At 38.2% G+C, this 140,166-nt stretch overlaps 1 protein-coding gene across 3 annotated transcripts; it reads left to right on the top strand.

Moving 5' to 3' along the window:
* The first annotated feature begins 54,508 nt into the window (after positions 1 to 54,508).
* Positions 54,509 to 125,013, top strand: SYT9 (synaptotagmin 9). 3 transcript variants are annotated; one of them, XM_074884766.1, is made up of 8 exons: positions 54,509 to 54,751; positions 86,653 to 87,004; positions 89,744 to 90,290; positions 116,358 to 116,478; positions 117,647 to 117,818; positions 118,464 to 118,593; positions 119,167 to 119,323; positions 120,381 to 125,013. In XM_074884766.1, exons 1-7 carry the CDS (start codon positions 54,604 to 54,606, stop codon positions 119,272 to 119,274), a joined length of 1,578 nt encoding a protein of 525 aa, XP_074740867.1. In that variant the 5' UTR covers positions 54,509 to 54,603; the 3' UTR covers positions 119,275 to 119,323; positions 120,381 to 125,013. The 3 variants fall into 3 exon arrangements, 2 of the variants coding, with proteins under 2 accessions (XP_074740867.1, XP_074740868.1); XR_012630960.1 differs by lacking the exon at positions 119,167 to 119,323 and having other exon boundaries at positions 118,469 to 118,593; positions 120,381 to 120,428; XM_074884767.1 differs by lacking the exon at positions 119,167 to 119,323.
* The last annotated feature ends 15,153 nt before the right edge of the window (positions 125,014 to 140,166 follow it).

Below are 140,166 nucleotides of genomic sequence, written 5' to 3'. Positions count from 1 at the left end.
AGTAGAGACATTTTTTTCTTATCAATTTGCAGTTACTGAGGTGTAGAAGACAATATGGGACAAGGATTTTAGAAAGAAATTACCAATAGGTGAATACATAAGAAGTGACTGGTGCAGAGGCACTTACTGAGCTGCAGACATGCATCAGTGAATCTCCAGTATTAACTTGAACAAAGCAAGAAAAATATCTACAGGCTCTCTGGTCAGTGGCCCTGGCTCAAATCTACCAGGCCAACATGATCTGTACAATGCAGGAAATTCCCTGCCCTGCACAGATATCTAACTAACTTCGTGCCTTAGGTCCTTCTGCACTTCAGTACACTATTTGCAACATGGAGAATAATATTATTACATTAGCAGGTGATGCAGGACACTCATATTGGATTAAGCATTGAAGTCACTGTGAATTAAGAATTTCCACTACACATTTCATAGGGTCAGATACCCTGAACAAATTAAATAGGTATTCAAAATTTTATCTTCAGTCTTGGATACATATAAGCACATAACTAAAAAGTCATTCACAATCGTTTGCTTGTAACTGTTGTCTCCTGTTTATGCAGCTTAAATACCCGAAAACAACTATCAAATGAACAGATTAAAATTGTGAAATTTCCTTATTTAGTCCTTTTCCTACAAGAATCAAGGAAAACACTAGGAAAAAGGCCAACAGCAGTTTCATTTACAATTCCCAGCCTTCAACCTGTGATACTATGGACACATAAACTTCAAAAAAGGCCTGCCTTATAATAAATTACTTAGTATTAATATTTCAAATATTGCCATCTCCCAATTGTAAGGCAATTATAAAAGGCAACTGAGAATATCTTTGAAAATTTGTAAGCAGTTACACTAACATACGATTGACGCAGTGCCAATCAATTAAGTTGGACTGGCATAAAGTTGGGGAAGAATCACAGTATCAATGGGAAAAAGTCAGCAAGAGAGTATGTCTTATTCAGCAAATATCAAGTACTACCTTAAACCTTTTCTGTTCTAATTTTTTAAAATTTTAAAAATACTCTGTGACAAGTGGCAAATGGTCAGCTCCAAATGCTTCATGCACAAGAAGCTGAACAGTTCAATTCTATAACCTGCTTGCTTCAAAATTAACAATCAAAGAAATTGAATAATTTGTTCTTATCTTAAACCTTCATAGAAAAATCCTTGTAACATCCACATCATATCATTGGCCTAGGATTGGCAAGATTTGCTGGTGATTTAAGAGTCACCTTCTGAATGTTGAAATTGGACAACCACCAATAGTACCAATCTTTCTTTCTTCTTTTATTTCTGCCTATAAAAGTTTCCATCAATACTGGATTGAGACAATAATTTAAATATATCCATAGTTAACCATAAACTAGATGAAAAATGCAAATGAATACACAAGATGACAGAAAATATTATTAATTTTTTCCCCCTAGAGCAAATTTTGAAAGTATCTGAACATATTCACTTAATTCCTATTAAGCCCTCTCTGAAATGTCACAAATCTGAACTTCTGGCCCATAGATTTTGGCTTGAGCATTGAACATCTCTTTCAGACCTTTACATCCCATCCATCCTCCAGGGAGATAACATCCAATAGAAAAATAGTTTCCATTCCTTAAACTAAAATCTGGGTTAAATCAGCCCCAGTCACAAGACAACTGGCCACACAGCACTTTTGGATCCCTGCCCTGAAAAGTTTTCCTGCCTGAAGACAAGGAAATATCCTCTCCAACCCCTGGCCCAATTACTTGTGTTGTTCATCTCTTCCTTTTTATAAGAGATTGCTGCCAGTCCACTGGTGAAAAGCACCTCTGCCATCCAGGCACAATATCTGTTTATACTGGTGTTATCTATGTCTGCGTAATCATGAAGCTGAAGTCTCCTCATCCCAAGGACGGTGCTCACAGTATCTCTCACTCCGATAGGCAAAATTTAAATTATATCACAAAACAGCCCAAGTGATGCTACAGGACCATGAAGAGAGACAACCAACCACCTGGCCTGTTTATATGAGAGCTAAGGTGATAGTAAGAGTTCACTCTTCTCCTCACTTCTGTACTGCACATTACCAAGATACAAATAGGAAAACTAAATATTTTGCTGTACAGTATGCAACAGGCAGAAAAGGGTCCACCATCTCTAACATGCTCTGGGGTCCCTGCCTTCTACAAAGCTTGTAATCTAAGACACAAGATATGTAATAAGCAAATATAATAAGTGACAGAGAGTAAGGGAATAGTTATCAGATTTTTAGTTTAGATAATGTGTATTCAAAATCCCTAAACAGAATAATCCTAGTGTTGAGTAGTACAATATTTATTTGGAAATAAAGGCAGTATTATTTTAGTCATGAATAAAAGCAGCTTATTCAGTCTCTGTAACTTCTTCTACAGCCTAAAATGACTAACACATAGGTAAATTCTAGGAAACAGCAATCAGTTGATATGCGATCTGTCCTAAAAAGAGGAAAGCATGAGAACTTATTTGCAGTCTAAATGACAAAGTAATGTAAAATACTGTAGGAAAAGAAGAATCTCAGGTTTTATACCAGACTTGTCCACTAATTTATCAATGAACTAGACTAAGATTACTTTTTCTAGCTCTATTAGGCCATATATAACACTGCCATAACCCAGTTTGTCGCACAGACAAGAGAAATCTTAGTTTTTCCATACGTGGCTAGGTGGTATGTGATCCTGTCCCCTCGCAGCCAGCGACCCCTCTCCTCCCATTGGTAATGAGCAGGAACTGCACCCGTGAACGGTAAATGCTGTGCCTTTCCTACCCACAAGTACACAAGAAGATAAGTAAGCATGGCCAGACCAGAGGCCCAGCCAGCCTGGAGTCTATACCCAACACAAAGCCACTTGCAGGTTTTTTGAAAATTGACTGAGAACTGAACACTGTACATTTTCTCTGGGAGCTGGCAGGAGTCCGAAAACAATCCCCGTTTTCTGAACTGCTACCCTTCCAGTGTTGCTACTACCCTCCTGTTGCATCCCTCCCTACCCCACAGCACTTGCTGCCACAGGGCAGTACCACAGCAGCTCTGTAAGACATGCCTGTGAGAAGAGTAGGTAGTATACTGTATCACTGACACTTCAAATTCTGACCCTGTTCCAGTCTTCTGAGATCCTGCCGTAGCTGAGTCACTTAGTGAGGCTTTGCAGTGCTCTCAGGAGAGGGAGAGGAGAACAAGGCAGTAAGATGATGCTCAGGGAAATATGTAAGAGAAGTATGTAACATACCGCGCTGCGCTCTGCTGCCAGCATCCTGTGATGTGTAGTTCAGGCAACTTTTGAGACAGAGAACATTTTTGTATTTAGCCTTAAGTTCCTCTTCCATTAATTTCTTTGATCTGGTCTTGAAAGGTGTGTAATCTTTCAGAATTTATGTCATCTTATTGCAAAGGCTTCCACAGCCTGATTACACTGGGTAAAGAACACAGAAGTAAAAATGAAGATTAAGTTTCTCCTGTGGGCTTATTTTCTCTGAGTCCTCCTTCTACACCTTGATCATCTATCAAGCCTTACTCTCTAGCTTCCTAATTCTGATATATTTTTTTAAAAATGCTTTATTATTTATCTTTATTCTGTCTGCAAGGTGTTTTTTTTTTTTCTTTTTCCTCCCCTGTCTTGTGCTATTACATTTATCCTGTCAGAGTCTATCAGCTACTGTATAGTTCCCATTTGAACACAGATTCACCTCTTGGTAGGATGTCTTCTTGCTTCTTAAAGTCCCCTTATTCTGATCTTTAACAATGCCACTTTCTTCCTGGTTTTGTTTTCCAAAACATTTTGATAAGTACGTTCTGTTTTTCTGATACAGTGTCCTTGAATAGTCCCCGACTGTTAGAAATTTACTTTGGTTTAGAAACAATTCTATATCCTTTTAAATGTTAAGTGCCAGCATTTTAATTACTTTTTTTGTTCAGATAAGCCTGTTCCTCCTGTGTAGGCTTCCACTACTCCAGACACTTCCCTAACCCTGAAGAAACTGTTCCCCTCATCCTGGTGGGCTCTCACCCCCATACTCCCAGCTGCACATGGGGACTTAACCTCTCCATCTCCTCACCCGTGCTAACCTGCAAATGGAGCCAGGGGCAGGAGACTGCAGAGAAGAGCCAAGTACAGTACGAATCTCTCATTTCAACCCTCAAGTAGCCTGCCATTGTACTGGATACTGCCATTATCCCAGATTAATCCCAGCATGCAGAATCAGCATAACTTCAGTGAGATTGTTAACAAAGGATGTTACTACCTGATTTACACTGTTCTAGTGGAGCACTTGTTCTGCTAAGTGAAGTACTCAATGGACTGATCTAGGAGGTGCAGCACACTGTATTTCTTCTTTTCAGTAGTCAATGTCAGCAATGTTTTTGCACTTGCTGACTTCAAATCACAGAGCACAATTGCTGTCATTGCTCCTTTGGGGGGCAAAACCAAACAGTGTCCAGGGAAATGTCATAAGAGTTGACAACTGCAGAAGTAGGACCTATTTCCCTTTGCAACGCAAAAAAATGTCCAAGTCATGACACTAAGAAGTGTGCCCTGTTTGTGTAAAGTGTACTACAGAGACAGAAATAAGGAAATTGATATCACATACCAGATGAGAACAAAATAATAATCTTAGATCTATTAACCCAGTTGCCTTCATAAGTCTTCAGGAAAAAAAAAAAAACAAAACAAGAAAGTAGAAAAGTTCCATCCCCCCAATAAATAAGTCAAAGACTTCTGAGTCTGTTTTAATTCAGAACCTATTTTGCCTAATTTTTAATTCACATCAAGTAAACAGACTTGTTTTCATGATGTGTGCTAACAGCAGTCCCCATTAACACAGTCTTTTATAAGCAAAATACAACTATATGCTGCCATTCAATATTACTTATTCATTTTACCTCTATGAATAATGAATATAGCTTACCAAACATTGAAGAACTTTAAAATGCTGTATTATTTTAAGACCTTTGCAATGCACTTAGGAAAAATCAGAGAGTTTTTTTTTTAAAAAAATATAAAAACATAATGCTCATTTAAAATCAGAGTTTTTAAAAAATATATAAACACATGATGCTCATTTAAATATACATTTCTATTTAACAATGCTAATATTGGTCCTTAATTCTTTCTTTTAGCAACAGAAGTCCATGATTATTTAATTACTAATAACTCACAAAACCAAAGCATGGTTATATGATGATAGAAACCTGTGTTATGCTGAAAAGACAGTTAAGAAATGGTGCCTCTTACTTGTCATAATGATTTCCATTGGCTATTCAGTCATATCTGCATGTATTTTATTTATTTATAGAATATCAACATCTAGTGGTATTCCAGACAAAATTCAGGTACAGGAGGGTGAGACTAGATGGATTTTACAAAATAGTTCTAAGGATGATGCAAAGGAAAGAACAGCCTCTGTAATACATATGCCAAGCTAAGTGAAGGCAACTGGTTTGGTGTAGGGCTACTTGATAGCTTGTTTTTCATTTATGGCTGGGCCTTCAGTGGAAGAGTCCCAATGTCATTTCTGGAGCCTAAACTCAAGTTTGCAAGGATTGGCAGACAAAATATCTACCATATATTCACACACTTAAATTTTGGCAGTTAATCCTTACACACAGAACATGCATTCAGCTGGCCTGACCTTTCCCCAAACTTGGGACTATCATGCAAGGTGGTGCTTCATTCAAGGAGATAACTATAAGCAATCACAGGGTTAAAACATCCTCAACCTGAAACGATCATGCAAACACAAGTCCTTTAGAGATCCTTAAAATTATAAAAGAATGCCACAATAAAAAGCCTATTTGTGTTGCACATGACTCTGCTGGAGTCCAGCTACTTCTCTCAGAGGAACTGATGATGTTTCTCTTCTCTTTCTATCTTACAGAAAGACCAATAGTAAGATTCCTCCTGGACCTTTACCTTCTCCCACTTTAGCTCTCCAACTCCATGTGATTTTAATATTAGGTTATTTTCACAGTTTATACCAGGAACACAGGTTTAAGTGTTTTTCCCGCAAACATTAAGAAAGCTAAACAGCATGTGAACAAAAGGTTGAACCATTCGTGTAAGACATAACTAATATTTCTGAAGATTGCAAATATCTGAGACATAGCTATGTCTCTCATCTGCTTCTATCTGCTTCAAGTTAATAAAATTAAAGGAACCGGATGTCTTTGAGATTATTGTAGATATTCACTGCCAGTAACAATCAAGCCACAGTAGGGAACTTATGGGGAAGGAGAAAACTGTAAAATTAAATTTCAAGTGCATACAAACTAATCATACATTTAAAGTATATTCCACCAATATCACGTTGTAGTTATTGCTCTGCCTTTTTTTTTTTTTAAAGGAAATACACATATCTGATGAAGAGAGTTTCGATTAAAAAAATCTTGGCAAGACACCAAGGCTTAGTCCTTCAAAAGAGTATTCTTTAAAAGCTCAATCCCAGGCTGAAAACATCACTGCAGAAGCAAAAGAGACAACCATGCAAAGCTCTTAGCATTTTAGGAAGATTCAGATAACATATGGGCAAAACTAAGGGGATTTTTAAAAAGCCCAAAGAAAAGATATATTGTTTATGAAAGAGAAGCAGTCAGCAGTTTTCAGATTCAGAGCCCATTCAACTATTCTAAGTTTAGAGACCAGTCTTTGCTTTGAAAATCAATGCAAACAGCCAGAGATTCAGTAATCTAATTACAGAGCATGCACCCGTCCTCTAGCAAAATCATACAGGCACTTTCCACCTGGCGCGGGTCCTACTCCACATTCACAGCCTGAGACGTGGGGTTAAAAGCAAAACTGCCAGTGGTCCTTTACTAACATTTCCCAACTGCTCTAGACCTCTGTCTCCAGTTATCAAAGTTCACTGGGCTTCTGTACATGATTCAACAGAAACGTGCAGTTGTCAGATGGTTTTGCCATTTTTGTCAGAGGCTGGGGCCATATTAAGAGACCGGCTTCTTCTATTACATTGGTTTTTCAGCAACAGAATTATTCTGCCTGTTACCGTTAAAGAAAAAAGTCAGAAATAGCCTTCTATAAACCCAGCATTTTAAGGATCACAAAGCCATACAGCACTTCCATCAGAAATCTACAGGAATTCTTTTTAGAAAAGAGATAATTTAGCTAATTTAGTTACAGTCTTTATGGGTACAGGAATTGGAATAATTCTATTTCACTTTAACTTCCCATTTGAGCTGTCATTATTAGAAAGAAAATTGTCTCAGGAAGAACTAATTCTTTATCATATTTAAAATAGAAATTCACAAAATAAGCTTTACTGATATTCCTTAAAGGATTCCATAACTGCCTAAAAGAAATCTTCTCCCAATGACCACTATCACCAAATATATCAAGAGCAATAAATAAGGTGTCATTTCTTGGATTAGAGTAACACTCAGTACCTCAGTACAGAACAATGCAGCTCTTTCCAACTGTTCTTTGGCATATACCTCTGTTTGTACCTTCATAACATACTGATTAACACAGTGACTGTTTTTATATTTCTGAATAAAGAAATCTGTACTTCTGAATTTGTACAAACCTTTGGATAGCTTTAAACAAATTAGGCTCTACATCAGCAATGGTATTTGTTGCAGTAACAATTTCTACTGCTATTTAAATTAATCAGGCTCAGTTGGTACTTTCTGTTAAACTGTTACAAAAGGGAATCTTTTTCCCATTTAACTTTTCCCTCTTAAGGGATAGGCAAATTTATTTCTTAGCCAGATCTCCTAAGGAAGTCAGATTTATGCATTGAAACTGCGTAACTTCAATGACTTGTAAATCCTTTGCAAATTTCAGATAAATGCAATGGGGAAGTAAAAACCACAAGGTATTCAAAACGCTTCTAAGCTTCATAACATGTTCAGGGAAAGTGACCCTTGTAGTCCCCACTGATGGCAAGGAAGGCTGCAGAATGAACTGACTCTCCAATAGCTGAAAAATTAATTTAGTTTTCAGGCATAAATTCAACCTATTAAGGAGTGAGTTGTGTTTTTAAACTTTCTGACTGCCCCTAAAAGTTTTCATCATCAGATTAATACTTAAGTAACATCACATATTTTACTGCTTAGCCAACAACTGAAACGTAGCCTTCATCACTAACTCCACTAACCTGAAAGCCATTATCTGAAAGCATTCTGACTGGCTACCTGAGCAGTACTCATGTTTTCAGTTCAGTTCTTAGCTGTCAGATTTCTGGTTCTAATCAAATGTGAAATCTCAAAAATTTCCCTACAAAGGCTACACGCTGACTGAGTGCAAAGATGAATCCAAATGAACTATCGCTTCTACTAAGCTCTCCAGATCAAAATTTTACATGGGCCATCAGGAGCTTAGACTGCTTCCACTATGTGCTCTCTGGATAAGCAGAGGATTTCTGCCTCCAAAGCTCCTTATCCAACCCCATCCACAAGCACTCCGTGTGTTTCATGCCATTTCAGAGGAATAGCATGAAACCCCCTGCATCTTTGCAAGCAGCCCTAGCTAATACTTGAACAAAAGAGCAGAACTGACATTTGATGTAATTTCATCACAAGGAAGAAAATGTATGCTTAGTTCAATGAGGTATCCAGGGACCTATCCAATTCCAAAGTCATCCCTGGAAAAATATTCTAGTATATTTCATAAACAGCTGGATAAGCTTTTCACCAAAGAACTCTTTTGCTATTTTTTAAAATAGAACATAACTGAAAGAACGGGTTTTTTGCCAAATTTCTCTTTGAGAAGAGTGAACAAGTTCTGTCACAGACTAATACGACCAAAATCCCTCCTGTTTATCCTCAAACTCTCAGAAGTCAGAAATACACTCTCACATACATGCACATACTATCAACACAATCAAAATGGGAAAACAAAGCCAAAACTTTCTCAGAAGCAATGGAAGCAGTTACTTTAATCGGAGTGCATGCTGACTCATGGATGGTTACTAGACAAGATGCCCAGTTCACATTAGCCTCTCAGAATCTACATATCTGAATCTAAACATAATGCTTCTTATTCTGACACCTGCTATCTAACCTTCTCTGCTGTAGACAGCAGCCCTAATTCAAAGAAGGCAGCAAAGTGATATTTAGCATGGTTCTTTTTCACAAAAGGAAAGGTTGTCCCAAGCTGAAATGTCTTTAGAAACTGAATTTATTAACATCCTTACTGAGATTTTCAAAGTGCTGTTTTTATTTCAACCAGTAAAGAATTGACTTCAGAGAAAACAGTTCTAGCTGTGAGCATAATTAGGCCTGTAAGAATCACACTTTTTATAATATTCCTATAGAATGTCTAATATTGTAATAGAGACTAAGATTGTATTACCACTTAGTTTCAGGAGATGTCTACCTCACTTCAAAGCTGCCTTCTAGACCTATCAGTATCAATATTCAAATGATTACTACTGTTCAGAAACATCTGCTGACTTCTATTAATTGCCAAAGAGCACTTGCAATGTCAGCTCATCATCTGCAGTTTTTGGTTAAGGTATATTCAGCTCTACATTGAGCAGATATGCCTCTGCTGCAAACTGCATCCTGGGGTAAAGTTCTCCAAACTAGTTTGTGTACTGAAGTAGTCTAAGCATAGCAGTAGAGAAATACCAAGGCATCAACTTCAAAAGCTTAAAAGGTTTGCCTGTGCAAGCAGCAGTTCTAATAGCTAACCAATATTTATTAATAAAACTTAGGGATCATCTCTAAAATACGACTACAAATGAGAAAATGCTAATATATTTAATTGGTTAACATTTTATATAAATTGATTACATTCAAAGCAATCACACGATTTTTACAAAGACAACTTACTAAACACAAAAATGTTCATCAGCAGAAAAGAGTCAATGGCTTAAGACAGAAAAATAAAAGACCACTGTATCTGAAGCAAAAAACATTTACTGCAGGGTTATTCAGAATACGAAGAAAAAATGGATTCCTAAAAAACATTCCTTTAGACTAGCCACTATATTTTGCTCACTCATACTCTCACACAATTAACCTAAGAAACATTAGTGGTTTTCTAAGTCTCAATGGTTTCTTTATGTACCAATATATTTCTTACTATTGACAGTATGTCAGGCCAGTAATGTATGTTCAAGGGAATAAAAGCTATATTTAGAAGACAAAAAGAACAAACTGGCAAGGGGAAAAACTGCAGCTACACAGAACTTTTAAGAATATATACAAGATGTAACAAAAGAGGTCATCCTTTTTGCAATGAGTTGTAAACATGATAGCAGTAAGCAAAGAGCTTACAGGAAAGCATAAGCAATAAGGTCGCTAGTTCAAGAAAACATGCAGACTGAACTATAAGGTATCCATTTTTCACTTTTCAGAGTGTTATAAAACATTACTATCGGGGTTTTTTAATAGTTTTAATTCCTTTATTTTAAAGGATAAATTTATGCACCCAGGTTCCTACAGCTCATTTTGATGCCTAACATGGTACCACCTTCTTTTAGTTTTCTTCTCCCAATTTTCAGGTGATTTCTTTAAACATCCTTCATTTGATCTGATTTCATTTCATTTGTTTGATATTCTCTTCATTTTCACCCTAATATCATATCTCTGTATGTATTCTTCTCCCAGATGCCTACATTATCTCCTTTATCATGGAATTTAGCTTTTCATCCTTAAATCTACTGATTTGCTCTTTACTCTAATTCCTTTTTGTTTTCTGTGATGCAGCCTGACCCTTTTATCAGCTATCCCATCACTTCTCTGTCTTCTCTCTCTAAAATGACCTGAGAGACTCTGGAGACCTGCAGAGCTGGAGCAGAGATCCCCTGAAGATCACCAGTATCTAGAGGAGAGAAATTATAGTTCTTGACATCTAAAAAGAACCCATTTCAAGGCTCTTCCCTTTTACAGAACCAGAAATTTTACAGTACCAGAGGACTCTCTAGCTGTAGCTGCATTCGATATTCTTTCAGGGAATCTCAGGACTTTAAAAACCCTTTGTGACTTGAAAATCTAAGTAACTGAATGATGACAGATGAATTATTAGCCTCTCACAGCACAAAAGAGAATCACAGGAGGCTGGAAGAATGAGGAACAACTGAAAGAAACAATTCTTGTCTACCAGTCCTCAAAAACCAGACTATATGGACATATGAAAGCCTGCCAGTCAACTGGCTAAGAGGATTTTTATAAAATAACCAGAGGATAGAATTTCAGTGTGCAGTCGTGTCAGATGTGGTCCCAGCTATAATAAAGCCAAAGTTCAATAACAAGCCTCAGAAGTATCTTTAAATATAGTATATAATTGATATCGCAGTGATTTATGGCTATATCTAATCTCCTCTGATGACTTAGCTTACACATCAAATTATAAATTTAGATGTCAATTAATATTTTCAGAAAATACTTTTAATATCCATCAAACCAGTGCTGCAATTCTGAAGAGACATTGTTTTTCAACACTGAGAGCAAAATCACCCTTAATCCTTGCCACAGCTTTAATAACTCAGCTATTAATCACAATGTTGTGACATACATTTCTCTCTATAAAAGGCTGAAGTAACAAAGGAAAAAAATAAAAATCATAGTTAAACACATAGCTGATCAGAAATCTGATCATTTCATGACACATAATAGGTAAGAATTAAATCCTTAAATTTTAGCATCTGGCCATGCTCTGTATAATCTATATGCAACAGTAATTTTTTTAAAAGTCACCCATACTAAACTAGAGATACCAAGATAACATTTATTACAGGACCCAAGATGCCATTTGGTTATTTTCTACTTCAAAAAGAGAAAAGCAGACCCATTTTGGGCATCATGAACACTTGCCAAAAAAATTAGATATCATAGTTACATTTTATGAAACCAAGTAACCTAAACCCACTAAAAATATAATAAAACGTTCACCCTGTCACTACCAGCAGACACATGCTGGGAGAGAACATGGCTCTTTCAGTGTGACCCAAAGCCACAGCTTACCAAGGAATCTGTTTGCCTCCCACCAAAGCAAAAGGATGTAACAGAGGACCTTACCAGTATAACCTTGCCCTTGGTTTTACACCATGCACTCTGATACATCAGAAAGAAAAAAGACAATTCCTCAGAGAGACTCAACGACACTTGCAGTTCCACAGTCAGAAAAGCATTAAGTCTACCCCAAAAGCAATAGAAAGAGCATGAATTTTAATGATGCTCACACACACATGCACCTCTTCTTCACCATATTAAACAGCCTTAAAATAAAGCACCATTAAAACTGCTTTCTCTAATCCACTTATAAGATAAACAATTACTAATACTTCATTTATCCTATAAACATCATCCTTAGTCTCTTCATCCTCCAAAGACTGACACAGACCTTTCAGGTTATATCGCAATGGAATAAGGAAAAGCATACATACCAAATTATGTTAACCTAATAAAGTTGTCAATGTTAAATACTGACTACTGACATTATGGTGTTGGTCAAAAATATTAATTATTAAATGAGAAAATGCATGGATTTAATAAGAGATGCCAAATATTTACTTTAAATAAACATTTTAGAATCAAGTGTTTCAGAAAATGAAAACATCTAATTCCAAGCTAACATAACGGGGAGTATTTTCAGATATGGGATCAACATCTTGCCAAGAAAAAACCACAATGCTTATCTCAGGAAGTAGCTGTAACTCCTGTCCCCAGGATCCACACTGTGACTCTGATTTTGCCTCTCCTTTCTGGTTGCGGTGCACTTTTAAATATCCTACAAATTGCCAGAAATGCTTTTCTTTGAATGTGGTTTCAAAAAGATAAAAGAAGTTCATGCTATAAGACAATTTTTGGTCTATGAATAATTACCCACTATACTCCCAAGGGATCAAGTATTCTATACTAACCAACAAATTACATCTGCTTACTAATATTGATTAAGATCATAGGTTGATTTTCCTATTGATTAACTGAAATGATATAGTAAAGTGTCGGGTTAGAGAATGAAGTAGAATAATGTGGAGAAAAACACACTACCTCCACAATATTAACTTCTTAATTTTTTTTAATTTACTTATTAAAATATTCTACATACTGTAGCTATTTTTCTACAAAAAATTTCTTCAAGGTGAGCAATTACAATCCTTTAATTTACATCTATAAATTTATTAGGTATTAAGACAAATTATCTTGTGACATCTTGATGCAATTTCCCCACTGTGCAAACAATCTTAGCATGCTTTCAGCTAAGCATCACTTCGATTGTGGACTTCTACTTTCCCACCTGTATTACAGCTAAACCAGGAAAGTGGTTATTAATGTAAAAAATTTCCTTGAACCTTAATGATTAATAAGAGAAAAAAAATCACACTTTTTCTGTTTACAGTCCAATTCCATTAAGTATGATGTTTTCAAGAGGCTTTTAACCTTCAGTTGGGGTTCATTGTTACTGCTGTCAGCTGGATTTTTCAATTCTCTGAAAATACTCTATTTACTATATACATTATTACATCCTCCAAATGCATGCAGCATGGTCCTGCCCAAGTGATCAGATACAACATAGCAGAAAGGACAGCAAAAGCTCCATGTAAGACTTTCTAATCACCGTACTATCTCCTGAAAATTAATAAAGATTCCTTTCCAGCTGGAGGAATAGGATCTGTTGCTATTGCAAAGGCTGAAGCTACTCTAGACGACAACCAAGTGACAAGAGGAAGAAGTTACACATGGTCTTGCAAGGTTAACAACACGATACCAAAGACAGCAGTAAATATAATCTCAAATCAAAATCATTGCATTAATTTCTATAACACCACAAGATTTGAGAAGTAGTTTCTAGTTATGAACTGCTTAGGGTACTAACTGTTCCACCATCAGGACTTTACTCCCTACCAGGTAACTGCAGACTTCCACACTGGCAGTAAGTGTCCCATTTGTGCGGCCAACACACCTAATGGCAGACCTCCCTCCTGGAGGAATACGCCCAAATATAACACTGTGGTGACTATCATAAACAGTTAATAACAGAGATCGTTTAGGGTGCAGCATTTAAAAAATTTAATAAAAACATCTTTCTACTACAGCAAATATGCAACTGGAAAAATTAAGGGTAGATGCTATTATCAATATAGAAATGATCAACGGTTTATTCATTCATACCAAATCACTTCCTTGAGCGAAGAGAGTTGGCAGAGAGGAGCCCTGAGATCAGACACGTCAGCAAGGTAAGTGGGATTTTTTCCCAAATATCAGAAGGAGAAAATAAAATTTTCTACTTATTACCACCTGTTGCTTGTCACCCTTAATCTTCTTAGCTTATCTTAGGTTTTTTTCATTTCATGTAAAGTATACATGAACTGTAACTGAACACTAACTACAACTTATAGGGCATGCCTGTAACAGAACAACAGCCGAGGCCTTCAAAACCAACAAATGGTAAGCACGCTTAACTCAAGGGAAGTCACAAAGGAGTTTTTCCTCTATGAAAAAAGTTTTGAGAATGAAGCTCAGATGTTTTATAGAATGTGTTTAGTTACATGGTGTAGCCACAAGAGGGAAGCTCAACCCACTTGTTAACTCTTTTTAAACTAGTTTATTGAAATCCAAAACCACTCACAGGCTAGGTTCTTTGATTTACAACAAAATCTCAAATTCATGACTTAAAATTCAGAATGTTGGTCTAAACTGGTGTCAAAACTTACAGTATAAAGACATTGGAAGAGAGGGAACATGTGTAAGACTAAATGCAAGCTGCACAACCATGAAAATGAAGATACCAGAGCAAAGGAAGAGTCCTCTCAAAGAACTCAAATTACATCCAAACAAACTGCTAAATAGATGGTTTCTGGGATTTAAGGGAAGCGATGCTGCCAGGGAATGACCAGGCTGAGGCAGAGGAGCAGCCAGTTATTTAGCTAAGAACAGAGCAAGTGCCCTTTGCTTGAGCAAGAGGAACAATGGCAGGCGTGGGAAGGAGTCGGCAGCTCTCATGCCTGCACCAACGGCTAATTCAGCAACCAGCTGAATACAAGCTATGGTGCAAACACAGAGTTCCCAAAGACCAAGCTCCATCTGTTGATGTGGGTGAAGTGGAGGGATAATAAGTACACTGTTGGTCCTTTTCACCTCTAAACTACCAGTGACAGTTCTGCTGAGGAAAAGGCACATCCAAGAATCCCACACAGCAAACTCATTTTGCTCCCCTCCCATGGAGTGACAGCCCAACGCTGCTCTGGGAAATGACACTTGTGGTGGGTACTGCACACTGGAGAACAAACAGGTGTCCTTCTGCACGAAAAGCAAAACAACAAAAACCTCTGAAAATAGGGATGCTTGCCAAGAAGAAAAAGTGAGTGTGACTTGCTGTATCAGACAAGAAGGTATCTAGGTTTACACACCTGGAAAGGATTACATACCAGTTGTATTTGATACTCTGTTCCTTTTTATAATGCTTCTCAACATAGGGAGATGAGTAGAAGTAAACTAAAAACTAGTGATTCTAAAATAAATGTAATATTCCCTGAAAGTTTGCTTCCTGTAGATTTCATGTTTAACAAAAATTACATGTTGAAAAATATTTGTCATTTACAGTCAAAAAAATTTCAATTTGAGTCTACCACTGGCTACTATTTTTTATAATGTAAGACACAGGGATTTCACAACCAGAAACACATCATCACATAGTGCTAAACTTAATTCACAAAAATCTTTCTTTCTCCAGAATCACTGTACACACATTCAGAAATGAAATACACCTTTTTCTAGTTTGATCATGCATCTGGATAACCTTTATGAAAAGCTGCACATCCCACACTGCCACGTGGTGAGGATAACACAATCGTCATTTTACCGATGCTAATTTCTTTCTTTCAGAACAATGTCAGATACCAGTTAGGTCTCTTTCTCCACAACAGGAGCTACTTCCCAAAGCTTATACCTCAACTCTCAGCACAGCCTGGCAGAAGTGACAGGAAATAATTAACTATTAAAACAGAAGTTATTTAAAACATAAGTTATTTTACCTGTATTCTTTCTTGCCTATAGCACTAAAGTGCTTATCTAGTATAAAAGAATGATGCAGCTTTGCATATTTTTTCTATTTGTGTATATCAATCTCCTAAAGAGAGAATCATAACTTAAAAAGACAAAACATAAAAGTACAGTCTTTGTACTACCATAACTACAGAAAGGAACACTTGTTACCGTTGGGAGTGCCAGGAGATTTCAAACATGTGGTACTACTTTCACAACATCAAACCAAAGCATTTTATAGCATTATCTGGTTTTACAGTGTCTCTTAAATATTTATAAGTTTTAGTATGCTTTCCAACTGCCAAATGACAGCTTAGCAGGCGATTACCTGTTCTTCTCTTATTTCTCATTCTTACACCAAGGACTACTACTTTCAGAGTGCTGGTAGCATTGTGTAAACATTACCAATTACTTTACATCACTGCAATATCATATAGGAGTCTCAGCTCTGCAAATCATGACCAGATATTCCTACTAAAGGATTCCCTAAGGGCTGGCCACAGCAGCCTCGCTCAGACAGTCATTAAGATGAGGCATTAGATGAAGCGCACACTCTTCTGCACAGCATGGAAACGGAGCCAGCTTCACAGCACATTTTTCACCAGTGAAACTCACTAAGCAGTGCCTTTGCATCACAGAGCAGCTTAAAAAAAAAAAAAAACCAAAAAACAAGAGGACTATCTTGCATGACACAAAGGCTCATGCCAGCCCTCCTGGACTCAACTTACAGAAATTACAACAGTGCAATGCAGACTAATGCAAAGAGCTTCATGCCTGTTTCTATCCCTAAACAAAGAGCATAATAATTTTTAAGAAGCCCTGTCTGACTGCTGGATGGATGATCGTTCATGAGTAGCTTTATCTGGACACTCACAGGCAGTGCAATGCATTAGAGATGGAGCTGCAGAGTATAGATGCCTATGATTAAGCAAGCAAATGATCTGAGAAGATCTGTGGCAGAACTGGTTTGATTATACTTTGAACTGGCTTTAGAATTCTCAACGAAGTATTTTGCATTAGTGTGTAAAAGGCCCTGGTAAGTAATCTTTGCTTGTTGATAGATGTTAGATGCCTCTCAGAGAGCATACAAGAAGTCCCTGAAATACTACAGAAAGCCTGTGGATGCACAGATTATTACAGTCAGCATATCTTTCAGTTAATGTATCCAACCAACAGCAAAAATCACAGAATAATTTTGTTGAAAGGGACCTTTAATCTGATCCAATCCCTTAGTTTAAGCAAGACTAACTTTTACACATTTTCTTCTTTTTCGTTACTCAGCATCTAACAAGAAAATATTCAGCATATTGAATGGTGCTGGTACAAGTGCCTGGGTGCTTAGCAAGGGCTAAAGAACTTAGCAGATGACAAAAGTCAATATTTATAGTCACAAACTTTGCTGGAATTTAATGCATTTTTTTTTACTTCTTATAAAAATTCGCTTAATGCACATGCCTCATTTTTATCCAAGCCAGTGGCTTTCTTCTCTCATAGAAGCACTAACCAGCCCCCACCAGAAGGCACCATGCTCCACAGGGCCAGCAGGAACAGAGAACAAAGATCCTGTGGAGACACAGACGAAGTGGAGATTTCAGAAATACTGCAATGGGTTTTCTTACCAGGGAAAAAAAAAAACCCAAACACAAAACAAAACCCCAAAAAAATCCATCAACTTAAAGAATCCCTGATTTTAAAACTTCATGTTGCAATCTGTACCACACAGGTAAAACAAAGTGATTCAAACAAAGCTTTGCCAATCAGGACCCTAGCACCAGACAGCAGTATTTTCAGTCTAACTAGATCTCTTGCAGGACTGAAAACAATGATGTGCACAAGCCAAGTCTCAAACATGGGTTTAAAGTCATGAGATTGAGAGACAAAAGTGGGTTCATTTTATATGGCATTAGTCATCAGTTCTAGCCCTCGCAACCACTGCAAAATGGGATATAGAAAGCAACTGATACTTTACTCACACAGAATATATCATTTGGGAGTTCTAAAAATCTAGAATACCACTAATTTGAAATGCCCCAACAGTACCTTATGGCAGCAAGGGTTCAGCTCCCCCAGGCTCCCCTTTTCCTCAGCCACCTCGGAGGGGTGACATTTCCCACAGTTCTTTCTCCCTCAGTGAGCACATCGTGTGCTGCAGAAATTGCATGCCTGCGCATCAGATGATGGGCTCTGACCCAGAATGAAAGAACTGGCTGATAAGATAAACTGTATCTGCCCTGAGTTAAATACCAAGACAACTACAGTGAACTTGCAGCATATCCAGCAAAAACAGTATCTGTTTTTTTTGATAATTTTTGTAAAGGATTTCCACAGTAAACAAACACCCTTGATGGACACTATTTGAACAGTACTGTTCAAAAATGTTGGGCCAGACATCCTGACCACATTTTCAGTCTTCCTATTATTTTTTACAAAAAAGGAAGCTCACAGGATTTGTTTGCCATCTGATTATTACCTCTGTTAATTTTTGCTTATTATCTGGCTTAGTTTTAAAGTCTTTATTAAAATCTATTCTATGTGAAAACATTGTCCTTTGAATAATTATAATCATGAGACAGTGTATAAAATTTTCTTTCTTCTAGCATCTATCTTTCCCATCCATATGCTCATAAGCAGGCTTTCCTTGCATTGGAATATTCATGTAGTGTAAATAATTTAAAAAGCATAAAAGCCGCTAAAGTGTAGGTAGAAAAATTTCTCTCCTTGCTAGTTAACTTTCAGTTAACTTTGTTACAACTGTACAATAACTTGAAGCAAAGTCTGTCCTTTGAGAGAAACTAAGCAACATTTCCAGTTAACAATGTACTCCATCTTTTAAATATACATTAATATCCTGTGACAGTATGTAACAGTCCCAGTCTCTGATAACATAACAGTGCTGGTTATTAAGAGCAGGAGCTGTGTTAGTTAAAGAGATTCTTGCAAAACTAAGCAAAGGAAAATTTTTGTGCTTAAGCAGATGTTATGTGCAGGAAGTTTTAAAACAAACTTATTTCCAGTCTTCCCCAGGTCAGTTCTCTCTCCACCAAACATAGCCCATTTTCCAAAACATTGTTTTCATTTACTTCTCGGGAATTGGGTAGTTTTCCAGAGCTTTTTACCTTTCCTTTGAGCCTCTACAGGTATGCATTTAGTAGATAAAGTCTTGAGTTTAAAAAACCCCCACAATAGTAAGAAGTTATTATTTATGTTCCAAAAGTTCTGGCTTGTTATTAGACAGTATTTTCCCTAAAACTGTTGGGGTTTTTTAGTAACTAATCAGCAAACACATATTGCCTTATAAACCATTACTATGGTATCTGCATAATTAATACTATATAGGAGTCTTGAAAAAGTACAACTCAAGGTAAATTTACTAATATTTTGTGAGTCATTTAAGTACCTTTCAGTATACTGTAATGTGGGTATGCTATTTATAGGAACGTGAATTGAAATAACACAGCTTTGTTCTTAGCTTAATGGCTATGCCTCCTTTGCTAACTCCAGAATTTTCAGAGAAGCTAGCGAACACTTAAATGAAGGTTTGGAAGAATTAGAATATTTCAAGACTCTCCTTCATATCCTCATTTTGCTTTATGAAACTTTGATATGGTATTGCAGTTTTATTCCGATTTCTTTTGGTTGCCTTTTTAAGCTACCTATCAAAACACAATGGACCCTCTTCAAGTCCCAAAGCCTATCTTCCAGCAGTAGCTGTTAGCAATCTAGTGAGATTAGTTTTGTTGTGGATAATCTTTCTGGGAGATGTTAGGTGGTCACTATTCATCTAGTTTAAAAAACTTCTTTTGCAAGACTGTTGGTGAACATTTTTGCTGTTTGACTCTTCTCCAGCAGAGCTAGCACAACAATACATGCTATTAAATAAGTTTGTCATCCTGAACATCTTTGCCTTTTAGAGCACAGAACATTAAGCTAAACTAAGCTTGCACCAAAAAAGCCATCAGTTTCACCAAGAGTTTTACAAGATGCAGTCAATATTTTAGGTTATTTGTCCTTTCTTCAGCTAATGTCTTTTGATATTATATTGCTACAATAGAATCAGTCATCCACATCTATTTTTAAGCTATCCAGGTTTAGAATCAGATGATCCTTCTGTTACTATACATCAGACTCCTTTAAACACAGCAACAAGCAACTGTATTATTAATTCATTCTAATAAGACAAATCTGCTTTCAAAGCAGTGACCTCGGTGAACTGGGTAAATAGAAGAGAAGGGGAAAAAAAAAAAATAAAAGAACCACTGAAGAGATTTGAAATGGGTGTTGTGATTTCTTCCAAATGATTTGGACCAGCCATGAGGCCTTGTCCGACCCAGCACCGCTGATTAAAGTCCCAAAGTTGTTGAGATTACCAGACTACAGTGCACACTCAGCATGATCCTGGCCATTCTCCTATGACTGGAAGCACTCCAAGATGCAACAAATTCAGGATAATACTCAGCTGGGAACCCCTCTCAGATGTCCTACTTCATGCCGTCTGAGAAAGAACGGCAGCAAATCCCACCTATCCTTGTTAGCAGAGCTTTGGGTTGTATTTAAGTTTTAGAGCTAAAACCTTTCTGGCTGGTTTTTAGAATCATAGACTCACAGAACCATCCTTTATCATAGAAACATAGAACGGTTTGGGTTGGAAGGGACCTTTAAAGGTCATCTAGGCCCACCCCACCGCAATGAGCAGGGACATCTTCAACTCAGAGCCCCACCCAGCCTGGCCTTGAATGCTTCCAGGGATGAGGCATCTACCACCTCTCTGGGCAGCCTGTTCCTTCTCTGCAGGGCTGCTCTCAATCCCTTCATGCCCCAGGCTGTCTTGATACAGGCGGTTGCCCTGTACTACACCTAGTGGTGCCAGGGGAGCCATGCTGGAAGTGGATCCACTTCCATCGCTTCTTGGTCTTGCAACAGATCCACCTCCATGGACTCCACACCATCAGCCACATGAGTGATGGCCATTGCTACCATGCAGCTGACAGTGTCCCACCTCCAACGCTGCCTCCTCTTCCTCTGCCTCTCCTGCAACCACCTCTCTGCCTTCCTACGCAGACATGGACAGCCACTCGCCTTGCTGCCATGGGACCCCTTTCTTCCAATCATTTCTGGAATCTGAGGGCCTCGAAGCTTGGTGAACTGTAGGCCAGCTGCCAGGGTCACTGTATTTATAGGGTCTGGAACAAACAGCAGTGTGACATGACATCAGGAGGCTGTTGTGGTGCGATGCATGTAGTCAAATATGGTTGTTCTGGGAGTTGGGGGGCCTGTGGCCTGAAAGATGCCCTCATCTGGGAGAAGGAAAAGGGATGGGGGGCCTGAGGGTCCCTTTCCTGGGGACTGCTCCCCTGTGCCCTTCTGCTGCCCCTTGGGCACAGGGACTGCCCTCCACCTTCCCTTGTGTGTCTGAGCTCCAGCCCCCTCCTCAGCCAAAAACTGGATAAAGCACTCCACATGTCTTACAAGCACTGAACAGAGGGGAAGGGTGGGAAGAGTGCCAGCTTTAGTCTTATTAATACAGCCCAGGGTCCAGTTGCACAACAGAAAGAGACTAGGACATATATCCTACAGTTGCACAGCATTACAAACAGACAAATTGTTGCTAAACCTTCAAAAACGCATTATTTGAAATAGAGGTACAGGTTATAATTAATATTAGCAATTAATATTAATAAAAATATATAGAAGTAAATTAATAAAATCCAACAGACAAAAGATTGAGCAGCATTTTCCCCTTGGGCATAGTCTTTAGTAAAAAATTCAGTCAATCATTCTCTGAAAATCTGCCATCAGGACAAACAGAACATGTATCCAGGAAATTTATAATGATAATGTCTTGAAAACAAAGAAAATAGCATTTCCAAAGCATTCATCTCTCTACCCAGCATTTAACAGATGCCTTTATAAGTTTTGAGAGAACCAGAATCAAGGACTGGAACAAGATGCTCTGTTTGTTATTCTCTCATCTTCCCTGTTGAAATTCCTGCCTGTGTTAACATTGGTAGCAGCTTTTATGTTCTTACTAGCATCACTGATTCAAAATGATTTGAAATACAGTTATAGTTTTCACAATAGTTATCCAACAGAAGTGGGAATTCACACATGCCTCGGAGGATGTTTTACTACCTTAAGACAGAAGCAGCTTAGAACACATTTAACACCACTTAGTATTTGCTGACCATAACTTATTTTTTTTCCACAAACTGACATTTTAGAGACACATGGGCCCAGCGTCTTCACCAGTTTCAGTGTTTAAAAGTAGGTTGCATACAAGCCAAGGGAAGATGTACAGAAAATATGGATTACTGAATTATTCCTAGCCAGATGACATAGCATTGCTCACCTGGAAGCGTGTTTTGATGACTTTTAATAGTCCAGCAGATAGTCATCTCTGACCTCTAAAGATGGACACTGAAGATTCCTGTGCAAGTCAGCCTCAAAGGTAAAAATTTCCTCAATCTTTCTTGCACATGCAGCATAGGAAGAGAAAGTGGTTTTAGAAGTGTGGGGTAAGACAAGAAAGAAGCTGACAACGTAGAATAGGAGAAGAAAAAAGCAGCGGGGTTTTTTCCTAAAAAGACTCCATTACCTATATTATTTCTGAGCAAATATAATTAGAAGTATGTATTTATATTCAGGGTGATAATAAAGTTACATAGGCAGTATGCATTGCAAGATGTGTTTCCATAGCTATTTCAATGTTCTTTCATAAGATGAATTATTAACATTAGTATTACTGCATTTTTGAAGTCAGGGGTGCAGAATCATGAATTAACTGCTGACAATATGGAAATGCTGTGCTTATTTGCAAGCAACAGCCTTAAAATGGTAGCAATCAAGCAACACTGCCTCATGTTTGCAATTTAAGAGTTATGCATTATCCTGTCAAGGAGGAACAATGCATGATTTTACTTCTAACCCAGAGAGTTCAAATTTTCAATGCAAAATACTGTCATAGTGGATCATACAGAACTTCCCTTGCCAAAATTATTCAGCAAATATTATATAAATAATTTTGAAAAGCATCTGGCTCAGAGCTACCAAGTTTTGTACACGGACGTCATTTTATGCAAATTATCTCGTAAACACATCAGTATGTTTCAAAATAAGACATATCAATGGACAAACTGTTCTAACTTTCCCAGTTGTGGCAGATGGCAGGACGCAGAATGTCTGGAGCCTGCCAGATAGATGGCTTCATCTAGAGAGGATAGCCTTAGAAGGCGTAGCACAAAGGATGCTGATGACCATTATTTCCTCCCCTCACCATCTTTTTCTGTTTATACCTGCAACATCCAAATCCAGTAGATTGAGGTCTCAAATTTGCTAGTGGAAAGAGGACTTTCAGACCTACCCTGGCAGCCCGGCTGAGACTGGACAGAGGAACAGATAAATAGCTATACATCTGTGCTGAGGCATTTTCATCAGCTGCTCTGACAAAGACCATGAGCATCTTCAGGGAAAAAAAGTACAAGAAACAAGGTAGGTCCTTCCTGCGTATCCTACTTGCTTCTGGAAGTCTCTTTGGAAGCTTCTCGAACCTCAGATGACCAGGCTACTAGACACTCCAGTCCTGTTTTGGTTTTTTTTTCCCCCTCTATAAACATATCAAATTCCTTTCTGAACTCTTAGTTTTGCCCTCTATCGCATCCTGCAACAGTAAATCCCACAATTTAATTAACTATTTTAAAGGGAAACCAAAACAACCTTAAAAGCTCCACACCTTTGTTGTAACGGTATTGCCCAGGAACTTTGTATCAAATCCCCAGGAAAAGCAGCATTGCCAAACAGAAAAAAAGATTACAAACAGAAGTTAGAGAATATCTCAAGCTGGAAAGGACTATAAGGATCAAGTCCAACTCCCTGCTCCTCACAGGACTGCCTAAAACCAAACCACACAACTAAAAGCATCATTCAGATGCTCCTTGAACTCTGACAGGTTTGATTATGTTCCACATTAATACTGCACATCTATATAGTTCAATTTCAGCATAGCCTCATGCAGAAGACAAACAGCACTGGACGTATTAAGTCTAGTCAAACCAGCTATCAAAAGAAAAATTCAGTTTCCAACCCAGCAAGTTTCCCCCAGTCTAGAGACACCCAAATGTGAAAGTCTTAGTCGCTTCTCTCATGCGGGTGCGAGGGGAGAGCAATATTTGTCAGCTTTCCTCTGGGCACTGTAGTTACCTGTTGAGCTCTTCTACTCCCACATCTTAACAGAACTTTATTCCTCTCCCAGATGGTCTTAACCACAAAATCGTAAATAGTTCTGTGCTACTTACTCCCCAATTTAAAGCTTCCAGTTCAATTACTAGTAGCATCATCTCCTCAGTATCATAACTCTGACTTGTGCTGAATCTCACCATTAGACTTGAACAAGGAAAAAGCATGCAGTGATCACTTTTCATGGTGACACACCTTAAGAGCATTTTACGAAATTTTACGAAATATTGACTGTTCCCACTCGGCACTTGCTTGACTCTGAGTGCACGTGTGGAGAGCAGTGGCTACATGACTGTTTGCTGAGGAGGTGGTGAGGAATGGGAGAAAACATGGCTAAGCATGCAGGATAAATTTTATGGCACTTTGGAAGTTACCCCTTTTATCTCACAGCAATGATACTCAACACAGGAGCTATAGAGGAAATAAGAGTTTGTGTCCTGGAGGAACAACCTCCTCTCAGACCTCTTGGAAGGGAAAAGCATTTCAAATTGCAATGAAGTCAAAAGGCTCCATCCAGCCCTTAATAAATTGCTTCATATAGAAATCGAAAGTTTGTAGCTAGGGCCCAAAAGTTCTACTCTTCATAAATTTTAATGCTAACACAATTTCTTGCTCACATGTGCTCCAATTATGTATGCTCTTAAAATACATAACAACAGTGTCCAGCACAGCACTGCTTTATTCAAAAAACCCTGACACAGTTAGAAACTAATTGTTAAGGTTTTCTAACAGAATAAGCCTTTCTGCTCATTCTGTGATTCAATGTTGTAGGACTGATCACAAAGGATAGAATTGATAGCAATATAAAGAAACAGAAAACTCAGTTAGCAAAAACTCTAGCATCCGAGTACTTACCTCCCAGTAGAGTTTTACAACTCATATCCCACACAGCTGCTGCCAACAGCTCCAAAGGGAATTCGGTAAGAAGATATTTTTCCAAGGACTTCCTGTACTTTGAAGCCAACATAGCTATCATATGCTATTTCTTAAATTCTGCTCTCTGAATGTCTGAGAAGCCATTTCTGTTTGGCTCAGAAATTGCCTTAAAGAAAAAAAAAAAAAGAGACTAATTTCCTTGTAATGGAGAGCAGCACTTTAATCTGATGACTCTCAGCTATTGCTACCAATTTACTGCATATTGCATCCGACTGCCTGCATAGGAAGGTTTCCTTTTGATATATAGCAAACCTTAAAGTAATGAAGGTCCTTTTTTCTTCATCAAAAAACATAATTACAGGAAATTACCCAAGTCTTTAAGATCTTTTCCCCGACTCTTCAGCAAAGGCTCTAATATTTGATTACTTTTCGTATTTGTTTATCAGATGTTGATTTATATGCATATAAGAGCATTACTAGATGTCTTCTATCTTATTTCAGGAATGCACCACTTTTATTTGGATTTTACTTAGACCAAATCTCATTTCTTTTCTAATGATTTCTGACTAGTCATGATAAATTATAGGAAGTCACAAGCATACTTACTCCAGAAGATTGGAGATACATGGCAAAAATAATAGCAGTTGTTACCACATTTATTTCCATGTGGCAAGGCAAAAGAAGTTGGATACGTTAGCACACTGGCTGTTTCCCAACATCCTCTTGAACACATCTGTTGTATAAGTATTTTTGCAGGGAAGAGATACAAGTAGAATCAGCACTTCCATTGCTTCTTACATCGCAACTTAATCTAGCACTTTTGTTATTGCCCAAAAACAGATTCTAGCAAACAGCCTCAATACCCTAACACAGCAAACATACCATCCTTACTTTTCTTTTTAAACGAACAAGCAAGGTCAATCTAATGTGTCTAAGAAATTGCAAACGTTCAGCATTCTTCTTTAGCCTTAGAGTGCACTGCACTGAATATGCTTGACAAATAGTCTCTGCTTCAGTTTCTGTAAAATCGGGACAGGTCAATAGGATATGTAACAGTTGATAAATTATCTTCTTGTCACACTATGGCAGCAACAACAAATTGCAAGAATTATGAAATTAGTTGCTTTCTTTGAAGAAGCACCCCGATAGGGTTCTACTTTCCCAGTGACCTAACGATATATTATGTAAACACATTGTTTTAAAAAATAAAAATTTCAGAACTGATCAGTTTAGAATTTAACAGACAGTACAGCATCAAGTGATGCAAACTAAACAACAGGTGATGGCTGAAATACAAATGTATCTCTTTCAGACACTATTAAAACTTCAGGCATATCCCTTAGGGCCAGATTTAAAATACCCATATGCTCAGGAGCCCCTTAATCTATGAATAGTTTATCACAGTTACCAAGTTTTATACAGAGTAAAAACCTTTCCACAGAACAAGGACTTCCAATCTGCCTTTCCTATACATTTATATCTATTACACAGGAAACATGGGAAGTTCTGCATCAAATTTTACATTTTAATTAACTTAACTGTATTCACCTCGAGCACTTTGGAAAGTAAGCTCACTTGCATTCTCCTGGGAACCTTTTTTTGAGATAGAGTTTGCAAAAGCTCTCAAAACCTAAGTGTTAGACTAATCTAATAAAACACCCAAAGCATCCCAATTAAAAGTTTCATATTGCAAATGCCACCTTGGTGATAAGTAGCTTCATGCAACCTTGACTCATGTAAGTAATGCACAGCATTATGCAGTAAATAGTTCCAGGATTTTTACAAACTCTTAAGAAAACTAAGCATTGTTATTAGAACAAAACACTGCATTTGCTTTTATTTTCCAGCTTCTTTTCCCAGTTCCCTCTTGGGGGAATAAAGGTATTTGAGGCCAAGCTGCAGTTAGTAACTAATATAACTATGCATGCCAAAGAAAAACATATTCATTAAAATACATCTAGCTGTAGAGATCCTCTGTGAAGCAAAGATCTATCACAAGTAATAAAGTGCTAACTACAAATAATTACCTTAACAAAAGTAGAGCTGCATTACACAAACTTTATCTTCCACTGAAATTCAAACTATTATTTCAATACACTTTTTAATTCTATTATTGATTCTGCTTTCTTTTGGCTGTTAAATACTCATACCAGTGCCATAGACACAAACTGAAAGTGGGTAAAAATCTTAGATGCATACAGGTGAAGAGGAGTTTAAGCTGGAAATGAAGGAGCATCAGACTATCCATAGCCAGCAGGGCTTTGTTATGCAACCTCAGCTCCCCTCAGTACATGCATTCAGCTTTGATGATTATTCCTAATAGGTCTAAAAACCTGACAGTATTAGTCAGAAAAATTAAATTAGTCTTTACCAAACCACTTTGATATTAGTTATTCCAGGGAGGGCTCATTAGATCAATCCTGAATGATTAAAATGCTTTAGTAGTAACTGGGAAAGGGTGAGACAATACACATTTTATTTCAGTGGAAGCTGAATTAAATTACATGTAATTATACATCTGACTCAAAAGGGCAACAACAAGTCAATGTTGTGTGCTTTTTAAAGAAAAAAAAAATCTCATCTCTACTTCCAACAATCTTCTCTAATTTCCATAGAGAAAAATCTAATTGATACAAGCATGTAAGTGCCTTTATAGTAGTTTGTAGAGAAACTCCTATTTTTCATGAAATACTTGCCAAACAAAAAAAAAAAAACCACACAACTTTTTGGGCTTTTGTTCTTTCTTTCCAGATAGGCCTAAGAAGAGAAGACTCTACTCTGGGCCCTGTAAATTCTGCGCGTAAGACTTTGTCTATGGCAACTTCAGTTTTATTTGGACCATACACTATTTACAAGCTGACTTTTGCTTATTGTTGCATTGTCTTCCTAAGCATCCATAGCCTTTTTCTTCAGCTGTGCAATTGGCTGCCTTTGGATTTGTTACTCTCGCAAATATCTCCATGACATTTCTTTAGAGATGAGTGCCAAAATATGATCTATCGTTTTATAAATACCAACGGTTTCCTAAGAGCTAGAAGATATAAACTAAACAGTCCCCACTACAAACCAGTTCTGGTAGGTTTTGATATCTTTGCTACTGACACCATATATATCCAAATTAAGGGTTTCCTTTCTATTACTCTTCTGGGAATAAAATAAGCATCAAGAGACTCTTAAGTTTTTTCATGTCGCAGGTAATATGGACATATTTGCCCAGTGAGTCATTTGATCAAATTCAAAGAGAAAACCCACAGAGGTTAATTCCCAGCATCATTCACCAAGCTATACAGACCCTTAACATTGGCTACAAGGACACAAAAGTAAGCATCTCCAGACAACTATGGAACTTGCTCCTAACATTTGCCATTTACTGATGACTCATTTAGTTAATAAAATTATGCTGCTCAAATTTTGTTAGTTTTCATCCAGACATGACAATATCTTCTGGTAGGAATTCAGGAGTCTTTTGGAAAACAACTTTGACTTTCAAGTATGTGTCTTATTTTTCTGCTTCTAGATAGTTTCATTTGCTTTTTAGAGTGTTGGGCTATACAACAAAGTTTTAGTGGAGTTTTCTTAAAAAATACTTACAGTAGTTAAATAGATACCAGCTTACAGAATAAATAAAAAAACCCCAAATCCAAACAACTAAAATCTCACAGATTGTATTAACAAGGTATGGAACAAACAAAGGTCTAATGACAGTCTATCTATTAATTTTCATCCAAGTTTACCTATATGTAAGTGGACTTTATATTACCACATTAAACAAATTAGCCAATGGAAGATGCTTATCAAAGCTTCATCAGAAGTGTACACTATGATTAATTCTCCAGAAATTAAAGAATTCTCATCTGGATAATTCTGTTCATTATTTCAGTTTTGCTCATCTAATATACTACTATACTTGTCAGTAATTCACTGAAAGTCAAATCCACGTGTTTCAAACAGATTTACACAGTGATGTATTTAAGACTTTCTTTGTACCACAGCAGCCATATCAACCAGTAGAGCGTAATTCTCTGAAACGGTGCATTGTGTTTTGCATTTTGGACTTACTGCCGACTAGTGATGTTACAATATGATATTAAGTTTGTAATATAAATTACAAGCATTAATACGTGTTAGCCCTTGTACAGACATTAACTGGTTTTTGCATTAAACTGTTTTTTGCTTTGATGAGTGTTACAAGCTTGTGATATAGTCAGCAAAACTTTAAATGAATGGGAAGTGCAATACAGACAATGAGTAATGTTTGTAGATATGCTCTGCAATCATCCATAATGCAGGATCATTTTACTTTCTTGAGAAGGTTCTTCATCATAGTAAAATTGTTCAATCTGTTACATTCTTCCAAAACACTCAGTACCTCCAGACTCCTTTAGACTCTTAAAGCTTTTCTTTTAGCTAAAGAAATTAAGCTAAACACTGACACTATTACCAGGACTGCTACCTTACACCCGAGGCTCCCCTTTGGTTGTGTTTCCAGCAGTCATGTTTCAATAAAAAAAAATTCCTAGATTCCTAGTACAAAACTCAGCAAAACAAAGAACACGACAAACAAGCCGGTTTTAATGTCAGAGCCCCCTAAAAAAAAAAAAATCTCCTAGTAATATGAGGCTAAAAGAATAAAAACTAAGAAGTGTTTTAGACAGGCACATTTTTTTTTTCTACATTTAGTGCTACACAACTTGTTATTCCTTGTTATAATACCAGGCAGGAAAAAGTAACAGTAGCAACTTTTTCATTTAAGTGATAAAAGGCCACCACTGTGCACAATTTAGTCATCATGCACATTCCTACCACTTTCAAAGTTACTAATGGTTAACCACAGAAAAATCCTGCAGAACATTAAATGCTAATAGGGACTAGTGTCCATTTCTCCATGGATAACTTCATTTGAACACCTAGAAACCTGTTAACAAGCTTTGCACTGACACCAAGTAGTTTACTTCATATTTTTGTTTCAGATCACAGTAAGCTTCCCTTCAGGAGTATCAATGTAGCACTGAAACCTAGGCTCCAGACAGCGTTTATCAGGACATACCAACATGAAAGTAACCAAAAATCAGGTCCTGAGCTGGAAAGTCACAGAAACAACATGTATGCAAACTATTCCAATGTTGTTATAATTTCTTGCCACCTAACATCTGCCACACAACTCACTCAAGCACTCAACTTCAATTTCAGATCCCCCAACTGTTTTCAGTCAAACCAGTTCTAGCTCTACAGCAGCCAGCTTAAAGCAGAACCCAACAATGCAAAATCTGAACTTCCAAAATCATCATTCATGCACACAGTCACAAGATCTTTGATGAGGAACTGCAGTTGGCTGGCTTGGTGATAGGATAAAGTCTGCTGAGCAGGAAAAATCAAGAGAGTCACAACATTGCTGGAAGCAGTGTGCTCCAACTCCATCATCACCAACAGCCTCTGAGAGCCCAATAAAAACTAGGGCACACAACACGGAGTCAAAAGGAAACACACATTTTACCAGCAGGGCAATTCTTCTTAATTTTTTAGTAGCTCAGCAATTTAACAGAATATAGCAGCCTTGGAGACCGCATTTTCCACAAGAGACAATGTCATGCTATACTAATTACAAAATTGTTAACAGTACTAGAGAGTGATCTGCCAGTTGGACAGCCTTAGCCCACAATAAAATGCAATGTGCGAGATAAAGTCAGCTCTAGAGACACATGGGACAGCATAAACGTAGCCACTGTTCTAGAACAGTGCAAAACACTCCTGGCAATGAAACTAGCTATTTCTATAGAAAATGTTTAGAAATTTTTTTGAAGAAAAAACAAAATACATCCTCCTCCAGAGATACACACATTCAGTGCCAGTTTGTTCAACAAGAGGACTTTCAGACTGTCTTAGCACGTGATTCCTCTGATCAACTTATATCAGAGTTTTGTTCACCTGGAATTTTCTCAAAACCCACACCAATACACTGCTCTGTTGAGTCTTGGAAGTGGATTTGTCCTATTGCTCTTAAAAGCCTAGCACTGAAACAAACCTTGTTGTTTCCTTCTCGAAGCAAAGGATAGTATAAAGGACATCAGGAGTTACACAGCTCAGAGCTTTGCTGTTAATTATGTGACATATCACAGATGGCTTCTGGAGAAGAATCAAATAGAGACCAAAGGATGAAATAATGAATTTTTCTACAATGCAGGAACTATTACCTTAGAGTACATGTATTACACTGTATGTACATGTACATATTATACTGGAGAACAGTCCTATTACACTATCATCTTTTTAATCCCTAAAAACAAGTCATGAGATCAATAGTCATAATACTGATCAAGCCCAAGCATCGCTGCAGATGGTAATTTTTCCATGTTAAACACTGCAGTGTACAAGAAATATTCTAGTAAATAAAGATGCTTAGAAACGAAAAACTCCCAAGACAGCACCTATCTAGTTGCCGCTTTTACCACAACATTATTAGTAAAAATTACTTGTCACACCATATCTATCCTTTAAAGAGAACATAGCTTTTCTTTTACATCTGCTAAAGTGTTTCTGACCTACAGTTACTAGACTCTTAGCACCTTCCCATGTTCATTCTTCTTGCAGTGTAGCATTAGTATCTCCATGGGAATAACAACTACCTCAGTGACATACATTATAAATGAGCTCTTTACCATTAGCAGTTTAAGTTTTATATAAAGAACATATTCTACAAGGCTTTTACTTAAAATATTTGCATAGAAACAACCTTGCACTGAAAAGAAGGCTGGACAAAAGGCAGAGAAACTCCACAAACTATCAGGAGTATGAGGCGAAGGGAACACTTTGTAATGCTTTGATTTCTAATTAGAATGCAAGATGCTTGAGGCAGACAGTGTATCTGAGCTGGTCAATTAAGAGTACTGCTATTGTTCTTCCACTATAAGACCCCCTTGCCTTAGCAGAAGACAGAAAATCATTACAAAATGGTTAATGCCTCAGTGTCTAGGAAGCTATCCTTTGGGAAACAAAAAAATTATTTATATCAATACCGGCAACAGATACAACAAGAGTAATTTTATCTTCTGGTTTCCAAGGAGACAAGTGACCTCTATATGCTTCTCTTAACAAGTGTATCAAAGTCATATCACAGCAAGTAAAGCCATAAAAACCATAAGAAAGTAGCTCAATGCTACAGAGACAATCAGCTCCTCAAAACTGAAGTTAGTCTGAAACATAACAACTTGGGTAGTTTATTTACCACTACTTCACTACTGGTGTCAGTTCACAAGCTTCCTTTTAACAGAGCAATTAACTGTAATAGATATTGCCAATCTTTATTTTAAAGAAAGGAAAATGTAGGCAAGAAAGGCTCCCATAGGGAAGCAGATAGTATACTACAGCTAACGAACTATCAGGGCAGTAATCTAACTGTAGCACACATGGGGCAAAACTTCCTATGATCTGAAATCCATCCTTTCACAGTCCATCAGCAATTTTTTGAAGCAAACATTTACATTGTATCAGCAGTTCTCTATTTTAGTCTTCCAGAACCCCAGAAGGATTCTGCTTTCTTCCTCAGCCAAGCTCGGGAAGCCTACGGGAGCCGGCAGTACATATAATCATATTTTCAATGCCCTCCTAATCTACAAAAAGCAGATTTGTTTTGGCAAAGCATACAGTTAGAGATTCTCTGCCTTCCCCCACTTCCCCATCAAGCACCACTCACACATTTCCAACATCCTAGGTAAAAACTGAACTAGCTTTTTCTTGGAGAAACTGACGTTTCTCCAGTTGAAGTTTACCGTCCATTCCCAGGCATCTCCACACATTTTGACTTCCTTGTGTCCCTTACCCTCGTTTTCCTGCTGTCTTTCTTCCAGGTATTCCTTTCAAGCAGAATGCCACAGTAATACAGAGATGGAGATGATGAGCTGCAGGACTCCAGTGTGCTGCTGTGAGCAAACAGCATGCAAATAGGAAACCCGGGGTAAGTTAGGACTAATTTCAGCCTGGCTAATCTATCTCAGCTGAGAGTAATAAAAGGAAACGAAGAGATCATCAAAATATATGAAAGCCCTAGATACCAGTTCTACTTTGTAATTGTGTAGTAGGTGAACAGGTTCTTTGGGGTGTTTCCAAGATCAGCTTTAGAGCTCTGTACTACTTGTGTTGTAGGACTAGGAAAGTGGCTTTAAGAAATTCGCAACTGTTGGTAAGTCCCTGCACCCTAAACATGTATCTGGGCACAGGCTAAGCAAAAAATTCACGAAATGTGCTGAGAAAAAGTTTTGTTTCAGGAGACAGAAAAGAAAGCTGGAAGAGAAAGTTATTTTGGAGCTGACTAATAAAGCATTTGAGAATATAAATGTGTGAAGGTGTTTTGAATGAGATCGTGAGAGACAGAGCCCATGATTCTGAGGAAAATGAGAAGTGAGAGAAGCTAAACAGCAACAACAGAGCTATAGGTCAAACTCACAGATGCATTAAATTAAGTGCAATGCTAACAAACACAGGAAAAAAAACATCAGCATGTAACACCAAAATCGGGGGTTGTAGTGTAAAATGGATTAGCAAAACGACATACACAGCAATAAGAAACATAAAAAACAAGACCTAGAAAAATTCAAGTCCAGGACTTCCCCAATAAAGCAAATAACAAATGCAAAAACCCCAAACACATTCAATACCTGTTTTGTTTAATCTTCAAAGATGGCTAAGAGATCAGATATTAAGTACAGTCAGTAATGAGAGAAAACAGAATAGAATTTAAAAAAAAACCCCAAACCAAAAAACAGTCACCACACAAAACCCCAACATACACAGTCATAGAGATATCTTACTGAAAAAGGTATCTAGTCATTCTATTGCCCTTGATCCTGTAGCTGACAAGACATACTACACAAGAGAAAGCAACAGAAAAACCCCCAGATTGAAGTGGCCTGATGAATGCTCACAGTGCCCCTGCCATCGAGCAGGGCTCCGATCCACTTCGGGCTCAACAGCAGAATTGTCATTCAGGTTTTTTTTACTCACCACCTACTTGGATCATACGCTTCCTGCTGTTCATGATGAGTTTTACAGACAGACAGCTGTAATCAGACTTCTTTCCACTATAGAATTCTACATTTTTACACCCTTTTGTTGACATATACATACTACTATATCCTATTCTACCGTTTGACCAGTCTAGCATGCCTTACACTCTTATTTGGTTCATAATTCTCTCCTTTCCAATTGTTTGCATAAAGGAAAGTCTTTCATTTCATATAGGACAAATTCACTACTCACAGAAATGTATTTTTAGAGAAAAAGTGCTGAAGTTACCACTTTTGTATTTCCCTATCCTGAAGGCTCTCTGAGAAATTTATATAGCATGTCCCTGCTACTGTGAACTCTCTCATTACACAGAGAGAAAATAAAGCAAATCAGAACTGAAACGTTGGGCATTCACACTCCTGTGCTCACTCTTAATTATACTTGGAAGCACAGCCTCCCCTAATTATGAGATTCTTAGCACTCACAGCTGTGTGGTATAACCTGACACAGGTGTGCTGCATCATTACAGAAACAGGATTCTTGCACTGTTACCTCCGTGACAGAGCATTTTCCAGAATTCCTGTGCTGATAAGCATTTGATGATACAGAAGGTTACATAAATAGGCAGATAGACAAGCTAGATAAGAAAAGATGTGACACATACTGACAAACACATTTTGGGGTACAAGTCTTATAGCACAGTCAGCAGAAAGCTCAAGGCAAAATGGTATTTTATTAAGGTAAAATCACATGGCATGAAACAAGGCTAAGCAAGGTTATCAATCTTTTTTATCTCATAAAAAATAATAAAAAAAAAAAGAGTTGCTGTATACAGTTTAAAGAAAGGTCAAACTAGTACAAACCTTAGCCATGGAATTCTCATTAAAACTCCTGCTTTTACAAAAGGCTCTTCTTTTTCCTACTGGCATGCAACAAAGCATCTGTCTGTGGTCAAAAGTCCTCAAACTGAAAGCACAGTAACAGATTCAAAACCACAAGTATGTTATAAAGCTATAAATCAAAAAGCTGCAGTATAATTTGGCTAAGAGTGAGGTCTTTTTCTTGACTATAATCAAAGCTCTTTACATCCATGCCCTTCATGATTTACCAATAAACAGGTGAGATATGTTTGCAGCTGCATGCCAATCTCAATCCAAGGGAAGTAAAGGACCTTATTTACCCGTAGTGAACTGTACTATGGAATTTGCTATGTTATCTCTAATTTATCCCAGGATAGCACAGGATGCCTGTAGCAGAAACTCTTCAGGGATTCACAGCTGCTGGGTGCAACTCCTTATCTTAATATCACTGAACATCATTGTCTTCAGCCACCAGCCTGGTCACCTTTTAAGGCAGCAGGATGCTGGCAAGGCCTTAGCACTCAGAACACCTGTAGCACTCCAGGAAACTTAGGTATTTCTAGTCTTCTTTTATGGTTCTCATCATCCCCTTTAGAAAAGGGTTAAAAGTTGACAATAACCATGTGTATGCAGTTAGCCAAGTCTATGCCACTTGATATAGAGCATTTACTTGGGAATGGGAAACTATCTGGACTTGTGCAAATCATTTGACACTGTCCCACACGACATCCTTGTCTCTAAATTGGAGACACATGGATTTGAGGGATGGACCATTCGGTGGATAAGGAATTGGCTGGATGGTCACACTCAAAGAGTTGTGGTCAATGGCTCGATGTCCAAGTGGAGAGTGGTGACGAGTGCCATTCCTCAGGGGTTGATGTTGGGACCAGCGTTGTTTAAAATCTTTGTTGCTGACATGGACAGTGGGATCGAGGCACCCTCAGCAAGTTTGCCAACACCAAGCTGTGTGGTGTGGTTGACAGGCTGGAGGGAAGGGATGTGCCATCCAGAGGGACCTGGAGAGGTGGGTCCGTGTGAACCTCATGAAGTTCAACAAGGCCAAGTGCAAGGTCCTGCACATGGGTCGGGGCAATCCCAAGCACGAATAGAGGCTGAGTGATGAGTGGATTGAGAGCAGCCCTGGGGAGAAGGACTTGGGGTTATTGGATGGAAAACTGACTGTGAGCCAGCAATGTGCACTCGCAGCCCAGAAAGCCAACCGTGTCCTGGGCTGCATCAAGAGAAGTGTGGCCAGCACGTCGAGGGAGGGGATTCTCCCCCTCCATTCTGCTCTCGTGAGACCACACCTGCAGTGCTGTGTCCAGCTCTGGGGCCCCCGACATCAGAAGGACATGGACCTGTTGGAGTGGGTCCAGAGCAGGCCATGAAGATGATCAGGGGGCTGGAGCAGCCCCCTGTGAGGACAGGCTGAGAGAGTTGGGGTTGTTCAGCTGGAGAAGAGAAGGCTCCAGGGAGACCTTACAGTGGCCTTCCAGTACTTAAAGAGGCTACAGGAAAGCTGGGGAGGAACTCTGAATCGGGGGGTGTAGGGATAGGACAAGGTGTAATGGTTTTAAACTGAAAGAGGGTAGATTCAGGTTAGATATAAGGAAGAAATTCTTCCCTGTGAGGGTGGTGAGGCCCTGGCACAGGTTGCCCAGAGAAGCTGTGGCTGCCCCCTCCCTGGAAGGGTTCAAGGCCAGGTTGGACGGGGCTTTGGGCAACCTGGTCTAGTAGAAGGTGTCCCTACCTGTGGCAGGGGGGTTGGGACTAGAGGATCTTTAAGGTCCCTTCCAACCCAAACCATTCTATGATATGATATGATATGAAAAGATATATTACAGAAGTTGTATTACCAGCTGTGTATATATATTAATTCTAATCTGGGGTTTATGTTCCCAGTCTACTCTGAGAACATTAACCTTCCCAGCTAAATTCTACTATTTACAGCTAGAATATTGCACTTAACTCACAGTGAGTCTTTTGCAAAATTAGTAATCTTAGTTTTTGCAAGATGGAATATACTTTATATTCCATATATACTTCATCATCAAAAGGGTTAAATATTTTTAAAATTCTACCATTCAAATGGTTGAAGAAACATATTTGAGCAGCTGCCTAGAAACATCCCTTCTTGAGAAGTATTTCTGAATGCATCAGTGAAAATGTACTGAATTTAATTTATATGAAAAATCACAGTATGTATACAGCTTTTTTAATAAGCTCATCATGTGTCCACTGAGGAAGGCTGTACTACATACATATATGCTGGCTCACTTGGATTAAAGCCAGATTTTCTAAGAGATCAGCTGCCATGTAGAGATCATAGCAGGTTGACATATTTTTCGAGAGCACAGCACACAAAGTACTCCCTGTGCTCATCTTAAAGAGAGAAGCTTCTTGGAAAAATCTAAGGGAAGGGAGGGGGTGGAGGGATCGAGCCTTTTTCCTTATGCTCTGAAAATGTCATGTAGTTGCACAGGGATAGGCTACACACAAAAAAATACTTCCTTTTATTAGTCCTATTAGTATACATGATAGCTTTCTGTTAAAAAGATAGTCATCTCTAAGCGTAAAAATGTGTATATATATATTGAGCTGCATATGTAAATACACTGTTTCTGCATGCTTTTCAATTAAAATTTGAGTTATGATTTGTACTGCTTAGTTATAAACTCAATTTATTTATTTACCAAAGTAAACACAGCATCAAAAGTAACAGTTATATATTGCTAGACTAGGTAGTCAAGGAAAAGGTTTGAGTTCCAGAAAACATAGTAAAGAACTGAATTCAGTACTCCATACACAACTGCCTCAAGGTAAGGAAGAGGACAGGAGCAGCTGGACTGTTCAGTACTAAGGTTATGGATTAGCATAGGAGGGGCTGTAAACCTAGAATTGTTATTGGATCAGTCCTCTATTTTGGATAAAAATTACTTGGCTGGCTACCTAGAGAATCAGTTTGGTATCACTGGGCTAGGTTTATTACTTGAAATAAGGCTCAGACGAAACAATGATCAGGAAAGCAAGGGCTAAACACCTAAATTGATGATGGATGCTAGCAATGATAAATGAGAAAAAAGCTATCTTTGTATAGGAATTTGGAACACGTTTAATCTAGACTCATTGCTGCAGCTGGACATCTTCCAGAGAACAATATTCCAAAATGTAACTCTAATTCCAGTTCCAACCTAAGTGATATAGCTTTCTTCCATCTGATACATTATAGTGAAAGCACAAGTTAATGATTTATAATTTAAATGGGAAGTGCGAGTCATATGGTCAGGGATATATTCAGGGATAAGGGGAAAAAAGTCTTTAGCACTAGATCTTTAAAAGAGTTTCTAGCATGGGAAGACAAATAATAGCCCAATGGTCATGTCTTAGACTGTAGTTAGGGACTGCTCAAGAAAGGAGAGCCTATGAAGTGGGCATTAGATCACTGAAGACAAGTGAGATCACAAGCAAAAGGATGATAAAAATGTATTAATAAGGTTAGAAGCTATACCAGACATACGACTTATACCTGCCCCATTTTAGCCCCGTAGGTCCTCAAAAATTCATCACGTATTTTACCCTCTCCCAAATCCTGCAGACTAGGCTGTGTCTTCCTCTCCTGTCCATAGCACTCACTTCAGCCCTACCAGCCCTTCAAGATTCAGCACTACCTCCAGTTCTGCAGATGCTCCCAAAATGACAGTTGGAGGAAGCAGGGCTAAATGAGCTGTCAGTTAAGGCAAGTACTAACTAGCCATACGACTACATTTAGTTAGCTTTCAGGAAAGTAGAGAAGCAGGAATGAGATGAATGCTGCAGGTTGAGAGCCTTCAGGGTGATGTGAGGACTGTGGGACAGAGGTTTAAACATGCTCCCACCAGCTGTAAGATATGTCAAGTCCCACTGCATTGCTGAAAGATGGGATTTAGGTTAAGGATAGAGCTTGAAAAAGAAGAGCTTATACAGCTGAGTGATAGATCTTGACTTGCTCACGTGGCTAAAATAAGAGCTTGAACAGAAGAAATGTAATGTCACTCCTAAAGCAGGTATGAGACTCATGGGTACAGCTTAGGCTGTGACTGGTCAGGAAAAGAGAAACTCTAGAGGTGAAACTAGTCATGAATCATGAACAATTTAAAATGAGAGACATGGAAGAAACTGTAAAGGAGTTACTACTCCTGCTAAAGCAGGTACAGAGCCTCTGGCAACAATCCAGAGGAGAGGTTAGGCTGGGTTAAAGTTGGGAATGGATAGCTGGAAAGCTGAAGTTAATGGTGACTCTTTAAAACCTCACAGGGATAAAATGAGGGCTGGAGGAGGTAGAGGGAATTAAGCTACCACTCTCTTTCAGACAGATACTAGTTTATGCAAGAGATAAGACTGGATTTAGGGTAGGATTAAATCTTAGGAAATAAGAGCCCACAGAGTGCTGGTATTGCTCCTTGAGTGCTAAGAAGGTGTAGGGCCTGTTTAATTAGCATTTGTCTAACAGCATAGGCTCTGCCTTCTCAAAGATCAACTAGGCTGGGAAAGGTCTAAAGGCCTGGTAGAAACACCTGCCATAAAAGATTGAAACTTTAGACTCAAGTAATGCTGTACACAAAAACACACAAAAAATATCAGTGCTTCAAAAAGCAAGTAATCATCAATAGCCTTCAATAAAGTGCTCTTGCTTTTACCATTTAACAGACATCTTAATATATTTTACGTGGTATAGATGGTAGAAAAAACATTGGCTTCAGATTTCAGGTACTACCCCTCTACAATTTGTAATCATCTCTTGAAAGGCAGTCTTTGTGAGGTTGAAATAGTTACCGACTTGTGCTAAGGAGGAAGAAGGGCAAGTCTTGCCTTAGAAGATAGAAAAAACTCCATCCTCTCCCACAACAGCTTTGAACAATTTTTCCTTTTAGGCAGAGGACACTGCCAAAAGATGGCTGGCATTAAGATCTGCAGATGGTTATACAATACATGAGAATTGCCCGTAATCTTAGGATTCTGTGAACTCATGAAGATGACTGTTGAATGCTTTTGTTCAGGTAGAGACTGCAGAGTAAGTTAGCTTTAATTTGGCTAATATCAGGTTAGTGGTTATGGTTACATCCCTCATGATTTAGAAAAGTTAATGGTAAGAAAACATACTATAAAGACCCAGCTGTTCTCTAAAAATGCACTATAGACCTTTTTGTGCTTCTTAACAAGAAAAAAAGCCCAAAACCACAGCATTTGTGGCACCTTACATCTCAGCAAGAAAATTTCTATTATTATTAGTGGGAAAAAATAGGAGTTAAAGAATCTCCTTAACAAGTGCACATTAAGAATTCTTTCAGAATCCATTAGATTTCCACATACAGAAGCAGATACACAGATGACAATTCCCATTCTAAAGTTTCACTCTTTTATCTGACCCCACATGAGGATATTACAGTATTATGATGTTTTAGTTTTTTCGCTTGGCAATTACAGTTCTTCTGATCTACCCACCTTCTCCGCCCCAAAGCCTCTAAGTACCAGTGCTCACATTGGTTTATAATGCAGTTTACTGGAGTGTAGTTATATACATCTCACTGTTTTTAATTTCATAAGAGTTTATTTTGTACTTCTAATGCTTTTAGACTTACAGTACTTCCTCTGCATTGCTTTGTGTTGCCCTGTATAGTCTCTGTTCTTACTGATTTTATTCAGAGTTGACGCTCAGCATCTTTCAGAACTTAATCTTATTTTATAGACATAGGCTCTATTACTTCCTTAGGGCTTGTCTGGTTATTGCTGTGTTCCTTGCTTGAGATGAACATACAGTGTTCAAAAAGTCAATGATGTGGCACCATGGAGTCTCTCCAGCAGTAGCTGTAGTCAGTAGCTAGGATGGATGTAGCTGTGACAGTAACTGAAAGAGAAGCAGCTTGTCACCCCCTTTATCCTGTGATACAGAACATCTGCTGAATCAGACATTAATGGGAATCAGCCCTTCAGCACCTCCTGAAGGAGACTACCAGTCTTAGAGTTTACCTATAGTTCCAGTTATCTTAGGTGTGTGTCCAAAGTGGAACTATTTCACCCCAGACAGCCCAAACTCTTGAGTCCAGGTCATCCTGAGTTTAGGAACCTCTCCCACTTTTGCAAATACAACCTTTTTCAAGGCAGCTAGAGTACCATTTTTCCTAACCTCTATTCATTAAGGTGGTTTGGACCACTCTGAGGGCTATCAGAGATGGCTTTCAAAGAATAAATTCCAATGTTAAGGGAAGGATGGTGCAGACCTGAGATGGAGAAGCACATTTTTGTGAACAAGAACTACATTGCATAATCTTGCTATTGAGTATTCTTTCAGGTAAGTCTGCAACATCATCTGGCTGGGAAAAGAGAAGTCTGTACACTATTCAAAGAACATGAGACATATCGGCATTGTTATGCTCACAACATAACTATAAGTAAACTGCTTTATGACTGTCCATAGACAAGCATAAAATGCATGAGTAAGCCTGGAAACCTTACAAAATGTGAACAATGAAAGACAAAATACTGTATCTAAATTCAACTCTAAAAGCCAACCATTTCCTGAGGCCGTATAAAAGTATTATGAATGATACAAAGAACGCTAGAAACTATAAAAAAGGGAGGGAAAAGATATTTGAAACTGCTTTGTGTGCAACCATGCACCCTTATTAAAATTTTTTTTTCCATGACATAAACAAATATTATCACACTTAAGGTCTTCAGTTTAAAGCAAACAAACAAACAAAAAACTGCAAAGTGCACAATATTTATTATGTTGTCTTAGATCTACAATGTATATCAAAAAGCCACAAATTCCACAAGGAAATTAAAGTTTAAGTTAACACAGACAGCTAGGAGGAACAGCATGCAAGATGTATACTGAACTGAATCCTCATTAGTATTTGCTAAAGTAAAACAAGGTGTATTGGGAGAGGCCCACCTGTTATGTTTTACTTCTTCCCCTGACAAAAGTAATGAAGGTGTTATTCTGCGCACTTATGAAATTATAAAGAATTGGTCTGGCTGGTGTTTTAGAATATTTAATCCCTTTACATCAGCAAAGGGATTCATCAGCAAAGAAAGCAGGCAGCAGAGTCAATGCTGTAATCTTTTTCTTTAAAAACGCAGTTGGCACAGAAATTGTCCATTTTACTCAGGAGGATGCAATTACATTTCAGCTTTCATGTAAAGCTGGCTTTGTGAAATTGAAAAGCCTGTGTATGAACAGAAACATAACAGCAGGGGAAAAACAAAGACTATAGCTGGCTATGGATCATTTCTCCTTCTCCACATGGTTTGAGGGAAAAATAGCTGGATGCACTGGATGAAGCCAATCTGCAGTAAGCAAGCTCGTATGAGCCCTGCTGACCTAATGGCAACAAGGAGTCTAGGACGGAAGAGTTCAGACTCCTGGGGAAAGCAGATAATCAACCCCTCAGGTCTTTAAGTAAAGATTTTACGAGCTGCACAAGAGAGAAAAATAAAAAACACCACAAAGAAACAACATCAAAAAGACAGAGAAATGGGAAGTCATCTTATGTCTCAAGGGAGGAAGAAGAACCTTGCTCGTCAACCCAAATCCAGCAGCTGGGGCTAGAATAGAGAAGCCCCACTCACCCCTTACTCTGCCAAAGCCTCTGAGAGAATGCAACACAAATTGCCAGGAATGATTTAATTGAACAAGTTTCTGTAAGGAAATGCCAATCTGTTTGTCTGGTTTAGGAATGTTAAGAAAAATAACCTTTCTGAGAGAGGAGGGAAGAAAAAAACTTTAAAAGTAGATCTTTCTTCCTTCCTCTCATCTGGATGGAAACTCACGTAGAAGGAGGTATCGGGCAATTGATTTGGGGTGCTCTCTTCTCAAGATGTCTTCCAACTGCCAAAGTCTTTGGCTAAATGAAGACGGTCTCATTTTTATTAGCAAAAAACAAAAAAACCCAAAACACTCTGAAAAAAGCATGTTTTCTGTCCACACTGGAACAGAAGTAATCATGAAATTCCTCAAAATTTCAAAAAACACAAAGACATTTCTCATCCAACTCTGGTTGTACCATAATAATCAGAAGGAAAGTTTGGATTCAGATACAAACTATAAATACAACTTTAAGGTCAGAAACTGTCAGCTTAAGAAGTTACACTCCAATTATGTAAGGTTACAGTAAATTAAGTAACCTTTATTAAGCAATGTTAGTTCCCAGCATGAGAAGCAGCAAACTGAGTCAGAAGACTCTGTTTCTACATTCACATGAATACAGCTTGTTGTGAGACATAACCAAATACAAATCTTAACCTGTTAATTTTTGAGGTCTTTACCATATGGTTTTAGATACTTTGATCAAATGTTAAAGAACTCCTGTGACAGACAGATGCACACTTGGAAAAAGCATGGTACTTACCTTTCATCAGAATTTCTCCTTGTTTTATGAGTATCAAGTTGCTGGCCAGAAGAAAAAGTTCAAAGGTCCTTTTGATGAATATCTTAAAAATGTCTTGTTGCTATCAATATTAAGATTAAATTTCCGTACCCTTGATATTTGGCATGTCTGTCAAGAAAAAGCGAAGTTATTACCAATAACCTCTTTGTTAAGTAAAGTAGAGAAATTTAAGTCACCTTTAAAAGTTCAGTGAGGAGAACTATCAATAAAAAAAATCATATCACACATTCCTTAAATTGCTCACATTTATACTGTGATAAAGTATACACTGAAAAGTAGGCACATCTGCCTGGTTTGATAATTTTGTATTCTTGAAGTAAAAACAAAAGAAAAAGTGTGATAAGACTGTCCACTGTGTGATTCAGAAGAAGGAACTGTAAAGGTTTAATCTCCTAATCCTTTGGTTCAACGCAACAGTGCAGTACTGAAGTGAATCCCCTAATTATCCATGTTTACTGTACACTAGGACAGTTCAAAGTTGATGTGAATGAAAGATATTTGTTTCTGAGGGAAGTGAAATATGCTCCAGCTACCCACTAAATGCTCTCCAACCCCAGTGGGCGTTTGAAACCATGAGTGGTTCATTGGTCAGCTTTGAACTGCATTTATAAATGAAAAACCTATGGTCCAGAGGACTAGATGAGATCCATCTTGAACTAAAATCTGCAGACCACACACAGACAAACAAATCTCAGAACAAACAGTTGCAATCTACTGAAATGTTCCTATGGCACCAAACAACATCAAATACAGGCACACATACAGATTACTTTGCTTTTACCCAATTTTATGAGTAAAGGCTGTAATACAGCGTAAAGATAGTCATCACAGTCTTCACAATTAATTTGGTGGGAGCTGCACTGGATGTTAAACAGTCTGAGACGGGTGCTTTTGAAACAAATAAGACAAGCTTTTATGTTTTGTCTAAGCTTAATATATATTCAAGAGCAACTGCAAAGGTATGCTTATTTACTCAAAAAAAAAAATTAAACCAAAATAAATTTTTGCTAAACTAAACCACTTCTAAAACATCAAGACAAATTGCTTTCGCATAATTTGCATTAAAGACAAAAATTTCTTCCTTATCCAGTTGGATAGCCTTCTGTTGCATAGAAAATTGCATTTTCTTTAGTATTTGTTGAGTTGATTATATTTTGTCCCATTTCTCTATGTAATCATACTCATCTTCTATTTAAAGAAGCCAGAAAACCTAGCAAACTTTTCCATGGTCAAAAGATCATTCTCTTTCTTTAGAAAAAGCTTATAAAAACTCCTATTTCTTTTAGCATTTGCTCACAAGTCATGCTTACAAAACACTGTTTTCTCAGACCTTCTTTTTCTCTTTTCTGGAGACTCTTCAGCTTGTCTAAATCTGAAATTGCAGTATCCAAAACTTACATTAGATGAAGCCTCAGCAATTTCAAATCAGGATAATTATGTCCCTTGTCTTCCATGGAATATTCCTGGTCATAAACTGCAGAATCTCATTTGCCTCTTTTTGCAGTAGCTTCACACTGTTGACTCACTCTGTTTTTCCCTATGATCCTAAGTTTGTTTTCCAAGTACTGCTCTAGTCAGTTATTCCAAACAGCACAAGTACAGGGTGGATAATGCATTCTTTACCATCCACTTTCTAATATGGGGGAAAGGGGCCATCTACTTTCACACATAGTCCATGGGGAAAGGCACACGCCTCAGTAAAATTCAAAATAGCTCAGTTACCGACCAAGGAGCTTGCTGGAGTCAGCCCATTGCAAGTACCACTGCAGAGACATCCCAGGGGAATGCTGGGACCAGCACAATATTTTATTTTCCTCCTTTTTCCTCCAGACTGAAAGGTGGACCCCATCATCCACCTGGAATACCATTTAGAATCCTCTCCCAAAGACAGACACTTTTCCAGGAGGATAAAATCAAAAGACATAGTAGACAAAATGACAGAACTTCAGTATAACAGCATCTCACTTAGATCACATTCCAAAGAGGCAAGACTAGGAGACAATTCTTCACAGAAAAGATTTTTGCCCACAGGTTCTGGCTCACAGACAACTTAACAGCCCACTTACAGACACCCTGTGTCCTCCGCCTTGCTAAAGCAACCTTAACCCTTCTGGCTGAAAAGATATTGCTCTCTTGAAAAGAACTGAAAATTCACAGTGCCTGAAGAAGCAGCTAACAGTAGCTGACATATGATGGAGAACATTTCTGTCAGAGCTTCAATACTTAACAAGAAAAGTATGAAACAATGAATCTCAACTTCCTATGTAGTGGTCTACTGTGGATTTTTCTTCCTGTACTAATTAACAGCAAGAGAAAACCCTTCTCACACAGCAAACTAGGTGCTTACCACCCTTTGTTTCTTAGCAAACAACCCATATGTTTTCCAGACGCTGATCATTTTTAAGAGTCTATTTTAAACACAAATTCTGGTATAATATGCAAGTTCAGCTGCGACCAATTGCCAGTCTTCCCTAGATTTAGGCAACAATGTATTTTGGGAGTATGACTCAAGAAAACATTCACATGAGCAAGTAAAGCAGGTGGCCAGGACCTACCACATAGCATCAGCTTCCTCAGAACATCCTCAGAGAAGGAAAAATAGCTCTTAACTGTTTGGGGAGATGATGAGAGGGTGGAAGAAAAACTGTTCTAAGGTATATGTTGTAATTATTACAACCAGTAAAGCATACTGCAGTCTATTGCCTCAGCATCACATAGAGATATATAAAAAAACCTCACCACTACTCTTCTGATCAAAGTGTTTATCACTGTGTTGCCAGTAAGTCTCAAAAAAACTCATTTACATATGGGGCCTCAGTCATAAGTTTAAGTTATGCCTGTGCCAAAGAAACAGCTTACCTGGTTTTCCCTCAAAAGTATCTCATACAGCAGTACAGCTCATTTATTCACCCAATGTTTCAACTGCAATAGAAGAAAGAAGTTGTTTGTTAGTCTGTTGGGAAGGGAGATGTCCAAGCTACCCATAAAACTCGTGCGCTCTTACAGATTTATGCCAAGCACTGGGTTCTGTGATTGCACAAGAGCAGAAGGCCAACAGCGATTGCATTGAGGTACCACAAGTTACACTGCGGCCAAAACGTCGTGTTCAGCTGGGATTCCTTAATCTCCCTTTTCAAGTGAATTAAGCAAAAGAGAAGAGGAAATTGAACACTGCTATTTCTGTCACTTGTTTGCTCAGTAACAAGGCTTTGACCAAGTTAGCTGTTATAAAAGCTGGGTAGTTTCAGGATAAAGGTTTTGTCTTTAGCCAGAGATTTGAGGAATGGATCCTACCATCTTTACTCAAACAAGCAGTCCAGGAGCATTACTGTAGGCATGCCTGATTCAGAGTGATACTTGGGAAGCACCTAACTTTAGGGACATGGATTGTCCCATTTAATTAAAACCAAAAGTATTTTGGTGCTTGAAGCAATGTACATGCATGTACTTCAACTCTCATTTGAATTCACACTTGTGGGAAAAGGGATTACACACCCAAACTCTGCCTTGAGCCCAGAACAGTGATGGATGTGTCACATGCTCCAGAGGTATTACAAAAAGAGTCAAGCCAACGAAACTTCCAAAAAGAAGAAAACTCGATATATAAGACAAAACCTTTTCTAAAATTCAGCATAATATTGCGTCAAAAGTGAAAAGAGGTTTTTAGTCCCTACACTGCCACACACACTGTCAACTCATGGGCCACACACACTTTGAAAAGGGTCATTGAATACTCAAGAAAAAGGAAAAGTTTAACAAAATACTGTCCCTTACTAGAGACAGTCACAATTTAATAACCCACATGCTTAAGTTATACACACGGGGAGAGCAGTAGTATGTTCCCCACCCTGACCGAGAGACTGTTGCATGTTTAGGAGTCAGTGATCCACTTAACAGTTAACGGGAGCATGCCCAGGCCGGTGCCCTTTTTAGGTATGTCCAATAAAATATAAAAAGAAAACAAATGCATGTAAAAAAAATGAAGAACTCCAATGAGACTAAAAATAAATCATCATGAAGTTTTCCTGCTTGCAATAAAGCGACAGGAACAACTTCAGCAAGAAAATGTTGCTCTTCAACAGACCTGAAGAGGAACAGATCAACACTCGGCCCTCTCTAGCCTTGTATGTTCTTTACCAGAGACAACATCAATCCACCGCTGCTCATGAGTGTGTTAGCTAGAGACCACAGATCCGAAACAAAACGTGCCAAATGAGGCCATCTGGACTTTTCAGATTTTTGTAATACAAAAGCTGAAATTTTTGTCAAAGTGAATCCTCAAAACCACATTAATTAATTTACTCTATTATTCAGTTACTGTTTCTACACTCCCTACTTCAAGAATACCTAGCAGAAAGTATATTCTTGAGGCAATTAATTGACTATTTTTAACCAATACTGCCTTCTAGATGGACTCTATCTTATCTGATTATATGTTAACCAGAACTAAGGTTAGATCTAAAAGGAATAAAAGTTTTCATCAATCCACAAGGGGACTTGTGGATTTATTTCACTTGCAAGCAGATTCCATCTGATCTATCACTTAATTAAAAACGTTTTCTAAATCTAACTACGTTTCAAAGAAAGCCATGACTACAGAAACATTAGCGATACCTATAATTTACAAAGCATTAAATTACTAGATATCAAAAAAGAGTTTTCTTTTGGGTGTTTGGCTTTTTTTTCTTCTTGTTTAGTCGAAGGTTCTGTAACCTTTTAAGGTTCAAAGGTAAGGGACTACATCCTCCTCACCGAAAGCTACTTGGCATTCTCTTACAAATTCATCAAGCTATAAGCCATAAAACCACAAAATATTTTTATTCCTTCTTTTGGTTAGGAAATAGTAACATGCAGCTGTAAGCAGCTGAGTGGAAATACATTAGCAGAGCTTTCCTGTAGTCCACATTATGATTGAGCTCTTACATATTTACTCATATGAACTGTACCACTGAGTGAGACCATCAATAAGAGTTAATTATATAAAGGTTCTACTAGACAGTATGATACCAATTTTCAGACTAATTTTTGTCGCAGATGATTCTGCTTCTCCAACTAAGAAAAAAAATGCTTTAGAGGTAATAACATTTACTTTATTCCGTGGCTTTAAGGTTAGCTAAGCCTGGTTCAGGTTTTATATACAATCCTGAATATTAGCTAGACTTTTTTTTCTGTACAAGCTACGTTCAGTGACATTTATCACAACATCATTCCACCTTGCAGAAAATAGACTCTATTTTTTATGCATTTACAAATACTCAAATGATATAGATTTATATTTTTTTCACTTCTTGACCATCGATGCATAAAGTACAGGACCAACTCCTACCTTGTTATCGTCTGGCTCCCATCAGCATGTTAATATAAATAACAAACTTCATTGGTATATCTGGAATGAGTAAGATACCCCATTTTCAGGAGATTCTTTTCAGATATCAAGCTTTCATCTTCCTTAAGGATTTGGATGCTTCAGCACATGAGGGGAGGACACTAGGAACAGTGCCTCAGAAAAGAACAGTGCCATGGTTGTCCAGGTTAACGTAGGAGAACTCCTTTCAGCATATTCCCTTTTTCTAAACAATGGTCCACCAAGCAATGTAAAGGTCAACACTTTTGCTCTTTATCTGAGAATAACTCTAGCTATTAGAGACCAAGACAGAATTGTGCCTCCAACCTCGCTACAGTTACAGTGCAGTTTAGGGAACACGCTTTAGCAGTAAAAGAAAGACATCATGGGTTATGATTTGGTTATTGGACCATCCTTTACTTGCAAGGTAAAACTAAGGTGTTTGCTTGATTATTAATGTCTGGGATATCAGTCCCCTCCTTTCACACCATGCCTTCATGTATTATTTGTAATAAAAGCAGCATCAATTAATGGGCAAGCATTAAGGAAAAGTCTCAAGAATAATTTCCCATAGAACAGGAAAAAAACACCAGACCTTAGAAGTCAGAAAAGATGGCTTCATATTCAGTGTGCTGACTCCATGAACTTTTATTGGACTCTCTTCAACATTCAGGTCCAGGGTCAAATTCTGATTTATAGTTGCATAGATATACGCAGAACTTCAGCTAGAAAGGAGCTCGGTGTAGCACACTAACTATGGCTCCCCTTAGTAGTAGGAAGGCCCTTTGAAGGTTCTTCATATGTTTATTCACAAGATAAGAGAGCTGGCATTAAGGGACAGAAAGCTAGACAAAATTGCAGCATCCAAAGGGGAGATAAAAAACACTGACTGTGGAGACAGGACTTTAAATCCATGTGAGCAGTCAATAACAAAAACCGCAGACCACAGACTTGGGAATTCAACAGTTCTCCTCAAGCTCAATTCACTCTCGAGACTGAATTATTCAGTAAACTTTTTTTTTTTTTCCCCAGTAGTGGTTGCAAAAGCTGTCAAGGAAAAGATTGTCAAATTAGAATTAAAGTCAAATCAGAAGAGAAGATGTGTTTTCTCTAGTTTTGAGGAAGCTTTCTTTAAAATAGATGAAAGTAGCAGATGACAAGCTACAGCACCCAGAGTCCCCTCTATTAACAACGTGAGGGGTATGAAGATCAAGAAAAAAATGGTTATCTGCTATAAAAAGGTCATAAAAGTTGAAAATGATCCATCATCTGAAATAGCTTGTATTCATGTAACACTGTTTACAGTCTTCTGGGCAGTATCTTCTATTTGTAGCTGGCATGTCTTTCTCTTCCCTAGGCAGTAAAGCTTTATCCAATGGCAACATGGGGAAAAAAACAATGAAACAAAGCTCCCCAAAAAATCCCACTGATGAGCTACAGTAGACTTAAAGTACCTGTCTTGCTTTTTCTCATAACCTTCTTTCAAACAACTCACTCATTATCTACACCCCTTCAACTCACTTCATAAAATGTAGCTGGGCCCCAGTGGCATCAGGACATTGGCTGTCAGATGCATATTGCTAATCCTCTAATACAGTACGGCTTCTAGGGACGCTTGATGGTATCTAAGAGATTTGACATACTTTTTTCTGCTTAATGCTGGATAGACATTTTGCTCTTCCTTTAGGACCTGCTGTGAGAAAGCAACCTACCTACCATCATTCAGAAAACTCCGTAATGGCATTTTACTAATTCTGACATAGGAACAGCTTACAGGCCTCCTGCAGAGGAAAGAACAAAGCTTTGTGCTATCCAGTGTTCAACACCGGTTTTATGCACAATGTTTTAAAAATCTGAACAGATGTCAATAAATGACATGTGATTCCACATAAAAAGCCTTCAGTTTTTATAAATACCATGATGTAAATACACCACCATCCCTTCTCATGTTCCTTCATCACAGTATTTAATATGGATCTCAAAGTCTTTAAACATCTCCATATCATTAGCTGCACCCAAGAACAGCTATCGAAGCTCTATAAGACATTCTCAAAATGATGACATCAACTTCTCTTCAGTTAACACTAACCTGTTTCCGTATGACCTCTAGCATTCAATGATGAGTAAAAAAACCCAGATGGGGGCATACCTATTTTCTAACTACCCTCCCCCTAAAAGCATTCCTAAAGCCTTCTGTGAAGAATACTAATGCATCTCAAGAATGAAGCTGCCCGGAAAAGCACCATCTCGCAAAAACTCAGTTACCCGCATTTCTATTTCTTATACGTTCACCTAAGTATTTTCTGCTCTTCAGTAGCATAAAAATATATAACTATTAAGAACAGAGGGTAAAGAGTATATGCATATATGAGGGAGAGTGAGGAAGAGAGTCTGGTACAGCCAATAACAGAAAGACTTGATAGATCTATCAATCTTTGGTCTTACAATGACATTTTCCTTCTCCAGGCTGGACTTCAGGTGACTGCCTTTAGAGAAATGTCCTCCCTGATCTCTGCCTTTTCGTCCTACTCTTTAATCACATAGTTCATCCACTTTGACTTTTGAAAAAAAAAAAAAGCCAACACTAAAAAACCCCCTGATTGTCATGTTGCATTTAGTAAGTTTTCTACTCTGCATTTCCTTGATTTCGTGACATACACAGGGCTTCTTTCTTCCCTTTTCTTAAAAAAAAAGTATTAACATGGTGAGCTATATACACCTATTTGTGGTCAATGTCAAACAATTATAAACACTTGATACAAATATTTGATAAGTTCTGGTTGCAGCATAGCCATAATAAAAATTCTGATGCAAGTTGCCTTAGTTTCTTCCAGAAAGGCATTCGTTTCATGAACGCCTTAGCTTTGAAGATGATTTCATTGCCAAGCAACCCTTGTGTTACTGCCAGAACACTGGGGAAAAGCTTTATTTCAAGAAAAGAAAGAAGAACATGTCAATTGATGATGACAGAACTGTTGTAGGTCAAACAGTTAAACTTATTCTGACTCCGTGTGTAGCAGGCTTGGGGATTTTTTTTCCTAACTTCTGAGTACATTGTATTGTGTGAGGGCAGCTCTGAGCTAAACAGAAAAAAATAGACTTATGGTCAGTACAAGTCGTAACTCTCAGGAGAAGGTTAACAGGACTGTCCCCCTGCATCATGCAATGCCCTTCTAGGACCAAAGTTAATTAGCACAGCATTCACTAGGGATCTCAAACATAACACAATCCCCTGAACGGGCAAAATCTGCAGCTGACACAAGAGTAAACTCATCACAACTAGAGGTGCCTGCAAGAACAGAAACATGCAACTGATGATGACAAAATGGCAGACATAACCCAGTTTTCACAAACAACCACGGGAAGGAAAAGTTGCATTTGCTTTGAGACACAGCAGATTACATTTACTGCTGTTATCTCCAGAAAGAGACATGGGCATTTGCTTATGCAGTGCACTTAGTACTTGCTCAGAGCTTTTGAGAATAGATGCCTTTGTTTACTAGCAGTGATGTCCAAACAATTTCATGGTCTTTCCTCCACCAGACTGAAAAATTTCCAGCTCTCACCATCTGCATTACAAACATCTCAGCACCTTCAAATGGCTGCTATTTAAAAAATGAAGCAAGATATTTTAGTTATAGGAGAAAGGTAAAGAAATTACCAGTTCATCACCAGGCTGTCACTCCGGGGCAAGCTAGAATCCCAGGCCAGTGATGGGCTTGTGGTCCCACAGGATAAAAACCACACTCTAGTAAATGCATTAATATCACTTTGCAGTTGATGTATTTGTCTATCCTGGACAGAGTACAAGCTATAGAACAGCACAGCCATCTAGGTCAGGGCCAAACTACCAAAACATAGCCAAATAAACTGCCTCAATGAGTCACAATGCACAAATTGTACAGTAATTCAGAATCTTGTCACACATGATCGCTGGACTACTTGGACTGCACTGATGTCTCTCTCAGTGGTCTTTGATAGCTCCTCTGTCTTTCCTCCTCTTTATTACATATTGTCAGCACTGGCCAGGACTTGATTTTGTTTTACAGATGAAAAAGTTTCTACCCCTAGAGAGCTTACGCACGTATGAATAATTCACTAGCTCTCCTGAAGCTCTTTTTCCCCAAAAGGGATTCTGGTATCTCTGGTTCTACCAAGTCCTTTACGTTTTACCTGTTTCACTGAAGTAGGAAGAGCAGCAGTACTGCAAAAGCCTAGTCCTTCGTTTCAGAGAAAGATCTGTGACTGACAGTACCTCTTTAGAATTGTCTCTCTTCACCCCCTCCCTGCATGCCTGGGGAAGCAAGCCAATCACGTTGGTATTTCCAGCACCAAGATAAATATTTGTGCAGCATTTATTGAGACTAGTAGGAAGTTTCCCTATGCTTAGATGTGAAAACATATACTTACATCATAGAAATCTCTGGGCTTCAAAGATATGACCTCAACAACTATAACAGCTACGTACCATTTCATTATCTATTATTAATTCCTAATAACAAGCCAGCATGAAAGAGTTGCTTGTTTACTGATGGAATTATACCTGGCTTACATAGTCATGTTTTACAGGCATAATTTTTCTTATAAAAGTGAGGGAAAAAAAGTAATGCCTTTGAGACATAAGCAATGCTGCCAGAGCACTAGGAGATAACAAGTTATACTAGTAAACAACTTTTGTTGCTAACATCCACTCCATTCGCAGAATAAATCTTATTTCAACGATACACTTGTTTCCCTAAAAAAGAAAGCAAGCTTCTACTAGAAGATGCTGCTGTCTACGCTATTTCTAGAACCGTTATCACCAGTCTTTAAACAGTAGGCTGAACATCCACACTCCGAACTTTCCAAGCTCATCATGGCCTCTGATATTTGCTTAAACTATTATAAAAGGGAGAGAGAGAGAGAGAAAATTAAGTTAAACGGAGCAGCCAGTTCTCAGCTTTTCCCCTCATGACACCCACCAGCCTCCCTGCCTACAAATCCAGAAAGCGAAGCAGCACCTGACAAATCTCCTACTCGTCAGGATAAACATGTTCCATGGCAGACGGCGTTTCAGCTCCCCCTCCTCCAGCGAGGGCTCTCCTGCCTTCCCCTCCTGCTATGGCCGGTTCTCAGGTGCTGAGACTTCTCATCCCTGCTTTAACTCTTTCTAAGCCATCGCCCAGGCCCGCTGAAGGACGCCAGAGTGAATTTCGGACATTTTCCCCTCCGCTAGGTTCCCGACAGTGAGGGCACGCATTATTGATAGGGAGCGATTTCAGGACAATTAGCCGAGCGAAGGGAACAATTTCTGAGCAGGAGCAGGCAGGGGGGCACACAAAGCACACGGTATTTAACAAACTGTTCGTTCAGGTGACGCGCGGAGCGGAGGATTGGGCCCGGCCAGTGATGGAGAGGAGGAGGGCGAGGAGCTGCCCACCAGGACCCGCGTTCAGGACCCTCCTCCGCCGGACCCTCCGCCGCTTCCCAAAGTTCTCGGGCACGGCCGCAGATCCGAGCGGGGCCCCCGGCGGGACGCGGGCCGGGGGGGGCGGGCACGGCGGGCCCGGGGCACAGCACGGCCGGCCCCCGCCCGCTCCCGCCGCGGGGCAGAGCTGCGCCAGCGCGGCTGGGCGGTCGCGGCGCCGGCCCTCCCCGCCCTCGCGTTCAACTGGTGGGACCCCCCCGCCCCCGGCAGCGGCGCGCAGGAGGCGGCGGGACGACGCCGGCAGCGGCGGAGAGGGGGGGAGCGGCGGAGCGGGGGGGAGCGGCGGGCGGCCCGGCCCGGCCCGGCCCGGCGGGGCGGGCGCCGCTGGCGGGGGATGCGGGCGGCGGCCCGGCGGCGCGGGCGGCTGCAGGCGGGCGGCGGGCAGCGGCGCGGCGCCTGACCGCAGGGCTCCGCTCCGCTCCCGAGGATGCTGGGGGGCGATGCCCGGCGCCAGGGAGGACGAGATCTGCCAGAAAGCGCTGCAGCTGCTGGCCGAGCTGTGCTCCGTCGGGGCGGTGGAGAACGAGAACTGCCGGGATTTCATCTACTACCTGCGGGACAGAGCGCGGCCCCGCCTCACCGACTCAGGTACGGCCGCCGCTGCCGTCAGGGCTGCGGGGCTGGGCGCCCGCACCGGCGGCCCCCCCGTTCCCCGCCCCGTCCCCTGGCTACGGGAGGAGGGCGGACGTCCCCGAGCATCCCTCGGAGGCCGGGTACCGCGGGGCGAGGCCTGCCGGCACGGCGGGGGCTGCCCCGGGGTGCGAGCGGCCGGGGAGGGAGGAATCGGGGTGGGGGGTGGCGGGGGTGCGTGCTCCCACGAGCCCGGGGCTGGGGGGATCTGTCCCGGTCTGGCCGGGGGAGGACGCTGCTCTGGGCTCGGCTGCCCGCCGCTCCGCCCGGTGCCGCCGGGTCCCCGTTCCAGGCGAGCCCCGCGTGGGGCAGCGCTCCCCGCCGGAGCGGGGGGTCGCCGCCCCGGTGCCAGTGCCGGCGGCGCGGGGTGCGGGCGGGCTGGCGGGCAACTTTCTGCCTCAGCTGGCCAGCGCGTCCCCCCCCCCTCGCCTGCCTCGGCCCCGCCCGGCCCCGGGGCGGGTCGGAGCCTCCCGGCCCGGCGGTGCCTCCTCCGGAGCGAGCTGCAGTGTCAGACGCCCGGGGGGCTCGGCTGGTGCTGCCCCGGCCCCCGCCGCCAGGCTGGCTTTCATTGCGAAAACGGGGAAGGTTGGAGCTCAGTTTAAATGCAACACAATTTAACCTAACTTTCCAGTTCTGTATTTCGCAAGATAAAAAGACTATTTCTTGCATTTCTGTAGCAGATGTGGGGGTTGTAGGTCTGACAGGGTGTACTCTTGAGCGGGTCTGTGTCTGGATTATGGTTGCCTTTTCATATCTTACGATAACACTCTGACTTAAAAACTTTAACTTAAGGAAGCTTTTTAATAAGGAAGCTGAGCTCCAGCTGCGCAAAAATGTTGGAAGATTGATGATGTTCTGTACATCTCTGGATGTAAGGGAAAGGCAAATTGCAATGTGAAGTAGGAGTTTATTATATTTATTTATTTTTACATCATCAAGTTGAGTTTGCTCAGTATGAGGAGAAATTTAGAGAGTTAAAAGAGAAGTTGATAAATGTTTGCAGTATTGGAAAGCCTTGCTGTTAGATCAGCACTGCACAGTATTAATTTCTTTAATATTCTCTGAAATAAATTAGTTCATTTAGCATAGGGCAGTCTAATGACACTCTGTTCTTAAATATTTTTCTGTAATTTGGTGAGTCTGAAGTAACACTTAGAGTGCAACTTACTGACAGATGCTTGGATACGCTAAAAGGCCTGGAGGAAACAAGTAAAACTAAGAAAAAAAAATGGGGGTAAAAAAAGATCTGCTATCACAATAAATGAATAAGGAATAATCCGACATTCAGTTCGCTTGTATCCAAAGCTATTTGCAGCCATTCTGTCTTTTCACGCACTTAAAAATATTCAAATGAAAGTGATTCATGCAATGTTTGATAAGGATTCTTTAAAATTAGGCAAATTTAATTGTTTTGTTCATATAGGCAGACTTAATTGCTTTGTTCATATAAGCAGTAATTTTTGTGACAGACACCTGTGATTTTCTGTAATTTTCATTTACCAAGGGATCAATCACATATTTGTATATCAGGTGATGATTCCAAAAATGTCTACTTAAATCAGTGCTCACTTTGAATACTAAATTACTTGAAATGCATATGGAGGCTTTAACCTCAGCTACTTGGATAACAGCTTTTCCGATTTCTTTCAGAAGCTACCTGCTTTTTTTCTATCAGCCTTGGGCAAAAAGAGTACCTGGCATCTGTTTGGAAGCGTTTTTAAAACATGGTATTCTCAGTAAAAATTTATCACCTCTACCTAAAGATTTAAAAAAAAAAAAAAAGAAAGCTGTATTTATTTCTGCCTGATTTGCTTAAACCATTATTATACAACAGCCTTCCAGTATTGTTGCAAACCTGCTCAATTACACAGAGCAGTGGTCCCTAACCTTCGCCAGCCAAGGTGCAGCAACGGTGAGCAATTATGCTGCAGGCAGCGTCTTCCTATTGGCCTCAATTTTAACATTTTTATTTTTTGCAGCTGCAGCCAGTCTCAGAGGGTCTATCAGGCAACATGTTATCCATAAGCCCTGACTTGGAAACCACTTCTGTAGGGTAGCAGTGTCAGGAATTTATTAATTTACCTTATCTTATATTTCTTTGATTAAAATACATATATTGTCCCGGTAAACTGGCTGCCCATGTGGTTTGTTTAGCTGGTCCTTGGATGTGATGGTATGGGCTGTAAGAAGACAGCGTACATGACTTCCAAAAAGAAGTAATACAATTCACAGTCAAAGGGTAGTCCATAACCAAATCCAGTGTGATTTACATAGTGAGTTTCATTGACCTAACAATGGCGAAATGCCATTAAAAAGCCCTGATTGCTGATCCATTCACTTTTCAGCTACTAGTGGTTTAAACATAGGGACATGAAGAAAACCTGGGCTGAAAGACAGCATCTTCTTGGCAGAACTAGGCAAAAGATGAAGGTATCCTTGTTATAACTTCCCCCTGCTGTGTGAAAGTGATGTGCATTAGCCAAACTGAGTATCTTCCTTCTAGGCCAGCCAAAAGAGTTGTCTAAAAACGTGTGCAACTTTGTGAGAGTTGAGAAAAGTGCAGCTAGAAAACATACATGATTAGCTTTTGTACAGGAATTAAAGCATTTCCCCATGCTTATAGAAGTTTTTCTGCAATAAAGTGGCTACTTGCCTAAACCCAAATAGCTGGTGGTTACAGGTGATTTTACAGCACATTTGGTTTTAGCCGTTTGTGTATGTGGGCGCTGTCACGTGAGTGGTAGGGGGGCTGTACAGGTGCACTAGGTATTGGAAGAAGGAAACCCTAATTGAGGGAGGGAGGGAGGGAGCTGAGGGGTTGCTGAGCCTGCTACCAGGGTTTGTCTACAAGCTCACCCTCCTGGTGCCCCTCAGTCGTGGCACTGAGCAGCCAGATCCCTGGAGATCCGCTCGTTTCTTGCCTGACATCTGATGCAGTTGGCTGTGGGGCTCCCGGCTGTCTCAGTATTTGGTGTGGGACTCAGACCGGGAGGGCAGGAGGGAGGGGGACAGGAGGGCACTGGATGCTTGTGGTATGCACAGCATCTTTATTTTTCAAGTCATTTGTCCTATTATGGGAAGTACTGCACAGTGCTTAGAGCGTAAGTTTAAGGGCTAATGAGTTTCAGGTTTAACGTGCGGGTCCACTGGATTTAAAGGGTGACGTGGGTGAGTCAGATTTTAAAGGTTTTCAGAAAACTAAAAATGCAAATTAGGCATTTACTGAAAAATCTTCAAGTAGTTCAATAAGAGTTACATGTCAGAGCACCCTTGAAAATCCCAGTAGGCATCCTTAAGCATTTAGATACCTTAATAAGCTGGATCTTTGTCTGTTCCATTCTTCCATTCCCTATTTGTAAAATTTTGATAACACTTCTAGATCATAGAAGGGTTTTATGAGGGTAATTTGCTAAGTCTAAGCACACCAAGTATGTAATACATTCATGAGGGAGAATCATATGGACCTCTTAAAGATATTTGAGTTAATACTGTGTTAGGCATATGGGCATTTGGAAACAGTCACTCAAGATCATGTAATATCACCCCATGACACCAGATAAAACAAATATTGTAGATGAGGGATGGAAGTTGCTTGACTAGAAGAATTATACTGATGTTTAAAAAAAAAAACCCAAAAGAAAAAAAATCCACCACCAAAAAAACCCCCCCAAATCTCATGAAGGCAGAAAATCTTAATGGAGAGACTGACTATTAAAAGAGGAATTAAGACCAAAGAAAGTTACATTTTCGTGTGGTCCATTTCTCTAATAGGTTTACCTTGCAACTTCTTAACTGAAAACCTTGGTGTGGCATGAATCAAGCCTGCCAGAAAGGGTGTGTATGTTTTTGTACAATGTGACTTTGGACTTTTAAAAAGATGGACACTTGGGGGAGGGGGGGGGGTGGGAATCAAGATGAAGAGTTACATGGTTTTGATCTAGAATAGTTTAGAGTTTGGCATAGAAGAGAGTTAAAAGTCTATTGGTGGCTGGAGCTAGTGCCTGGTTCTCAGTCTACCTGGTACATGACTGTCAATTCCACTTCCATTGTAGCTGATTTGACTGCTTTAGAGTTGCATTTCAGATGTTTTGCCACTAGTTATCGTTGTAGTTCTTGGGTGTAGGTCATTCTGGGTCTTACTGGATTTTTTTGTTTGTTTTGTCCTGTAGTGAGCCTTTGTTTTTAAAAACAACAGCTTCCCAGAGATGGGAGTGGTAGGCTGCCATTGCTCTTTGTAGACCTGATGAATTTCTGCACAGCCTTTTGTTGTAGTGTTTTGCCAACTTTGCAGCAACTTGTGCTGCCTGCATACTTTCCAGTGACTGCTAGATATAGCAACAAAGTGCTTAATGCATAGTTATATGTTTCCTGGCATTTGCTGAATATCAGTAAAATTAAGTTATATAAAGAAAAGAGTTGCACACTGAGATTGTCTTACACAAAACTTCATCTGCTTAGCACAATTCTACAGATTGAATTTTTCTTCCTTTAGTTAAAAAGTAGGCAACCCTTAAAAACTTGGAATGAAATATTTAAAAAGGTCAGAGGAAGCTGTTGTGAACCTGAGGACTGGATAAAAAAGATGCTTACAAAGATGAAGGATATAAAAAAACTCTAGGTCATTAATCATAATGAATTTCATTAATTTCGTAGTGGAAAAATGAACAGAAATAAAAAGTAAAGTTTGCTCTCCTTTTCTGTTGTGTTAGATTGCACATCTTGAGGATGAGCCAGTAAGGTCCTAAAATATTCTTAATTACGTGCTTTAAAATTGACTAATAGATGCTAAAACAGACTACATGGTGAATATTGTGGGTATAGCGATGGCCATTAGGCATAAAGTATGCTACAGGTCATAAGGACGAGATCGATATTGTACAGTGACAGAAAGTTAGATTTTAGTACTTAATGGAGGTAAAGATAGTTGACAGTCAAGAAACTAAAAAATGTGGGCATGGAAATGTGATGGATGACACAATGTATGAGAAGGTGCAGTTATGATCTTGCAGTAGAATTTAAGAATCTTATAAATCAGTACTTTATTTCTTAATGTATACTTCCAATTTCAGGAGAGAGAAAAGCACAAAGAAACAAAATGGACTGATGTAAGTGTGGCCTCCCAGCCCACAGGTGGAATGTGAGAGCCAAGGTTTTCTGTGGAGAGTATCATTCCGATAGACTGGTCATTTCCTAGGAAGCTAATACTTGCAATTAAATAGTATCCCAGCAAGCTTCCCTTTAATTCAGAACTGAGTTTAAAAACAAAACCTGTCTTCAGAAAGTGGCTTAATTTCTTAAGAGGGTATTTTTAAATTTTTGTAACTCAAATGACTTATTGATTTATCCACCACCCCCCCGCAAACTTTCAGGAACATATCAGGCTGCAGAGTTTCATCAAGATGCTAAGTACGTCTAGATTTATCTAGATAAATGCAAAAAAGCATTTAGAAGTTGTAAAGACATGAAAAAGATTTGAGTGGGTGAAATAACTTTCAGTATGTTTTTTATTTTTATTTTACTCAATATGAGCCATTGCTTTCTGTATTTTAATTTCACTTTCCCCCTACAAAATGAGTGTAAAATGCTGCCACTCCAAATTGATAGTATTCTGTATGTCATGCTAGAGCAAAACTCTTTGCAAGACAGAGAACAAGAATGAATCATATTCACTGACATGATGTCAACTGAATGAAGCGTGAGGCCCAAGTTGCTTTGGGTTTCGAGAACCAAAGTGTCCCTTTGTATTTAATGAAAAAAAGTAAGTTTACTCATATACTATATTCATTGTATATATAAAAATAATACTTCTTTACTGAAGTCATCGCAAGCAGATTTGTGAAGTATTCCTAAAAACTAGAATAACATACCAGTTGAGTTAGAAGTCAGTTATCTCTACAGTCATCCCACAGTTTATGCAAGTCTTTTCCAAATGTGTGGTGAACATTAAAGAAAATTGTTATTTTGAACTCTGAGTAACAAAAATATATATCACTGAAAATAGCTAAAGAGTAATGACAAAAACATCAACCTTTTAAAAATAAGCATGGCTAAATAGCATACCGTTTTTCTTACACCTGAATTCTTATCTTAAATGCCAGTTTTGCTGATGAAAAACAGTAGGCTAAATTTAGCCCTTGTACATATGACTGTAGTTGCCACTAAAACTTTATCACTGCATTTGTCATAACTCTTTATTTCAATGGGATTTGCACATTCCTCCTAGACAGGGAAGGAGAGGGGAAAGAATTTGCTAATTATAGTTTCCTAAGAAATATCCATAAACTTTCTGCAGGTAACAGTTTACATTTGGAGGCACAAAGCTCTGATCACTTAAGTAGAGGTGTTACTGTGATAGATTTATAGGTCATTAATTCTTCAATAAATATGAACCTGTGTTACAATAACGCCATTTTTCAATGATCCATACATTTAGTGACCCAAGTACAAATGATCGGCCACAGCAGATAGCTTTCTGGAAATTTCCTTTCCAAATTTGTGAGAGTTTAAGTACACCAACAGTTCAGAGACCTGGAAATGTAAGTCCAAAATTACTGCTGTCATAACAGCTGATCTGGTTAAATTCAGTCTTGAGGCTGTGCCGCACTATAGCATCTTGGGTGTGTAGCAAGTAGAGGTTGGACATAAACTGTAATTTATGTATTTATGTTTGAAACCACACTTCTAGGTTTTAGTTCTTCCCCCAGTAAAATTAATGATCGTTGTTGGTTTAGTGCAAAGCTGTACTTAAGAACATTGTATTGTGCATCTTTTGCTACATTTTGTCATTAATTTAAGCTCTTTTCTGGCTTTGTTTAGACCAAAGAGATAAAGAGAGATTATTTTGGTCTAAAGCTGTATGTCCCTTTCATATTGCTAACAAAATTTTAGTTCAAGGGATAAGAATTTAGAACAATTAATTACAGAAGGAAGGATTTTTCATTAAAATGCTGTCAGTTGCAACTTGTAAAACCTGTGATTCCTAAAGTTCATCATCTTACAAGATAAATCTTTTTTGCATGTTCGGTAGTACTGTTAAGTAGTGAATAATTGATCCATTTATCTGGAGAGTACAGAAAAAATTCTGTCACATAAAGAAAATGTTATATATAACAGCTGGTGGTTTGCACATTTGTTACATTAGCTATTGTAATCACACTGAATCTTGTGTGGTTTAAGTTGCTTGATACATTCAGCTGCATTTTTCGGGAATTTTAGATATTCATCAGCCAAATAAAATCAGTTTGGTTTCCTTCAGCAGACATGTCTGCTACAGGATTTTATCTTGTAAACTTCCTGTAGTTAGTGGGAATTCAGAAATTCAGTGGCTGCAGTTGAAACTGGCCTATACGTCTGTATGTCTTGAGCCAATTTACAGTTGATGTGTGTCTACCAAAGATAAACATTGGAAGAGTCCAAGAATACATAATCTGTCAGAATAAGCTTTTAGATTATTGATGTAAATCCACAATACTAACCAAAAAAGTCAGGCACTAATGATTTTGGAGTTAAAACTTTCAAAGGGCATGTAAAATATTAAGAATTAGGATTTGAAATAGGATCATTCCTTCCAGTATACTTTCTCACTTTTTTCTCTTCTAGTTTAGTTTTACATGCACACAAAAAGAACGCCTTACTGACTTCCCTTGGAAATATGTTTCCTCAGTTTGCTACATTTCCATCAGAAAGTTTGTTCAAAATTTCTTAATTCTATCTTACTGTCTGTGAAGCACCCCAAATATTTCCCTTCCTTATGTGATGGATGTTTTTTGTGTGTATACGAAACACTAAATATTTGTCTTTTAAAATTTCTTCTTGTAAACCAGTCATCATCATTCCCACCCAGGTTACTTTGTGTCTGGTTTCTCCATTGGTTTTCTAGATTGTGTGTTTATATACCTGTGTTTCAGATGTTTTTTCATCTGGGTGCTCCTACTCCATTTCTCAAGCAGCATCTCCTTTTATTTACTGCCCATATTTCTAATATCTTTAATTCATCTGTGTTTAAGTCTCTGACCTCAACAGTACAGTTTGTTTTCTCCTTGCATTTAGTGTAATTTCAGAATGTCATTATAGTGCTGTTTAATCAATCAATTATAATGTTTGACCCATTTTACACACAGATTATCTCATTGGGCATCTGGCCACAGCTGTATAAAGTTCTCTTTAGAGTCCCATTTTAAAACTTTCTACTTTGTAATTTGCAAAAGGTTCATGTCTATGGAGTTAATGGTTTCACAAAGACATATTAAGATATTACAAAAGGTGTTTCTCACATCTATCAAATTATATAAATAATTAGATGTTGTAATTCAGTAAGAATTATCCTACTATAATATACAGAATGTACAATGCTAATTAGAAAATGATCAATGAGACCAACAGTCTTAAAATCTTCTGTGTCCATTTGTAGCAGACATTTTACCCATTTAAAAGAGAATATTTTTTTTCCCCTAAAGAAGTTCAATAGATAAACTCAATGCCTAGTTAGCCTATTATTTTAGGGAAGCCTACCATAAATAGGGTGATCTCAGGTATTCATTATGCGAAGGTCTCTCTGCACAGCGTAAAGGAAGAGTGTGTTTCCTGAGCCTGGCTACAGGGAAATAAAGCAGGTATTGAGTTTGCTCTCGCTGAGTGCTGTTCTATTCCCCATAGTAGGGCTGATGTAGGATATGTAGCAGTGGCATTATGGCAATTCTCACCTGCTGAAAAGAGCTTTTAGTCCATTAGCAACCAAATACAAGAGAAAACAGATCTGGTATTACTTAAAAAAATACGGAAAGCTCTGAACAGAAAATTCTCTTATCAGTACTATTTTTTTTAAGTTTTACCAATTTGCTTGGGGTAATATAAGACACAAATCTAAACTAATAGCTCCAATTTTGTTTAATTCTATGATTGTCCTCTCTTCTGCAGTAGATCATGCCATCAGGAAAGGCTCCTATTTCTGCAGATGCCACTAAGGCATCCAGAGTAACAAAAGTCTAACTTAAACTTTTCATCTTTTTTTTTTTTTTTTTTTTTTTTAAATTGACAAATATTAATGATGATTGATGAGTCAAAAAACAAATATGGAGACCAGAAATTAGGCTTGGCTGGTAAACAGAAAGGTAAGGGCTTGACCTATTTTTTTTTAATTGGATTTTGTTTGTTCTAAATTTATAGCTGTTCCAAAAGAAAGAGGGGTGAAACCTCATGGTGCAGCAGCTATGAGTATGAAGCCTGTCGCTTGTGCTGCTCAGGAGATGGACATGAGGAGCAGAACAGGCAGCCAGACCTCTGAAGGGAGAGACATCACTTGTGTTCCTAAGGGGCAAAGAGCACCAAGCAGATTCACTGCCACTTGGAAACCAGTGTTAATGAAGCCTGGGATTTTGAGGACCTACCTACAAGGACATAGTAGACAGGAAAAGTTGTGGATATACCTTGTTATACCTCTGTTGTAAGAATTTATATTTGTTTTATATTACACTAAAATTTGCCTTTTTCCTGAATTTAAAAGCCTTTTGAGCTTCTTTGGAGAGTTCTCTGTAGAAAAAGATAAAAGCAGATCTTTCCAAATGCTTTGCATGTCATGGGGTCTGATTAGATCCTCATTGCTTTTTTTTTTTTTTTTTTTTTTTGAGGGTTCAGGGTTTGGTAAGGCTGTCTGAGAACGCATGATTTGACACTGACAGTAGGGCTGTGGCTAAGCAGGAAAGAGAAACCTTGGCCATTGTGGCTTCACCTCATAAAGAAAACCTGTCACCTGGGCTCTTTCCTATGCAGCAGCATCACTGTTCCTGCCAGCTTCTGTTAACTGCAGAAGGTGTAACGTTTTTATATCTGCTCTCATTCTCAAGTTAATGTCTTGTTCCTGCCTACCTTATTCATTCTTTACCTGTCTCTTGTTCTGTTGTCGTTATGTTATAAAGAGTGATTTGACGAGTCAAGATGATTTCTTTCATACTGCTGCTATGAGCCAGTGACGATAAAATAGCTAAAAGCAGTGCCCAGAATAGCTGTGCACAGGTATAGGTTTGCCACAGCAATTTGATAGTAATTACTGTATCTGTCCTTCTGTGGTATAGTGTTACAAGTGAGACCCAGCACTGTGAACAAAAACTGCTCTTTCTTCCTTTGATGTATTTTTCTTCCTTCTTTTCTGTTTTTCTTGGGAGCTGGAAACTAGAACAGACCTTAATAGCAACAGAACCAGCAACACCTTCAGCCACCTCAACCTTTTTTCCTTCCCAAATCGGGTAGAAGCAATTTTTCACCTTCAGGAACATCTAAAATTCAATTTCCGAATTCACTTCTCATCCTAAAGACTCTGTGCACTGAGGGAAGAAGGAACAGAAATTTGTCAAAATGGAAGTCTTGGGATTTGAAGTTTTCAGTGGTTTTGCTGTTTTACCTCCTTTTTTTCTGTACCCCTCTTTATGGGAAAGATTTCTAGTGGTAGTTTTGGCCGTGGTACTAAGCAGGATGAGGTGTCTACTCCAATCTTAAAACTATGTTTATGGTCGTATCAAGAAAAACTATCTCTTCTGACAAGCCCAGCTTGTTACGCAGAACTAATACAGCACCACTTCTCTTATTCGAAAGCAGAGAGAGGCTCTTCAAGTCATTCCCTGTGTGTCAAGGCAAATGTGAGCTTCAGCAGTGCTTGAAAAGCCTTAGAATTAGCTCTGTCCTTCCACTCCCTCGTTAGCTGTTCAAATGAACAACCGCTTCACGCCCTGCCGAGCAGCTGATTGGCCTTGGAGGAAAGAAGCATCTGAAGCAGTATTAATGTTTCATTCAAAATCATGAGAGCCAGGGACGAGGGGAGGGGAATTAGGGAATTCTAAACTCCGAATCAGTACTGCCTTTTATTTCACCAGGCCCTTTTTTCTTGAGCAGCATCCCTAATTGTCTCCCACACTGGATTTTCTCTCAGGACAATCTTGCTGACTTTGTGAGATGTTTTTGCCAAGAGTAAATTTAACAGTGTACAGAAAGGAGTTCAGCCCCCTCTCTTCCCTTCGCTTTCTCTCTCTGTTCTCTGTTCCTTCTCCCCAACCCTGTTAACACTATCTAGTATGACGTATGCTGTATAGTAGATGGAAGAGCAAAGAAATTGTGCAGTCCCTCCACCCTCTGCTATTTCCCTTTCTCGAATCATCACTGCTGCATCAAGACCTAGTACATTTACCATGCAAAAATTCCTTTTTATTTTCTCAGTAAGCAAGGCAGATTAAAAAGCTGTAAAATTAGTGCCTTAAAATGCTATCTCAAAGATATATGAGCAAACTAGATGTGATAAAGCAATCAGTAAAGAAATGTAGTGGAATGTATGACAGCAAGAACAGCCAGCTGCATCTGGGAAATACACAAGTCCTTGGACTCCAACAGTATAAAATGTCCAAAGCTGTAAAAGAGGAACAATTCTTACTTTTCTGTAGCAGTCCTGGCAGTTTGAAACATGGTTGGCAGCCATTCCAGTGTATTTTCTGCAATCATAACATCATTGATGTTAAAAGAAACATCACCTCAAAGTGCGTATTCACCTAAGATCTTGCATTCATTGTAAATGAGTAGCACATGCCAGGGTTATTAAATCTGGAAATGTTGCTAATAAATAAAAATAGTTTTCTTAGGAGACGAAAAAATGTTAGATACAGAAGTGTTGCATAACTAGCCCTTGATTAACAAGGAAGGACCCCTTTTACAATGTTTCAAGCAGTACTGTTCCCAGTAAATGACAGCAAATGGCTGCTAAGTCCTTAAGTACTTCTGAGATAATATAGTTGAGTTCAAAAACCCTAATGTTGCTTATTCTTTTACCTATTAGTCTTTGGAAAAAAGAAGGAAAAAAGCGCAAGCTTTCACAGAGAATTTCCTGACTCAGCAATTCAGAGAAAGGAACGAGGCTGACTCGCTTGGTTCAAGGTAATGGGAGGCCTCAGCCCCAGCTAAGGAGGACTATGAACACACAAAACAGCATAGGAGGTGTCTGGCTGTAAATCCTGCGAATCAAATACTACTCTACAATATGTTAATACAAACTTGTTTGATTCAGGGATGTTGTTTAGAGACAGTAGTATGGTTTAGTTGACTGGAATAGATTACGAGTTGGGAACTATGAAAACTAAGGCTCTTTCTTAACTGTGCCAGTCACTTGGGGTGCTATCTTGGAGAAATCTCAGTGCTGCTTTTCCCCTGTCCTTTCAGTTGCCTTTTCAGTACTGATAGCAGTTAAAATTCCAGCTAATCCCCTGTCCATAATCAGCAGAGAAAGCAGGGCATGTCTCAAGCATGATGTCAGTAAAGCACTGAGCAGAAAACTGCCTAAAAAGCAGCCAAGAGAAAACGGTGGGCCCAGGGCCTTAAGTGGAAAATAGTCTTCCTGAATATGGCACTCTCTGTTCTCGTAGTGAACAGGCAACAAGAGCCTCTGCTTTGTTGGGGCCTCTCAGCACTTTACTCTTATAAATAATAAACAGAATATATTTTCCTCCTGTGTAGGTTAGCAAATAGAAATGTGCCTCTGTTACCAGCAAGGAAGCCATAATTGAGAGGCAGAGATTTGGTAGCATACACATTCAAATGGGAATAAATAAAAGCATAAGGAGGATTTCAAAACATCTATTTCTGTGCTGGGCTTAATCTGAATGTTTAGCTATGGAATTTATTCATGATATGTTTGCAAGCTTAGATTTATGTTTTCAAACCTAAATCCCACCCCATACTCTAGCCTGCATCTGACTGTGCAACAGTACTAACAGGGTGACTTTTAGTTATCTTTTGCATATCCCTGCATTTTGCCATTTATGGGCCCTTTTTTGTCATAAGAGTTTCAAACATTTACTTTCATGGCCTGGGTTAGACTACAAATGCACATCTCAGCATGATACCATTTGAGACTGAAACTGAAAGGACTACTACAATGGTAATCCTGTTCACATTATTGTAGCAGAAATGCATAATACACATATGTTTCTTGGAGGGAGAGGACTTTTTAGCATGCCCCCATCCTCCAGTTCCCCCCCCGCCCCCCCGCTTGGGATTAAACAGTGTATTGTTACTGACTCAATTTACTTGTTATTAAGGATATATATTTCTTTATTAATTTCAGTATAGCTCAAAATGCATGTTTTGCTCATGTTTAGGAAATTTATAAAACAAAACACTCACCCCTTAGCTGAATGTCCTCTAGAGAAATTGTTTACCAGTGGGGTAACTCTACTCGGCAACCCACTAACAGCTCAACTTTCACAAGTCTGGAGTTTTGGAAGTGCAGCTCTTTAAAGTGTATGGTCCTTTGCCCTTCTTCCTTTGCCCTTCCCTTTTTCTTCCTTTTTGTCAGTTTTTTTCTTAAGTAAATATAATCTTATGCTTACAAGTTAAATGTTTTCTGTCTTCTTAACATTCACTTTTTAGTCATTCAAAAAATTCTCTTTTTCCTACATTTTTCTGAGTGTTTATAATTTTGGGGCAAAACTTAATCCTGCTCTCAGTCAGATTTCAAAATGAGCTAAACCAGAGCCACTAAATCTGACCTTATGACTTCTGTAGTACTACTTTCACTCAGAATAATCTCTGAGTAAAATTTTCAAAGAAACATACACGGGTGAAACTACTCATACCCTACTGAAACTGAGTGCAAATTTGATATATAAGCCCTTCACATATTTTTTACCATCCAAGCTTGTAGTTTGTGATTGCATAAAATAAGAAATGACTGTTTCTGTCCAAAATACTTATCCCAGTGTTACAGTGATCCATTTTGAATGATTTCATCTCATTTATTCCATTTTGTCTTACTTGAATAATAAATGTATGCTATAACAAGCACAATTACAAGAATTAACAAAGTCTTCCTTAAGAATGTGGTCAGTTTTCCCCTCAATGCTATGAACTGTCAGCAAAAGTTAGAAATTTACAGTGTGAAAGGTAATTTTGCTAACTGAGGCAAATATAGGTTGTTTAATGTCAACCCAATGGTGGGAATAGTGTTAATTTAAAGGAAACAGGATCACAGACATTTCCTGAGGGAAGAATGTATACAAGCACCTGATTCTAAAGAGAAGATTTAAAATAATGTTCATGTAATATAGTTTTAGGTATATTTTTTCATCATAAAGTCAAACTATCAGAAGTGTGATTTCTTTTTTTAATCTCATTTTCTTTATTTATCTGGGGGGCCATGTGGGACCAGGATAAGCAGTGAAAATTGGTGGGTGCCTTATCTACCTAAGGATGTTGGATGACAAAGAAAAAAGTACCAAGTGTTCAAAAAATTATCCTAAAATCATTCAGCTGAAGTAGCTGAAAAATTAGCACATCCCATCAGTGCATTCCAGTCAGCAAGGAAAGTGGGTTGTAGCTGTCTCTGGGGAGCTGAGAAGAAACCCCAATAACTATTTTTAGTTGCATTTTTTTTCTGGCCAGGAATAAAAAATGTAGAGACCAGAAGATGGAAAAACAGTGGCTAGAAATTTGCCATCAGTTTACTCTGTTATGTATGTTTGGTTTTCCCTGAGAAGTAGCAGAATTCTTGGGAGTTGTTCAAAACCCAAGGAATTCCCCAGACCTGAGAGCAATTCAGCTGAGCAATTCTTGGGGGAGGAGAGTAGACATGAAAGCTGTGGCTTAGTGTTTCCACACTGTTTTCTTAAGTATCCCACTGCTGTGGTATTATGGTTTCTGGGAACAAGGGGCTGCTGCCAACATTTTCTTCTTTACACTCCCTTTGTAATTGTGAGAGGGAGGTAAGGAGAGCAGTTGTTGTCCCCTTGGAACAGGCCAGAGGAAGAGCAGACATGAGTCTGCCAGAAGAACGTTACAAAGCTGATGGTCCGTTCTCTACATGCCATTTGTTTATGTACACCCACCTGAGGAGACATATAACATGGAGTATAGCATGGACGGTATGTCACTGGTTATAATTGAACTAGTCTTAAAAAAACCTATGCCATATACCATGATTATAATTTCTCTCTCTGGTAAGGTTGTTTATCCTCTTTTTCTTATTTATTGCTTGAGTGAACCTAATACATTTGAAATTATGTTTTAGAAGTAAGATGCTGTGCAACTGGTGGTATTTCACTGCAGAATAACCCCTGAAGGGATCTGTAATCCCCTGATACTAACATCATCTAATAGTGAGCCAAACTGAATAATAAGCTCAGTGCTATAAACACAGCTTCGTATTCAGCCTCATTCTGTTTTAGTTAGCATTGCCTAGTAATTCATTATTAGTCCATATTTATGCTATCAGTGACATCCAGAGGCTGGTCTAAACACGCTCAAGCTGCTGGCGGTGGCAGCAGCAGTATATATAACTGTGGATATTTTGTTCTCCCTCTGTAAATGTATGCTGTAGAATGTCTCTTAAAAGATTTGTTAGTAAGTCTTCCCTGTAGCTAAACACAAGACAGTACATGCTGGACATCAGTCAAAGATGCACAGTGACACATAGCTTACTAATTACTATTAATGTTTACAGGATTTGGAATGTCCTAATTGATTTTGGCACTGAAAGTGTAGTCTAGTAAATTGCTTGTCACCTTTGTTTCATCCTAGGTCTCATTGAGAATCTCATATGCAATTAACTGTAATTGCTATACTGTATTTATTCTAAAGTGCACAATACATTACTCTTTTGTTGTTTGGATCTGAAAATTGGGGAGTTAATTGCTTACAAAAATACAATTCAAAATAAGGGGATCTTTGTGGTGAGGGATTTTTTTTTCAAAATAGAAAAAGATGAAGATTTTAACATAATTCATGTTCCAAATTTATAGTCCTCCTGTACTTGACACCTTACTAACTTCAGGGAGAGTAACTTGTGCATAAGGACACAAGTAAATCTACATTACCAACTTGTGTGGCACGAGAGGAGTTTGATTTGCTGCACACCATTCTAGATACAGGACCGAATGTCCCCGTTGTGCTGCTACCAGCAGTGGAACTTGAGCCAGTTGCTAGTTCAAGGCACGCATCAGGCAAGCTGAGAGCACTAACTGCGGGAGGACCCCGCGTCCACATTGCAAACCCTGGAGTTTAGCTTCAACCTTGGTTTCACCAGGAGGAAAACTGCTTCAAACACACCCACCAGTGGTGTGTCTCACTCAAGTGAGTACTGCCAGGCTCCAAGTATAGATCCGAGGCAAAGCTGCAGCAAAAAGAATCCTCCCCCTCCCTCTTCCAATGTTAAATCACTCACGTGGACACATCCTGTGTTATTTAGGAAGACTCTGACTAAAGGTGCTGAAACAAATTGTTATGCTGTCTGTAAGACTGGGCAATTGTTTTCTGCGTATGGAACTGTACAGTGATTCTTGAATATATTTACTGCTCATATTCTAGGTTACAAGGTAGAAGCACTGCTCACATGAATTCATCTGCCAGTTTAGCCTGGCAATATTTTCTATTTAAAGAGCCAAAGCTCCAGAATTAACATGGACTGTCTAGAAACCTCAATTAAAAAAAAAGAGCTTTGCCAAGAAGCAGTCTAGGGTAGCAAAAAAAGTGAAGCCCTTAGTACAGATAAAGGACAGGAGTCTGCAAAATTTTCCTCGCAGGAATGGAAAGCTACATTGTCTCCTGATATCACCCGGGGTTTGGATGTTGGAGCATTGGTCTCTTTTTCAAGCACCTGCTCTTTTCATTTCATAGTGGACTGTTCAAGGAACAGCTAATCTTAAGTGTCCTTGCTGTCCTTGTTAAAACAGAGGATACTACTGAGTTCCTCATATTAAGAAACCAGCTGTTCTAATTTTTCTGGAGAAAATAATTTCAGGAGATAAGATACAGATCTAGCTAAATTAACTTAATTAAAGAAAATGCAAATCCAGTAGAATGAGAGTGTAGATTCTTACTTGCAGCAAGGACAAAATCTCCCCAAGAGTCTGGATGTCAAATAATGACAATAATTGTACATCTAAAATATTAGAAGTATCTTCTGTCAGAATGCAGGATGAAAACAGAGACTATTTGATTTGCATTTGTTTTACCTACTGCAAGTGAAAGGACAAGCCTAAATATCATGGACTGATTCCAGCGCATTCAAACTATCTTGGAGCTTACTTTTAATCCAGTTAATTATTTTGCTATTCTGCATTCAATTAATTGTCAGATTAAAGTTCTTGTATAATATATAAAATGGTGTTTAGATAATAAAAGATTATAAAAGAAATACTGCAGAGTTTGCCTTAGAAGAAAGCATAGCAAGATTGAAATCTGCAGCATTCCAAGTTAAAAGAGGCTGTTAACTTTGATAGCAGTTACACGTACATGTACATGCCACAAGAAGATGGGATATATTACATGGGGTATGGAAGACTACTACAAATCTTTACTGTAGTAACTAGTTAGGATTGTACATAAATACCATTGCTTGGATTTTCTCCTTGGATCTTCCAGCATTGTTACATTTATCAAAATCTGTGTTTATTTTTATTACAGATGTTGATCATAATTGCTTTTTGTGGCATTTCAGACTTCTTGGGATCTAATCTGAAAAAAAAAATTCTTTTGTTTTGCAACCTAGGAATTGATGCTCAGCAGTCCCTTTATGCTGCGGAGTATGGTGACACAGCTTTTCAGTTGTCTGTACCACTTTCTTTCTGCAAATGTCTGTTCATTGTGTCAGTTGGTGCTTTACATGTTGGCAATATGCCTGCTGTCCCACAGAAAGCAGGTGCATTCAGAGAGATGACAGCTTTCTCAGAACTCAATTATTTAATTAACTCATTTATAACTAGATTATTTGAAGAAGCCATACCATCTGTTTAGTGGTCAAAATCTTGCTTGTGTGCTAAGCAATGCTTATTAAACTCCCTGCATCCTTTCTATTTAGTTGCATGCTGTTTCACTAGAAGCAACTGGAAAGTTGCTAGAGTCAAAATTAGAAGTGAGAAGATCCAGGTTCCATTTTTAACTTTTCAACTGATTTACTTAATTTCACCTTGAGCAACTGTGCTGCATCTTGGTTTCTGTTGCCTATTTGTAAAAAGACATTTAAATAACTTTGACATTTATAAAAGGAGAGAAAAAGCTACTTAGTGACAAACATTTTAATAATTGTTTTAATTTAACAGCTTTGTTCTACAAGCTACTTGATAGTGTGGATAGAAAAATACTACAAACAATTCTTCAAATATCCATTAGGGTTTCTAAACACATTTGTTGCACTGTTTACATTCCATTAACAGTTGTCAGATCCAGATTTACTCCCAATGGTTTTAACTGTGCATGCCCAGACACTGGGAAGGAACACATGCAAAATTTTAATGCTTTCTAGCAGCTTTCATGAATAAACCTTGATTTTTAAAAAAAATAATTTACTCATCCTATCAACAATGGTAACATTACTAATTAGTTAAATAAGGACAGAAGGCTGTCATTTATGTCCCAGAGGTCACTAAGCTGTTAATTAAAGACAAAATCTAAGAAAAGATAGATTGCAAATTTCTCTTAAAAATCTTCTAAATAACATCTTTCTCTTAAAAATCTGGATTTGCATTTCCTTTCCCATTCATATATTTGAAATTACTAGAGGGAAATATTTATTTTGAATGGACCTTCTCGTCATCCTTGAAGAGGGTGGGAGTCATACTGTTAGATGAGGGACATTAATGATGAATGCATCCTGCATCAGAGAGGTAGCCTGAAAACTTTGACAAGAAGGGTTTCAGACAACCCCTTATCTTAATCACTTCTGAACAGTTACACTCCTGGGCATACACTAAGCCTGTATCTACATGCTAGTAAAGATCAGGGTATCATAGGTGCACAGAGAATTTATTTTTGTAATTCTGAGGTCAGTGTGATGAGTCACCAACTGATGACATTTTTATAAAATCATTTAGGTTGGAAAAGACCCTTAAGATCATTGAGTCCAACTGTAAACCTAACACTGCCAAGTCCACCGCTAAACCATGTCCCTAAGCTCCACATCTACACGTACCTCCAGGGGTGGTGACTCAGTACCTGTGTGATCAAGGAGGGAAGCTTGCATTTGGCAATGCTTTTTCACACAACTCATCACAACTCAGTCAAAACAGAGTGAGGTCCCTACAGTACAATGTGGCTCCAGCCTTACACATCTGAGAGTTGTTTTCCCTCTTAATATCTATTTTACTCATCAGAACTTAAGTAATTTTTGGAAACACCAAAGCCCTAGAGGCAACATCATTTCTTAAGCTTATGTCAGTGGTCACTTTCTATGAATTTAATATATACTGCAGAATCTTAGCTTTCCACACATGCTGATACATCTTAGATTTGGGATGTACACATGTGAGTATGTGTATCGGAGGGGAGGGATGGAGTGAGGGGGAAGAACAGAAAGCAAAGGAAAAACCTTTGAACATACAAACCAATGTAAATCAGTGTGGAGCCATCTGCCTGAGTCTGCAGTGTTTGAAAAATGGAGTGTATGAACTACTCCTGTTCATTATCATTGAGGTAAGTAGATCAAAATCTTAAGGAGACTTTTAAAATATTAACTGTTAATTTTTTAATCGCTGAACATTTTCAGAGGCATTGAAGTAACACACTTCTTCACAGTAGTTGATACTGGTAAATAGGGTTCCACAGGCAGTCATTGCTATAAATAACTACTTGTATGAAATATAGGAGCTTCTGAGACCTTAAAGTCTCTGGTGCTCACAAGTGGATGTTTCATTATTGGTGCAAAAAGGCTCACAGTGTTTCTTAAATATCTAAAATAAAAACATACTTCCTGCTTTTCTTAGGTGCAGAATGCGCCATGAGGCCCCTTGCAACTTTTGAAACCTCCAGACAGATGCAAAGCTAATGTATTCAATTAAGTTACTATCAGCCTTAGAACCCTGAAATGCTGAAGCGTTAGTATCTTGACCTTTATGTCAAGATGAATGAAAAACAAATTAACTTCTGAGTCAGCAAGGCTTTCTGAAGGATTGTGTTTGTTAGAAAATGTCTCTGTTTTTACATATAGGTGTAAGGGCAAAAATAAGCTGTTTTCCATAAAAGCCGAAACATCTTAACAGTTGCCAGGATTTCTAGCCTTAACGAACTAGTTATTGATACTGTTCTTTGGCATTTATATTTTATTATAATCTGATTGTTTCTATAGTACACAGCTATGGGTATTGTGGACAGGAAGGTACAAGAGGGATTGGCAAATTTAGAAGTTAGCAGCACGTAGGGTTATATCAAGCTTCCATCTTTGTCCCTTGTCCCCCACCTGTCTCCTTCTAAAGATTTGTTTTCCCTGTGAATCCCAGGTTCTCAGAAACTCCTGACCTTTCACAGTAACTGATCTGTTGAGTATGCCCCTTTGACCATGTGGGAGAGACACATCTCTCCAGGTATCACTGCCCAGTTTTACTGCAGGAATTTAAGGGCACATTAATACATTAATCTTCACCAGAGACTGACAACAGTTTGCTTCACATCTGTGAACTCTGACATCTAGATTTTGAAGAGTAGCAATCCCATGGTTACTTCACTGATGCCAAAATGCACTGTTCTGTTCTATTCTTGATTTTTTTCTTTTTTAAATCTGTTATAGCTCAACAAAAGTGCTTAGATCAGCAACTGTACAAAGCTCTAAATTTATCCCTACAGTCAACTGTATTACAGCAAGCTGCCTGCCAGATTGCTATTCAGTGAGAAAGCCACAAATTTCAATGCCTCCTGCATGACAGGGAGTAAGAATACTTACTGACAACCCTCAGAAAGTAACTGTTGGGCATGAAGACTATTACCATCCTTCTCAGTATCAAAACTTCAGTGCATTCATTTCTGTAACCTGGTGCACAGTTTGGGTACACTCACTGGAACAACAGGATTAGACTCTACTGCTTTCTTCTCGGTAACAAATATTGATCTGGGTGGGTCCATTAATCTGGGATGGGTGGGCATCTGTCACTACTACCTGGTGTTTAATATTCGCTTTGTTGGTCATAATTACAGCATATCAGCTTTTCTCTCCATAAAACTAGTCAAGCACAAGAAGAAAAACCCCTCAAGCTGTCCAGTTTCAATTTTACGTTCACAACTAAGTACAAAATGAAATTGTGTAGTTCATAAGAAAACTTCAAAGAGTTGTTGCTAGTAGTTCTTTTTACAGATTCTTTTTAATATAAGGAATGTCTTGCATGACTGTACAGTTACACCCAGGAAGGCAGAAATGCAGGTATGTTCAATTCTTACTCAAATTATACATTATTTAATATATGTTTCACAAAAATAAGCAAGTTGAAGTTCTTTGTATTTGGATTTGCCAAAATTAGGAAGGCTTCCAAGAGCATCTCAGCTTTAAAATAATCGCTTACTAGGAATGAAAAAGCAGAAGAGCAGTCTGAATGATAATTTTTTTATCAAATCTGTTTCTTAATTCTATTCTTTAGCTGTTACATTAAGCTGTTTTACTTTAGCTTTCTCTTGATTTTCTGCTCTTAGTTTCTCTGTTTTCATGTCTGTTCTACAGTTTTTTCTTAGACAGTATTTTAGACAGACAGGATTTCCAGAATTACTCACAAGTCTGTAGAAACCTTGAACATGTTTCTTTTGCTCTCTAGAGATGCAGGGGTGTGTGTGAATGGGAAGTAAGTGTATTCTGTATATTTTTTCTAACAGTGCATTCCTAGTAAAGTTCATCTGATTGTATATTACTAATTCATTCCTTTTCCTAGTTGTAAATAGCCCTGTCAGTAAGACTTCCATCACACCCTAATACATATGGATCAGACCAAAAAGCTTCGTTTTATAAAATGGGAATCCTAAGTTCACAAAGAGCAACAGATACATAATACATTCACTGTGACTGATTTTCTGAAATACTTTCTTTAAAAAAAGTTGGTGTGAGCATTACAGTGCATCTGGCCCCTCATCTGAGAAGGATAAATGCTTTCAAAGCTGTCTTTATTTCCCTTTATGCCAGCAGCTCCCTCCTAAAAGAAAAATCAGACTATTTGAACAGTTTAAGATGCTAGTGGTTTGTGATAGTTTACTTTTCAGGACAAATATTGTGCAATGAGTCCAGGACAATCAGTTAATGTGAAGAAGTCCTACCAGAGCAGTTTGAAAATATTGTAAAGTATCGTTCTAGTCTAGATATTACATAGGGATTAGAGTGCAGTCATTCAGGAAAGGAAAAAAAAAAAAAAAAGACCAGCCAAACTGAAAAATAGATATAAACATCTCATTAGGTTCATGAAGGTCAAATAAGTAATAAATTTCTTCTTTATCCATATCAGTCTATGCAGGCAACTTTCCTGAAGTCCCTTGTGAGGTTTCAACACTTGTGGCAACCTTTTTATGATCTGCCAGTATACAGAAAGCAAATGAATTTTGGCTCTTCTGTAAATGTAAAGCAAGGATTGTAAATATTGAACCACTGTGATGTGCCAAACTCCCATAATACAGGCTTAGAGTACTTGATTCTGAAAAGGAAGCTAATGAAATAATTGACCTCATTTCCATTCCAAGCAATCTGACTTTAAAGAGAAGCTTGCACTTTTATTCTACATAAATTGCCCAGAAGAGCAATGCTGTCTTCTTATCTCTTACATATTTATTTCCTAAAAAAAACCCTAAAATTAAGGAAGTAAGGTTCAAAATAGATAATTTTTTAGATTATTCAAAATTACAAAGGCTAATGGTTTCCACTGGACTTAAGAAAATTAAAAGGACAAGTAGCCAACTGGTAGATGAAATTCAATGCTTCCAGTAGAAAAGAAAATAGAAATTTGAAAGAAAAATGTTATATAGATTTGTTCTAGAACTATATGAGCGACGCAACTCCTATTAATTATTATGGCTAGTTCTGTGAAAGTATTTTTTCATCATATTACATCATATTGATACGTTACAGATGTGTGTCTATATATATATTTACATATACACGTCTTTAGATATGAATGTGAAACTTAAATTTTGCTAAAGCTCAAACAGCTCTTTAAACACTTCAGTGGTCTGTCCATGCCTCCCATGGTCCTTTAAAGTAATTTAATTCCACAAATTTGCCCACCAAAATAAAGTCATTCAATAAAACATTTGGTAAGTACTTTGATTTTTTGTTTTGTTTTGTTTTCCCCTGGGAAGATTGTGCCCTAAAGGGGATCAAAATTAAAAGGAATTTGTTAAAAAATTTCAGAAAATGTTGCTACTTCATTATTATTTTGTATAACATCTCTGTAACTATTGTTTTGAGCACTTTGGTACAATATTACTGCACAGTTTTATACAAGTGGGAAATTAAATGCTTCTCTGTCATTTCTTTTAGTGCTCTCAAACACTTCTTTACAATTTATTGCAACTTACTGGGCTTTCAAGGACTATAATGGAATTTAAAGCTTATTGGCATGGTTCAAATAAGCTTTTTGCTCTTCTTCCATAACCTGGGGACTTCCTGCTACTGGCTATATATTGCTGAAATAAATGGCAATTTCTCTTCATTATTATTCATGGGGTCATAACATTCAAGATTAATGCATGCTCTGATGGCTTATTCATGAAAATGTTCACAAGTCCTGAAAGTTTCATACTTTTTAACACACACAATTTGTCCAAAAATTCCTACTAGAAAGCATGGTTGTTCTATATTCATTCTTCATCATTTATTTCTCTATTGAAACCTTGCAATCTGCCAGTGAGGGAACATACACAGTATTTGCCAAATGTGACTAGTCACTTTCTACGACTAGATGAAAAGTTAAATTCTTCAGTAACCCTATGAACTCCTATTTTCCATCCCCTAGAAAACCCAGGATAAACATTTGCAAATTATTAATTAGCAACTCAGTTCACTTTGTGAATGATCCTACAAGAAAAAGTCTTAAGTGTATCATATTATTTATTCCAAGCAAATAATTAATTTGATTCTATTTAACATATCCCAAGAAGTAGCTGAGAAAGTAGGTGGGTGGAAATATGCATTACAGCTCTTAACTACAGTCATGGGAACTGTGACTCTTACAAAGCACAGCTACTCGGGTTTTGCACTATGAAGGACCTAACAGGCCTGATGGTCATATGAATTTGCAGTATAAATGTATACCCCCAAAATTTCTTTCCCGCTCAGCATATCACCAGCTTGCTCTTTTAGCTAACAAGCTACAAACATGTCTCAAGTGCCAAATGGCTTTTAGAAGACTTCGTACTCATTTGCTCCAGCTGCATGTCCTGTCCTGCAAATGTAGCACCCTAACTGATTCTGCCTAACCAGATGAAATGGAGCCATTTAAGCTATCTCCATGTCATGTTACACAGAGTACCTGACAACCTGGCATGATATCTTTAAAATTTGTGTCCTCTCTTCTATTATTATTTATGCCTTTTTTCCCCAGATTATACTGGATAATACTTTTCACTGGATATTAGAAGACCAAATGAATGCATTAAATTTTCATATTTTGTCAGCTGTGTGAAGTATGTATTCAAAGAGAATATGGTAATAACCCAAAAGAACCAAGTCTGAGGCATGGGAACCTGAGTAAATCTTATTACAGTTGTGTATACGCAGTCATGACAGACAAATTTTATTTTCTACTATGCTTTGTTAGCATCCATGTTGCTTGTGAAACAGAGGCTTTAGTTTTTGCAAGAGGAACAATGTAATTCTTTGTCAGTAGATACTACTGCAAGACGTCAGAAACAAAAATGCAAGCCCTTGAACATATGACTCCTCTCAACTGTGTCTTTAAGAATCCCTGCTCATTCAGCCTGATTAGTCTGATTAGTAAAGACATTTTTTGTCACTTACAAACTCTAGCAGAATATTACATGTCAGCTAAGTTGTCAAGAAAATTTGCATTAATGTAGACTAAATATATTAAGAGGAAATAGATGTACAAACAAGAATAAATTCTTCTTGGAATGAGTTTAATTTAATGGATTACAGATGTTAAGCTTTGTCATGGAGACTGATTAATTTTCTTCAGCAAGTATACTTTTGAGTGTTGTGTTCACATGCAGTTTATTAATTGCAATCAAAATTATCTCAGGATGAAATCACCTTACCTGAATTACAAACAAAACAGTCTGCTTACATAAATTTCATTCTTAATAAGCAAAACTAAAATCTTTCTGCTGAAAAAAATGTTTTGAGTCCTTTTTTCCTGTTTTTGAATGTCCATGAACAATTTGCTTTAATTTATTTTTGTTTCAAGCTCTATTTTTGTGATTTTACCAATAAACTATTAACTCAATCTTGTGTCAGTTTTGAATTATATCACAACAATTGCTGCTGGACAGATATTCTGAGCAAACAAATCTCTGTTGATCATGCACTCTTAGTTGTATTTTGTATGGCCATTTAGTAATTCTGATTTCATAATGAAATTGTGCTATGGAATTTATGTGCATTTGAACTAATTGAAAATTGATAATTAAGTATTATATTTCATTGATCTAGTTAATTTATGAAACTTAGTTAATTTTAAGCAGTACCTGGAAAACATTACAAAAACTTGTAACCCAGGCAAAGCAAATGAAGAGAAAGCATACACTGAGAAACTGGAATTGTAACACTATTCAGGAATAAAAGTATATGCAAGTCACTCAGGATTAGAAGAGTTTCTTAACCAACACAAGAGCTTTACATACCCTAAGGCCTACCTATAAAATGTAGAGCACATAGCTTGAAAAAAAGTCACTAAAAGCTAACAACAGCCTCAAATACTAGTGAAGCCCAGTTACAAACACATTTTTAGATCATGGAAAATGTTATTATTATATGGAGCCCTGACACTGATCTCACTTAGGCCTGTTTTGTTGGTCCACATGCATAAATTTCAGGGTCAGACAAAAGAGCTGGAGTATGTATGTGTAATAAAATGATTTTAATACAAGATTCATTCCTTTGGTTTTCAGCTGCCTTACTTTAATTCCCAGAAAGTTTCTAAACACAGTATTAAGTATAATTAACTGTGTTCAGGAATATTTCAGAGAAGAATATATAAGCTGAGGATTATTCCTTTGTCTCAGGATTCTTTGCAAGAAGCACTTTTCATCCTGAACAAGTGCCAGCTATGCTAATTAAGAAAAACTTATGAAGCACAAATAAAACTACACTGCAATATTAGGTTAAGACTGCTTCAGTACTTCAGATACTTCATCCTAGCAACACTTCTCTGGAAAAGTTAGGGTCTTAGACTTCTAGGGTTAAAAAAAAGTTGTTTTTACAGTACAACTACTGGGCTGAATTATGGCTTACCCTCCATAGATATATTTGCATGAAAGAAAGACAATTAGGTTTTCAAAAGCACAGCTAGGATTTAAGCAATAGGCACTGATGTTTCCATTGTTTTTCAAGAAGTTAGATGTCTAACCACTTCTTTAAAATCTCCCCCTAAGCAACAAAACTTAATGAAAGGAGGAACATTTTATTTCCTCAGGAAATAAAATCTTGAAATTGCCATTGAATTTGGACAGATTCGTATTCACAAAGACTGATCTGCCCCAATACATCCTGAAGTTTAGTAACGTGATTACTCAGAACAAGTTAATTTTACCATTTTAATTGAATGCCTTTTGAAATTTGTTGCTTTTTAAAATCAGAAAAGATTACTTGTATTGGACTAAAAATATCTGTATTGTAAGATTTATATTGTTAAGATTTGTTTCACTTCTTGCTAGCCAAACTTCACATAATAGATCATTGTGTATATTACAATAATGCTGGAATATCTGAATACTCATTTTAATAAAAAGAAAAAAGTAGATAAACATAGAGAAGAAAGCTTGTTTTATTTCAGTAAGAACTTGTTAAAAGAACTCTCCCAGTTAAGATTTCCAGTAAAACTCTTTCAGCTTAAGTTAAACCAGATTACAGCCAGTTTGGTGGAAAAGGAGTTCATTTGATAGAAACCAGTCACATCCAGGTAACCAACAACTTCATTAGCCAAATAATTATATTATTGATCAGCAGTTCTTTTGATCAAGTGTCCTGTCTATGCCTGGTTGATCAGAAATTCCTGGCTGTTTTTCCTTCTTCATATGTTTGTTCTTAGAGTCAGATGATTGCGAACAGTTTAGTTTGTGCCTTTTGCCTCTGTAACTGCAATTGCATATCTGGACACATGCATTGATTGCGTTAGCTATTGATCTCTCCCATTGTTGGCTAATTTATATATTTGATTTTGTATAATATTTAGCAATCCAAATGGTAACTTAATGAAAGCAAGAAGGAAAAAAATGTATTTCATCCCTTGTTTCACACATGAACAGACAAAACCACCACTATTATTTCTGTATTTCACGTCTAATTTTTGGTAAGTTTTTTCAACATCAGTTTTAGAGGGTAGGGCACCACCATTTATGCCAGAAAAAAACAAGTCACAGGCCTGCAGTTTTGTGCTGTCAGAATTTAAATGGAACCATTATACATTTATCTCTGGTCTTACAGCCTTCAATACTGAACAAGAAATATGCAATATGTATGTATAAATTCAACACTAACTCAAATTATTTTGGAACAATCTATGATTTCATTCAAAGCCAATATAAAAGCTTATGTTCAGTAGATACATACTAAAAACCTGTGCCATAGAGGCACAATTTTATTGCCTTTTTTACTAGATAATCTACAAAGTGCAGTTAGAGCTTTATTGATATTTTTGTATTGTGATCCAAAAAAATGTTACCCACTTAGCATCTCATCCCTACCAAAATAAAATTATGTTACTATCCTATTTGAGTGTGGTCAAACATTGCAATAGGCTGCCCACAGAGGCTGTGGAGTCTCCATCTTTGGAGAAATTTTGTCTGGGCATGGTGTTGAGCAGCCTACTGTAGGTGACCTTGCTTGAGCAGGGTGTTGAACGAGATAATGTGGAGGGTCCCTTCCACAACAATTTGGTGATTCTTTTTAATAGAATTTAACAGAAAAGAGAATTTATATTCCTATCATAGATTCTTTTGACATAGAGTGGGATTTTTCTTTTTTGTATAACAGATCTACTTTAAAATGCAAGTTAAAAATTTTAAAAAGATCTAGCAATGACTCCATAACCAAACTGAGTCTTTTTGATAAAGCTGCCACAGAACTGATTGTAATAAAATCTGTCACAGAGAGAAAGACCATGCTCATTTCTCCAGTCTGTGATAATAACTGATGATGTACTCCATAGGTAGAAAATTCTGTTTCATTTGCTATTTCTGCATTGTTTTTAACCTGGTGACTGCTACCAAAAAATGAACAACTGCGCTAATTATGCTGATAAGCATAGCAGATAGTTAAGAAATTGAAAGTCAGTAGAGTAAAAAGGATTCAAACATGAATACCTGCTCAAAAATTGATTAGTACGTCAAAATATCTGTAAGACATGCCATGAGCAAGATATTTAGAAAGCCTATGTGTCCGTGGCCTTACTGCAAATGATGGCTGAGCACCTGAGTTGTTACAACTGCATGGAAATAACGTCTGTGACTTCCAAGTCATCTAACAATGATGTTATAGTCTTAATAGACAAAAAATTAGATGAAGCTCCCTAGTCTTGAGTGTTTAATCTGGGGCCACCCTGAAGATCAGTCTTCTTATTTTGTCTGTCAAAAGGCGTCCTTTACTGGTGTGTGAAAGCACATTGCAGATAAAAATTAACTGTATGTATATGCAATTGCATTGATTTTAAAAGTACATGTTTTTAATAAAAAATCTAGGCTTACTTTCTATGGAACAAATTACCCATTATCAACATGCTATAATACTGTCCAGGTATTCTGACATGCTGGATTTTGCAAGCTCAGGTCACTGCAGCCATGATCAAGAAGCTATAGTTATGAAATTTTGACTTGGATTCATAGCAACACCTCAAGACACTTGGCTGGCATCGTGGTTGCACCAAGGAAGAGATCAGTGGCACAGGGGCCTGCCTTGTGTTCGTGAGATTCTCCATTGCAGAGCATCGCAAGCTCGTATCAATGCAGAGTAGGTACAGAGAGTAGATATATTAGCTAGTCACTAATGGAACTGGCCAAATGCTGAAAGTGAGGGCAGGTGATCATCTAAAACATGGCAAAAATGTACACACTGAATTTATATGTTGCAGTGCTACTCAAAAAATCTGTTCCTTCTGAAATGGTCAGCACCTTTCCTCACTGCTCCCAAAGCCCATGCCTGCCTGTAAACTGCTCAGCCTTGCCTATAGTGCTTGCCTGCACTTTGATTCACAGTTGCAGTTTAGACTTACGTTAGATGCTGCTCTGAAAACACATTGCTCTAATTCTTGTGAAAGCAGAGTGAATTGAGAAGCAGCTGGATTTTTGAGGAACACTCTCTGTGCTGCAGATCTCTGATTTTTGTAAGGACAAACAAGTAAAGATTTACCCTGCTCTCATTACAAAGCAGAGGAAATCGCTGGCATCAGATGAGTACTGCTACCACATGGGAATGCAGATAAACAGGCTTAGAAAAACTGAGACATCTGGAAAGATGGAATAAAAATTATACCGAAAATACAGTATGTAACAGCACAAATGGTTAATATAAAAGCAGCTCCAGGATGCAGCCAAAAGTCTCTTCACTCAGGACTGCACTCCCCCCAGCTATTCACAGGGGATCTGCCCAGTTGCTGAAAATTGCCAGCCGGGTGTGTAGTATATGAAAACTACTGTCCAGTGAAAGGTAACGGGTTTGACCACTGCTGTTTAGCCCCCCTGTCTTTCATAGAAGTAAGACAGATGCATGATTCTCCTTTTTCCACTCACAGAAACAAAAATTTCACACAAAAATGGTTCCTAAGCAGTCAGAAAGAAGTAAACCAAGGTGATGAAAAATAATCCCTTCTTATTCTGCGATTTGGCAAGTTACCTGAACTGTTTATCACCCAGCTTCTCTGAAAGTAAGCTGTGAGATAAGGGTGCTATGTTATTAAATGCAGAGGTATATTATGAAAGCCCTTCAAACTCTCCAAATGAAAAGTAGTTCATACTGCTCTCATGTATTTTTTCTCATTATTTCAGTTCTCTAGATGACTCTGTCCTCTGCTAAAGTCACTCTCAAGGTAGGGAACTGTTGGTCTACGTTTCAAATTGTTCCTCACCTTCACACATCCTTGGCATTGGGCAGTCTCCAGTTCTCACCTTGTAATCTTCTGGCTGGTTCTGACAGCTCTCAGTTCCTCATTTCTTTCAATGCTGGATCATTTACTTGAATAAGTTATTTGAAAAAGTGACCCTTTTGCAGACTTCTGATGATTTCTTTCCTTCTCCTCCAGGAAATCCAAGATAAGTTGCTTTATTCTAAAGGTGTTCTTTCACTACTGCATGCCAGTTCCTCTGCTTTTTAATCAAATAGTGAGGTTGTTCTCTGCCTCCACTACCAGACTTGTTTAACAGTAAATATTCCAAAAATATCAAGAACCACCGTTCTACTTTCTCCCCAATTGCCTTTTATGCACAGGAGGAATTTCTTTAATTAATTTCTCCTCTGAAACTCTTTGCTATAATTCCAAACAGCTGCTGTGCTGTCCCCACTGTTAATGAGCTTTGCCTTCATATGACTGGGAGAAGGACAGAAAGGGCCATGATGACTAAAATTGTTTAAAATTGGTTTTCAGCATGCAAAATAAACTGGACAGCTCCTGCGTGAAACTGATTGTAGTGTCACTCTCCCCTCTGTGGAAACTTAATCTGTCTGGCTAGTGAGAATGAGACTCACAGCAGGGGTAGAAGGTATTGACTTTTCCACTTTTTAAAAAAATACTCTTTTTTTTTTTTTTTTTCAGATTGACTGAGGCTGTTTCATCTGAATTCTCATTCTTAAATAATTGTCCTAGTAGGAGCAGTACGTTTCAACCTCATGCCATCCTTTGAAAATTCAGGCTAGCTGTTAGCTAGAGAGATGCACCCTGACATTCTGAACCTATACGCAGTGTGAAAAATTGCTTTGATCAGGTTGTGTTTATAATTTGAGGCAGTAAAATAGAATTTTTACTAATTGTGTTTAAGGCATGATGTAGTGTATAATCCACAGAGAAACTCGTTTCAAAAACACTGTAACCATAAAAACAGCTGTTCCACTGAGTCATTTTCCCAACGTGCAACTTAAAACAAAGCAAAACAGAGAAAAAGCCTCTCCCAGTTGTAACTTATTTGTGTTGATATGATTATGGAGTAGGATAATGATAGGAATGTGGGGAAAAACAACCAAAAACTCAACTTCTGTTTGAAAACAGAAAAAGAGCCTTTGGAGTTAAAAAATAGAAAAATCTCAGTTTCAAAGAGATACTGGTATCTAAACTAAATTATGAATAGCAAGCCATGTATTGATAGTCCAAAATAATTTGCAGAGATAAGAATGAGTCTTAAGATTAGAAAGAAGGGAATTAAAACAATGAAACAAGATATTTCAGTTGAATACCTAAAAAAAATTCATATCACGTATATGCATGTGTGCATATTTTCATGGTGTTTAAGTATAATACAGTCTCTGGAAGAGAAGACAGTAAGATCTGGTAAAGGAGGTGGAGGAAACTGCACTACATAAAAGGAAAATAAAGAAAAGACAAAATGTACTGCAGGCACTGCTCTTTTGTCAGTAGAAAGTTGAGTGAACAGTGAACAAGCCCTTTTCATATTTAGAATGACCCTTCATCCCACCCATGGAGGGAAAATATAAACCACGTTCTATGAAGATAAGCCTTATACTGAATTCCAAACAAGTTTACATTTTTTTCTTGGGGGGAAAAAAAAGAATATGTTTTTATTATATGACTGTTGTCAGTCATGTATGTTGTCAGTCATGTATGTTGTCATTATAAGTTGTTGTTCTGGGTCCAGAATTTAATTTTTGCAGATCTGCGATCCAGAGATATCGACTTCCCATACTGTATGCCCTGGAGGTGCAGAGCTCCAAAGAGCACAAAGATGTGACATGCGTGTGTTTTTCTTGTTTGCAGATATCTCAATAAGCTTGCTCTCCTTAGTTGTCACAGCCTGTGGTCTTGCTCTGTTTGGTGTCTCTCTGTTCGTATCCTGGAAGCTTTGTTGGATCCCTTGGCGAGAGCGTGGTCTGCCATTTGGGAACAAAGACAACAAACAAGAATCACTGAACTACACAGATACAGAGACCAATGACCATGACTACAGTGAGGATTATCTTGGTCAGCCTACAGCCTATCCAGAGTCCTCCATGAAGATCAGCCACACCTCCCCTGATATTCCATTAGATGCTCAGGCAGGAACGAAGGAGAACTGCGTACACAATGTGCGAATGCATCGTCAGATCACTGAACCAACTTCTTCTGCTCGGTCAGTAACTCCAATTTCTCTCTGATATTAATGAATACAGATACAGTCAAAAGAGCACAGCTTGATTATCCAGTACACTAATCTATTAAAAATGCATAATTTACTTGACACATCCTTTTTTAAAAAAAATCACACAAAAGTTATTCTTTGAGCTGCACAAACCTCTTTGGTTAAAAGGACAGGATCACAATGCTATTACACTCTTCTATCAACTACTGTCTCATTTGTGCCTCTCCCTCAGAAGCTGGACAAGGCAGAGCACTGTGTGTCGCTTAAAGCACCAGAAGAGCCTAGATTTAGCTTGTAAAGCATATTCATTTGTACTTAGCAGTGATGCTGAACACTCAGTAATATCTCCTCAAAGATTTTTAAAACAGCCAAAGAAGAAAAGTAGGGCAAGCTAATGAAACACTTGCAAGAGTTAGAAATAGGATTAAAAATCATAGATTTTAGCCACAGTCATGACTGTGAGGGGAGAAGTGACTGAACAAGAGTCAGTGAGGTCTCCAGGGGAACTGGAGAATCAGTACAGGAGGGAAGAGGAAAGAGGGAGTGTGAGAGTGTGCAGGGACAGGCGATAAAAGGATCAGCATGTGAAGAGCCAGTAAATTTCTGAGTCAAAGCAGATGCACTTCAGCTGGAGAAGGTACAGCACTAGTCTGATTGCTCTTTGCTAGCCTCACTCCTGACCATCTGGGAGAGCAAGTTAAGCCAAGATTCTTGGCTTCAAGCACACCTGAACATGGGTAAGATGACAGCAGCTAGCAGCCAGTTCAGTAATTGTCAGTTGTCCAAAACATCTCAGAAAGAATTTGAGAAATCCTCAGTATATTATGAGCGCTATGCAGCATAAACTTCGGGTGCCCTTCCTCCTTGGATTTGCATAAGAATGGTCTTACATTGTAGGAATATATGGGCAGGTCAGAGCCATAATTATATAGATACCGAAGCTTGCAGCCTACCACTTGCAAGGCTGAATTCCAACTAAGGACTAATAGCCCAGAAGTACAGCACAGGGCTGGTGCTGCTGTGCTTTCAAACTGCTGGGAAATAAGCATGTCATGAGATTAACAACAGAAGATTCATATCTGACATCTAACACCAAGAGCTCTCATGTGTCTTCAATAATGTGAAAGTATTGAGTCACATACAGGCTTTCTCTGCTACAACAGGGCAGCAATTCTGATAACCAAACAACAAATGCACAGTATCACCACAGTATAGTCATCTCACAAGAAGCAGCAGCAATCCCAATCGCTAAAAGAATTTGCCTCAGCATCCTGAGTGCTTCTGGCAACTGTTCCCAGGCCAGCTCTCTTCAGCAAGTGTAACACTGGCTGTGTCCACGAGGGCATGACCTGTCCAGGTCCCACCCCTACCCTATACCATGGGTGATAGAGGCTTTGCTCTGTACTCCTCTCTTTCATTGCCCCTTACTTTTACCAGCTTCTTCTCCAGAGGACTCTTTCACTGAGCAGAGGGGCCCATCTTCCTTGCTCTGCATCCTTTGTTTGTTCACCTTTGTCTCTGCTGCTTGCTGGCATGACGCGGTAGCCAGCTGTGGCTTTCCTCTGTGGCCACAGAGAGCAGGCACCTGCCCCTGCTACAATCCTTGATAAGCTGACTCCCCAGTGCCCTCCTTTTTATTCCCTCCCAGGATATTCTGCACCTCTCACTGTGATAAGGAGCTTAAGGGCTGAACAATAAAAATCTTTTTTTGTGACATGATAATATTTTATCATGGAAATGACTAATGTATACCTATAAAATTATGTATTTGTTATGCAACAAGAGAAAAAAAAGGATAGTATATAAAAGTATGTTCAACCACAGCTCGTGGCACTCCAATACACTGAATGATTGCTGTATATGAATAGGACAAAAAGGTGGAATCCAAGTCATACAAGATTAGGATTTTACCTAATCCAACTTTCACATCCCGCTACCCCGACAGGTTTTGCAAATTTGATTTCTGTTACCATCTCGTGAAGTGGAAATTTCAATCACAATAACTGAGTGACTCCAGGTAATACATTTCACTGGACCAAAGCTAAAAGCAACTTTCTTTCCTTGGAGTAATGAAACTAAAGGAGCTTTTCAACCAAAGTAAACAGAGTTTATTACATCAGGTATGAGAGAAAAAAACAATTGCTGGGGTGGTCAACAAACCATTTCAGATCAGAACAGCTCACTTGTAAGTGAAGTAGTTGTAGAGATCAACAAGTAATTAAAATGCAGAGATGTCAGTAAGTATCCTCCTTTGTCCAGCTTTACCTTAGAACCATAAATCAGCAAGCTCAGCTGGCATAATAGGCCAGATCCTGCTGCCATTTACATAATATAACTAATTTCATAGGCATTAATCCAGAGGATTTAGTTGAAAATGGTAACTGATAAGAACAGCTACAGTTCTTATCATATCACATGATACTTGCTAATAAGGCAGACCCTTTGGATTTGCAATGGCCATTAATTTGCATTTCTTCAGCCAGGTTTTGAGAGTGCGTACCACTAGCTTGGGACATAGGAACAGAAAATTATGTGATAGTAGCAGTCTAATGCTTAAGGTGAGCTCTTACAGCTGTTGGGCATCATGCTTTATCACTTTATGTGAGTAAAAGTCTGACCCCATTTTACATTACAAAAATATGTCAAGTGAGAACAGAATCTTTAGTGTGTGCGACCAGATTCTTACCATCTTCAACACAATTTGTTTCAATTCCTTTGTTTTCACTTAAGGCATAATTCAATACGAAGACAGCTCAACCTCTCCAACCCCGACTTCAACATCCAGCAGGTTCAGAAACAGGAGCAACTGACGGGGATTGGCCGCATTAAGCCAGAGCTATATAAACAAAGATCAGTGGACACAGATGATGGCCGGAGGAGTAATAGCAAGGCATGTGGAAAACTGAACTTTATTCTGAAATATGATTGTGATTTAGAACAGCTGATAGTGAAGATACACAAGGCCATCAACCTGCCAGCAAAGGACTTCTCTGGAACTTCAGATCCATACGTGAAGATATATCTACTTCCTGATAGGAAAACAAAACACCAGACTAAAGTGCACAGAAAAACCCTAAACCCAGTATTTGATGAAGTTTTTTTATTTACTGTCCCATACAATGATCTGAACGCAAGGAAACTCCATTTCTCTGTGTATGACTTTGACAGATTCTCCAGGCATGACTTGATTGGCCAAGTGATAGTGGATAATTTTTTAGATTTGGCAGATTTTCCCAGGGAATGTAATATTTGGAAGGATATTGAATATGTCACCAATGTAAGTATTCTAATTTTTCTTTCTGAAGTTTTTTTGTTTCTGATTTTATTTCCTTAATCTGGTTATAACTGAAATTGACTGATAAATTTATGAAGGAAAATACTCTATTCTCTTTCTTTCTCAAGATTTGACCTTAATCCAAGGAAATTGACAGTACATTTTCAGTCCTAATTTCTTGTTCTTTGGATAAATTAAAGAATGTCTTATGTAGGAGATAGTGGGTTTAGTCGTTGCCCTGCTGATAGGGTAGAAAAGCTGGAGAATGTTTTTCTCTTAATCTTGCTTAATCTAAAATTTACTTAAGGAAATACTACTTTTTTTATTTTGCCTGTCTTTCTGTGCTTTGCATGATCTGCTACATAAATTACAGCATACTAATCAGCCAGAACTGCAGAGTCAAGATTTCCTATATAGTGATCTTCAGTCCTTCAAAAGACTATATTCTCATAAAGTGAGATAACACCACATATATAATCCAGGCAAACAGAATCCAGGCAGTGCTTTCCATGAAAGCAATGAAACATGCTTAATTGGTTTAACTCTTTGTTTGGCATCACTTTGTTACATAGGGAAATGGAAAACTTATAAGTCTGTATTTCCATTATCCCAAAGTGTCTGGTATCAAATTCTATGCAGGAATCCAATTAGTGATTAGGTACAAAGCCACAAAAATTACTTTTAGAAAAGAAAGAGCTTTCTTCTCAAAGCATGAGCTAACCTCCTTGTAATGCCATTAGAAATGAATCATGCACATCCTATGGAGAACAGACCTTCAATGAGAATGATACATTACAGAAATCCACAAAGGTGAAGGTACTAGTGCCAAGAGTCAGTAAATATTTCATTTGCTGTGTCAAACCATACTCAAATAGAATGCATATTTTAGACCAAACATCATTAACAGTAAGATCAAAGTGCAAGTTTGTTAGATCTCAGTTCAGGAAAGCATTTAAGCATATGCTAAGCTGAGTGTAAGAAGCTGTTGAAAAGTAAAGGATGTTCTGAGACAAATACTTATCTGAATTCAGACTCTCACCTCTGTGGTCAGGTAGCATGCCCATATTACAGACCAAACCCATTTTTTTGTTTGGAATTTCTTTTTGCAAATTGATACTGTCCTTGTTTTAAGGCGATTTCTCAGCGTTCTAAGTCAGCGCTACATATTCATGTGTGGAACGTGCTGTGCACCCACTGCACAATCCTCTTCCACACTAGGATGGAACTGCAGCAGCAGCACTAGCAGTTACCTCACTCAAGGTGCAGGCAGGGGCATGGACACTCAGTGTCAGAGAAGGATGAACCCGGCTTTTCTATGAAAAGTTACTGCTCTTCAACTGCAAGGGAAAAGTAAGAATCTGGCAGAGCAGATGACAGTGATTCCAAGTGAAAGCCTGTCTTCGTACAGCATTAAGTGTCCCAAGCTCAACTTTTCAGTTTTAGAATCAACTGAGAGTTGAATGCACATGCACACTGGATATGTACTAGTCCTTTCTCCATGCTTTAATTTAAGCAAAAGATTGGCTCTGGTACATTCTTTTTAATCACTTCCCCTTCCAAATTTCAAAAGCGATGTGGCATTTAGTTTGTATTCAGATTTTCTGTAATCTCTAAAATTAAATTCCAGACTGTAACATGAGTCATTTATTAATTTCTACTAATATTAATACCTGTGTGAAGTGTAACCCTGTTTATCCAAACAGAACACATGACCTGCCATCTAGACTTGTCACTGGGTTTTCAGCTAACAGAGATCTTTTCAAAGCAAATGACTCAGTACATAGAAGACACAATCCAATTTTGGCTAATGTGAGTCCTGAGATAAGAGTATCAGATAAATGAAAGTGTGGAGTAACTCAGCTTACTAATTAATATTTCCAAAATTTCAAAGGTTAGAGCATACTCCAAAAAGTTATGAGAAACCCCCCAAGCATCATTTAAGAAACCAAGCTTCAGCACATTTTCTGGTCTGTGTAGTTTAGATATCTTGCAGACTGACAGCAGAAGCTGAATCCTACGGGCTACTCGGTGAAGCTGCTGAAGTGAATACTCCTGTGGCTGCACTCCAAACCAGGCCAACACGCAGTAGTAGTGAATCTCTGAAACAAATTTTAGCAAAGTTTTGAGCACTGTTGGTCAGTGTATGGTTGCAGAAACTGTATTAACTGTAGCAAGTTTTCAATCATTTTATCTTTGAATGTCCTGTTAATGTCCAAATAATAATAATTACAAACCAGACAAATGCTGGGCAAACTTACTGAAGGAAAATCACTCAGTGTAGATCAACAAAGAGTGCAGCACAGGAGGGATAAACCAAGGAAACATACTAGGAAGAGGGAAGGTCCACACAACTACACATGACAAGTTTGTCTTCTGAAGAGTACATTCATTTTAATTCCTTGTGTGTCTTACTGCACTGCATAACCAGCACTCCCAAAGGCCTTTATTTTACATTCTCCATTTTATTATGTTCTAATCCAATTTGACACAGTAATATAAAAGAATGTATCAAATCCTTCTCTGCCCTGCAAAATGGCCTACTTCAAGTGAGCAATGGAGATTATGCCCGAAATGTCAGCTTTACTGCAAACAATGCCATTAAATTAACCTATTAGGCTATGTGCTTTCTTCTGTTTTCTAATAACACTGGAAGATTTTTTTATCCAAAACCAACATTTTGATTCTGTGAACTATAACATCTGCTACCATCCCAGAGTTTGGAATTATTTCATAACACAGATGCATGTCAGCATAAAAATTTTTTCTATGCTCAAAAGTAATCTGCCTCCAAACACAGATCTCCAATATAAAAATGATCTTCTAATCCCAGGTCCTCTGAGCATAAAATCTCTCTCCTGTAACACTGACACTTTTTCCAACCAGAAAAAAGCAGCAGTTTAATGGAAGGGCTGTTTAATGGAAGAAATAATTAAGTAGATCAGCTTTAGATGAACATGAAATGAACTAGATAAGCTTTTTGTATATCTACCAGACAGATTACACTGGTTTCTGGCTCATCAAGAAAAAAAGATGCTCTTTATTTTTAGACTGTGTTTTAGTAGTTGGTGTGTTTTGTTTAGTAGCCTCTAAAACATTCAGGGTTTGGGGTGGGGTTCTTTTGTTTGTTTTTGTAATGTTCACAGACTGATGGCGTGTTTTGAAGAGAAAAGAGTTTGTTAATATTTCCTTGGTTGCCATGTTCAAACTCAAATGTGATCAGGCAAAGATACATGGCTTTGTCACAAAATAAAATAACTATGATGGACAGGAAGCTGTCAGTCCATTTCAGATAAAGGAGAACCTTTTCTTTCAGAAGATGCTAAGTATCCACTTGCATAACTTGTTGTGTACCCAGAAAGGAAAATCTCAGTAACTGTTTGTTAAACATCACCAGGCAGCTACAGGGCAGAGAGAAGGACTTCTGTGAACTGGAAATCTAGCTCTGGTTCATACTGGCTGTTTGGATTCTCAAAAAGCTCAGCCTTTGTCACTTGCTAAGCAGGTGATTTTTCTAGACAAAAGGAGTATTTAAAAGTCACCTTCACTTATAGCAGGGAGATAATCGGAGTAAGAAAGAACAATGTAAATTTCCATTCTTAGCTGAGCCAGCATTTTCCAAAATGACTACTCATCTTAGGAGGCAAATTTGGGACTTTGGTCTTATAATATATATAGCCTTTGACACTGATGCTATCTTTTCAGTTGTCAGGTATAGTTATACTTGAGATCTAGGCATGGTACAATGAAAACTGTTCTTTTTCTGAATGTCTAAGCTTATATTTGCACATTAAAAAAAATCTTATTCATAACACCCCATTGGCACCTTTCTCTCATCTCACCGTGGCTGAACATCCCAGACTAAACTGTTTTCGTGAATCTTTCTATAACATTCTATTCTCAAAGGATATTTACAACAAGATTTGCAGTGATTATGCACCTTATATTCTATAAATTGTAGCTACCATATTGACTGCTACCATTATCCTTATCTCGTGGTTCCTTTGAGGCTCTTTCCTGTATGTACCTCCTTCAAAGGTGTGAAGGAAATTGAAACTCTGATAAAGGTGAAAGCAGTTAGTCAGATTCAAACCATGGTTTATTCTTTGTCTGCAATCACTCAGAGTACTAGAAAGGATTCAGAAGGTTACTCTGGTTTGAATATGGCTATTTTGAACTACTTCTGCTTTTGTTTCTAGCTGAGCATTGAAGAGGGTAGCATCCAGCCCCCAGAGTTATAAAACAATATATCAGGGTACAAAAGGAGAGTGGAAATGTAAAAGAAAAACATTTCTGAAAGAAAGAGAGAAGAGATTACAGAAAGAAAACCCTGGGTAATAACATGGAGAAGTTGAGAAGCAACATGTCAGAGACTTTAGAGAATGTACATGGTTTGCTGAAAATCCAAAAGATAGTTATGGATAATTCGAAGCTATAAAGAAACACAAGCTATACGTCAAGTTGTTTACTCTGACATCCAGAACGAGCCAGCACATGCTAAAAGTTGCAAAGCAGAATCTTCAAGCTCTTTTAGAGTATATGTAGTGGTCAAGAATACAACGGTATGTCAGATAATGCTGAATTCTTTTTGCACAGAAGCAGTAAACAAAACCATATTTTTTTAAAAAAATAATGAATTTAAGTTGCATGCTGGTATACGTGCTAGTGTTTTGACAAAGAGAGAGTTAAAAAGTAGGACAGTTATTAAATATTTGAAATTCTGTAATCCAGAATTGCTAATTGTTCACTGCTGTTGTTCTCAAGTTTGCCCAAGAAAGAAAGATTTGAGAATTCGTATTTTTAGCCATTTATGTTGTATAACTGAGATGCAACTGGAATCGTAACATCACCAGAAGGAAGTTTCAAGTTCCCCGTTTCAGAGATGTTAATGCCAACACAGTACGTGAGGAAGAGAGACAAAAAGAGACTAAATTATTTCAGTCAGTTGTTTATGGAAAGCATAAAAGTCTTACAATTTTGAAACCTGACCAAACCTACCAGATTTTTTGCAGTTCCAAACTATTCTGTCCTCAAACTGAAAACAACTCCCTGAAAGGATGCATTGCTCAGAACCATTCCTGCTAAAAGGTTGTGAGCAATTTAATGTGTGCCAAATGCACATGCAGATCATAATCCTTAGGGTTTACATCCTCAAAACTTAAAGAAAATAAACTTCCTTCCTTTGAAAGAAGTAGGTAAATACTGTCCCCAATTCATGGACAGTGGAACAGACTCGGACAAAAAGGATGTGACTTGCTCAAGACATGATGCTACTTAATAGCAGAAGTGAGACCAGGTCCAGAATCTGCAGATTCCTGGCACCAGCCTTAATCCACTCTATGCAGCACTGCTTATCTTCTTCGACAGTGTACAGATACTGTAGCTGGCAGTAAGTCAACTCAGTCCACCTACTCCCCTTTTAAAAAATGTTTAGCTTGTCAAGATGTTTTAGCTAGTATTTCTAAAATTCCTGTTCTGGCAAGTTGCTGTGTTTAGGAGAGCAATGACATTGAGCAAGATCTCAGAAAAGCATTTAAAGTGTTTAAAATGGTTAACAAAAATTTTTGAGTCAACACTTTGAGAAGGAACAGAAACAAACCAAATCTCTGGGTCTATGTATGAATTTGAATCCAAACCGTCAATGTTAAGCAGCATATCTACTTTTTAGGGCTGTAGCAGTAAATGGGAAACACTAGCTGATTTTTTTTGTAATACAGAAAACATATCTGGTATTAACTTGATATTCCATTTGTTTAAAATGAGTAGGCTTTGGCATCAGGGAGGCAATCAGTTGTTGATGTGGACATGTACTTATTTAATTGATTTGCATATGCAAATGTCTCTAGAAGAGATAGATTTGCAAACCTGTATGTCTTAAAGAGCAACAACAATTATTTCATGGCTAGACAAAACAAGGCAGTAAACACAAGAGTCAAGACTCATCTCAAAAAAACCAAAAACTCACAACCAAACCCAGAAGTACTCAAAAAAATACAGAAAGCATAATTGCCTCATGAGGCAGATCAGTGGATATTCATCTTCTCCTAAGTCACAAAGGTCACTCTTCTTACTTAATCAAATGTACAGAAAAAATAAAAGTCCATGTGTAATGAATCATTTCATAGCAAAAAGATGCCAAAAAGTCATAGATATTTAATCCTTAGATTTTTAAGGATCACCACAGTAAGAATGAAAAACAAAGTAGCCTTCAGCAGCAGCACAACAGATATAGTAGTCATTGTACAGTGGAGAACAGCTGCAGACTGTTTTTCCGACAGTTTTTACATTTTTTAATAACCACATATTTCAATGGGTTAATTTTCAAAACTGGGTTTTTCCTCTTGTCTTTTTGTGTTTTCTTTTTTAGTCTAATGATTTTGCTAATTACTTTGTAGGAGAAGATTTGTCAGAAATCACATATGTTTAAATGATTAGGAGACAGCACTCAGCATGGCTAAACAAAGGACAGATACAGTTATGTACAATTATATAGGGCAGAGATAAAATATTGACATGTTTTCAGAAAACTTAAAGACACAAGATGCCTAATTCTGTTTGGAGCAATTGGGTAACTGTGAGAATATTAAATAAAACTTGGGAAGGGTCTGAAGTAAGAAAAAGTCAAATGCCTTGAAGAGCAATGGTTTGAGATGCAGCTAGGCTGGTCCCAAGTCCAGTCCAAGTACAAGCACTCCAAACTTGGCTGAAAAATAATGGTGACTATTCACTGAAAAGTTATTACCAAAAGCCTGGTAGCTCCGCAGGCATGGTCAGAAACAGGATGGATCTTGTAATATCACAGAAGCCTCAGCTAACATTTACTGGGATTTTGGGACTAGTTTAAGAAAATGATAATTCAGAGAATTGTGTATATGTGTATTTACCAATTGAAGTTTACAGAACCTGGAGTATGGCCATGAGAGTTTCCAAGTGAGTTTTTCAGTCTGGATATTTCTCTACAAAAAACATACATACAAGCAAACAAAAAGAAACAAAGTCAAAGCTAAAGCAGACAAAAAAATAAATGCAGCAGAAATGGGACCATTTCAGTTAAAGACTTTAAAAGAAAAAAAATTTTTTTAAGTCGACATTTTGAGAAGACTGAAATTTCAGAATAAGATGTTTGATTTCTCATTTGGAATGGCTTTCTATTGCAATATTTTAAAATATTTTGATAGTTGAAATAGGAACAAAAATCCTGTTTTTTATCAAAGCAAAATGTTTCAAGTCAAGTAAGGGATATTCTGCTTCAAAATGGAAATAACTCAAAATTCCTTCCGAAATTAAAATTCTGGTTTCCACATTGGTTCTTCCCCTGCCCATCAATGCTGCATATTCTTGAGCTCTCTCTTTTGTCTTTCTGTCATCCATACTTCCCTGGCGCAACAGCCCCAGAACAGCAAGAGTGTATGAAGAACATTTTCCTCCACACATTAGCCACATGCTAAAAAAGGTTAGACCCAATCCTAAATTCCTGTTTTTCTAGATTAGTGGAAGGGTCTGTAACTATCCCTGTTCTACACATCCCCCTTCTCCTTTCTTCTCACCCTCCTCTGCCAATTCTTTTTTTCCAGAAACCTCTCTCTAAACAAGGCTCTTGGAAATAGCCTTCAGTGAAACAGCTCACAATAACATACACACTGTACACAAAGAAAAGCGAAAATGTGATCCTGGTCAGCCAAGCCTGTCCTTCAATTATACTATCCAAAATTGTTAGTGGTAGCCGCAAACACAAAAAAATTGCTCTAGTATTTTACAATTCATAGGCAGCAATTCTTCAAGATGAGCAAAGAGCACTCGCACAGCGTTAAGGCTAAAATAGCTGTATTAAGGTGATCTTGGCCGCAACCATTCTCCACATAATTCAAGATTAGACTGTGCCATAGCTTTTTTTCTACAGGGTTATATAACTTTCAATTTAAACATGTATTTAGCCAGGCAGGGAAAAAAATTACTTCAAACATTCATTTAATTATCGAATGGTTTTGGGAATGCTTACTTTGTATTTTTTTCTAGCAGAGGTCACGGAAAGTATTTCAATAGCTTATGGATTCATCAAAATTTCTGAAAAATCCTACTCTTTAAATTTAGTTTCAATATTTGGAGCCAAACTTGAAAGTATTCTTCCCTCTGAACATACTGTGCTTTTGTGAAAAGCCTCAAGACATTTTTAGTCTTTAATCCCCACAAGATATCGCAGCCATCAGGCATCTTTCTCCACCAAACAGGGTATTTCAGAGTTTTACAATTTTCTTCTGTGTACAGTCTGTTTACCCAGTTCTCATGTTATTTTCCTATGGTCTTATATTTAAGCAGTAAGTGGACTTTTTTGTTATTGTGTATTATTTATTTAGGGATTAACAGTAACTGTGCTCCGAACTCTTACCAAGACATAGTGGATATTTGTGCAGGGGATAGCCTAGCTACTTGGGAAGTACCTCCTACACACCATGCCCAACAGGCTGGCATCCTAACACTACCTAAAATGTGTGCTTGCTGGGGTACAGTCTTGACTTCATCTTTTCTAGTACACCTGTGCCCTAGCTAATTAGGTAGAAAAGAAAGTGTCACTATATACAGGCTCTTCTCACCAAAAGATTTGTCTGTCCCCTTTCAAGTTCTTGTCAGAGGATGTAACCTGTCTCACACTTTAACCATTCAGGATTCCAGGATCTTTCCAGAGTCCTGTTACAGAGGACAAAACATCATCTGTACAGAAGGAAGAAATTACTGGATCATAACTGTAGTGCTTTGGAGGCATGTTTTTTGTGCTTACAGGCTGAATTCTAGAGCTTACCAAAATTAAGATAAGGCTATACCATTTGCTAAATAATCATGAGGGCTCTCTTAGACCTCCCCACTGCCTTTGGAGGGGGGGAAACATTAAAAGTTGCAGCTTTTTGAGTTTACAAACAAAAGTTTGAGTTTACTGGTGGAGAAAGACATACTGTGGGAACACTATGTCCTATATATGCATCTATAGTTTTCTAGCTTTTCTCCTGGTCTAGGAGACTTTTAACAGCTCATCATGTAGTTTGAAAGAAATAAAAGGTGAAACAACTGAACTGACATAAATGAGAGTAGAAACTTTAAGACACACCATACATTTTGCTAAGATTTGGTTATATGGTTAACAAGAATAATTCCAGATATTGTAAAGGCCCTAATTGTCCTTAGGAGGCTTGAGAGATGCATGTGACAGCTTTTCTCTCTTCAATCCCCAGCCCTTCAGAGCATGAGGGGCCACTTCCGAGGCTCTGTAGAGAACCTTGCTCAGATCATTGCAGAAAGATACATAGCTATGCTCTTCCATTCTTTCACGTTGTAAAAAATAGATTAGTTGGCAGCCAAACTATCTGAGGGAATAGGGATACAAAGGCATCACTTTTTCATGGTAAGTGAGCTATTTTTCTGACAGTGGAGCTAAAGAAACAATAGCAAAACTGAGAGCCTATAACCTGAAAAAGCTTTTTCATCAAGATTTATCAGTCCTGAGTTTGCTACCTTTTTACAGAAGAGATCTTCAATTTATATCACTCTTTCATTTAATTTCTCCTCATGCATACACATTTCTCTAAACATTGAGAAAGGTATGTGTATCAGGAACAACATATAAAGTGTAGTGTTTCCTGAAAAAATCCAACAGGCTACTGCAACATCACTTTGTGCTTGCCTGGGTAGGATTAAATGACAAACACATGCAGACCTCTCAATTCTCCACCAGTCCTTACAAACACCGAAAGGCAGTTTGCAATGCACACTCAAATTCTAGAATTATGGATATAGTAACTTCTGTAGTTAGTTTCACTGAAGTCACTGGAGGTATTCACAGGGGTAAATGAAGCATACAGTCTTCTGTAGTGTCTGAGCCTTCCTATGGCTCCCTAGCAGAAAATTAGAATGAGTATTTCACACCATGTACTTTGGTGAAGTGACAGGCTCAAATGACACAACTGCATTAGGAACGTCTATGGTATCGTGACATTTGAGATTTGTATAGCCACATGTTTCTGGCACTGCATTGCTCGATTAAACACCTTGCTCTATTTACTCAAGAAAACAGTAGTCACAAGCTACAGCTTACCTTAGTGAGTGCTTAATCATTCACTACTCCTTTCATCAAACTCAGAATTAAAGCTACATACACCATCTGGAAGAAGATTTCTGACTAGTGATGGCATCTTGCTTGTGATGGGCAGGGAAGCAGAAAACAACTGACAGCTGGAGGTTTTCACAGTTGATTATATGAACTATTGGGATAAAATTCCCCACTCAGATTCTTGGGCCAAATCTGGGATCTTAAAAATAGCAGTTTATCATAACATCAGAAAACATAACCTTGCTTGCCAGGCAACCAATTACTAACAGCAACAGTACGAGTGGCTTAAATCCACCGCTCCTCCTACCTAACATTTTCTCTTCCATTTCCTGCAGTAAAATTATTTTAAAAGGAGCAGTGAATAGGAGATTAGCCATATCATCCAATACCTAGTATTTTCTATTCATATCAACACTGCTAGCCAAACACTATGAAAGTTAACACAGAAGAGCAAAAGAACAATTACCCATTCTGTATTTTTTATATTTGTTTTCAGAATTCATAGAACTCTTTATGTGTTTTCTTTTTAAAAGCATGCTGGGGTTTTATAAATATTTTTAAAAGCCAGCTGTGGTTTAATCAACCATCTGATCTACATTAGGATAACTCTTCTCCACAACCTCAACAATAAAATAAATATGTATGCAGTAAAGGGACACAAAAGTGTGTACAAAAAAGATGGGAAGAAAACAGCAGACTTTGGTTTCAAGCCCCCTAGAGAGTTATTTATGATCATCAGGAAGAAAGGAATCACTTTAAAATAATGAAAACCTTTCAATGTCTGTATTTACTGAGCACAGAATCTTACAGTAAATGCTAATCTAACAATAAACTTCACTCTATTGGGACCGCAACATTTTATGCAGGTAGAAATGAGTAGTACTCAGGATGAGATCTTGACTCTACTGTAAAGCCAGGGAAAGAATTCCCACTGAAGCTCAGATTTCATGCATATCCTCTTGCTGTAGTTTGGAAACGGTATCTTGTAATCAGTACAAAAAGCCACATGAAATAATGTAAACAAATAACTTGAGATGTACATCAGAAAATTCACTAGAACAGCAGAACAAGCAAATTACCATACTTTTGTTCCTCTCTGCAAAATAAATACATGACAATGACCTGCTCAACAAAGTTCTGAATCTTCTCCTCTCCCTCCCCCAAAATTTGATGGCTAAAATATGAGTGAGCTATCAAATCTGGTGCTGGAGAAAGCAGACAGAAATCTCTCCATCAGAGATGACCTGAGTTCTACATCCACAACTTCAACTTTTGACTGGCTGCAGCAGTCCTAATAGAATGAAAACAGTATAGATTCATCTCCCTCAAGGCTTCTGCAGTGAGGACTCCTGACCCCTTTCTTTCAGTAGCTCAGTAGCATTTCTCATTTGCCAGCTCCTTTTCCAAATTCTTCACTATACTCAGTATATAGTGTCAGCATTCTTGGGAAAGCCATGACAAACACTTCATTCAACACAAAGCTTTTATTATAAAACAACATATAAAAAGCTTTTCATCCTATCTATAACCGTAATTCTTTTTTCATCAAAATATAGGTATTTTTTTAAAAACAAACCAGTAGATATAGCAGAAGATGCTCACTCTCTTCACCTCCATCCAGCCACTCTCTTGTTCTTCTCAAAAATAATTTATTTCAGGAAGCCTTTTAGTGCTAAAGCAGCACAAAATAAAAGGATACTATCCTTCTTTTCAGACAGTCTTGCTCCCAAAGTTATGAGTCAGGATGGTCAGAGATAACTACACTAAATTCTTTCAAAATCATACTTTCTTCCAAAAAACTGAAGCCAGGCCCTTTTAAGGTGTCCAGTTGAGTACTCAGAAACATTGATCATTCTCAAAGTAACAGAGTTCTAAAGTGAACTCACCATTTAGGACATCAACTCACAACTTTGATCTCATTTCAAAACTATGAAATTATTTAAATTATAAGCAACTAAACTGAAAATTTGAGAAGGCATCTAAGTGACTGTGAGATACTGTTTACTAAATCACTCACAGTCTTTCTGAAAATGCTTTTTTTCCTACCCAGAGGCTAGTATGTACTTAATAACACTAGTTATTTGGAATATAAACATAACAAGGTAAAAGTCTGGGCAGCTCACCAGACTCTCCTCACACGAATGCACATGATGCCATGAGGAAGAGACTAAAACAAGCCACAGAAAAAAATAATTTTCCTCTCTAGGTACATTTCACATGTAGCATGTGTAAAGTAAAACAAGTTAGAAGAAAAGTCATCTAAGAGGAGGAAGTTCTGTTGACTCACTTTTATGGACTTAAAGCACTAAGGCACTTCTATATTTAGTGCTCTCTTTATCTTGCATCTTACACTACCCTCTGTGCATTCTTTAATAGAGAAAACATGCTCACTAAAGTGGTCCTAAAATTGCCTGCAGTACACCTCTAAATATAATCGGGAGGCACAAGCATATCTGATAGAGAACAAGTATTACAGAAAAAGAACTGTTATCACACTCTGCACAATCACATCTTCCCCTGCTCATGCTGTAGACACCTGGATGATACACTTGATTTCAGAGTCTGCATTTTCTAAAATGGATTTCTGTCCTCCTCCTTCCCCTTCCTTCAGCTTCCTCACAGTCTTTACTTTTATTTTAAAGCTGTTTTTTCTGTACAGCTCCTAAGTAGATGTAGTATTGGATTGGTAAACTGCCTAGCAGCTTCAAGATGAAAATATTATTTATTTGCAAGGTAGATGAATGATACACAGCAACAACATAAATTCTCCTTCACCAGATCTGCATAGCCTAAGTGTCCTAATGGTGATAGTCCAGAACTGTCTCTGAAGAAAAGAAGGTAGCTGGATTTGCATGAGCTTTTGGGTGGCATCAGCAATTAAGATACTGAGAAACACTGAAATGTTCCTGGTATTGCCAAACAGAAGTGGTAAAAGTAACCTGTTGTTGTTAGATGCCACCACAGATTCCACAGCATTGATTCAGGAGGTGCCAGGGAGGCTTGCCCTCAGAGTGTTAGATACCAACAGCATATCAGCATGTTATGCGGTTGGCAAATTTTACATAGCAGTCTGTTATGAAAATTGTCAGTAGCATCTCTGGGAGGAAACAGAAGAGCCTACTTTCTCTCCCATGTTTCCACCTCCACCCTGGAAAAAGAACCACCAAACCCCCAACTCCTCTCCTGATTCAAATGTGAAGTTTTCCTTGTAGCATGGTTTGAGAAATAAAGGATGAAAGCAGTCTTCCTTTTCTGGAACGATGCTGTCTTGTTATCATTAATTTTATTGTCATGCTCATTCTTCCTTCTTCCTTCTATTATTTTAATTCATTTTGTATTTGAAAACCAGAGAGATTCTAAGGTATAAAATAAGATTTAGGGGGTTTGTCTATTTTGACATATTTAATACATGTGTTTTGTTGGATTAACCTAAGTGTCCATGATTATATTCCTCCATTTAGCTTGCAATTAAAATGGAATTGCTGTGCAAGGACAGTCAACACAGTACAACTGCACACCTTTTCACCCAATCCATTAACAGAATATTGCTTATTAGTGAAGTAGTCTCTTTACCTTGGCTGCTTTGTTTTGAAATTTGCAGTGATTTTCTTTCCTATATGACCCATTTAAATAATTTACTAAGAAGTAAATGAAACTTCTATGGAAATTGATTTTCTAATGTTAAAAGTGGGTGATTTTATAGAGAAGTGTTACTAGTAAAATGCATGTTGTGAAATTTAGTTGTGCATTCAGTCTAATGGAAGGTTATGTGGAATGCTCTCAGACATGTTTTTAAGCCATAATGATCCCTTTTTACAGTTTCTCTTACATTGATACTTTCTGTGGATGGTGCATTTGAGTCTGGCAGGGCACCAGTGTTATTGTTTATACAGGTGACAGATCACAAGCCCACTTTTTGTATTTAGTTGCACCACTTAATAATAATCAAGTCAACTTCAAAGGTAACAGGATTTCAACACTGGGGAGTTCTAGAAAAAAAAGTTACTTTTTACCAAAAAAACCATGAAGTATTCTCAGTGGTTCCTGACCTGAGGAGGTACATGACATGACACGACACAACATAATCATCTCTAGAGAAACAAAGCACGTGGAGAAACTTCAGTAGAAAGATACTTGATCCTTGGCTTTAAAATCACAAGGAAACCCAGGAAAGGTACCTATCTGAAAGAAAAAATAACCTTCATCTAAATCAGGATGAAGAAAATCTCTGTGCAAATCATAGAAAAAAATGAGAAATAGATTCATAAAACCATGCTTCTTTCCCTTCCTGCTAAATGGGCACTGAACTTAAAGGGAACTGCACATAGAAAATATTACTTTTGAGAAGTCTGCCTTAGATATACCTTATTAACAGAGGTAATAATTCTTTTATTACTTTTTAGTGGGATGAGAAGCCAAGAAAGATCAGAAAGAGAGAGAGAAAGGGCACATGAGGGATTTCATTGAACTTGGATTTGATTTCCAGATATCACAAGAATTTTTAAATGATTAGACAGAGTTTAGATTAATGGCAATACACTCTTCACTAATAGTTATTTTAGCAGTCTGTGAAAGGAGCTCATTATATTCAAGTGGTCAAAATCTAGGGGCGGAGTGCTTCTTTGCTGCCTGTTTACAATGAACAATGCACATGTGCTTCTCCAGCTTCTGCATGCATTATGCTAGAGCCCTGAACAGAATGAACCCCTCCTGGCCTTCCCAGGGCACGTACACAGGTACGTGTAGAGCAGACCACCATATCTTCTCTACTTAAATTAGATATGGGATGAAATTATGCAGCAGATGGCAAAATCCAACAAGAGATATCTGATTTAAAAAAAACCAAGCAATTAAACATATCTCAGATAAAAGCTCTGGAATGGCAAGAAAGACATGCTACTGCAACATAGAGTTTGACATTAGTTTTCTATTTTTCAAGTACACTATTATTTGGACCATTCTCTTTTTCATATCAACTTCTTCAAAACCAAAATTGTAGAGCTAATGTTTACATAGACTAAAAGTAGATTCAGATTTATGGCCTTTATTACCCATTTTGTGTACAACCTGTGCTAAGCCTGACTAGCAAGGAAGTCACTACAGAACACCTAATGCAAATATAATGAATACATCCACACAACACTATAGGTGCTTACGCAGATGGGAAAGCACACAGTTTTTTCCTGATACTGTGACTCTTCATCTTTTTTCAGCACTACCCAGATACTTAGTTTCTCTCCTTTTCAGAATGATGTGCTCAGAATGCATGATATAAGAGATGGCTGCTGTACACAACACAAAATGCCTGCACTGAGAATGTCATTCAGTGCTCAGCAGAGGTGAGGAACTGTTAGTAGTGTCCAAAGCTTTAATATCATCTCATTTCAGCAGCATGTCTATATTAGCATTCTTTTATACAGAATGGCCACTCTGTGAGACTTTATCCTTAATCAAGACTGTGTCAGCAGGGCACCAGGGCTGGCAGCTCCCCATGGGCTGGGACGCCAGGAGCAGTGGGGGACCCTGGTGCTGCTGGGCAGGACCTCGCCAGGCAGGTCCCATCCCACCACCCCAGCCAGGGAGCGGGGCAGGCCAGGGAGCCAGGGGGCAGCCCCTGGCATCAGCCAGCTCCCTGGGGATGGGTCAAGCCAGGCCGGGATGTGGGCCCATGGCGGGGCCTGGCACAGTGGGGCCCATGGCCGGGCAGGGCTGGAATGGGGACCTGGGCCGTGGGCAGGGTGGGGGGAAGCCCTAGGGGTGGTCAGGGCCAGTAAGGCCTGTTAATGCCCTTGGAGCCCTGACATACTGATTGCTTCCAGTCCCTGTGCATGAACAGAGAGTTGAGTGGGGTTCGAAGATAGAGTATGTTTCTCTATTTTAGTGGAGCTGTAAGTTCACATGCAGCCATTGTAACTCAAGGTAGAGTAAAAGGCCAATCCATTAATTTGCATACAGATTTACTCCAAATTGACATTTTCATTTTAACACACTAGGAAAAAAAAAATTAACAGGCAAGACATTTTGGATTAAAACATTTTGATTAGTTAACTTATTTTTAAAACCAGCTTCCTCCCTTGCAATTTTTCTTGGATGTATTTGAGATTTTCATTATTAGTGGGATATTGAGATAATTAAGCATTACTTTCACCTTATGTCAGAATGGAAGAAAGAGGTAACTGGCAAATAATTCATGGTAGAAATAATTTTATGCATTAGAATGTATTTGCTTCTTCATTTTCTTCAAGCTCACGTTTGCTTAGAGATAGTGAACACTTAACACGTAATTTAGCCTCCCCCTCTTACAACAAGCTAGCATTTAGCCTTGAAACCATGAGGGTTTATTTTCTCATCTCTTTCTATCTGCATGATGTTCACCAAGAGTTTTCTTTTAAGTCAGAAAGGTTGTCCACCCAGATTAGCTTGTATGGTAAAATACTGCACCCTACAATGTCATTAACCTCTGTTCTTTGTTTTTTCAATCTCAGTATTTCACAAAAAATTGAAGTCTATTCCAAATTGATTACAGCCTGTTAAAAAAATTATTGGGTTTAACATGACAGATATTGATGGACATTCATTAAAAGCTTTGGTCCTCACTTTGGGAAACTGCTGTCCATTTTTCCAGATTGCACTGTTAGATTGTTTTGTGAAACTGCCTTCTGTGAGGCATCCCCTGTCTGTCTGACCTACTTGTCCTTACGTTTTTACCATCTCTACCTAACATCAAAACTTTTCTGTTTCGCAGCTGAAGCTCTCCCTTACGTTTCCTTTCAAGAAAACAGTTGCCCTCCAAATGTCCATTCCTGTATAGAAAAATTTACATTTCATTGCTGTTCCCAAGATTGTCAACAATTCTAAAGCACCACTGCCATCTCTGCAGAGGGAAAGGTTGGAGTCAGCTCTGTGCTAAAGTACTCTCCTTTAAAGCTTTAGCATTGTGAAATCAAACCCACCTTCCCTTTCAAAAGACTTTTGAAGCACAATACCAAAGGTGGCAACCTGTAAACACTGGCAAGGTGGGATACACTGAAGTGGGATATACTGGAAAAAAGTGTGCCCACAGCACGTTGCTTGTAAACTGACATCTTACAGGTTATGGCATTTTAATTTTTAAATACTAGATCAGGAAGATGCAATTATTTTCTCTAGCTCTCAAGCATTCCCTATTCTACACACACACATGCACCCCCTGCCTTCCAGTGACAATCAAAATGATAAAAGGCAGCCTGCAATGCCTTTGCATTGCAAAGACAAAGTCGGGGCAGACATTTTTGTATTATTAACTCTATACTGAACTTTATATTTTATAGAAAGCAACAAGTCATAGAAGAATTGCAAAAAGCAGTAACAATTCAAGAAAACAGAGTAGTTTTCAGGGGAACAGTTTAACTTGCAAGAAGAAAATAAACTTTAATTAACTTCTTTCTCTGACCAACAATGCCATAGAGCAAGCCTTCAGAAACAACTCTGTACACACTCTTTCCCCCTCTTAATAACTGATGAGGAAGTTAAAAATTATTTACATTAACTTTCTACAGAAGTTTCATTTTCAGAATGCCTCATTTCTGTTTTCCTGTGGCCACACACACATAAACAGGACAAGTACTCAAGCTTTTCCAATCATGTCTCTACTAATTTCCGTTAGCTCAATCCAGACTATCTCCCCAGTTCATCAGTTTAGTTTGGAACAAATTAAGACATTATCTCTATCTTGATAGTTACTGGATAATTCATTAGATTCACCCTTAGGCCCAGATTCAGCAAAACACTTTAGTTGTTGGGAATTGAAAATCTATGTAAAGGATTCAAAGCCAGTAAAATCCATATGATTTAAGCACATGTTTAAAAATAAATATGTGTAAGAAGTTTATCTTTACTGAATGGAAGCTTTTTTAAAGTAAGGATCTTATTACAGAATAATTTATCAATAAAGTCTTAAATGACTCAGTAAGAACAAATATATTCTGTAAATGCATTCATGTAACTGAGGACAACATGCAGCTAACCAGTTAGAAAGGCAGTTTCAGTTAATCACTGCCATCCTATTTATAGCATATAAATTGTGACAATGGGATGTTGTGTCTTTAGAGAGGTAAGTACAGTGATTGCCTACAGGAAAAGGCCTCTGTCCTTGACTTACTAAGGACATTGTGGCAAGAGGAAGTTACGTGTATGTTCTTCTCAAAGACGTTAACTGGATTTGTTCTGAAACATATGAAGGCGAAAGGCTTATGCTTTGACTCCAGCTACACACATTCTAAGATATCTTGACTGACTGGCACAACACAAAGTCATGTCTGGAGGACCCTCCTTATGTGGACTACAGTAATCTGTCTTAAAGAAAAGTACTCATGACACAAGGATGATGGAAACAAAAGAAAAAAAAATCCATATCAAAAGATCTTCAGGCTCTGAAGTGGAAACGGAGGATATGTTATCTGCTGGATGCTTTACTTTTGATACTGTCTTTATATAGAAGTTGCCAAGATGCTAGGCAAAACTATGAGTAAGTTAAAATAAGAAGTTGTACTCATTACAGAGTACAACTACAATTATAACAGTTAAGAACTTACAACTGTATGTGATTGACTAACAAAGATATGTACAATATCTACCGATGTAAATAGCACCCAATTTGATAGACTATGATTATCAACTCCCTGAGCTGATAATCACAGTGGCTCTGTACAACCCAGCCTGCAGGAAGGGTTCCTACTTCTTTCAGTCCCTGCAAGGTACAGCACAAAGTTGTGGTATTCAGAGTTGGTCTGCTGGGCAAGATGTCTGTCTGACTATAAGGTGCTCCAGAATTCCTCAGAGAAAAGGTGGTAGAAACTCTGTTGTGGTATCATCTTGGCATTACTAATATAAATCCTAATAGAGAAAAATCAAGCTACATAGTTAAGCAGCAAAGTTGAACTTAGCTGTCAGAGGATTTATTTTTGTTTTAAATTAGAACACGCAACACTTTCTGTTGGCTGGCTCACCTAAGTGCTTTCTTTCCCCCTTGTAAGGGTTTTTTGCTTGGATTCTTTAGCTGATGATACTTTTCACTGTATTAGTCATGCAAGAATCCCTCAGGTCCAGCATTTTTATCCATGTGTGCCAAGTAGCAAATGCTATGCCACAGACAAGCCCATGGAGAGAGTACGAGGGATTCAGAGCTGCACTTTCTTATCCTGCCTTTTTGTGCATCCCATCAGACTAGCTTCTATATATACACTTTGTATAGCTGTATAGGCATAAAAGCTGATAGCCAGTCTGTGACTTGACATGAAAATTATATTGAGTACCCAAAGCAGTATAAAATCCAGAGTGGATTACATGCAAACAGATTTTTTTTTTTAACATTCTTTCCTAATAATTGAAATCAGACTCATTTTTGCATACCAAGTTCTAAAAGCTCCTGTACTTATTTGCTTTCATTTTTTAAGAAAACCATGAATAAAAGAAATAAAGACAATGAAATGCAAAAAATGAGTCACACTGAGAAAATAATACAATTTGCAAATTAACTTAAAACATGAAATATAGCCTGACATTGATGTATCGAGAGAATAATTGTAAGAAAATAAGCCATTCCCATTTTCCACAAACTTTACTTAATGATATCTCTGTAGATATAGTTTGATTGAGGCATTAATAAATACCTACTTTACTAGAGTTTACTTCTTTGATTTAAGATGTTAGGAAAATACAATTTTCCAGTCATATCTTCTCTATTCATCTTAAAATGTGTAATGAGAAAGCAGCTGGCACTCTTATAGTCATGTGCAAATTCAGTTAAACATTTCTAAAGAGTTTTTCTCAATATACATTTCTCATATATATAACTCAAAATAATTCTGTGGTGAAATAATCAAAAATCTAGAGCTAACTTCATGAATTCATCATGTCAGATACTTTAGATTTGCTATCATTCCCAAACAGGTTAGAGTCTCAAATTGTTTATATGGTATTTGCATAATATTTGTGTTCTGGACACACACCTGAACTGAATTAGTATCTTAGCTCACTCAGATCTGAATCCAGACTTCTCAACACAGATGAACAATTTAATAAAAGTATATCCCAAAAAGCAGATAACATTTCTTAAAGTATTTTTAATTCATTTAGACTTAACACATATATCTAGTATACTTAAATTATCCTCATCTTAGCAGAGTAAACCTCCTGTAAAATAAATCCTTTCAAAATTCAAAACCCCACATTATCAAATATTAGAATGATGTACAGTGAAATTTGCCTTGCATTGCAGAAGTATAATTCCATTAATTCCAGGAAAGACTATTAAATAACTAGGAATATTTTTTTTTTGTTTAAAATACAACTAATACTCCTCAGCTAGAAGGGGAGAAAAAAGAGAGAATTGAATACTGATAATCAATCCCTTCTGTGTTTTAAAAGCTGTGTTTCTGCAACTTCTGCTATTTTTCAGTTTTCCAGTGACCTTTGTAGACATGTAAAACTGCTAAAGGAGATAGTATGCAAAGTTACCATTGCCTGAGCTGCACAGCTCTGACATAGCAATAAGAATTTAAAAAATCTCTAAAATCACTAGTGCCTTGAAAACCTCTTTCAACAATTAGCAACTTTTAAAGAAATAAGCAAGGGCATCACTGCCTGTAAGTGCTCCCATTAATGGTAAGTTGATGAGATGCATAAAAATACCTCTTAGCACCTACAATCCATAATTAGCATTATTTTTGCAACATACAGAAAAGTAAAAAAGCAGTGTCTGTCTTTTTATAGGTGGGGAACTGAGCAACCTGGTATAATTGAGACATATGCTTTAATTAGAGTGGCACAGGCACTCTAATAGAAGGCCTACCACAGCTTGTCTGCTCCAGAAATACAAAATGCAAGTTTCAGAAGAAATGGGCATAAAACTTATGACTGCCTAACTCAAGGACAGTGTATCTTCTAGACCAGAGGCAAAAGCAGAAGTTGTAACCTATAATTTGTCTTGTTTCCTTCCATCCCTTGCTGCATGTTTTGCATGATGTTACATACCCATTCTCTGCACCCAAATGTATTTATGGGAAGGGAGAGGAGAAATCTGATCCCAAATGTCATCCCGATTTGTCAGAAACTCACTAACTACCAGGTAACATACAGGTTTCACTGAGAAGGTTTGATCCAGCCTGAGCTTCTTAACGCAGCCTCCAAGGAATCAAAGCTGAACCATTTAAGGGCCCATTGTCACAGTCTTCTTTAAGATTACACATCTGCCTGTTTAATATGCTGAATTACACTCACCTAAGCACCATCATGGAGCTGTTGACATAGTACTAGGGAATGATTTATCCTGCAGGCTAATCTCTAACGGAATTAATAATATTAAAATCTATAAATACTGTGTGACTATAGACTAACAAGCTATTAACATTAGTATTGGAATTCAGCATTTTAAAAGATATATTAATGTTAATTTTACAGGGGGGGGAACCAGAAAAGTTTTCTGGGAAAAGCAGGAACAATAAACCTTTCAGTAGAAGCCACTGAAAATTATTTCAAATAATATGATTTTTATGATATATCAAGTATTTTCACAATAGAACAAGGAGGAAGCATAATGTGAGGGAGTTCGTATTTCCATATTCCTAACAGCAATTAAAGGGTCTTCCTTGTCTTGAGGTTCCAGTAAGGGATTCGTTCCCTGTGTGAAGGTACAGTTTTCAGGCAAACATTGTGATTTACACCTCTGGTTTGAACTCTTCAGCTGACTGCTTACCCAGTACTGAATGCATCTAACTCTCCCAGGTAACACTGGGAAATTTTTTAAGGAAGAATCTTTATGCTCTTGCCCTGTTGAATAAAGGACAGAACAAGGGCTCAGAGACAAATCTAGGCGGGATGATCAGAAACAGATAGGTTGTGCGGCTCACTGTAAGCCACAGCTAACAACATCAAGGCACTCAGCCATCACCCCAAGCCTGAAGCTGAAGCCTGGGACACTGGAAGAGCAAAGCAGACACCAATCTTGTTCTACCTTTTTTAGAATACAGGAATAAGTAGGTTATAGATTAAAAATGGAGGCGGTGCTTTCTTCCTCTGAATGTGGATGGTTTTTGAGGATAATGGGAGAGAAGTTTGGACCTTAGGTATGTTTATTACAGCATGTTTATTCAGTTCTTACAATATGCTTCCTGCTGAATAGGACCGAAAGAAAAATAATATACGCCATACTCATATAAATAAATTATTATTGTAATTTATTTATCTTCTGAATATTTTCTTTTAAGTTATTCATACTATTAACCAGCCTTTTGGTCTGGTTATAGTAGGGTTGTCCTGGTTGAACTGTTACATGCACAGTATGGTGTTACTACCACACTAAATAAAGTTAGACACAAATTTGGAACGTACAAGATGCATGACTTGCTAACCTACAATATTATGAAATCTTTCCTAAGCAGGAATTTCAAAATGTCTCTGGCAGTGTAATATTTATATTGCCACATTTTGTCAAGCATACATAGTAACGCATAAGTATTCAATTCAAACAGAAGCATAATCCTTGCAGAAGATCTTACCCTCTATGCTTGTTAATTATGGTCCTTAAAGCTATTTCTTGATAATACAGTACACCTTTAGTGACAAGCCATGGCTTAAGCCATGTGGCTCAGTGATTTTAAACTAGTGATGATGTGCAATAATCCTCTCTGTGCTCTATTACATAGACCTTGGTTGTGTTAAGAAACTGAATTTATAGTAAGGCCCTGTGTTTTCTGGATGTAATGGTCATGCCTGTGACACCACTGATTTCCAGTCAGGGCATGTTGCCTGTTCCCCTGCAGTTACCCAGACAGGAGAACACACACGTGCAAATTCTGTGGTGCAGTCATGGTTTGTGGTACTCTTTGAAGAACATTCTTCCATTAAATTGAACCTTGAAGCCACAGCAGCAAAATTTAAATGTTTGGAACAATTAAAAATATTGCCCTTCGATTACAGAAAATAGGGGTAAGCAGGGTGGAATAGCCAGGGCACTGGGAAAGTCTCACTCTTAGAAAATCTAGCTTTCCAAAATTAAGAAAACATTTACAAGTAACCAGTATTATGGAGCAGTAGTTAATTCCCTACAAATCAAAACAAAAGTGTGAGAAGACAGGCCTTCTTTTTCAGACTAAGAGAAGGATTTGCATGCCAAAAAGTTTCTCTTTCCTGCTGCTGCCTGCAAGCTTTCCTTCAACTATATTCTGAGACTGCCACGGTTAGGTTACTACTAGCATTGGCTTACAAACAGGCTGAATCTCACAGTCATCTGTGATGTATTGCTACAACACCTACAACTTCTAAAACTGGCAAAGACTGAAGAAATTACAGGCTCTGTTTCCAGTTTAACAATGTTTTTCCTGTATAATGCCCAGTGCAATTTTTGAAAAACCACTAACAAAGTATTATTGTCATTGCAGCATTTGCTAAAAAATACGTCACAGTGTAGGTGACGATTATTTTTCAAACGTAAGGCAAAGCTTGTGGATAAATATATTATGGCATAATTCCTAATACTGCATTCAACACACGTGATCCATTCTTTCCTAACCAGTTCATTTATGCAGACGGTTAACATTTTTATTGGTGTTTGTATCTAAAACAATGGTATAATAATTCATTTACCTATTAACTTCTTGATAAGAATTGATAAAAGGTTTTAAATGTTCATTCAGGGTGATCAACTCTGGAATGGAAACTCTTGTATTTGGTAGTAACAGTAAAGCCTTTACAGTATCACATAATGAATTACGTAGTCACCATGTGGAGCGCGGGAGCTGAGTACAGAATGACTTTGCCATGGTTGACAGTATCTAATACCAAGATACACAGTTAAAACAACAGGTGCCTGATGGGCTTCTTTATGGTCAGGGAAAACATGAGTGATTCAACAATGGTATCTTCTCTTAAAAGTTTGTGACCAATTCATGAAAAATAACCTCTTAATCAAAATTTGCCAGACTGACAAATTCCCCAAATTGCCAAAAGATGGCTTCACTCAATAATTTCTTTAAGTGGCTTAAGAAATTCTGCTCCCTTCAGAGTTGCAGCATGAGAGAGAATTCCACAGCTACGAATATCAGCACCTCAGAGCTGGGGAAGCACATTTAAATGCTGAAAGTTGTTCTTCCTCACAATGGGAAGGATAAGTGAAATCTTGGCTTCCTGTTCCCCAGGTTATAGGTATCAAGGTCTAGCTGACCGCTGGGAAAATTTCAGAGATCGGTTATTCCTCCTGTAATGTTAAGTGCAGGTGTTAGTCAAGAGAAATTTCTCCTGTATGTGCTGACATCACTTTAGCCTGTAGGACTTCTTACAGCATCACCTTCTCAAACAGCACTTTGATCCTCCCACAGCCGAAGTGAGTCAGTGACACAGGGTTTGTTGCAGCAGGTCTGCCTCTAAGTATGAGCCATCAAGAGACACTAAACAGGGTGAGTCATATCAGTGATCATGATGCTGTCACAACCTTTATTAGCTTTACAGCTACCGTGAAACACTGATCTTTAGAATGGAAAAGATAATAGTTGATGAAGTCAAGTCAGGGTTAAAAGCTAGTTATTACTGACAAAGGGCCCATAATATCACCTTTGTCCTTCTTTGACAGCATCTTTCTCCAATAACTGCACAAGGAAAGGACATATTTCTGAATGAATGTACATGATCTTTTTTTTTCTTGCATGAGCTGAGAACTAAAGCGAAGATGCCTCTCTTGAGCAAGGGGTTGGATCAAGTGACCTCTAGCAAACCCTTTTGACATAACGTTTTTCTACAACTCCATGACAGCATTTCGTTCTGTCCTGCATGTCTTCCCTGCTAATTCATGAAGCTGTGTAAAGGGACAGCATAGGTTCTGGGCATTGGTCTATACAGCAGCTAGCTCATAGACAAACACTAATCTCTTAGGTGCTGTTTCAAGGTATTTTCACTCACCTATTGTCATCCACCACCCTTGATTTTTTGGTGGGTGACATGGAAGTAGCCAACCTGGGAAAGGAGAGAAACTATTGCACAAAACTAAGTGGGCAAGATACCTATATTCCACAACAGCTGTATTTCCCTTCCCTATAAAACCTAAAACTTAGCTTTGAATTTGCTCACCAGGATAATTTTTTTTAGTCAAGAATTAAATATTAGGTTACAGGAGACAGGTCTATGAAAGTATCAGTTCACTGCTCAGTCAAAAAAATGAAACTCAGATCCCGGAAATCATATAATACTATACTTATTCACCATATTTTTCATAAAAGAGCTGGATTTTCTAAAAAAAAAAATAATAAAAAAGACCAATGCTTTATAGATGTAAAGAGGGTTTGCTCATTTTCTACTTTTCTGAAACCCTGATGCCATTGACACAGGAAAGGGTTGCAAATCATTCTATCAATGAAACAGGTGGATAAGCATTCTTGAGTGAGCTTGTCTGCACAATGCACAGGAAGTAGTGTCCTTCCTCTACTTCTAGTGGAGACTGCCCCATTACTATCGTGACCATACCTATCACGCCTGAGTTTATGCAAGCTTGAGAGTTGCATAAAACTTTGCCCCGCGCAACCAATGGTTTTTTGGGTGAAATTCTCTATGGGTATACTTCTGCAGACCAGAAGGAAAGGCACAGAGGTCTGTTGCAGCTTGTCAATGATACACACAAATCACTACAAAACATAAAATAGAAAAAAGGCATATCAGTGTCTCATTCTGTACCTCAGCACATAAATGTGTTTCATCTCCAAGGACTGAGTGCTAGAAACTATAACCACATTTACGCTTGAGAACTTTGGTGGTCTAGCAACAACTGTAGCAACTTGAATCTTCCATGCAGATGGATGTCTGTTTTTTCAGATATGTTTCAGAATGAGAATTCAGCTTTTGCTTGTATAACTGTAGATCCCCAAAGGTATATTTTTATCTTTAGCTCCTGTTATGGGTAGGGAAAATTGTTATTATTGCTTCACATTACCTCTCTTTCCTTGGAACAGGATAACGTGGATCTTGGTGACCTGATGTTTTCACTCTGCTACCTTCCAACAGCTGGTAGACTAACTATTACAATAATAAAGGCAAGAAATTTAAAGGCAATGGATATCACAGGAGCATCAGGTAGGAATGAATTTAATGCTCAATGTGGATTTCTGTCCCCTTTCCCTCCTGAGACACAGAATTCAGCACTGTCAAATCCCAGAATGATTTTTGAGAAGAGGGTTCTTATACTGAGAGTTCTTGAGTTACTTGAGTACAGGATTTTCTGAGAAATAAATAATATATTTTAGTTTACTCGGTTGCAACCAACAGTTTAAAATAATCTGCTCTTAAAAAGACTGCAAGATTATTATTTCTAAAGCCACTGTGATTCAGAATAGCATGAGTTAGGGCGCTGAGGGATACGGTGTAGTTGGGAACTGTCAGTGCTACGTTAACAGTTGGACTAGATGATCTTCAAGGTCCTTTCCAACCTAGATGATTCTGTGATTCTGAGTCGGCCAAACTGCGTTCATAACACTGGGAATTTGTTTGTACAGCAGACTATTTGTTACGGCTATGGCACAGAGGCAGACCGACCCTCTCTGACGGTCTCCAAGAGCCTCTGAGCCAATTCTGCTGTTGTTGGCATATGGACAAAACAGTGATCATCCCAGACTCCTTTCAGCAACCCTTTCAAAATTTGATGATGAAAACAAAAAACTAATTTAAATAGGAGTTCATAGATAGATGTAAGTGCTAGCAGGGAGTTGTAGAGCTCCCAGAAAGGAGCTACAAAGAAATAGGGTTTTTTATTACATTCAGGAGTTCAAGAATAATTATAATTCTCTTGAGAAGTATAAGCCACTAATTGTTACACTTTGAATTATATTTAACCATACATCAGTAAATTCCACCATGTAAAATACTGTTATCTTCTGTCTGTCCTACAAATATGTACAAGTAATTAGGCTGTTATAAATAGGCTGATACACAGGTTGCTGTATAAAACAGTCATGTATAACACGGTTCAGTGGATATTTTAATACCCTTTGAGAAGTTGGTACACAGCAAGGAGCTTCTTGAACCTAAATTGCTCATTATAAGCAGTGAACCAGGCAAAGCTTTCAAAGCTCCACTGCCTCCCAGGCATTCCATGGTAATAAAGAAGCTCAAATTCCAGTCAGGTCCAAGCGACTAATGCCGCAAGCAGGTATGGGCATACAAGAAGGCTGCTCCCTTCACTTTCCATTTATGTTTGCTTAAAAACAACAAAAGAAAACCAACGTTGTTCTTATGATTCACACAGATCCCTACGTGAAGGTTTCTTTAATGTGTGAAGGAAGGCGACTAAAGAAAAGAAAAACTTCCACCAAGAGGAATACCCTTAATCCCGTTTACAATGAAGCCATAGTCTTTGACGTCCCTCCAGAAAACATTGACCAAATTAACTTGTCGATAGCTGTTATGGATTATGACCGGTGAGATACCTGTAGCTGTAAAATAACGTCATCTATTGGCTTATAAAATCTTGCACAGTAGATTTGCATCCAGAAACAAAGTTACCTTTTTCCCCAATAAATGGGAAATTAATGTCATGTTGACTTTGGTAGAAAGCTAAAATTTCTTGTATTGTCAGGCAGAATTTTCTTTCTAAATTTTAAAATCTAGATTTGCATCCATAACTGACATAACTAAGCTGCATATATATTTTCCAGCACTGAAGTAACTGAACATATAATCAGCCAGTCCATGCACTGATGTTCTGTTCGTGCACAATTACGCTAACCCCTTAGACACATGCCTCTGTTTCTAAAATTATGGCTTAGTGTTTACTTGTGTTTGCAACTAATTACAGAACACAAGCAAAGAACTTTTTACATTCTTCATGCAAAACCAAGAAACAAATGCACACAGACACACAGTGTATGCTATAATGGGGAAAATATGAAATTATTCTGATTAGTGGGAAATGCAAATAGCAAACCTACATATTTTATAGTTCATTATATTTTTCAGGCAAGAATTAATTCTAAAAATCCATGATTAATGTTTCTAATGAAATATATATATGGTATGGTTCTAAAGGTAAAATTTTAAGAAAAAAATATGGAACATTTTCACAGTGTAGGTCACAATGAGGTCATTGGAGTATGTCAAGTAGGCAACGATGCAGAAAGTCTAGGTCGGGACCACTGGAACGAAATGCTCTCATACCCTCGGAAACCCATTGCTCACTGGCATCCTCTTGCAGAGGTAAGACTTTTATTTCTTGCTTCCCCATTACTGTAATTGTGAATATTCCTCCATATGGCATTAGAAGTTGGATAACATTTTATGAACAAAACCAAGATCCACATGCATGCACTAAATCCTAGAAAAGGCCTCGGAAACACTGATATTAAAAGTCAAATATAACATGCAAGTTAAGTCTGGTCCTTTCAATTTTAGGGAGACAGAAAGTAATTAATGTCTTTAATATATACATGAACACACCAAACATTATGCACTGAATTAAGGGTTTGGTTTTGTTTTTTCAATAAGATCTTGGGTAACTTTCACTGATAATTGATATAAAGAAATGGACCTTGTTTCAGAACAACCAAGACCTATTCTTTTTATATATAGCAACTAAATTTTACTTCTTCTCTTGTAACAATATATCATCCATACCACTACCACATCTCAAAGGATGCCTAACCACACTGAAAAAAAATGTTTAAGTGTTTCTGGAGATCTGAGGCCCTGATAAGAAGCGACACAATCCGAAAAGCTTTTCAAGGTTCCTATGTTTTTTTTGTTTTGTTTTGTTTTGTTTTTTGTCTTTAGGGCCCTATTCAGCAGAAATGTTATGCAGGTCTTCTGCGCTTGGATGGCTGCCGAAGAGGCTTCCTCACCCTTTTAACCTATTCAGCAGAAATTTGGCATTCCTGTTGAACTCTTTCTTAGCCATATCCTCAGGGGCTATTCCACAGAGTCCAGTGGGGTAAAGATGTCCTTTTAATCCCTCTGTCTAATCCTCTCCCCAATACAGGGAATACTAATCCTGATTCATGAGACACAAGAATTCATCAAAGACCTAACTAAATTGCTTCCTAAGAGTTACCATGACTTACTTTTATTGTTGCTGTCGCTGGCTAAAGTCAGGCAGTAATCCCAGTGAAAAGGAACTACTATGTTTATGAACAGCCACGATGTTACTCCCAATGCTGAAAGACACAAAAGACCGTAGTATTCATATCAAGCCACAAATGATGCCGTAAGCACTTAACATGCAGAGGCAGGCAGTTTGCAGCCTCTCTGAGTATACTTTATGCATCAGAGTGCAGCCGTGTTATCAGAATGCAACTGAGGACTCTGCCTACTTGGTTGTAAGCACTAACCCTAGGTAGTTCCATAAATAATTGTCAGGCAATAGGAAGATGCTCAAAATGGCAAAAATACCACAGTCTTGTCCTATGTCTGTTTAACGGTGCCTGGGGACCACAGCAGCGCAGTTTCAGCAGGGAGACCTTTGAGTGCTCACAGGCACTGTTGCAGTGGGAAGGCACCATGCCTTTTCAGAGCATGGGCACTGCCAAAATGCAAGTAGGCTATGAAAGAAGATTGAGTTAAGTGGGGGAGCTCTGCCTATATGTTTGTGCCCTCAATGACAAGCTAGCTACTGGCTGAAGTGCCACCCTTGAAATGCCTACCTGGGCATTTGGGAGCTGGGTTTAGAAAACACACCACCAAGCTCTCAGCTGTAGCCAAGCACTGATAGGAATGACAAAGCATGTGAGGAGTAGTGTAACGGTTACCATTTCCCTGAATACGAGAAGTGTCTCTTAGCAGAAGTTGTCTACATCCTTATATCCAACCTGTCTTCCCTCTTTGATAGATTTTATTGCAGCCAGAGCCCACAATTAGGTTTTGACAGCTCTTCCCTTTTTACAGGCATCCTGTTCTTTTCATACATGCCTGGCTAACTTCTTTAGATTTCATTACTATGGATTGCTTTTCATGTCACTGAGCTAAACAGACATATTTTTTTTCCTTCCCAGGAATCAAGTGGGGGAGGGTGTCCAGCGCATCCAGGCTGCGCAGAGAAATATATACACAGCATATCGTTTTGGTTCCTGAATCAGGATTAGACTCAGTGAGAGCTTCTGGAACCTCTGTGGCCACATCCATAGGACCCTGAATATTTGCTGAATAGGACCCTCAGTCTTCTACTCTGTGAAGAACTATTGGTTTCAAGTAGCGTAATGTTATCCACTTGTGGCATTAATTCTCCAGCTGACACTATTGCTACTGATAGATTATTTGTATGGTCGTAAGCATTACCCAAATTCAAGTCGTAATCTCTGTTCATTAGAATAACCCAGGTTTTACAAGCAACGTGATGGCAATGAAAACCAACAAATTTGAGAAGCAACTAATAGAGTTCTTGTATTTGTGAAAAAGGTGCAGTATTTTGAATGGATAGCTTTCTAAATAATTTTTTTTCAAGAATGATTGTCATCAGACATTTATTTTTTTGATGACAAGTTGTGTCCTCAGTCTCAGTTGGTGCCTCCTTACCCTTACATGAAAACAAATTAATATGGTTCTTTGCAGAAATCCTTCAAATCTGAAAAACTGAAAAAAAGTTCTGTTGGGTGAGAACAAGATACATATGGTATTTGTAATGACAGTATGTTCTTTAGAAAGAAGATAACCATCTGTATAACATGGAGGCTGTTAGTCCTCAACCTTTGTAGATGATTTTCCAGTCAATGTTTCTTAGTTGTGTCCATGATGCTGCAAAAATTGAAAGCATATCACAGGTGGCTATGCTTTATCATACAAACAAGCACACACATGTGCATGCATGTGCACACACACACACACAATGTCATTTTAAAATGCTGTTCCTAACATATAGTGCCTGTGAAGACTTTCTTTATTACTTGTAGTAGAATTAATAGGGCTATTTTACATGATGGTATATTGTAAATGCTGAAAAATTCTGACCATTAAAAAAAAAAAAAAAACACTGAACTCTTTCACATTCTGAAATCTATGCCCTGGAACAAGAGCCCCTGGGATAAATTTTTGCCACTTATTTAGCCATGTGTGGAGTTCTCTCTTCCTTCAAACTTTTCTAGAGAGAATTTGATTGAAGTTTTTACACGGGGATTTTTATTTAAAAAACACAAATCCAAAATATGGGTATTTTATACAATCTAGTTGCCTGCTATGTACTTACAGATAGGGAGCCCTGGTCTTTATATATAGTTCAGATAAGCTTATGTGCACACACATCACTTCATGTCTTGCATGTGTTGAATTACCACATTTTGGATTTGCAATTTTGTTGACACAAATATGCATGCACAGAGTGAAGAAAATATTTAAAATTTTGATCCAAAATCTGAAAAAGTTAGTTTTATAACCTATCAATGAGGATTTTCCAGAAAATCAGAATTGCTAGTGGGTAAAGTACAGCTTGGCACTTGCAGGAAATCTTGGGTCTGTTGTAAATGTGTGCTGCAGCTATGAAGCAGAAGTCCTGTAAAGTACAATAGATTTCAAAAATCTCATGCCATGCTATGGAGAATACAGCTACCATACACAAGGCAAACTAAACAACTCTTCAAAACCTGCCCAAGCAAAATTTCAGATGGTAACTGCGCATTTCCAGAATGAAAAATACAAAGTTGCCCTGGCAAAACTAGTTCACTACACTTTCAATTGAAGCTTTGTATCAGCAGGCCAGTGATACAATACGATGTTCATATCTGTTCATGCATGATCCTCACTTCAGGCAAAATCCTGCACTCTTTACCCAAGCTCATCTCCCAGGAGTCAACATGGGGAGATGAGCATGAGCAGAGAAGGAGGACCTCTTCCTTTGGAGTAGAGTTCTTTGATTTCCAGGACAAATCATTATACATGCATCCCTGCCTGGAACGCAGAGCTGGCAGCTGCGCGCTTTCCCACTGCAATGTTAGCAACAGTAACTGCTGTAAAAAGGAAAACACCTCTTCAGCAGGCTCATTCTGTGTCCTCGGCAGAGTGCAGAAGCCTTGCCAAGATTTGACTCTAGCAACTCAAGGGGACATCAACTGAAAAGTAGTATCATAATTGCCAGTGGTTATTTATTTTATTACCATACTCAGTTTATTTAATGCTTAAGAGTCTGGCATCAAGAGAATGATTTTGAATGCAGCTCTATTAAAAAAAAAAAAAAAAAAAAAAGAAGAAATCTCTGTTCAGTGAGCATTTAAAGTGGAATCCAGCACACCTCAAAGGCTTAGGGATGAGGAAGAAAACCTAATTTTTTATTAAATTCCCCTAATTCTTGCTGACTCATGACTTGCAACCTGTTACTATGTGCTTTTTACAAATATCTGCCTTATTATAGCAGTGCATATATGGAATGATAGCTATTTTCTATATTTGGATACTTCACTCTTCACCTTTATACTCCACTTAACCAATGTCATTCCCTAGACCTGAAATATTTTCACATTATGGTTCTGGTGGACCAGTAGACTGCTGCTGTCTTTGGACTGTAGTACAACAATACAACATCATATTGGAAGGAACAGAGGACATACTGCTACAAAATCACCTGGAAACCCAGAGAAAACTATAATCCCAGTACTGTTCTATCTTTCTTTTCTGAACTGATTCTCAGAGGTAAATTAGTAGAAGGCTCACAAGAATAATTTCAAAGCTGCAGCCTTCATTTGTTTTCTTGTTTCCTGTGAATGCATAATTATGCTGTACAATAAGTATCGTAATTCAAAAATAGAAAAGGCAATCCCTTAGAAATGCATCTCAGCAAGATTTTAATCCCACTTCACTCATTAACAATGTGCTATTAAAATGTTACTTTTAGTTTTCCATAACAAGCCACCATTTCAGATGTTGTTTTTTGAAAAAAACAGTGAGTGTCAATGGGAAAGCCTTCCAAACTACTGACACCGAGGCAGAGTACAACGGGCAGTTGTGTGATATTCCCATGCCAAAATACTCACACTACAACCCTTTTGCAGTTGAGTGCTCAAATATTTCTTTATCTCTTTCCACTGAAATCACAAGACATTAAAAGCATTTCTGTTCTCTTTTGTTTCATTTTTCTCTGTAAATAGTCCTGGCAGTGGACAAACACACACGCATCTCAATCAATTCTCCCATCCCTGGGGAAGCAGGGACCACAAGAACGGAAAGAAAACATGTAGTATAAAAGACCTAGTGCTCAAACTGTTCCTACCAGTCAATGCACATTTCAGCTTTCTATGCCAGTGGATCCATAAACACCAAAGCAGTACATATGAGAAACTTGTTATAAAGAGGCCCAATTTAACTACCAGTAGGGGAACTGCTGGTTCAATACAAAGTGAAACAACAGCAAAGGGCAATGCAAAAGAATGAAAAATAAGAGTTTATTTTAGTCCACCCTTCTTGGTTTGAGGGGATGGTTGTTGGAGGAGGGGTTTTTTGTTGGTTTTGTTGTTGGGTTTTTTGGTTTGGTTTGGTTTAATTTGCTTGTTTTTAAACACCAAACATGACATGTAGCTATATTAACATGAGCACCCTAAGTCAGGGGTACAAAACACATATTTACATGTTTATCACTTGGCAACATTCGAGCACTGAGGGGGCCTATTTGCCATTGAAAAAAAAATAGCTGCAGACTCTCTTTTAGTTTAAAAGTAACATACAATAGTTGGAAAGGAAGAGAGAGACTGGAAATTCAGTTGAAAAATCTGTTTGACCCAGTTAGAAATCTATCTGAAATTACTATTAATGCATTTTGTTTGAACAGAAAGAAGTGAAAAAACATAGACTAGGTGACTCAGTCTGAAGTGTCGTCAATTAAATGCTTTCTTCCCTTTAGAACAGTGCATTGTCAAATGATTACATCTCAGTATCAAGTGAGAAAACAATGGCTTTGTTATCTAGAAGGAAAAAAGATGTGAAGAAAGTAATCCACAATACTGTAGAATATAATAGAAGCCCTCTGTGCTGGGGAAAATGGCAGCAGGACACACTTCATAACAGTGTCACCTTGAATCTTGCTGTAATTAGTGCAAGGCCTTGCTTGCAACCATAATTCTGTTCTGAAGTGACAGCCTTACAATACATGAACCAAGCTGTGCAAGGTGTGAATTATCTTGTAAGAGCACTGCACATTCAAGGCTGAGTAGTTTCAAGAGCTGCATTTACAGTTAATTTCTGATACAGTGGGTTGGACAAGGAACTACAGCTGGAAGTTCTCCAGGGTCCTGCAGTTCTCTGAAAGGACCTCCATCTCCTTGAAGGTCCGTGAAGTGTACTAATCCAGATGCAGTGATGGACACTATTCAGGAAAGGTATCATCAGGGCATACCTCAACTGCTGACCGAACACAGCACATATGGCACAGAGGGGAAGAGGACATGAGGACTTGTAAGCATCTGGGCTGTTCCTTTGTATGTTTGTTTTGTCTGGGTTTTTTAGTTCCTCCTTCTTTTGCTCAAACGTAGACATTGTAAAACTGGAATGTTTTACTCAGTTGCATGCTGGCCAGCTGTCATTTTTAATACCCATTGCAAAGGTGTGTGAAGAGAGGTGTGTTGTTTTGGTATACTTTTGTTTTTAATAACACATGAACATTGTACTATACTTTATTATTTCTTGTTCAATAAATAGTCCTGGTATCTCTATGTTTCATGTCTAATTTTGGAGAGTAGAGCCATACCTGTATCAAGGCTCTCTCAATTAGGTGGGCATTTTGTTTGTTTAGTAGAAATAATGCATGATTCCTTTTGCAGTGATGGTTTGAGGGACAAAAAATTTCTTAATTTTATAATATGTATTACAATCTTCTGAACACAAGTAAAAATGTACTGTGATTTATTTATATAAATCTAGTCTGAACAAATAAGTTTTGATCTTAATAAAAACTCTGTAAGAAATTGTGCAATTGCAATTTATTACTATTTTGTATTTAATGTATTAAAGTTCAATTCATTATCCAGAAAGTCAGCAAACACTTTGGAAATGTTTTAACTCAATTTTTCTCCATAGATGTTGTGTTTTGGTAAAATAAATGAAACCAGAGAGACAAAGCATGACAGTTACTTTACAACACTCAAACATAATTTGGGGGGTTTGGATACTGAAACCTCCTTGTTTTATCCCATGGCCACAATCATCATTACAGAAAGATTTTTAGAGATACCAAACACGAATCTCTCATATATTTAATATTAAGAAAAAAATCAAGAAGCTACAGAAGTGCTTCTACCAAGTGACAGTGTGTTAAATTACCAAAATTTAGCATGGCAGGCTAGCAAAATTAGCAATCCTTCTGTCAACACCTGACACATAGCTCAGGGAAATTCCCAGGGGTCCCATGGCAGAGCCCAGAAACAAATGGAAAAGAAAGCACAGATGTATCTGGTATGACCACAGAAACTGCACCTAAAAAGGCAATATTCTTGTCCTTTTTTCTTGTCTTTTTTCACACCTACTGAAATTACGTATCTGTCAGCAAGGGTTCTAGGTGTGCATGACATCTAATTAAGTAAGAGTTTCTCTGTCTCTTTAGGCATAAGCTCAGTCTCTTCTCATTTAGAAGATCTAGCCTCCTTGCACATACCACATTAATAAAGGGCTGCTGACATACAAAATGTGGCACAAAACAATAATTTCACGCAACTAGGAAAGAATTTAATATAGTTCTGTTTTCTTCTTGGGACTATTTGATATCACAGATGCATGGAAAAGAAATGAGAACAGGCCTGTAGTTTTGAAATTGATACTGTCTTTAATAGTGTTAACACCTTTAGGCCCTATGTAGACTCCTGTTTTTCTGCATCACATACAGGTACCTGTAAATCGTGCTCCAGACCGCTGGTGTGCTACAATAACAAGAGAGATGGAAAATTAACAAAGAACACATAGATAGGCATTTTATCCCTGGCAATGAACATAGCGCTAATTATCCCTTTCTGTCACATAAATCACTATAAACTATACTACAGCAGAGGAGGTGTATGAACTTCAAAACTGTTTTTAATGTCTTTCAAAAATACTGTTTTGCATGTTTCTATTTCTTTATTAAAAAGCAAGCAAAAGCCTTTTCCTCTGTCAAAACAGGCCCACACATCTCTCCTTTCAAGACACTTTTCCAGCAGAATCACCCTTTAAGTCTTTATACGTAGCCTACAGACTTGAAACAAAACTCCATTAAGACTGGGACAGCTGTAAGACTGATTGCAGAAGCCTGTTAATAAACTGACAGTGAGAAGCCAAAGGTTGAGAATCCTCACTGAAAAAGTCTCATCAATAGCAAATAAAACATCCCACATAACATTAAACCTGAGGAGCCTAGTGATCCTGCACAGCTAATATCCAGTGAGATGAAAATTAAGGGAGATACCTTGTTAATAGCAAGCTTTACTAGCAGCTGACTATGACTTCCCACAGGGGGAATGCCTAGTGAGGACATGCAACTGTCTAAAAAGCACCTGAAGTGACAGGAGTGTGAGTGCAGAGTGATTCCCTAAAGAGCTGAAGACACGGGCTGGTACAGTAAGAAATCAGTAACCCAGAAAGGGGCAGAGGTGCAGAATAGGGACTAACCTCTGCGTCTAAAGATACAATCAGGTTGGCAAACTTTGTAACTCCAAAAGCAACCATTCCAGGGAAGGAAATCATGTAGTGTTTTGTACTGCAAACTAATTCCATTCATGTCTGACAAAATTGTCACTTAAACTTGTCATGGTGGGTCCTAATAGACGTTTCTAATATAAACAATATGAAAATTTTTATAAGGCTTGTAGTGTAAATTCTAAGAAAAATAAAAATCTACCTCTCTGCCTTGAAACAGAAATCAGTGGATTGATTGGGGTTCTCTTCCCCTGCATTGGTTGTGCAAATAGGGAGTTCCAGCACTCAGCACTGAGAGCCAAAATTGTCCCTTCATAGTGACAAGAACAAAGTCTATTTCAAGCCACTGTTTTTATCACCCTGGATGGTATTCTAATATTGCCCTTTAAACAGCATCAAATAATTCGCTGGCTATACTTATGCATTTATCATTTCCAAATTAATTAACCACACACTTCAGTCTGGTCCACCACACCATCCGAAAGGTCATGGCCTTAAACCACTGAATAACTTGCAAATAACATTCAGTGAATTTATGTTCCAATACAAGCACAAGTAGGGAAATTTGTAAACGTTCCATAATGTAAGATGTGTCTGAACAAGCAGTCTGGGTCAAACAGCCTAACTAAAGCACCTTTAATATTAAAAAAATCATTTACAAGTGTGAAAAAAGTCAATAAGCCAGCTAGTGTTAGATCCTTACCCAAAGGAAAAACTGTCAGTAAAAAATATCTTTGTTGGGGAAACCATTCTTAAAAATAACAACAAAATTATATACTGAACCTTTATAAAGTTTTGTAATTTTCAGTTTAGCAGGCAGAATTCTGTTTCTAATGTTACTATAACCATAGAATCACAGAATGGTTTGGGTTGGAAGGGACCTCAAAGATCATCTAGTTCCAACCCCCCTGCCATGGGCAGGGACACCTCCCACTAGCCCAGGTTGCTCAAAGCCCCGTCCAACCTGGTCTTGAACCCTTCCAGGGAGGGGGCAGCCACAGCTTCTCTGGGCAACCTGGGCCAGGGCCTCACCACCCTCACAGGGAAGAATTTCTTCCTTATAGCTAATCTAAATCTACCATCTGTCAGTTTAAAAGTTACCCCTCATCCTATCCCTACACTCCCTTTGTCAAGAGTCCCTCCCCATCTTTCCTGTAGCCCCTTTAAGTACTGGAAGGCCACTCTAAGGTCTCCCTGGAGCCTTCTCTTCTCCAGGCTGAACACCCCCAACTCTCTCAGCCTGTCCTCATCAGGGAGGTACTCCAGCCCCCGATCATCTTCATGGCCTCCTCTAGACCTGTGCAAGCAGGTCCATGTCCTTCTGATGTCAGGGGCCCCAGAGCTGGACACAGCACTGCAGGTGTGGTCTCACGAGAGTGGAGTGGAGGGGGAGAATCCCCTCCCTCAACCTGCTGGCCACACTTCTCTTGATGCAGCCCAGGACACAGTTGGCTTTCTGGGCTGTGAGCGCACATTGCTGGCTCACAGTCAGTTTTCCATCCACTAATACCCCCAAGTCCTTCTCCCCAGGGCTGCTCTCAATCCACTCATCACCCAGCCTGCATTTCTGCTTGGGATTGCCCCAACCCACATGCAGGACCTTGCACTTGGCCTTGTTGAACTCCATGAGGTTCACACAGGCCCACCTCTCCAGCCTGTCCAGGTTCCTCTGGATGGCACATCCCTTCCCTCCAGCCTGTTGACGGCACCACACAGCTTCATGTCAGCAAACTTGCTGAGGGTGCACTCGACCCCACTGTCCATGTCAACAACAAAGATTTTAAACAGTGCCAGTCCCAACACTGACCCCCCTGAGGAACACCACTGATCACCACTCTCCACTTGGACATCGAGCTGTTCATCACAACTCTTTGAGTGTGACCATCCCGCCAATTCCTTATCCACCGAATGGACCATCCATCAAATCCATGTTTTTCCAAATTAGAGGCAAGGATGTTGTGCGGGACAGTGTCAAAAGCTTTGCACAAGTCCAAGTAGATGACAGCAGTTGCTATTTCCTTATTCACCAGCACTGTAACCCCATCGTAGAAGGGCACCAAACTCATCAGGCACAATTTGCCCTTAGTGAAGCCATATAATTTGTTTACTGACACAAAAACATTCTTAAAACAATAGATTAATAGAGTTCAGCTACATTAGGACACACAAAAAAATATAATTTTAAAAAACACTTTTTAAAAATGCAGTGGTTTTGAACCTTTTGAATGACTTCTGCTTTAAAAAAAAAAGGTGATAGTTCACAACATAAAAAAAAAATAAATCACTAAATAACATTTGATGGATAATGACATAACTTAGCCTAAAAAACAATTCCAAACTCATCAATCAGTTCTTGTATCTTAGTGAAACTCAATTTCAAATATTTACTGTTCTAGTAGAAATACCTCTTCCGTCTTCCAGAAAACAATCTTTTGATCACACTACTGGTATTTCCTCACTTCAAAACCTCAGCTCTCCAAACATGACATCATTTTACTTTCAGTTCAAAGTGTTTTAATATATAGCATGTTTCAGGAAAAGAACATTAAGTATACAAAAAGTCTTTGCTAAGTCTGGCCCTGGTCCCCTCTCCTCAGTTACCCTTGAGGAATCTCACCAGTGTCTAGCTTGGGCCATGAAACAACACACATAATTGTGAAGTTCAAATAACTTTTTTAAGATATTCTGCTTAATTTTGAATTTTGTTACTAAAATCTTATAAATAAATAAATCTTTTGAATCTAATGGAAAAGGAATTTGGGAGCTACATGAACTGCAAACATCTGTAAGTCTTATCGCTGCACCAGTTAAAAACAGATACACTTTTGGTCAATAAATAAAATAAGTTTAGGCCATTGTAAGCAGTAAAAGACTCCCTAAAGTGGTACTATGCGTCAAAGCTAGCAGAAGCCTACTGTACACCTGGGATGATGGTTATTCTCTGTTCAGTACCACGCAGTTCCAACAACAGTAATTGGAAACAAATATTTTACTACTGTGGATGGTTTTCTTGTTATTGGTAGCAGGAGCTAAGGCTTTCTGTCATATTTTCCTAAATTATTTCATTTCTTGCATCTTTATCCAGTTGTTAGTAAATGTCCCAAGATGACTTCTCTTTCTCTACTGCTTGATCTGCTTGAAAAGTTAAAGAGGATTGAAATGGAAGGAGTATGACACTGGAACTGAATCTCCTCTCTGTGAGAATGGACAGGAAGTTATTTCCTCCTACTCTTATTTTAAATCCACTTTAAATTAAAATTCATTGTTCCAGTCACTGCCAAATAATAAGTTGAGCTCACTCAAAAAATAAATTCCTTCCTTTCCTCAGGGGCATCCTAGATTTGGGAGCGGGGCTCTGCTGAATCGCTTTTTTGTTTCCTTCAATCTGAGAACTGGAGTGCCATTCTCTCCCACTCCCTTTTCTGCTATCACCCTGCTAAGGCAGAACAGCACATTTCAGCTACACCTTCAAAAGTTCTGGAGCTTTTCAGACAACATCTAAGATATTTTGCCTTGGAAATTCCATTGCAAGTTAAAATAACATCTAAGTTGCACCTAGATGGATGCCTAATAGATTTTCATTTTAATTGTCTAACTGTTTTTACTTTTTTTTTTCACTTCTGATATCTGTCTTTTCTTCTTCTCCTATTCTTTCCTCAGAATATTTCCCAATCATCTTCCCCTCAGTGATTTTTAGTAGACAGATGGCTTCAATCATTCTCAATCTTCATGTATAAGAAAACTTCCCTGAACACATTGATTTCTCCTGCAGTTTTACAAGTGAGACCAGGTCCAACAGACAAGCCTGGAAATGAGCTGTTTCAACCTTTACTCATGTTTTGTCTGCTATTACCTCACAGCAATAACATTTTCATTAGAAAGGTGTGTATTTTGTCTTCAGGTAATAGGCAAAAAGTGTAGGGACATAGGGGCTGCTACAGAATGCCAGACTGCAATTTAATGAGTTAATAGTAATAGCCAGGCCTGAAACACTTTTGATGAATGCTGCAAAATCCAAGGTGACAACAAATCACAAAATCAATAGCTACTCATGTCTGTTCCTAAAGACATCAAACATTTGTCAATACATGTGCAGTTTGAAAAAGTGTATTAATAAAATGTTTCAGGGCATAACATAGCCTGAAATGTCAGAGCATTCTGACACTTGTCCAAAAGTAATGTTCAGGAACACAGAAAGCAAATGGACAGGCAAGAGAGCTGTGTTGAGAAAATGTTTTACCATAGGATTCAGGTGAACTGACAACACTCTATCCAACTGTGCAAATAACAACGATTCATTAAGAAACACCTTCTGGAAGTTTTATTTAAACCAAAGGCACAGCAAACTTCTAATGTTACTGTCCTTAAGAGAAAGGACCTCTAAAGAAAGTAGATTTGGATTTACTGCTCTATATTAAGTTCCTTTCCACTTTGCCACATCCTGCACCTTCTATGAACTATTTCAAAAAGGGTAATAACATGAGACAAAGCAAAAACCCTGAAATCTCTAAACCATGATTTGTTTGGGATGTTAGAGTAAAAAGCGCATTTCAGGGGGTAAGATGAGTCAGCAGCCCTTCAATATGTGAGGAATGCAAAACATCATGCATTTAGTACTAATGATTGCTAGCTACTCACAGAACTAGAAGAATTAGCTCATTTTCTGCTGTCAAGATCCCATCATACATCCTTTTAGGTAAACCCTTCTGAATAACTTCTTGAAAACATGCATGGAAACAGCATACGTACAATATGCATGTTCATATGCCGTATAAAGAGAACACCCCATAGGTACATCAGAGAAATATTCAGATACATAGTAAACCATGGCAAACAGAACCAGGGAAATCCCAAGTCAGGAAGGCCGAGTCTGTTTTGCTCAGGACACAACTATAGCTCCTGTATAATATGAGAAACATTAAACCACCTTACAGTCACCACTGCCCTTCGCTCCTAAATTGGTTTCTTCTAGGAACATAAATATAGTATCAGACCTTTGCTCACATCTCCTGTCACTTAGTCCTCTGTTTTACAGATAGAAACATATTACTATAAAGAAAAATGCATCTTGGTAGTTTCTTTCCACATCATTCAGAGCAGATGACAGTGAAGCCAGATACAGGAGTGAAAGAAAATCTTCCTACCCCCTTAGCAGCTGGCATGTTGGATTAGCTTCCCCTCAATTCTCTCCCATGTAGAGTAAGCCAATAGAAAGAAAGATATTTAAAGCCAGTCCCACATGAGCTGACTCTACGATCAGCCTCAACAGCACAGAAACAATCTGCCTTTTAAGTTCATAACAAATTTCTATAGCACATTCTGAGAGAATTCTCCTGCATGACTCTCCACAACACAGGTTTCACTTTACTTGTCCTGTACTCAAAGCAATAGGTACAAAATGATCTTCTGTAAAGGAAGGATGAAAGTACCTTGATATATCATCTGGTTTATATATGGAGTGCAGGAGCACAGAGAAAATAATATTAACATATTCATTCAGGTGCCAATTCAAAAACTATGGGTGTGGGTTTGCAATATTAAGCATCATGGAGCAGGTTATTTCCTCAAAATAGAGTTCCGAACAAGCCCAGATACTGTGTTAAGTGTTCACTATCCTCCCTCTAAAGAAATTACTCTGGACACAGACACAATACAAGGTGTGATGAATCATGAAATCTGCAACATAAATTTACATAAATATAGAAACTCTTTGGGAAAAGCAGGCACAGAAAAGCACACCCAAGTTACTACCTGCAGCCAGGAGACCCGCCTTTCTCTTTGAGGAACTCCCAGCCTGATGTACCATAGCCTTCCTGCTGCCTCAACAAACAAGGCAGCATTCTAATACACAACTGATTACCACACATCCTTCATTATTCCAGAGAATGCAGTCTGCTTTGAATATGGCAGGAGTGTGGGGAGCAGAGGTAGAGTATGACATTATCTTGTTCCTAAACTGCACCATGTCTCTTATCCAGACTCTCCTAACATACTGTTACAGGAATGGCTTTCACAGTGTGTCAGTTTTTATCAGGAAACAATTCACCCTGACTCTTCCAAGCCCTCTAATATGACAGACAGTGATTTTTATGCAAGAGTCTGCAAATGAAACCTGAGCTTTTTGACCCATAAGATTCAACACAAAACTTAAAAATAATAATTCCACCAAAACCACTGTCATACTCCATGACAGTGAACCCAAATAAAGATTATTATAATTCATATAGTACTCTTATAGCAATTCATGTATCTGTGCATGATGCCACATTACCTTAAGTGACTTTAATTCATCTTTCTGCCTTAAGTGCTCCAACAGTGTCTTTGTGTTTGTTTTGAATTTCAAAATAAGTACCATGGGTGTACTGCAGACTGTGCCTAAAATAGCATCTGGTTTGTAATTACTGTCTGAGACCTAAATTGCAAAAACCTGTCGCTCCATGCAAAGATATAATTACTGAAAAGATCCTGGATGCATAGTTTGTCCGCATGCTCAACCATCAATTAAATCATTACCATCTAATCCTGCTCATACATAGAATTTCACAGATTTCCAAATTCCTGAACCTACAAAAATTTGCTTCCAAGTGAAAGATTACCACATTTATTGAATGACATAAGAAAAGTATCATTCTGTGGAGATCGGGGCTGCAAGTAGAGTCTTTTATCTCTTTTTCTCAATGAAAGGACATACAGTTACTAAGTTGCTAATTGAGGGGTAAAATCAAGTATTGTTTATCCACTGCAGGTAGGTGGGATAAAGGCCAATTCAACTCAAACCTATGTGCAATGTTGAGTTTTGTAGGGTACCACAACAATCCCAGCTGCATCTGCCATTACAACTTCAGTCTGTCAGCACAGCTTTTTTACTCCAGAATTTTTCCCAGACTTCTCAGTTTCTACCTTCACTAATGTCAATCTTTTTTTCCTGCAGCTAACCACACATATCTGACACTCATAAAACTTTTGAGACCAATTCTTCATTCTGATATGCTTACCAAAGGAAAAGGACAGTAGAACAGTAGCAGAAACACACATCATCTTTGCGCTGCCCAGGGCTGTATGTCAGACAAACTCAGAGGACTGGTACATATTTGAAGAGCCTAAAAAATATGCTTGGTCTCTTCTTGATCTCCTTCCACCTACTGACACAGTTTCTATGCCAAATGTGACAGCTCAAAAGCAGCATAATGCCAGGGATGCTCTGCAGGGAGTCAGCAGAGAACTCAGTGTTCCCTTTTGGAGAACTTGTGGAAAGAACCACCAGACTAGAGTAGGTGGAGGAGGTATTTATTCTTCTCTGATGAGCCTTTAAAGCCTTTACAACACTCTCAGTGCCTCAAAGCTGCTGGGAAAGCTGTGTGAGACCTTTTTTTTTGCAATTTTTTCCCTTATGCTGCAATGTCTTAAATACAGATTGTCTTTGATACAAAGATTTTATTTTTCTCCAATGTAAAGAATTCTTCATCCCTTTACTGATGGCCAAAGGAAGGTATCTAGAAAGGAAACTATTGTCCAATTTCCCTTAGTGTCATTCTGCTTACTCCAATTTTGCTGCAATTAGATTGTGGAAAGAAACCTGTCAAAAAAATTCAGCTGAGCAGGCATTTTATTAATTCACTTAAGATAACCCTAGCTACTTTGTTTACTTTTCAACAACATGAAAAAGAGAGCCTGGGAAGTCAGCCAGCCAACTGGTCTGGGTTTTCAGCTACCTGACCCATGTTGTACAGCTAAGGAAGAAGAATAATTATTAAGTATAGCATTGTTGAAGTCACTAAATTTCTGTTGCCTGTCAGCTGGCAAAACTGCCTTATTGTCACAAAGCTACTTCAACAGAAACCAGGGACTGCGTATCTATCTTTGAAGAAATGTTATTCTGATCCATTTTACTACTTACATCAGATGTTCTCCAGTGATCTGCATAGATACTTGAAAAGCACACCTCTCAACAACAGAAATGTGAACAGAAATCAGATTTACTTCTAAAAGCAGCAGTTAACTAATGCTCACTTACTATGTATAGCCTGGCCCATGCTCAAAAGAACTGACAATTTCATTTACAGCTGTGTCCTCATTTAGTAAGAGATCAAAAAGCTTCAGGATATTTCTAACTTCACATGATTATTATTATTTTTATTCAGTGCTTATGTTCTGGTAATTCTGAGAGGCCTACTATGTTAGGCATTACAAAAATGCCTGACTTCTTTCAGAGCACTAGCTCTGAAAACATCTGGAAAGTGAGTGGGAGAGTGAGGTTTGGATAACACAAATAGGAAGAGACACTGGCTACTTACCTGCACATGGAGAAAGGACTGAGACTGTGATTTTAACTTTTATGGTATGGCCAAGAACCACCTAACTCTGGATCATTTTTCAGGGGACAAGAATATGTGCATATCAGCCTGCACCATCAGTGGCCATTAATAGTCATGAACCATGGATCCAAGATGCCTAGTCCTTTTAATCTGAGTCACTCTGAGATACTCACCCAAAAACCGATAAAGTGGCCAGGGTTATGGTAGGCTGTTCTTTTTTTTAAAAAAAAAAAAAAAAAAGTACATCCATCCCTTGTACTGTACATGGGTGTTTTGTTTTCTTTTATTTTTCCTCTAGATCTACAAACAGAAAGTTTCAGCTTGCTACAGTTCCATTTACATCGGGATTTCCTGTACACTGGGACAAATATCACTGAATAAGAACCCACTGTGAAGACTCCAAAGCTGGGCACTCAGAACATCAGCAGATTTCCTCTTCACTCATTTTTTCCCAAAGAGTGATGAATCTGTCTAGGATTGGCTATTAATGATAAAGGTAATAATAGAGGTAACATTTTTGATCTTTCAAATCTGAAGTATCTGAGTGCTCCCACAACATATATGTTTACGTGGCATCACTGAAGGGGACTAGCATTCTGGCAGAATGCACGAGTCACAACAGCAGCAGGGACACAAAGTAATGCCCCATTTCCAGTAAGTACCAGCAATACAGAGACCTCAGGGCTTTGTAGTATTTCCTTTGGTCTATCTTTAACTATTAATCATAACCTTTATTTGCTAGGTAATCCTATAAACAAGTTCTCTTTAATGTTATCTTTTTTAATTACATCAGTTATAAATCCATTTTCAATCTCTTGGCGTCATTAGTGATGGACATTGTTACTGATTATGTAGAGGACACTGGACAAATCAAGTCAGGGAAGGTGACCTACTTGCATCACGCATCCTCGTGCCATTCCCCATGTCTCTGAAAAAAGCCTTGTACTACATCTCTGAACGACAAAGATTTGGGTTTTGCTGAACTGGATGAATGAATTCCAGCATCACTTCAGACAAATGAATACAATCTGAGTATCATGCTTTTGGTCCCTGACATTTTCTTTTGCGCTACCTGCTCTGGACATTCCTCTTCTGTGCCATGATTTTTATTCTGGAAATAAAAGCTAAATTTATTTCCCTTAAGGCAATAAAATGAAAACCGCAGGACATAACCTGCGAAATACTAAGATAACTACTGTGTAGGTCTATTTCGCATCTCTAAAATAATCTTACTTCATTCATCCTTTTACAAGTAATTTTATCCTTTGCCTTCCTGTAACTCCTTTGACTGCACACACATAGAAGGTTTTCTCCAGGTATGTGCGTTTTCATTAGTGGCACAAAACACCACAATTTTTCACCAGTGTTACATGTTCAGCATTTTTCCTTAAAATCAAGGTAGAACCAAGATACTGAATGAATATCTCGGCTTTCACTTACTTTCTGAGAAGGTACCTAAAGAACTTTGTGTGTTTAGAAATCGGAGAGTAATAATTTAATACACATCCATATTAGTCACTTCTAGACTTCAAGTGATTTTCATGCGATATTCACATGACCTATGATTTTTGAATTTGTGACTGTCTAATAAAATTTGGCTTTTCTGTTTGCATAGTTTTACGTATCCCGTGGGCGTGGAGCTCTCACAGTGGATTCCGTGGTGCTCTCAGGCTGTGCTGTAACCTTGTCGCAGTCGTAACTGAAATGGCAAGTCTGAAATGGCAGAATCAAAGCTCTTCTTTCTTACTTAGTTTTTGGACACCTTCTGACCACCTGCCGAGAAACTGAAAAACCACAAAGTGCTACTGACTCCATCTAGCTTCTGAAAGAAGCTTTCCATTATCTTTGCTAGAAGGCCTTTAATCTAGACTAACATGGAGTCTCTGTCTTTCAAACAACTGTTGCTGCTTCCTAATTGCAGTGAACAGTCCCTGTTAGAGATTTACACCCTATTTCAGAGCACTGAGCTTGAATGATACAGTCCTTCATTTTGCATATAATCTAACAGATGAAGGCATTAGTACAGTCCCTCCGTGACTCATTAAAACATTTTAGTCAAGTTTTAATGCATTTTTCATGCAAACAATGACTGCATGTTGCTCTCATAAAAAAATAACCAAACCAAACCAAAAAAAACCACATCAAAAAACCCCAAAAAAACCCAAACACAATTTTTTATTAAATAGGCTCCAACTTCTTGAAAGAATATTGTACCCTCATTTAACTCAAGCGAAAACAGCTTTCTGGCCTATTCTTGCACTCACTAACACTACTGGGAATATTGCCATTGACTACAGTGAGAAAAAAGAATACCTAGTTTAATATATACTTCAGTTTAGAAAATACTAAGTCAACAATTTGCTTAACATGGTGCATATCTGTTCATTTATTTTTATACATAAAATACAAGGACCTGAACAGTATTAAAAAAATAAATCCTTGTTTAAGGATATTATTAACTTGGTGTTATTAATTTGGTAGTGTGCAAGCCACCCTTTTTGGAAGGGTATGTTGCACTCACAGATGTCAGAATAGAAGTAGAATGACTAGATGGAAGCAAAGGAAAGTATTAATAGTCCCTCTCAGATCCATCATGAACCACAGGCAATTCTTGCCACCTCACATTTTTAACCATTCAACATCTATATTCTGTTGCCTCAGGCCATCAGAGACTGGAATGACAGTGTTCAACAACAAATTAACAACTTTCCCACAGGCTTAGCATTCCTGAGTTAGCAAATGTTACTTATCATGCAATCTAATGAAAACAGCTCTGTTACTACTAAGCAGTCATTCTACAATTAACTCACTTGTGTTTTCAGACAAGTTACATTGCAATCATATGAAGACTATACCACAGAACCTTCTTGTCCATTTATCCTATTGATAACACATTATTAAGTGGAAACATTTTGCCCATATCCTGCCAAGCCAGTCCATGGACACCACAGAAGAAGTAGTAATTAATACTGCTAACGATTCTTCTTACTAGTCTTGTTCTCTCATTATAAAACCTCCTATCTTCTTGACCTTTCTGCATCAGAAGCCCCCAGGTGAAGAGGATGAGAATTCTATCAGAATTCCTTTTAAAGCAAAATTAATAGTTTTTACTGATTCAGTGTGCTTCCATTTTTGGTGCCCAGCTGGGAATATACTTAGTGGAAGAGATAAATACAATTTGCAGCAAGGGCTTAGCAAACGTCCTTTGCAACACAAGAACATAGACACTCAAGGTTACTCATCACTTCTGAAAATCTTGTCCCATCTAAGTGCAACAATCTCAGGGGCATGATTTTTGAACAGCTCCTGTTGCTCGAGACATTTTAAATCTATCTATCTGTCTATATTATACATAAACAGTATCTATTTGGTGTATTTCCCAGTTATTCAAGAGATCGTGAGTAAAAATATCTAAGTGTTGAGCTTCTGCAACACATGCCATAATACACCCCCAGCTTTAAGCCTTGTTTATTTTTACAAGGCTTTGCTATTAAGGGATTTTATTTTGTTCCAGTGTGCTTTCTCCTCATATCAAATTCAGAACGGTCTTACCACTTATCTTTTCGTTTCTACATCACTGACAGTCTTTTAAACTTTGAACAACATTATCAGAGTAGTAATCAATGTTCTGCTGAAACTCCAGGGATTCAACAGATACTCTTATACCACATTACTCAGAAGCTCCTGCCCACAATTTGGAATGTCTGTATTTGAAGAAAGCACATATCATGTAAATCATGCCTGTGATTCGTCATTATATAGAGAAAAAAATTACTACCAATAATGAATCAGAAAGCAAAGCATCAAGAGACCTGGGGAAAAAAAAAAGAAAAAAAAAAGACAACAAGAGAGACAGAGAGGAGAGGAGAATATGATGGAAAAAATGAGACAGGACTAGAATTAAAGGCAATGATGTAGAAAAAATCCTGACAACTTTAATGGGTCGTCAAGGAAGATTGCCAAAAGCTTCAAAACAAATGAAACAAAAAAGCAGAGCCATATAAATATATACAGAAAGGAAAATGGAGCAGAGTATCTCATCTGTTTTTTTAGGATGCCAAAATCAAACTACTCTACCTAATAAACTAAAAATGGTGTTTATGAAATGCTCCTTTAGTTTCTCACATCTGCAGTCTGTATTGGTTCTAAAGATGAACCTGCATCAAAATTTCTCCAGTCTGTTTCTCCTGGAAAATTTTCTTAGCTTCCATGGTCTCTGATGCTAAGAAACCATAATAATGTTAGACTTTCCATCTTTCTTGGATACAATGAAGTTGATTAATTACTCCATTTAACTGCAATACATACAGTAAGTGTGTGTACATGTGAGTGCATGTGCATGTGCGGCTTATGCCCATGCTGGTGAGCAGAAGGAATGTTTTCTTAATATCATCAGTTGTAATCAATATATCTACAATACCAAAGAAGAACGTATCAGAAGTAAAAAGTGCAAATCATGTGTTGAGGACTCTGCTGTGGTCCTTGAACCCTGACCCACATCAGGATGATGCAGCACCATCAAAGGAATGTGGGATTGACTGGGTCTTCTCATACTTCATTACATCCTCAGGCGTATCAGAAGGAATACCCTTCTTTCTTTACCCAAGAGGAACGTGCTTATTTCTCTGGTAATCACATCTGCTTTTATGTGCCTCTATGCTACAGAATAACCAACCAGGTAGATTTAAATTAGAGATGATATTTGTAAGTAATGAAAAAACAATACAGGTTATTTTCCATTACCTTTATAAAGAAATTTAGCTTTAAAAGATGAGATCAGATAAAGTTTAAATAGGAATTAATATATGTACTACACAACTGAATCCATGCTAAAAATCTTTCAATATTAGCGTTGTATCTATGTATATTTGTACTCACACACAGA

Source organism: Strix uralensis, chromosome 15 (genome assembly GCF_047716275.1).
Source record: "Strix uralensis isolate ZFMK-TIS-50842 chromosome 15, bStrUra1, whole genome shotgun sequence".
In the NCBI taxonomy this organism is placed as follows: Eukaryota; Metazoa; Chordata; class Aves; order Strigiformes; family Strigidae; genus Strix; species Strix uralensis.
Note: the sequence above shows the minus strand (reverse complement) of the source record. Positions and strands in the feature narration are given on the sequence as shown.

Bases quoted from the DNA above. Each gene is read 5' to 3' on its own strand.
- SYT9 (XM_074884766.1), top strand. From the start codon at position 54,604: ATGCCCGGCGCCAGGGAGGACGAGATCTGCCAGAAAGCGCTGCAGCTG. The intron at 87,005-89,743 runs GTCAGTAACTCC...TTTTCACTTAAG, and splicing joins GAACCAACTTCTTCTGCTCG to GCATAATTCAATACGAAGAC. The intron at 90,291-116,357 runs GTAAGTATTCTA...TCCTTGGAACAG, and splicing joins ATATTGAATATGTCACCAAT to GATAACGTGGATCTTGGTGA.